General features: G+C 46.4%; 2 protein-coding genes across 3 annotated transcripts; both read left to right on the forward strand.

The window, feature by feature from the left end:
• The first annotated feature begins 4,278 nt into the window (after nucleotides 1-4,278).
• On the forward strand, nucleotides 4,279-9,990 carry LOC132571999 (uncharacterized). Its single transcript, XM_060238792.1, has 5 exons — nucleotides 4,279-4,365; nucleotides 4,504-4,670; nucleotides 6,834-6,931; nucleotides 7,515-7,612; nucleotides 9,747-9,990. Exons 1-5 carry the CDS (start codon nucleotides 4,279-4,281, stop codon nucleotides 9,981-9,983), a joined length of 687 nt encoding a protein of 228 aa, XP_060094775.1. The 3' UTR covers nucleotides 9,984-9,990.
• A 6,985-nt stretch (nucleotides 9,991-16,975) lies between these two features.
• LOC132572404 (laminin subunit beta-1-like) lies at nucleotides 16,976-112,972 on the forward strand. 2 transcript variants are annotated; one of them, XM_060239364.1, is made up of 35 exons: nucleotides 16,976-17,127; nucleotides 28,862-28,914; nucleotides 46,246-46,424; nucleotides 47,318-47,441; nucleotides 49,848-49,921; nucleotides 50,782-50,970; nucleotides 53,191-53,254; nucleotides 54,220-54,422; nucleotides 56,069-56,189; nucleotides 57,180-57,368; nucleotides 58,865-59,044; nucleotides 64,984-65,096; nucleotides 65,211-65,290; nucleotides 66,521-66,677; nucleotides 67,550-67,702; nucleotides 68,451-68,609; nucleotides 70,049-70,170; nucleotides 78,280-78,400; nucleotides 78,773-78,965; nucleotides 81,313-81,456; nucleotides 82,204-82,435; nucleotides 83,277-83,440; nucleotides 85,682-85,906; nucleotides 88,394-88,608; nucleotides 88,771-88,867; nucleotides 90,652-91,030; nucleotides 93,175-93,359; nucleotides 93,478-93,719; nucleotides 93,924-94,127; nucleotides 95,027-95,171; nucleotides 95,629-95,836; nucleotides 97,613-97,754; nucleotides 100,424-100,600; nucleotides 102,682-102,835; nucleotides 111,731-112,972. In XM_060239364.1, exons 1-35 carry the CDS (start codon nucleotides 17,120-17,122, stop codon nucleotides 111,862-111,864), a joined length of 5,529 nt encoding a protein of 1,842 aa, XP_060095347.1. In that variant the 5' UTR covers nucleotides 16,976-17,119; the 3' UTR covers nucleotides 111,865-112,972. The 2 variants fall into 2 exon arrangements, with proteins under 2 accessions (XP_060095347.1, XP_060095346.1); XM_060239363.1 differs by lacking the exon at nucleotides 16,976-17,127 and adding an exon at nucleotides 26,328-26,439.
• The last annotated feature ends 10,609 nt before the right edge of the window (nucleotides 112,973-123,581 follow it).

Below are 123,581 nucleotides of genomic sequence, written 5' to 3' on the forward strand. Positions count from 1 at the left end.
GGATAAGTTTGATTCCCCACTCCTCTGCATGCACCTGCTGGTGTGATCTTGAGTCAGTCACAAGTTCTCGCAAAGCTGTTCCTTTCAAGAGCAGTTTCTGTTAGAGCTCTCTCAGCTCCACCCACCTCACAGGATGTCTGTTGTGGGGAGGGGAAGGGAAAGGTGATTGTGAGCTGCTCTGAGATGCCTTCAGGTAGTGGAAGACGGGGTATAAATCCAATTTCTTCTCTCCAGGGTCTCATCAGGCAGAGGTCTTTCACATCATCTACTTCCAGATTCTTTAACTCGACATGCTGATGATTGAACCTGGGACCTTTTGCATGCCAAGCAGATGCTCTGCCACTGACCTGTATGTGCATGTAACCATTTGTAAGAAAGAGCCAGTCACTCTAGGAATGAAACCAAAGTGTAGTACCTGGATGTACGTGGGATTTCAATGACACATTCAGTTGTACATGCATTGACTGTAACATGATCATTAACACGTACAAAGAACAATCAAGTTAGAGTCAAGGGGCACCTTTAAGACTAACAGAGTTTTATTCAAGATATGAGCTCTCGTGTGCACGTTCACTTCCAAATGGAGCGGGCCTGCATTGCCTTGCAGCCCCTGTTCTCCCCGCCCACTCCTGGGGTTGCCAGCTCCTGGAGAGGAGTAATACCACTTCCATCCACTAGGGTAACTCATCATCACTGTCCTTTGGAGGGTTCCCTGCTAGGAGGGACAGGCTCCCAGCTCCCCTCCTCACTCTGAGGCTCCGCCTCTTGGCCTCCCACTCCCCAGTGCCTGGTTACTATGGGGGTTACCTACTCCTTTTTGGGGCTCTCCATGTGAACACTGACTGTGCACATGAAAGTTCATACCTTGAATAAAACTTTGTTGGTCTTAAAGGTGCCACTGGACTCTAACTTTCTGCTGCTTCAGACCAACATGGCTGCCCGCTTGGAGAAATCAAGTACTTGGATTGTTCATGTTCCTACTGGAACCTGCGAACAGAGCCTCTCCCACATGCAGATATGACCTAATCTTGTTGCAAGTAGAGAGAGATATGAAAGAGATCCAGCATAGAATAAAAGGATGGTAGACATAGGGGTGAATCATCATGAATATCCTTGCCAGTTTAAACATTGGATTGCCAACCTCCAGGTGGTGGCTGGAGATCTCCTGGGATTACAATTGATCTTCGGGCAACAGAGATCAGTTCACCTGGAGAAAATGGCCACTTTGGAAGGTAGACTCTATGGCATTATGCCTAATTGAAGTCCCTCCCCCTCCCTCCTCAGGCTGCACCCCCCAAATATCCAGGTATTTCCCAGCCCAGAGCCGGCAATTCTATTTAGAAAGGACCCTGTTGATCAAGAATCTCTGAAACAACCTTGGATACTTCATCATACCCATTGACTCTAATGCTCAGAGCTGGAATATTTTATAGCCATCTGTGCAGTTTTAAGCTGGTGTTGCCATTTGAAGAAAGCCAGTGAGGTATAGTGGCTTGAATGCTGAATTAGGTCTGGTGAGACACAGATTCAAATCCCTGCTCACCCCCTGAGCTCACTAGGTAAGCTTGGGCCAATTGTTCACTCTCAGTCTAACCTGCCTTATTTGTTGTTTTGAATATAAAGGAGAGAAGGAATCACAGATGCTACCCTGAGCTTCTGAGAGGGAGACTAAATGCTGAGGGAAGTTGCTATTTGGTGGTCTTTATGACTACCAAAGCCCAACCTCAATTGTGGTTTAAGGACTATTTTAAAATTGCAGGTATAAATAAGCAGGGTCTTCCTTCATACCTGAGTCTTTTTCTCTCTTGGAACTCAACATTTTATACACGTGTGCACACACACGCACACCATTCTGCTTTGGGATGGCAGTTATTCAAACAAGCAACACCTCAGAGCTGGAGGTTGGAGGCAGGAAAATGGCTCCTTCTGGAATCTGGTGCCTTGAAGCAGCTACCTTAGAATTTGGGTGGTCTTTCAGTTCATTTCTGAGAGGAAATGGCAGCTTTACCAGAGTGACTTTAGCACTGTGATGTCCATGGATCAACAGCAACAGCCCGCAAAATATAGCCTCAAATCCCTCTTGCATGCAGGCCTCTCCACAGCTCCCTGTCCTTCCATATAGCTGGAGACACAAGCTGTGCTTGTGTTGTGAATAGCCCACTCCTTTCTTTCAGGACCCATTGAATCAGACAGCCCCATTCAACCTTGATTACCGCCCCTGCCTTGTACTTGCCTATTGAAAAGCATTCCTTACAGGAAGCCCTTTCCCAGTATGGGGCTTTGCCACAAACAAAGTGTTGCAAAACTCCCTATTCTAGTTCAAGTATGGGCCCCCAACAACCTCCTGCCAGGACCTTGGCCAAGTGAAACATTCTTTTTTTATCCCTCCCCCAGACGCCAAGGCCTCGTGATAAGCTGACTCCTGGAGGAGAAATGAAGACTTTAAAAAAAAAATTCAAGAGAGTGGGTGGCTGCTTTCTTTCAGAATATGAAGCATCTAAGAAGAAGCCGGTATGGCAGCAAGAAAGAGTGTTCAGAAAGGAAGGGACAGTGGAAAAGGAAGGAAAGTATATCTGGAGATTCTGAGGGAGGGGATGGACAGTTGTGCCAAACACTGAAATTACCTGTGCTATGGAACACTAGGACTACACCTATGTTATTTATTTAGGTGTTTATACCCTGCTTTTCTTTCCAATGGGTACCCCAAAAAACTTTCTCATTGTTCTCCCCTGTTTCATCCTCACAGAGGGGAGTTATCTGGATAGTTTGAAGCTGGTGCTGCTGGGCGACCTTGGGCCCATCATTCTCTCTCAGCCTAACTTGCCTCATGAGCTGTGAGCATAAAATGAAAGAAGAATCACATTTACAAGGTAGAACAAAGTTTGAGTCCATGGCACCTTTAAGACCAAGGCACCTTTCATGTGTGTGCACACGAAAGCTTATACAACCTTGAATAAAACTTTATTGGTCTTAAAGGTGCCATTGGACTCAGACTTTGTTCTGCTGCTTCAGACTAACATGACTATACCCACCTGAATGTGTGGAAGGTAGATTAGGCTGAGAGTGGCTCACCCAAGGTCATGGAATCACAGAGTTAGAAGGGGCCATATAGGCCACCTAGCCCAACCCCCTGCTCAATGCAGGATCAGCCTAGAGCACCCCAGACCAGTGTTTCTCCAGCCACTGCTTAAAGAGTGAGGGGGAGCTCACCACCTCCCCAGAAAGCTGATTCCACTGCTGAACAACTCTTACTGTAAAAGTTCTTCCTAATATCCAGACATTATCATCCCACCTTTAATTTAAACCCATTATAGCTAGTCCTGCCCTATGCTGCCAATGGAAAAGTTCCCTGCCCTCCTCTAAGGGATAGCCCTTCAAATATTTAAAGAGAGCAATCACGTCCCCCCTCAGTCTCCTCTTCTCCAGATTGAACATTCCTGTCGGCAGCAAAAGATAGGTCACCAAGAAAGCTTCTGGAGTAGAGTCAGGATTCAAATCTGGGTCTAGTTTAACATTCTAACAACAACAAACAAAGCACATCACCAAGAACTAGATTTTGTTTGTTTTGTTTCTGAATGAAAGCAGAGAAATCCATATAAAGCGGAGACCAGCAATGTTGCCTAGATATAAAGGGATACGTGCTGTTCCTTTTTGCCCAACTCTTATGGAACAACGTATGTCCCTTTAATTATCTTGACTGAAAACTGCCATAGTTAAAACTTCTCAGGAACAATCTTCAAAGTTTAAGAATCCCAGGCTAGGGTTGGGGGAGGGGGGCCATTGAATTTAAGGAGGGAATGTTAAGCCTCTGAATAAAGCAACCTCTGCTACATTTGTACTTTTTCTTCGTACAAAAAAGCAGGAGTTTGTATTAACAGGAAGGGAAGATTCTAAAGGACGCCTTTTCTTCAGATGGATCTTTAACATGAAACGCCCAATGGTAGCATGCAAAACCATTCCACCCAAGATGCATTATGTTTTGTTTTTCTCCCTCAGCTGAACAAACTGTGTCAGTTATCTCTTCATTTTCAAATTTTATCTTATTAATCTACCAACAATTCTGCTGTCTGAATGACTGATTCCCCACCACCTCACATTGCTTGGTAGGTTTAATGATTTAGCAAGATTTGAGCTGAGATTTCCTCCACCAGTATGCCAGCCAACCACTGTGCTACATTTGCTAAATGCCACAATAGAGAAGGTTCTACCTGCTGCTGCTGGCTAGCTAAAAGACTCTGGCTTCTGCCATTCATAAAGCAGGAAGAACACAGCAGTGCCATGACTACGCCCAAACAAGCTGTAGAGAGTTTGGATGGCACAGTTCTGAGTGGCTGCTCGTTAGATCCTGAACTCAGAATTCACAAGGTTAGTCACATACTTATCAGAAGGCGGCTGGGCTTGTGTGAATCAGAGAAGTGGCTAGAATTTGAAATTGGTGGGGAGGGATGGGGGAAAAAATCCAGTTTTGGTCCTCTTTGTGCTCACCAGCTGTCTTCCAAACAGGCTCTGATGATACGTCCAAATCATGACTGGTCCTTACGTTCACAACAAATCAAGGCCTCTCACAGGGGGGTTGGCTCTAAAAGGCCTTGGCATTGGAGTCGGCAAAATGTCCAAGAAAAGGGAGTTCCTGGTAGACCCCTGCCTGATTATCAACAGCATCTCTACAGGTGAGCAGCTCCTTTTCCCGTTAGGATTATGCCTTAATCTTCCTCGGAGCCTTTGTTCCGTTCTCTCTAGGCAAGAAGGTGGTAAGTGGGAATGTTTTGGAAAGTGAGATTGAGCAAGCTGGCAAATTTTGTGTGGCCCTGGAGCATGTATGGTAAAGACAGTGGTTTTGCAACTTCCAGCACCAGCTTTTCAGAGATTTCAGAGGGATGAGGTGGGGAAGATTGGAAAGAACGGTGTGTGCTGATAGTATGATGCTATGATTCATACAACATAGAACTCAACCAGTGTTCCCTCTAAGCTGAGTTAGTGTTATACTACTATGGTAAGTTGCAGTACTGCAGTTCAAGCTCTGCTCACAACCTGAGTTCAATCCCGGCAGAAGTTGGGTTCAGGTAGCTGGCTCAAGGTTGACTCAGCCTTCCATCTTTCCAAGGTTGGTAAAATGAGTACTCAGCTTGCTGGGGGGAAAGTGTAGATGACTGGGGAAGGCAATGGCAAACCACTCTGTAAAAAGTCTGCCAAGAAAACGTCATGATGTGATGTCACCTCATGGGTCAGTAACAACTTGGTGCTTGCACAGGGGTCTACCTTTACCTTTTTAAACTATTGCTTACCATGAAAATGAGATGCTGGTTGGGAGAGGGGTGAAGCAGAACTGTGAATGAATTGTATATTTGTTTCTGCAAAGAAAGGGGATCTAGTTGGAATCTGGTGAAGTGGCTGGTGAAGTTTTGTAATAAGGTAGACATAAATCACAATGGTGGCTATCAACAGTGCAAAAAACCCCAAAGAAGCAAATCAGCCCCCTCCCCCAATAACCTGGGTTACTGCAGCTGAGCCAAATTCTGCCTCAGGAGCCTTGTTGAGAGGAGGAATATAAATCCATAAACAGTACAGGGGCATTGCTCTGGTGTGGCAGCTTTTCATTTGAGTCAGGTAGATAGCCATGTGCTGGTCTGAAGCAGCAGAACAAAGTGTCCAGGGGCACCTTTAAGACCAGCAAAATTTTATTCTGGGTATAAGCTTTTGTGTGCATGCACACATCCTCAGCTACCTGAAGAAGGTATCTGAAGAAATGTGCATGTACATGAAAATTTTGTACCCAAAATTAAACTTTGTTGGTCTTTGTGCCTTGTTCCATCCTGCCCTCCTAGGGGTTCCCAACTCCCTGGAAGGGCTTTTCTTCCACCCTTGGGTAGCCCGCCGCCACCACCTGATCATTGCAGCGATTTCTCTCTGGGAAGATCAGGATTCCCAGCTTCCCTTCCAAGTTCTGAGGTCTTGCTTCAGTGTCTCCCACTGCCCAGTGCCTGGCCTCCATGGGAACAGATTAATGCCTTGGGTGCCCTTGGAGGAACATCTCCTTGCAAATCCCCTGGAGCCCCTTTTCAGATAGCGTGTTTGAGGCAGTAGGAGTCTATGTGGTACAGGGAAGTACTCCCGACATCAAAAATATTTATTGAAAAGAAAATGTTTACAAGAATACTTTCAGCATAGCAAGGAAAACAAAAGAAATTGGTAAAAAAAAAATTCTCAGTCCCTCACTATACATGCCCTATCTGATGCTTTAAAAAGACGGGCTCCTTAAGGGCTAGTTACAGGTCTCTGCAGAAAGACCATTACCTTGTAGCTTGCTTCCAGTTGCGCACATGGTCAATATGGCTGTCTCAGGAGTCAAGATTCCTGTGTCTTCTCATCACCTGAGCATTCCCAAGAAAGAGAGCTACTTCCCATGACAAGGATGTTTTATTGAATCCCTGTCTCCTCCCACTGACCAATTCAAAGGTATACTTCCTGGAAATCTCCAGGAATCTACTCCCTCAGCCTCTCTAGAATTTGACACCCTCCCCCCAACTCTCTGTTCCCTGCCTGGAGGAGGGGAGAAGGGTTGACCATCCTTTTATCTAAACTTGTTGGCATTTGTATGAATGTGTGCCTAGGAAGCCACTGATGGACTTCCTCCTTCGCAGAGAAAAGAGAAGAAGAAAAACCTTTTAAAATGCCAAGTGGAGGTCTGCTCTTTGCCAGGCTCCCAGGAGAAAAAGCATTTTGTCATAATCTTAAAGGTGCCGTTGACTCAAGGTTTTCATTGGGTTAGCTGTGTCCATCCTTTTATGGTCCCAGGATCCCACTATGATTTCTCCTGTTTCTCTTCCCTGCAGACTCCTGGGCCCCGAGAAAGCCTCTCATATTTTAAATCCACCCATCTTGGAAAAGCCTATAAGTGCTCCAGTACAACGCCTGCTGGTGGCTGGCAGAGGTAAGGCCTCCATTGGCTTAGGGAAGATCCTCTTAGCCCAGGGGTGGCCAAACTTGCTTAACATAAGAGCCACAAGAATAAATGTCAGATGTTTATGTTTGAGAAATGGAAAGAAGGAAGGAAGATGGGGAGGGAGGGAGAGGTGGAAACAAAGCAATGTTAACTTTAAATGCCTTCTCCAAGCCAACTGACAGAGCAGTGGGGATTTCAAGAGCCACACAATATGTGTGAAAGAACCATGTGTGGCTCCCAAGCCAGTTTGGCCACCCCTGTCTCAGCCATTTCCACATTCAGACCCCTCTTCCTCCTCCTCCCAGCAAATCCATATTGCCATCTAAGTGTGTCTGGTATCTTCAGGCATTCACCAGGTCTTGTAAGGTTTATCACCCTTCCCCCTCCCCACCCAGGAAGGGGCTCCCTTGTCTCCAACAACTACGGGAAATTAGCGGGTGGAACTTTTCTTGGCATAGGAATGAAGTTATGAGGAAAGCGAGAGCACACATTCAAGGGAGTGTTCATGCTGAGACAGAGGGCCTCTCGTGGTGCTCCGTCAACTTAAATTTCCTCCCTCTCTGTCCCACAGCCATAGGGGCCAAGGAGCTCTGGAGGGCCCTGCATGAGGAACCCAAGTGCCAGCGTCAGCTTGCAGAAGCTAAGAAAGGCCGCTCACTTTCCCACCAGGTGAGGACAGAGTACACTTGGGACCAAATCCAGCAGGCAGCTCAGAGGCTGGGAGCTCGTCTTTCGTAGCCAAATTCTTCCCCTCCCATATCTGTACTAGAGATTTCTTAGGTATGAGTTAATTAACTTGCTCTGCCCTCAGGAAACTGTTCCTGATAGGGTTGCCAGCCTCCAGGTGGTAGCTGGAGATCTCCTGGGTTTACAACTGATTTCCAGCCAACAGTGATCAGTTTGCCTGAAGGAAATGGCCACTTTGGAAGGTGGACTCTATGGCATTATACCCCACTGAAATCCCTCCCCCTCAACTCCACCCTCCTCAGGCTCCACCCTCCAAAATCTCCAGGTATTTCACAACCCAGAGCTGACAACGCTACTTATGCAGAAGGTAACACAAAAACTACTAATCATAAATAATGTAGTGCCATCAATATTTACAGTTCTTCACAGAATACAGAAAGACAATTCCCTGCCCCAGGGAGCTTACATTCTGAAATCTGACACCAAGTAGACAACAAAGAGAAGGGAGGATGTTGGAAGTAGGATTAAAAAGAGGTATGATATGTGTTTGTCTCATTCCACAAAGGCTTAATTTCAGTTGGGGATGGAGATATAGAAACACCTACCAAGTACCTGCATGTTTACCTCAAAGGTGCCAACTAGTATGACCCCAAGGCTGTTTCAAGTTGGGAAAACACTTAGAAGGCTCCCCCCCACGAACTTAGTTGGAGTTGGGTTCCCACATACATGATTTTAGGGGTGGGAAAATGTTGAGATCTCTCTTCAGTGTTCAGGGAACTTCCCATACTTTGTGTAGTTGAATGCTAAGATTAATCTATATCAGCCTTTATTCTGTTGAGCACCTGCAGCTGTTAAGTATACTTTTAGTTCCCTGAGATCCTGCCTGGATAACAGAGTCTGCCCCTCCCAACAAAATACAGAATTTGTTTATTCCTATTTTAGGAGACTACAGTCTTAAAATAAGAGCCATCCAGTAACATCAGCTTTGTGTATCTGACATAGGAACTTCCTGGAGATATGGTGGTGGCACCTGGAGACAGTGGAGTTTGGGTAGGAGAGGGAGCTCAGCAGGGATGCGGTATCACTCTACGAGTTTCAGCTCCCACAGACTCTACCGTAGAATCCATCCTCACAAACTGCCTTGTCTTTCAAGGAAACTGATCTCTGTAGGCTGGAGATCAATCAAGAAGAACCCCAGACCTGGAGATTGGCAACCCTAGATGTGTGACAACCTTTCTCTAGCCTCATTCTTCTCCCACTAAATTTTAAGTTGGATTTTTCTTTTTCCTCCCTCAGCTCCTGTCTTCCTTTAGCTTCTCACCCAGACTTGGTTTTAAAATGAAACCACATCTCTGGATTGCTGCCAGGTTCATACACCGATGCTTGAAGCACTTGTTTCTCATTCTTGGCGTGCACATGTAAAAGGCAACTTTAACTGTTCCTGTTGTGAGGTTCTGAACTAATTGATAGGCATGCAGAAAGGCTGATTTGCAGCCATATCTCACAAGGTTGGAAGCAATCAGCTGGCACAATTATCCGCTTTAAACTACAGCGACAATAGCGGCATTGTCCATGCAGCTCTCATGATATCCAGCATAGCTCTTTAAAAGCCTCTTTTGGTGGTCAAGGAGACCCCTCCTCTCTTTTTTAGTAGCAGAAAAGCTGTCTGGTCCCCTCCCCCAACCTTCCTGTAGTTGTAGAATGCACCCAAAGACATTAATCTGACTTAGAATTGTTTCCCAACACGAACAGGCGGCCATTGCAGATCTTTCAGCACAGGGGAGACATGACCCTTCTGCCTACAAATATGCCACCTCCTGAAATATTTCCACCACTGAGAGCCAGTCCGGTGTAGTGGTTAAGTGTGCGGACTCTTATCTGGGAGAACTGGGTTTGATTCTCTCCACTTACAGCTGCTGGAATGGCCTTGGGTCAGCCATAGCTATTGCTGGAGTTGTCCTTAAAAGGGCAGCTGCTGTGAGAGCCCTCTCAGCCCCTCCCACCTCACAGGGTGTCTGTTGTGGGGGGAGAAGATACAGGAGATTGTAAGCCGCTCTGAGTCTCTGATTCAGAGAGAAAGGTGGGGTATAAATCTGCAGTCTTCTTCACTTTACAGGTACCGTGGCTAGGATGCCCAGTTTCCACACCTCGGATGCTGCAAGTGGCCTGTTGGCGGAGGCAGCTGCACACAATGCACCGTCTTGGAAAGCAGCGCCAGCGTACAGCCAGCTGCCTCCTTGCCACAAAGCACATTACCGATCTCAGTGATCCCTATGGGACCGAAGGACCCGCTCGGTACCTGCATTACACCCCAGACAATAAGCAGGTACTTGGACACATGCTGAAGGACTAATATTGGGTTTGGATAAGGCATCTTTCAGGACTGCAGCCACTGAGGGCAGGCTTGCAAAGGCCTTTCTAGAGATATTCAAGGTCTCTCCCCAGAAATTTTAGCTTACATTTTTTTAAAAAGAGTAACTCTTTTACTTAAAAATGCAGGTAGTTTTCTATCCAATAAAGAGGCAAACCAGCACTTGATTTTTCTGTTCTTCTGCATGGGCTGTTGGGGAACACAAAATATTCTCCAACCAGAAGTATCTATTTGTCAACCAATGTGATTTACAGATGGTCAGTTCCCCTGTTTTAGTCAGTGTCCTCCTGGTGTTCCATTGTGTGCAAGAGCAATAACCATAAGGATATTAAATTTTATATGTAAGTTTTTGCTGTTTCATAAGAAGAAACCTACTAGATTATTTCAGGGGTCCATCTAATCCTGTGTCCTTTTTCATACAATGGTCAGTCAGGGCACAGATGCTGAGCTGCCCAGATCCCACATTGATGCCTCCTATGTATAGAAGGCTTCCTACTTCTAAATGCGAGTCATCTCTATTAATTTGTGTAATCCCCCTTTAAAACTATCTACACTAGCGGCAACGTTCCCTCTAATTCCATCCCCCCTACTGAGTGGAGCAGTTCACATCCTGAGCAGAATACAACTGCCGTAATCTTGCAATGGGCAGTGCAAGATTCACACGGTTCCAGATTGCTGCTGAGTGGGGCTTTGGGTTAATGAACGGCTGGTCACGCGCACAGTTTAGAGGGAACACTGTCATTTAGTGAATCCCACTTTCCTTTGGTCCACCATGAACTTATTGCCCATTAACATAATTAAAGTATCCCAAGTTCCAGTACTGTGGGAGAACGAGTTCTTTTTATCCACCTCCTCTGCCACATGATGTTAGTCTGTCTCCCAGTCCAAAATGTTTTGCTGTCATGATGTGTGTTAATAATTTTTCTGTGGACACACAGCTCTCTGTTGCAGTGCGGCTCTGATTCTTTCAAGAGGTAGGTGGGGCTTCCCCCAAGGGTATAGGGACAAATTCTAGGGGAGGTGTGAGTTCTCCTGAAGTTCCTTTGGGAACAATTTTTGAATTATTATACAAATAATAAGTAAATAATATTTTTTTAAAATGAGTTCTCTTCACAGTGTCTGATCTGAGCAAGCAGTTTGCACAATGAACTCTGGGTGACTCCTAAATCTTTTCAGAGCCAGGTGTATTAATTAAAGTGCCAGGTTAGGATCTGGGTAGACCTGAGTTTGAATCCCCGCTCTGTCATGGAAGCTCATTGGGTGACCTTGGGCCAGTCACTCAGCTTGACCTACCAGGCAGGGTTGCTGTGAGGATAACATGTAGAAGAGGAAGAGGATGTAAACTGCTTTGGGTCCCACTGGGGAGGAAGGATGGGATATAAATAAAGTAAATAAATAACTTCTTTGCCCCTCTGAAAAAGTTGGAGGTGGAGATCCTATGAAAAGGAACTTATCTTTGTGCTCCCACCCATTCAGCACATATAAATGCAGAGATGCACTCTGATTCAATCCCCTTCTTCATTTGCAGGGAAAATGGGAGGTGGAGGAGAAGCAACAGTGGCAGCACTCAGACAGCACCAGGAACTAATTTGTGCAACAAATTAGTCAGAGGAGGAGGAAGATGAGAAGAAGAAAAAGAAGAGATCCTAAGATTATATGGCAGCTAGAAGTTCTAGCTCTTTTAGCATTATGCATCACTAGGTGGTAAACTAGACTTGTTTTTAAGGCAAGAGAGGTTTCAGAAGCAGTTAGTTATTGCTTGCCTCTGCATCACTCCCCTAGTATTCTTTGGAGGTCATCCATCAGAATACTAGCCGGGGCCGACCCTGCTTAGCTTCCAATATCTGACAAGATTGGGCTAGCTTGTGCTATTCAGGTCAAGGCAGCTTGCCAGAAATGTCACAACCCCACCCCCCAGTTCATGCCTAAATCCCAGTTAATTGGTATCTTGTTTCCTTTTCGCCTCCCAGCAAGGATAATGGCTATCCCCATACTGCCATCCATGAGACTAGGTGGCTTCAAGCGATGATGCAACTCTACAAAATGTGGTTTGTGAGCTGAAACATCACAAGAAACCACAAACTGTGGTCTACATAACTAGATACACACAGTTGTGGGATGAAATTCTGGTTTGGTGCCAGCAAACACTGCGATATCACAACTAAATGGGGTTTTATCAACCCACAGTTTATTGGCATGATTTATTGACATGTTTGACTACAGCCATAGAATTAATGAAAGGTTCATGAGAGGTTTAGGGGGGCACAAGTGAGGAACAGAGAGACCACCACCTTCTCTTATCCTCCAGGACCTTGGACTGATTTTCTATACAAACCAAGAATATCAGAGAGAATACACTGGAGATTCCTTGAATGCAGCCTGTTCAACTGACGCAGGTCTGATTCATATCATCAGCAAAAGAGCCTGACTGAAATGTTGTGAAGCTACCTTGGGTATATATTAACACAGAATAGAAGTCATCTGAGTTAAATAATGGCTGCGGCTGGATGTCTCTTTTGTTTATTTGTAGTGGATGCATGTAGGGGGCAAGGTTAACAAGATGATTTGTATGCAGTGGAAGGGTCACCTTGAATGCCTGCTACCAATGAAGAAAAATGATGGAGCCTCCACAAGCTTAATAGGTCTCAAAGCAGAGGTTAGACCAAGGTCTGGGTGTTGTGTTTTCCCTGGCAGTTTTGTAGGCCTTCCCCACCTACTGGATTTTTTAAAAATGTATTTTTGAGATTCTTAATCTGCTTTCTTTGAATATGGGTCAGGGGTAGTATTTGGGGCTGCTTCTAGGGCAATGTTTTCTGCTCATGGGGAAAGCGCTACTGTTGCCAACTCTGCTTTGGGAAATTCCTGAAGATTTAGGGGTACAGCCTGGGAAGAGCAGGGTTGGGGAAGGGGAGGGACCACAGCAGAGGGCACCCTTCAAAGTAGACATTTTCTCTGGGGAAGTGTGGCAATCGGTTGTAGTTCAAGGAAATCTGGCCACACCTGGAGGCTGGCAGCCCTAGATGTGGATTATCTGCATAACATAAATCCGCAAACAGGATCCCAGACTCTGCTGGGTTCTTCTACACAAAATTGTCCCTGGAAAAATATTGTGGGTTTACTCTGAACTTTTCCCACAGGCAAGCAGTTGTGGGATGATTACAAAAAGACATCCTTTGTAATCTCTCTCCTGCTTTCATGTTGGGGCCTTTGGATTTATTTATTTTTTGAGGAAAAGTCTCATCTTTTGGAAGGCGAAGGTTTTTCCTTAGCTAGATAAGCAGCTTTTCATGGAGAATATTTGCATACAAACAATGTAACCGTACCATTATCCAGAAGTTCAAGGACGTAGGATCTTAGTTTCACGTTTTGCAGACAATGGTTCATTGCAGAGCCAAAGCTGTTTGCTGCTATCTTTCAGGGCTGTGACAGTGGGAGGGATCAATGCAGCCTGCTTAATCAGGGTTTTAAAGAAAGGAGCTGATGCGGAGACCATTGGGAAGTGGTTCCATGTGCCTGTGTATCAATGGCATTTCTTAAAACGCCTGATTCCCTCCCACTGAGAGTTAGCTAGAGACTGATTGACTTAAGGAATGGGAATCAAAGAAGGCTTCTTAGAGACAAACTAGATTAGATGTTTTTGGATAGTAACATACTCAGGGTTTGGACTGGAACTGCAGAACAGGGGGGAGGGTCCCACGGAACTGGCATCATGATGTTGAGAATGTTGTGCAGGGATGCTCTGGTTTGAGGGCGAAACTCGTATGATAAAATTGCCCTCAAACCATAGAGGTTTGCCCTGAAACTAGAGCATCAGTGCACAACATCCTTGTGTCACTTCTGTGTGACATTATCACACTGGCAATGTCATGCAGGGACCTTGCTGTTTAGGGGTCGGGTTTCCTCAGCTGGCTGGGGGGGGGGAAGCCCCCCAAAGTGACCAGACTTGGGGGGTGGCAACCCTAGGGGGAACAAACTGTTTCACTGTAATCTAAACAAATATGCAACAGTGGGAAGGTTTCGGAGCTCTTATGAAGCTCCCTGTGCCCATGCTATGAGATCGATTTTCCACTAGCCTTATGTCGCTCTCTCTCTCCTCTTCTCCGCGGGGCTTCCATCAGATTTCACACTATCTGCCCCGGGGCTGCAACTCGCTCCGCCTCTTTCGCACAGCAAACAAGATCCTCTAAAGACCAGTTTCTGCTTGCAAAGGCAAAGCTAGATGCAGCCCTGGGGCAGATAGTGTGAAATCTGAGGGAAGCCCCACTGAGAAAAGGAGCGTGAGAGCGGCATAAGGCTAGTGGGAAATCGGTCTCAGCCTGTCTAGTTTGATGTAGTTTGCTGTGGTTAGTAGCAGCTATCCAGGTTCTCAGGCAGAAAACAGTCTTTGCCAGCACCTTCTCTGTATGTTAACTGTCATCAGGACTTTTATTGTAGAAAAGGCCCAGCAGGAACTCATTTGCATATTAGGCCACACACCCTGACACCAAGCCAGCCAGAACTCTGTTCCTGTGCATTCCTGCTAAAAAAAAAAAACCCTGTCATCAAGTCATTTCACACTTATGGTGACCTCATAGATTAACATTCTCCAAAATGCCCTGTTGTCAAACAGCCTTGCTCAGATCTTGCAAACTGAGGACCATCGCTTCCTTCATCATGGTGGGTGTTCACTGCCTTCAACTTTTCCTAGCATTATTATCTTTTCCAGTTACTCTTGTCTTCTTACAATGGGATTGAAGCACCAGAGCCTCTGCTTAGTTATTTTCACTTCTAGGGAGAGTTCGAGCTTCTACATGAGATCAGTGGGGAGTTTTTAGCAGGAACACACAGGAATGCAGTTCCAGCTGGCTTGGCGGCAGGGTGTGTGGCTTAATATGCAAATGAGTTCCTGCTGGGTTTTTTTCTACCAACAAACCCTGTGCAAAACAATGGTGATGTCAGGGTGTGTGGCCTAATATGCAAATGAGTTCCTGCTGGGCTTTTTCTACCAAAAAAAAAGCCTTGCCTGAGATATTTTTAATTGGAGATGCCAGGAATCAGAAATGGGACATATAGCATGTGCTCTATCACTAAACCAGAGGATTTCCATCTGGCCTGAAGAAAAATGTCCTGCCCCTTTTCTAGTGGTTTAATGTGCAGAAAAGGCCATTCAAAGTTTTTTATAGCGTGGAAGATCAGTTATAATCCCAGGAGATCTCCAGCTACCACCTAGAAGCTGACCACCCTAAGCTAGCTATGTGTATACTTTGGTGTCACAAGCTATTTCCTCTGTGTGGCAGAACCACTGCTGGTGTCAGATTGTATGAGAGAGTTTTGGGGTGTTCTAATTCCTTGATAACACAATCTGTGTGCAGGGTCGGCCCTGCCAGTAAGCAAACTAGGCGATTGCCTAGGGCGCCAGCCTTCTGGGGACACCAAATTGGGCACCCCCCATGTGACTTGGTAACGTTATCAGTTTGGGGGGCACCAGAAGTTAGCCTTGCCTAGGCTGCCAGGCAGTCTAGGGGTGGCCCTTTCTGTGTGTGCTTCTGTGTCTGTGGTATATGAAGATACTGGTCAAGTCCCAGTTAAATATGCAAATAAATTGTGTTACCTGAATCAGCATTCTTGGATCTCTGAGCTCATCCATCACCCCTTTGGCAGCGCTGCTGAAAAGGACTGAGAAGTCCTTTTTGAGCCAGGGCTTAGCCTTGGGACATTTGAAATAGTAATAAAGGAAAGCGTACTTTTGAAATACTTACAAAAGTCATTTCTCTTACCAGTGAGTAACCACAGTGTTCTCTCCCTCCCCAATTCATGTACAAGCACATCTGGGATTCTGGCTATGGGCTGCCAAGGTAAGAGATGTAGCTATTATACTTGCTTGAGCCTGGAAATCTCTCTCATTAGAAATTCACTCCTGGCTAAGCTTACATGAGGAGAAAGGCCTTTCATTTTTGAACGTTTTTTTTTTCCTGACAGTCCCTGTGCATGATAGGGATGCCACCCTCCAGGTAGGACCTGGGGATCCCCCAGGATTTCAGCTTATCTCCAGACTACAGAGATCAGTTCCTCTGGAAAACATAAATACTTTGGAGGGCGGACTTTGTGGCACTGTACCCCACTGAGGTCCCTGTCCTCCCCAGGCTCCATCCCCACATCTCCAGTAGCTTCCCAACATGGGACTGGCTGGCAAATCTAGCCCCACATCCCCCAGTGGTGGCCATGGGGAGACCTAGCAACCCTAGTTGTATTATAGGAAATTCATAGGTGTAGATTTCCCCTACAAGCTGCAGGGAGAGGCTGAGATGCAGTGGTCAGAGTGTTCAACTAGGATCTGGGAAACACAAATTCGAATCCCTGCTCTGCCAAGGATGTTTGCTGGGTTTCTTTGGGCCAGCCACACTCTCTCAGCCTAACCAACCTCACAGGGTTGTTGTGAGGTTAAAATGGAGGAGAGGAGAATGATGCAAGTTGCTGTGGGTCCCCACTAGAGCGGAAGGTAGGGAATAAATGAAGCAAGTAAATAAATAAATACCGGTGACATTTCTGTCTGTCACACAGCTTCATAAAGCTGCAGAGCTTCTGTCAGGAAACAACTGTGTTCCTCGTACTCACTGTCGTGCTAAGCAAACCCTGCCTTTTCAGACACAGGGAACTCTTTCTGCTTGGCATGGCCCACTCCCAATTTCTTTTTGGAGTTCACCTCATACACCTGTTCTCAGGGGAGCTCCCCTCAGGGGCCCCGGCCTTCTCAGAAGCGCCTGATGTCAAAGGCCTCTTGTGAAGTGGGTCACCTTGTGTTCTTCAGCGTGGCATTAGGCCGCTCCCTGGTTGGGAGGGGAACGGGGAGCGCCTTTACCTGGCCTGCTGCCTCACCTTGGCTGAGCTGCAAAAGAGCAGGGCTGATCCCTCCCTCTCAGCGCCTGGCACTGTGCAGAAGGGAGGAGGAGTTGGAAGAAGGAAACCTCTGGGAACTCTCCGAGCAGCTCACTGCAAAGCAGAGCTCTTGAGTGTGCAAGCTGGGTGCATGTGCACAGGGAGTTGGGTGCAAGCTGTGTGTGCAGGCTGCATGCACACTGAGAGTGGTTAGGAGTGCAGCGCTGTCAGCTGCGTGCACGGCCTTGGAGAGCAACGGGGACATGTACAGGTAGGAGTTCATTGGGCCCTTCTCACCCTCTGCTTCTTCACCATTCTCTTTCAGCGTTAGGTAAGAGCTCTGGGCTTCCCTTTGCACTACCTTTCTATATTCCCAGCATGTAATTGCTTTGTACGATAAGGAGTGCTTAACAGGAAGGGCGCTTTTGTTACTCATTTTTAAGGCTGAATGCAAAAGGAAATCCATGTCACCTGTTCCTCCAATATTGCACAAGTTTGGCAGCTGGGTCTTGAGACGTTTGTTGCCCAGTCTTGTTCCTTAGAGTCAGCTATAACCTAAAGTTGCCAACCTCCAGTTGGGGGCATGGAGATCTCCTGGGATTACAGCTGATCTCCAGACAATAGAGATCGGTTCCCCTGGAGAAAACAGCTGCTTTGGAGGGCAGCCTCTATGCCATTATACCCCACTGAGGTCCCTCCCCAGGCTCTACCCCCAGATCCTCAAATCTCCAGATATTTCCAAAGTGGGATTTGGCAACCCTATGCAAACCTAAAGATCCTGCTCTACAGGCCTGTACAAAGGAAGGTGAATGTTCACTCTATACCCTACCCTGCACAATGGACTGTGTCTATCCAGAAGCCACTAAAAATGTGGGAAGGGCAAGTATATTATGGATGCATATTCTAAGCAGAGGTGAATTATGTGGTGCATAGGTAGCTGAGCCATGCCTTCAGATTTCATTGTGGCAGGGATACCTAGCAGTTTAGATTAGCACACACAGCGCTTGACTACTGCCTGCTCTGCTCTAGTTAGACCTCGCCTAGAGTGCTGTATTCTGTTTTGGGCACCACCATTTAAGAGGGATACAGACAAGCTGGAAGGTATCCAGAAAAGGGCAACCAAGATGGTGAGGGATCTAGAGATCAAGTCCTATGAGGAAAGATTGAAGGAGCTGGGTATGTTTATCTCGAAGAGGAGATGATTGAGAGGTGATATGATCACCATCTTCAAGTACTTGAAGGGCTGTCATATAGACAATGGCGTGGAGTTGTTTTCTATTGCCCATGAAGGTCAGACCAGAACCAATGGGTTGCAATTAGATCAGAAGAGTTTCCAGCTAAACATTAGGAAGAACTTCCTGCCCGTTAGAGTGGTTCCTTAGTGGAACAGGCTTCCTCCAGAGGTCATGGGCAGTCCTTCCTTGGAGGTTTTTAAACAGAGGCTAGATGACCATCTGACAACAATGCTGATTCTGTGAATTAGGCAGATCACGAGAAGGAGGGTTGCATCAGTGCTTCGTTCTCGTGGCCCTTTCTTACACACCCAGGAAGATACTGATTGCCACTTTGGGGTCAGTATTTTTTCTCCAGGACAGTTTTGCCAGGGATCCTGGAGGTTTTTGCCATCTTCTGGGCATGAAGTGAGGGTCACTGGGGAATGCATGTGGGTGAGGTATTTGTGAAATTCCTGCATTGTGCAGGGGGTTGGACTAGGTGACCCTGGAGGTCCCTTCCAACTCTATGATTCTATATTTCTATGAGTGTGGGTAAATGTTAGAGAGAGGGGACTTAAACCACATTGGCCTGGGTTCAAATCCTTGCTCAACTGTGAAGCTTGCGAGCTGAATGTGGGTCATTTGCTCTCATTCAGCCTAACCTACCTCAGAGTTGTGAGGGGGAAAGGGAAGGATGAGTTCCTGGGAGGACAAGTGAAATAAGTAAAATTAGAAGCACTGGGACTCCAGCATCTATAATTTCCCTGCAGCCTAATCCCAAATGTGATGTTAGTGAATCAGTGGTGAGGACCAGGGCTTTTTTTGTAGCAGGAACTCCTTTGCATATTAGGCCACAACCCCCTGATGTAGCCAATCCTCCTGGAGCTTACAGTACACCCTGTACTAAGAGCCCTTTAAGCTCTTAGAGGATTGATTACATCAGGGGTGTATGGCTCAATATGCAAAGGAGTTCCTGCTACAAAAAAAAAGACCTGGTGAGGACAGAAAATAACTCTGCACTTGTTCAGAAGAGTTCTAGCTGTGATTACTGCTGTGTATTTCAATGGAAAAATGGGTCTGGACCCCATAGGGGTCTAGTTGGACTCCATCAGGCATGGCTGAGTAAAAAGCCCTGGCCGCATTTGCCTGTCCTATCTGTAATGCCGTGTTCTTGGAACTGGATGCAGAAATACAATTTAATTAAGCAAAAGTTTGCTGAATAAAGGCTGGAATTGTTCTCCTTAAGGCTCAGGTCTTGGTGCTCAGCAGCCAGGGTGGGGATTAAATCTCCGGACTGGCTACCCAGGGGAAAAGACTGAGCACCCTTAACAGCCCTTGATTATCAAGAGGCCTTTTGGAAAGAAATTTGTTCTCCGAATGCAGCATTGTTGATAGGATAATGAGAAGGCGGGAATGTCTGTAAACTGAGGATGAGAAGCAAAAGCAGGAGACAGGATTGTTCTGAGTGATTCCGCAGTTGTACCAAAGTGCAGAAACTAGAACTGGGTACACATTTCAGATGCCCAATCTCAACTTCCATGTTTGTTGTTGGGGCGGGGAGAAGCAAGTTTCTAGCTCTCAAGACAGTAAAATGTTCTGGGTGTGATTCAGTTCTGGTTTTAGGGATCTTCTGGCCAGTGACTGTGTGAATATCTGTAGTATTATCTGGACCTGAAAATCTGTTGATCAGGACCAGTGTTCCCTCTAAGCTGTGTTAGCATGAACTAGCTCACACATTTTTAGCCTCCAGCTCCCACATTTTTGTCTTAGCTCAGGAAAAATGGCCCCAGAGCATAATAATTTATGCAGTAGCTCACAACTTTAATGCCAGTAGCTCACAAAGTAGAATTTTTGCTCACGACTCTGCAGCTTAAAAGGAACATTGATCAGGACAATAGCTGATGGTAAGCAGTGGCTCAACTGCTGCCACTTTTGTTTGTGAACACCTTTCTTAATTTAATTCTGCCTCAGGAGGGTAGAAGGCTGAATTTGGCTTGAAGAGGCTTGAGTTCAAGACCCATCTCTGCCATAGGTTCACTGTGTGGTCTTTGGCAAGTCACCCCCTTTCTCATGCTTCATCAGTAATGGCACCTTATTTCAGAGCTATAAGGACAACCAAGACCTTTGAAAATTAAAAGCCTCATTATACACATTATTACCAAGCAAGCTGACTGACTGCAATGTACCATTCGTCAAAGTATTTGTTTATATCACTGCAGCTCCCAAACAACATAATAGGCAGTTAAGATAAGGAAAGGGAATCTGCAAAAGTTGAACTCCTAGGTCAAATTCATTAGGATTGCATTGCCAAGAGGCTCTCACTTAATTTGCAAGATATTAGCAGAAACATAACGTGATGTCAGTGGGGATTTTGATGCCAGCACCAAGCTTCTCCGGAGGTCCTGTTTGACCTACATAGCTACAACTCCAGTCTTCTGAGCAAGCCCTTCAGGGAGAGCAGTTCTCCTCCTAGTTGTTACTAGAAGTCACAATGTTTGCTTAAAACACACCAATGGAATTATCGTGGCCCAATATTCCATCTCCCATGTGGATAGACTTGCTCTGTGGGGGAATGGTAGTCTCTGTTGCAAGATAAATATACTTCCTCAAGTTTTGATCATTAGACTTTCCTGGCAATTGATGTGTTTTGGGTTATATGCATACAAAATTTTAATTTTTCTGAATACGTTGGAAGCACTAGCACTTCCTGAATCCCATTAAGCAAGAAACGTACAAATCAAAGCCTTTCCTCCAATTTTCTAGAAATCGGGGTGTCTTGGACTGTGTATGTGTGTAGGAGATTTCAGTTCCATAGCTAGGAGAGAAGTAGGGTAAAGTGCATTTGGGGTGCACTTTGAGGTTGTTTATGGGGAGGTCACTAGATATGTTTTCATGGTTTTTATGATAATTGAACATATGAAGATGTCGTTGAACCAACCATTGGTTCATCAAGATCAGTAATGTGTACTCAGACTGGCAATGGCTCTCCTGAGTGTCAGGCTGAGGTCTTTCACATCACCAAAAAGATAAGAACGATACACTGAAGAACTATACAAAAGAGATGAAAGGATGACAGATTCCTTCCAAAAAGAACCTTTTGAAGAAGAACCACCATTTTAGAAAGTGAAGTAGAAAGCTGCACTGAGAGCAACTGGGAGAAACAAATCACCAGGAGTAGATGAGATATCAGTAGAGATATCCCAAGCCTCAAAAACGGAGCCCATCAAAATCTTAACAAGAGTATGCCAACAGATATGGAAAACAAAACACTGGCCCACAGACCAGAAAGAGCCCATTTACATTCCAATTCTGATAAAAGGAGACATCAAAGACTGCAGCAACTGTCAGCCCATTGCATTAATTTTTCATGCAAGTAAAGCGATGTTCAAAATATTACAACAAAGACTGTTTCCATACATGGAACGAGAAATGTCAGATGTTCAAGCTGGATTTGGAAAAGGAAAAGGCAGTAGAGACCGCATTCCAAACACACACACAGGGTGGCCCTTTTAGCTGGAGATGCTGGAATCCGAACCTGGGACATTCGGCATGCAAAACAGAGGCTCTGCTATGAGCCATGGCCCCTACCCCTTAGGATCCCTTTAGGCTACATGTATACCACATTCCATAGCTCTGGCTCACTGGGAAGTACCAACAGTTGCAATATGCTCTGGTTTATATCAGTGAGTGACTCAGTCAAGTCGAAGCAGTTTTAAAGGAAAAGGAGAAGATTATCCATATCTTGCCAGGTGAATAAAAGTTACAGAGAACACCCTTCAAGAACTAGGCATCTATTCCTTGAACACCTTCAGAACAGGAAGAATGGCAGTATCCCATTATGACAGATTTTAAAAATTAATCTGTCAGTTCCCACCTTGTCACCTGCCAGGAACCCAAGACCGGCTGACAGGCTTGTTCCTGGGTATCCCACAGCATGGTGAAAGGAAGCCTCATCCTCCAAGCCTGCACTTTTAAAAAATCCCCTACCAGCCTAGTGCTAGGAGAGTCTTTGCTTTTTTATTCCCTGTAGAATTCCCCATTCCAGAATTAATTTCCATCTGTGACACACGGGGGGGGGGGGGCGGTGGAATCCCCCCTGGCAAGCCTCTGCCAAAGGAGAAGGTAAAGTCCATCTCCAGAAATAGCTCTGCTTTCTGCCTCGAGGAGCCATTGTTGAAAGTGGGAAGGGAGGGGGGGAGGCATTGCCTGTTTTCCCACCCTGCCCCCTCTGCGAAAAGGAAGCATCCTATCAAAGCCAAAGGGAGGCTGGGCAGGGAAAGTGGCTTAGAATGGGAGAGGATAAGCTATTCTTGGTGCTTTTATTAGAAAGCCTGGTGCAAGACACAACAAGTGCATTCCTGCCTGGCTGCTGACAGGCTCCTTGGGAACAGGCCATGGCTGAGCAGGGCGTGGGCTCGGACAGCAACTATGTCTTGATAGAGCCCCATTTCAGCCTGAGTTTGTGCTGTGCTCACGCTGTCATGGCCCCAGATAGAGGCTTTCTTGGCCTTCAGGTAGGAGACCTTCCTTAGCTTGGCATTAAGGAGAATTCAGTCCTTGTTCAGATTGTATCTATTGACCATTCTCTGCTTCAGTCCTGCCTATCCACACTGCTTGCAAGCCCCTCTCATCAGTATCAATATGGTATAATATGAATACTGGACTAGGATCTGGAAAATGTGGGTTTGAATCCCATCTTTGCCATGGAAGTTTACTGGGTGACCTTGAGCCAGTCGCTCCCTCACTCTCAGTGTAACCTGTCTCACAAAATGGGATAAAATGGAGGAGCACAATATTGCAAGCTGCTTTGGATCTTCATTGGAGAGAAAAGCAAGAATTAAATAAATTAATAAATTACATGAACTCTGCCCTGATAATCGGCAAAAGCAGTGAGAGTAAATGTGTTGCTATTCCAGTGTGCCATGTGTCAGAAGTATGGTTTGATTTTTAGACTCTAAAGAGTCTATGCTGATCTACGCAACCTCGTACGGAAGACCCCTACAGAGGACAAGGTGATCATCCTTGGCGACTTCAATGCCAGAGTAGGTAAAGACTCGGAAGCCTGGAAAGGAGTACTTGGCAAACACGGCATTGGCAACTGCAATGACAACGGGCGCCTCCTGCTAGAATTCTGCATGGAGCACCAGCTCACCATCACCAACACTATCTTCCAGCAGAAGAACAGTCTGAAGACAACCTGGATGCACCCACGGTCCAAGCATTGGCACCTTATCGACTACATTCTGGTGCGCCAGAGAGACCTTCGAGATGTCTTACACACCCGAGTAATGCCCAGCGCAGAATGTCATACGGATCATCGTCTTGTACGCTGCAATCTCCGTCTTCACTTTAAACCCACACCCAGGAGAGGAGGTATCCCTCGGAGGAAGTTTCAGGTTGGCAGCCTCCAGTCAGCCGAAGTTAAAGCTGCCTTCCAGGCAAAACTCCAGTCAAGAATTGAGGACCTCAGTTGCCCCACAGACCCTTCTCCAGAAGCACTCTGGGAACACCTAAAAACTACCGTCCTGCAGATCTCTGAAGAAGTCCTCGGGTTCTCCACAAGGAAGAACAAGGACTGGTTTGATGAGAACAATCAAGAGATCCAAGAATTACTGGCAAAAAAGAGATCTGCCTACCAAGCACATCTTGCTCAGCACTCCTGTCCTGGGAAAAAAGCAACCTTTCGCGCTGCATGTAGCAACCTCCAGCGCAAGCTTCGAGACATTCAGAACGAGTGGTGGACCAAGCTTGCAGAGAGAACCCAGCTGTGTGCAGACACTGGTGATTTAAGAGGGTTCTACGAAGCCCTGAAGGCAGTATATGGTCCATCATATCAGGCTCAGAGTCCCTTGCATAGTGCAGACGGCCAAGTGCTCCTCACAGACAAGGCATCCATACTGAACCGGTGGTCGGAGTATTTTCAGGTTCTCTTCAGTGCCAACCGCGTAGTTCAAGATTCAGCAATCCACCTCACCCCACTTCAACCGGTGAAAACAGAGTTGGATGAGATCCCCACCCTAGAAGAGACTGTTAAAGCCATCAAGCAACTGAAAAGTGGCAAGGCAGCAGGAGTTGATGGAATTCCACCAGAGATCTGGAAGCATGGGGGCACAGTACTACATAGCTCACTTCACAAAGTACTTGTCACCTGCTGGGAACAAGGCAAATTACCACAGGACTTTCGTGATGCAATCATCATCACCCTATACAAGAACAAAGGGGAAAAGTCAGACTGCTCCAACTACCGGGGGATAACCCTGCTCTCCATCGCAGGCAAAATCCTTGCCAGAATACTCCTGAACAGACTGGTGCCCACCATTGCAGAAGAACTCCTCCCAGAGAGCCAGTGCGGCTTCAGAGCTAACAGGAGCACCACCGACATGGTATTTGTTCTCAGGCAGCTCCAAGAGAAATGCAGGGAACAGAACAAGGGTCTGTATGTGACTTTTGTCGACCTTACCAAAGCTTTCGATACCGTTAGCAGGAAAGGCCTGTGGCAAATCTTGGAACGTTTAGGATGTCCCCCAAGGTTCCTCAGCATGATCATCCAGCTACACGAAGACCAGCGAGGCCAAGTCAGACACTGCAACGACCTCTCGGAGCCCTTCCCAATAGGCACAGGTGTAAAGCAAGGCTGCGTTCTCGCGCCAACTCTCTTTACGATTTTCTTTAGCATGATGCTTCAAAGAGCCGCAGTAGATCTAGATGAGGACGATGGTGTCTACATCCGCTATCGCACCGATGGCAGCCTGTTCAACCTGAGGCGACTAAAGGCCCACTCCAAGACAATGGAAAAACTCATCCGAGAGCTACTGTTTGCTGATGATGCTGCACTCGTCTCCCACTCGGTATCAGCTCTGCAGCATATGACGTCCTGCTTTGCAGAGGCTGCCAAGCTATTCGGCCTAGAAGTTAGTCTGAAGAAGACAGAAGTTCTCCACCAGCCTGCACCCCAGGAAGTTTATCACCCTCCCTGCATCACTGTGGGTGAATCAGTTCTGAAGACAGTCCAGCAGTTCAGCTACCTAGGGTGCATCATCTCCTCAGATGCCAAGATCGACAAGGAGATTGACAACAGGCTGGCAAAGGCAAACCGTGCATTTGGCCGACTGCACAAAAGAGTGTGGAGCAACAAGCATCTGAAAAAAGGCACAAAGATCAATGTTTACAAAGCGGTTGTGATGACAACCCTCATCTATGGCTCCGAATCGTGGGTTTTATACCGTCATCACCTGCGACTCCTTGAGCGCTTTCATCAGCGCTGCCTTCGCACCATCCTCAACATCCACTGGAGTGACTTTGTGACCAACACTGAAGTCCTCAAGCGGGCAGAGGTTACCAGCATCGAGGCACTGCTGTTGAAGACGCAGCTGCGCTGGGCAGGGCATATTTCTAGGATGGAAAACCACCGCCTTCCCAAGATTGCCCTGTATGGCGAACTCTCCACCGGCCATCGAAATAGAGGGGCACCAAAGAAGAGGTACAAGGACTCCTTGAAGAAATCCCTTAGCACCTGTCACATCAACCATCACCAGTGGTCTGACCTAGCCTCAGATCGCAAAGCATGGAGGCACACCATCCACCAGGCTGTCTCTTCCTTTGAGAACACACGCATAGCTGGTCTTGAGGACAAAAGGAGATTGAGGAAGAATCGCGCTGCTACAGCACCAACCCCAAATCAGACTTTTCCCTGCAGCCGCTGTGGCCGGACCTGCCTGTCCCACATTGGTCTTGTCAGCCACCAGCGAGCCTGCAGCAAACGTGGACTATTGCACCCTTCTTAAATCTTCGTTCGCGAAGCCAAGCCGAGACATTGAGAGAGAGACAAAGAGTCTAGCTTTGGCTTCTCAGAATGTGTCCAGAAACTTCCCAAGTCTGGCCAGGCTGAACTGGGAAGTGGACTAAAGGTCTTGCCTTCCCTCGGTCTCCTGAGGGAGAATCCGCCGCCCTTTCACCCTTTACAATGTGAGCCAGCCCTGGGCCTGTGCCTGCAGCGGGGTAGGCTCTGTGTGCCATGGAGCAGAAAGAATAGGCTGTGACATTCCCGTAGCTTAGAGACCGTTAGTCCCTTTCAGAGAGTCCCAACTCCATTTGAATAAAAATCAGTCTCCAGTCCCGCTTGCCCACACTGGGAGGGGGGTTGGGAAGAGCTGGGTTATTTTTACCCGTCGTCATCTGTTAAGTTCGCACGGCCAGAGTTCTCACGCTGCTTGGACAACACGGACCTCGGACATTTCAACAGGACAGGGGTTCCTTGCTGGGGTTGGGGAAGAAGGAAATATTGACTCCATCACTCTCTTCTCTGGGCCCCAACTTGGAGCAACGCATGAAACATCACCTCAGATGCCCAGAGTAGCCCCAACCCTGAAGTGAGTATTAAGGACATCCCTGAGGAGAAATGGGATAAGAACAGATACTGAGTTGTACTTGGAAGAATGGGGATGGCTTGAACAATATTTTCTCTCTTAGTCAAATTTGCCTGCAGCAGGTTGAATGTGAGTTTTAGCTGAGAAAAGAATGATGGTAGTGATGGATTTGTGTTTTCAGTGTGGATTGAAAGGTACCTGAGATGGGACTCCATCTATGTAGAAGATGATTCTTTGTTTTGTGAAGATGCTGAACATTTGTTTTTAAGGCAGTGTGGGAGGTTTTAAGGCAGTGTGGAAGGTTTTTGAAATGGTGAGAGGTTAAAAAGAGGGACCAACTTGCAGCTTTCTCAAGCCCCTAAAGCTCTGTTCCGCATTCCACCAGAATACTTCAAATTCTCATAACTGGGCCTCCATCATTTGCCCCTCACACTCTATGGCAGTGTCCATGTGGAGGTTTTGCTCCACATTCATTTCTACCAAACTACAGTGGTTCTGCTGTAGGGTTTCACATGACACTATCATCAATTCATTCCCTCTTCTGGGTTTTCCCTTCATTGCCTCTATAGTTTACCAAATCTGCTTTGGTAAAGATCATACTCAGAGTGGGTTTGGAGGGAATGAGCAAAAGAAGATGCATATTTTACCACCTCCCAGTTACATCTAGTGCCATTTCCCCTTTCACCTGCAATGTTTCCTCTAAGCTACAGAGTCTTGGGAGCAAAAAATCAATTTTGTGAGCCACTGGCATTAAAGTTGTGAGCTACTTCATAAATTAGTGTGCTCTGGGGTCATCCTTCCTGAGCTAAGACAAATATGTGTGAGCTGGAGGCTAGAAATCTGTGAGCTAGCTCACGCTAACTCAGCTTAGAGGGAACACTGCTCACCTGCCATTCTCCTCAGCACTACCACTTGTGATAAAACACTGTATCTCATTTGTGGGGGGGGGGGGGAGACCCATTGGAAGGGGGGGGGTGATGGTTGGTCCAAAAGAAAATAATAGGAAATTGCCCCTGCAAAGTCTCTGTTGCAGCTGTGAATGCCCCTGCATTTGCAACAGCAGTGGGACCAACCCAGAGAACTGCCCCCCATGCACCTTAATCATCTTTCCATATGGCTTTTTCCCCTCACAACCTAGCATACTCATGTTCCCCTTTGCACAGATCCCCTCTCACATGCATACAATGAATCAGTTTCTATCCCTCACACAAAACATGGTTGCTAAAAAAATTTCCTTGGGGAAAAAAAAACTTTTTACAGACAGGGTCCAGACCGGAATCTTCAGGCACATGGGAAGTGTCTCAAACCAGGGTGGTTCAAAATGGAGCAGCCGAATCCCAATCAGACACTCCCATGTTAGACACCTGTTTCCTGCACGGGAGGTGCTTTGGCACAGTCAGATGGCTGTTGTGCACCATACCTTTGGCGCAGTTTGGGCTTCTTTTTTCCATAGATTTTTAGTGGTCATGTGCATATGCCGACATGTGCTTTGGACAGTTTTTAAAAAAAAGAATACCAATGAGCACCTAGAACAGATTGACGGACTCACACCACCAATCTGCCTCATTTGCACACTCCTGTGTTCAGACGCCCGGAAAGACGGATGGTGTACGGCAGAAGGATTTGCTATGACTTCATAAGTGGTAGCTTTTTGAGCCACCTCAGAGATGCCAGAGGATGGGGTGAGTACAGGAGTGGGACAGGAGGCAGATGTTGAAGTTTGGACTTGATTTTTTAATCCGTCCTTCTGTCGGTTTAAAATGGGGGTCTGCACCCAGCTGTATTTATGTAAATTTATGCATCTTTTTTAACAATGGATGAACTGCTAGTTAGTGGCTGAACCTGAAGGGGAAGAGGAAAAGAGAAAGTCAGATTGACCAAACTGTTGGCCTTGGATGGACAAAAATGGGCCACAGTTGGACCGATTTCGCACTCACTGTATGCCGCTCTCACGTTCGTCTTCTCAGCGTGGCATCCTTCCAATTTTCCACTATCTGCCCCAGGGCTGCAGCAAAGATCGGCGTTTAAGTGCAGCAAACAGAAAACGCTAAAAACCAGTTTCTGTTTGCTGTGCTTAAACACCAATCTTTGCTGCAGCCCTGGGGCAGATAGTTAGAAATCGGAAGGATGCCACACTGAGAAGACAAATGTGAGAGCGGCATAGGGTGAGTGCGAAATCGGTCTTGGTTTTCTGTTGCCCTGGCACTTCCCGCATTCTTCTCCACAACACTGTCTCTCATATACTGCCTCAGTCATCCTGCATTTGACTATTTTGCTTCACTTTCTAGCCCTGGTAGCTTCAGCTTTTGTCCTACAAGGCCTCAACCCATTAGTAGGCCCTTGTCCATCTCCCCTCAGTTTCACAGAGAAAAGGGGAATACTTCATTATTGTGCTACAATATTCTGTTTTCTTTTCCTTCCACAGATTGAAACTCCCCACACTGCCAATGGCATTGCTACTCCACTTGCTTCTTTGGGGTAAGTGTTGACACCAAATTTGCCTTTCAGCAACTGGGCCAAAGCCTGTGTGATAGCGAACCAGTATGGCATAGACGTTAGAGTGACTTGGGAAACCAAATTCCACAGACTTAACTGCATATGATATGGGGAATTCCATGAACAGAGTTCTCAGCAAAGCAGAGTCAAGAAGCACCTTTAAGACCAACGATGTTTTATTCAGAACGTAAGCTTTCATGTGCTCTAAGCACACTTCATCAGACAGTAGGATGGAATGGCAAGCAGTCCTAAATACAGAGAAAGTGGGCAGTGAATCAGCATGCAAAATCATGGAAATGTTACTTAGCAGATTAAAAGAATCACAATCCGGGGCCTAGTGACTGCCAGCCTGTGTCCAGCCTGTGGCAGTCGCTAGGCCCCGGCTTGTGATTCTTTTAATCTGCTAAAGGACATTTCCATGATTTTGCATGCTGATTCACTGCCCACTTTCTCTATATTTAGGACTGCTTGCCATTCCATCCTACTGTCTGATGAAGGGTGCTCAGAGCACACGAAAGCTTGCATTCTGAATAAAACTTTGTTGGTCTTAAAGGTGCTACTTGACTCTGCTTTGTTCTACTGCTTCAGTTCCCAACAGTTTTATTTCTATAAAAAATCACACATGTGGGGCCCTGATTCAGACTGAGAACATAGCACAGAAGGAGAAAGGGTTAAACTTTCTTTCATATGCCATTTTTAAAAAAAACTGAAACAGCCTCAAGCAGCAACCCTTGTTTGCATTGTTGGGGTAAAGACCCTGAGCCAGTTGCTCTCTCTTAGCCTAGCCTACAGGTTTGCTTTGAGAATAAAATGAGGGAGAGGAGAACGATTTATGTCACCTGCATGTCTTGGAGGAAAGAATAAAAATGGGATCGATGTTATGTTCTGGTTGTGTAACGTTTACAGGCAATTCCCTGTCTACCTGTGGACTGGTCCCGTTGTTTCCACATTTGATTGGGAATAAAGGAAGGGCTGAAAGATTCCACACAGAGGCAGGGCTCCTGTGGTTATTGTTATTTGCCCAGAAGAGGGCAAAAATACAAGGCAAGCCTAAATGGAGTTGCAGCTTGCAAAGTCCCACTGGCTTCAAAGGACTAAGAAGGGTGTAACAATGCTTAGAGCTGTTGGTGCTTTCTCCAGGACAGGCAGTTGTGCTGAAATCCTTCATTCTATGTACTTTTTGAGGACTGAAGCCCCCATCCTGTATGGAATGTGGCAATCTTGCAGAATGACACGATGCAAATTTACTCATAGGAGCACAAGAAGAACCTTGCTGGATCAGAGAAGTGGTCCATCTAGGCCAGCATTCTGTCTCACACAGTGGCCAACCAGTTCCTTTGGAGGGCCAACAACAGGGCATAGAGGCCCTGATGTTGCCTCCTGACTGTAGTATTCAGAGGTTTAATGCCTCTGAATGTGGAGGTTCCCCTTAGCCACCGTGGCAGGGGATGTTTAATTCAGTCTAACTGCATAGGATTGCAGCCCTAGAATGTCCACTATGATGCATGCCTCTCCTCTGCAACGCTGGGGGAGATGTTCTTGGTTCAGTGTTGCTCTGTTATTTCTATACCTCATAAATCCCTCAAAGTCAAGCCAGAACAGTCAGTTTCTGAAAAAGGCAGGTATCTGTTGATAAGGAGGACTGAAAGCCTGTTTCTGTTCAAGCAATCTAGAAACCAGCCCTTCTCCTCTTTGCAGAAATCGGGAGAACCATGCTACCTAATGGTCATGTCAGTTGCTTGAAAGGGATCATTCTGAAATGCATAGTAACAACATATTTCTCCACATACAGAAATCATGAAAATGTGTGCGTTGATATGATCAAGCATCCATGATCTTAAGTGTGCATAAATACCAATATGATCAAGGACAATTGGCTGTGAATGGGCCTCCACTTTGCATAAGGCAAATAGGTCATCAGAAGCACAAGTAGTGATTCTTGTCCACTGCTGCTCAGTGAAACCGTAGGCGGCGGGCCCGCTGGCGCCCAGCAGCAGGAGGAGGCGGCAGAGGAGGCGGCCGGCAGCGTTGGCGCAGCAGGAGCGCAGCAAGGAGGCTGAGAACCGCCGGCGCGAGACTGACGCCTAGCGCGCCCCCTTGCCTCCGAGGGTGTCAGCGCCAGGGGCCGCTCTTTCCCGCGCTCTTCGTCGTCCTTGCTCACCTTCCAGTCCTCCTCGGTCTTGGCTGAGGTGGCTGCGGCGATTGCTGGGTGGGGGAACGAGAGTATCCAGAACCATCCGCCAAAATGGTGAGCGATTCCTCGGGAGGAGAGGCATGGGACCCCCAGGGGGGACCCCCGGCTGTTAGCCCCCGACTGTATTTCGAGGCGTGGATGCTCTTCGGGGACGCACGACCCTTCTTCTCTGGAACGACCCCCCGAGGCCCACATCCCACAACCACCATATTCAGGGGATCCAATTCTATGAGCCCCCCCCAAAAAGGTGTCCTTATCCTTATTTCGAAGGGAGGGAATGCATTTAAAAGGTGTTCATTCCCTTTAAATGTGATGGCCAGAACTCCCTTTGGAGTTCAATTATGCTTGTCACACCCTTGTTCCAGGCTCCGCCCCAATGTCTCCTGGCTCCACCCCCAAAGTCTCCTGGCTCCGCCCCAAAGTCCCCAGATATTTCTTGAATTGGACTTGGCAACCCTATCTAAGTCTCTGATTCAGAGAGAAGGGCGGGGTATAAATCTGCAGTCTTCTTCTTCTTCTTCTTCTCCTCTACTGAAAAGTGCCCAGCCATGCACAGTACTGTTATGTTCGAATGCAAGCACGTCATCTTGGCAAATGAGATCCAAGATGTACATACACACATGTCTCCATCCGGGTTTGACGTAGCCGTCTCCAGGCTTTGCTTTTTTAGGATGACTCACTGAGCCACTTTTAATTTTTTTCTTCAAAGACTCCAAGTTGTCCTCACTTGGCACGCATGGGACGAGGTTGTGGTTTTCTTACCGGCTGACTGACACAAACACTCTTGGAACTCTGCCAGCCTTTAAACCAGTCCAGAGAGCGCCTGTGTGCCGCAGCATGCCTTGACACGTGCTGTGCACAAGTCATGCCTGGGGACCCATTGTGAGTGGATTGGGAGGAATAAGACGTGGCTGGGCCTGCCACGGCTCTGCAACAAAGGAGGCCTTTTCTACCCTATGAAGTCTTGGTGCCACCTGTGTCCAGGAGTCCTTCTAATAAGAAGCCAGCATGCTCCTGAGTGTTGAAAGCATCCCACCCCACTGAGCTTCTGTTAATGGGACAGCCGACTTTCCCCCTACAGGTTGGCTAACAGTGTTAGCAGTTCAGAACTTTCCTGCTTTCTTCCTTTCACCACTGCCAGGGATTTCCCTGAAATGCTTTTACTGGGGGACAGGAGAACACTTCCTGGAACAGCATAAGGAGTGAATTGGGTTTCTGTAGCAAGAATAGGGCTTCCATTCTCTGGGTGGTGGCTGGAAATCTTCTGAGATTCCAATTGATCTCCAGGGACAGAGAGGAGTTCACCTAGAGCAAATGGCCACTTTGGAAGGTGGACTTGGTGGCATTATTTAGGGTTGCTAGCTCTGGGCTGAGAAACCCCTGGAGATTTTGGGGGTGGAGCCTGAGGAGGGTGGGGTTTGGGGCCATAATTCCACAGATTCTGACTTCCAGAGCAGCCATTTTCTCCAGGTTAACTGATCTATGCCACCTGGAGATCAGCAGTAATAGCAGGAGATCTCCAGCCACCATCTGGAGACTGGCAACCTTATCTCATTGAAGTCCCTCCCCTCCTGCTGTCTTCAGGTTCCACCCCCCCCCCCCAAAAAAAAATTTCCAGGTATTTCCCAATCCAGATCTGGCAACCTAAAGCAAGAGGGGAAAATTGATGAAAAGCCTCCTCTTCCATTAGCTGAAATGATCACCAGGAACCAACCCATGGATTGCCTTAGAATTGTAAAGTTGGACTTGGAAAGGATCTCCAGGGTAGGCTTCCCAATCCCCAGGTCCCAGTGGGGGATCCCCCGGTTTTACAGGCTTCCCCCCTCCCCCAGCCAGCTGGCCGGCGGGGGAAGCCCCACCCCCACAGCCATTATGCACCTCCACAAACAATTCCAATAAGGAATGATGGGGAATTGATCCGTGGGTATCGGGAGCTCTGGGGGGGCTGTGTTTTGAGGTAGAGGTGCCAAATTTTCAGTATAGCATCTAGTGCCTCTTCCCAAAATACCCCCCAAGTTTCAAAAGTATTGGACCAGGGGGTCCAATTCTACGAGCCCCAAAGGAAGGTGCCCCTATCCTTCATTATTTTCTATGGAAGGAAGGCATTTTAAAAGGTGTGCTGTCCCTTTAAATGTGACGGCCAGAACTCCCTTGGTGTTCAATTCTGCTTGTCACACCCATGCTCCTGGCTCCACCCCCAAAGTCTCCTGGCCCCACCCCCAAAGTCCCCAGATATTTCTTGAATTCGACTTGGCAACCCTACTCCAGGGTCATCTAGTCCAACCCCTACACAACACAGGAAATTCACAACTACCTCCCCGCACACACACCCAGTGGCCCCTGCTCCAAGCACTTTTAAGGAACTGGCCAATGGTTGAGAGTGAGGCTACACAGGATTTAATCCCCAGTCCACATTGTTTTGCTATCAAAAGTGCTCCCCTTATTCCTATTAGCTTTGGATGAAAGAATACTGGCAAATACTGTCTGTCTGTCTGTCTTTCTTCTCTCAAGCCAATAGGAGCAAGGAAGGGAATTTCAAAAGGCAGAAGCCTGTGAGGGTAGGCATATTAACCACTCTCTTCTCAACCCCAATATGAACTGGGCCCCCTCATGCTTGAAATTTAGCTTTAAAAGACATGGCAACGTCTCCTGTCTTATCTAGTTTGACCTTCATTCCTTTCCCTATTAAAACAAAGAAGGGTCTTGTGACACCTTAAAGATGAACAGATTTCTGGTGGCATAAGTTTTCATGGACTAGGGCCCACTCCACCAGATGCATGAAATGTTATCCCCTTTGCTATTATTGCTTCACATGTTGCAGGGCTAAGCTTCAGCACTGATAACAGCTTCTCTGGGCTTATCTCCTATTAAGTCCTGGGCTGGTACAGAGATAAGGAACAGCAGGGAAGGAAGGGGCCATTACAGTATTCCCCAATACTACAACCAAAGGAAATACTGACTTTTGAGACAAGGAGTGATATAGATTATTTTTAAAAACTTTAAAGCAGGCTTGCAAACTACGGCTTTGATCCTGCTTTCACCTTCTGCAGGTTCAAAGAAGAGATGTGGGTTTTGCTGATCCCTTGCTCCCATGGTAGTCCCAAAAATGGTGCTCTTAGAGCTAGGCAATAGCTTCAGAGGAATTGGAGATTGCCCAGAGGAGGAAATGCCTCCCCCACCTTGTGTCCAAGGGAATTTTAGGTGGAATTCAAGCCTATAAGTACAAGCAAAGTTTTTTGTTGTTTAGCCGCACAGTGTATCTGTTGTGAATTACAGAGATCAGCCCTACAGCACAAGAGAGAGAAAGAGAGAGAGAGATACAGGGTTTTGTTTTGTTTTTTAGCAGGAATGCACAGGAACACAGTTCCAGCTTGCTTGGTGTCCAGGGTGTGGCCTAATATGCAAATGAGTTCATGCTGGGCTTTTTCTACAAAGCCCTGTGTGAAACAATAGTGACATCAGGTGGGGTGGCCTAATATGCAAATGAGTTCCTGCTGGGCTTTTTCTACAGAAAAAGGCTACACACATGCAGGGCTTTTTTTGAGCAGGAACACACAGAACACAGTTTCAGTTGACTTGGCGTCAGTGGGCGTGGTCTAATATGCAAATGAGATCCTGCTGGGCTTTTCCTACAAAAAAGCCATACGTGCAGGGTGCATTTAGCTTACTCTAAATGCACACTGCACATATTTGCCTCCATGCTATGAACATTTGTCCAGTCTACACACTGAACCTCTGTTAAAAGGGCAGAACCGGGTTTGATTCCCCACTCCTCCACTTGCAGCTGCTGGAATGGCCTTGGGTCAGCCATAGCTCTTGTAGGAGTTGTCCTTGAAAGGGCAGCTTCTGAGAGAGCCTCTCAGCCCCACCCACCTCACAGGGTGTCTGTTGTGAGGGAGGAAGATAAAGAAGATTGTGAGCCGCTCTGAGACTCTGAGTGAAGGGCAGAATATAAACCCAATGTTGTCTTCTTCTTCTTCCTTAAGACATTGACAAAATTAGAGTTGCCAACTCCTGCTTGGGAAATACCTGAAGATTTGAGGTGGAACCTGGGGAGGGTGGAGTTTCGGAAGGGGAGGGACCTCAGTAGGGTATAATTCCACCCAGCCTAACCTCCCAAGCAGCTGTTTTCTCCAGGGGAATGGATCTTGGTGATCTGGAGATCAGTTGCAATTCCAGGAGGTCTCCAGCCCCCACCTGTAAGCAGGCAGCCTATGACCTCTTCTTTCTCTTGTTTGATCCATGCCCTGAGTGCCTTTCCTTTTCCCTGGGTAATCACAGCTAGTCCCGTATATCTAGAGACTGACTGTTTTTTTCAAAAAGGGTGGGGAAAACCCTGACCCTCCTTCTGTTTCTTTAAGTGGACACTTTCATGCAGAAATTAAGCAGGTTAAGCTTTTTCTGTATGACCTCCAGCCTTGTCAGGAGAAGTTTCATTTGCTTAAAGTCTGGTTTGCTGAGCAGATAATAAAGGCATGGAAGGAGAATTGGATCAATAAATACTGCTGGCACACAAACCTTAGAAGAGCAGGGGAAAGGTGGCCGGCTTTCGATTAATTGCAATGCTTCCAGGCCCTTTTGAGACACTCCAGTTCTTGTTTTTAGAAATTAACCACCAGTTCTTGTTTTCAGAAATTAATCACATCGTGTGCCCAGGTGGGGCTCCTTTGGAATGTACCAGGCATAACTCTGGCTGAGCAGCCTCAGTTAATCATTGGCAAGAGCAACAGCTTGGGCCATAATTAGTATTTTTTTTTTTTAAAGTATAAGGGCTGGTTAGGGAGCTTCTGAGAAAATGTAGCTGTCATTAAAATTTGTATAAATTCTCCTTCATAACAGAGTTGTAACAACAAATTAAAAAATTGTCACCATACACTTAAAATACATCAATATATTTTAAACTATTACCTGTAGAACAGGTAAGAAATGTCTTCTATACCGTTTTGCAACTCTGTAAAGGTAAATGCACAGAGTATGGGAAACAAACAGGAGGAACTGGAAGTCCTAATAAAGGAAGGAGACTATGACATAATAGGCCTTTCTGAAACTTGGTGGGATGACATTCACAACTGGAATATTAGGATTCAGGGGTACAACTTATTTAAAAGGGACAGGCAAATGAGAAAAGGCGGAGGCGTAGCAATATATGTGAAGGAGGTATATACTTGTGAGGAAATATGTGAATCTGAGCATGGCAGCTCAGTTGAGAGTCTCTGGGTAAAAATAAAAGGAGTAAGAAATAACAGTGATATTATTGTGGGGGTCTGCTATAGACCACCAAGTCAGGCAGAGGACTTAGATGAGATACTTCAGTAGCAGATTGCAAAGTTCTCCAAGAGAAGGGATACAGTGATCATGGGAGATTTCAGTTACCCAGACATCTGTTGGAAGTCCAACTCTGCTAAAAATGAAAAGTCAAATAGATTCCTGACAACTCCTTTTCCAGAAAGTGAAGAAGGAAACAAGGGGATCTGCTATATTGGATTTGATTCTCACCAACAAGGAAGAATTGGTTGAAGAAGTGGAAATAGTGGGCACCCTGGGCAGTAGTGACCATGTGATTTTGGAATTTACAGTCTTAGGGAAGCTATAGGTAGTCAGACTTATAGGTTGGACTTCAGAAAGCAAACTTAGAACTATGCTGGGTAAAATCCCATAGTCAAAGATACTTAGGAAGAAGGAGGTTCAGGAAGGGTGGGAGTTCTTAAAAGCGAAATACTGAAAGCGCAATCACAGACAATTCCTATGAGAAGAAAAAATGGAAAAAACCTAAAGAAGTCGAAGTGGCTCCATAAACAGCTCTCTAAAGACTTGAGAAATAAAAAAGATTCCTTTAGGAATTGGAAGGAGGGCCTTATAACCAAGGATGAATATAAACAAATCACCAGTGCTTGTAGAAAAAAAGTTAGGATAGCTAAAGTTCAGTATGAGCTTAGGCTGGCCAAAGATGCTAAAAACAACAAAAAAAAAGGTTCTTTTCTTATGTTCAGAGTAAGAAAAAGAGCAAGGACATGGTAGGCCCATTGCGAGGGCAAAAAGTGAAATTGTAACAGGTAATGAAGAGAGGGCGGAACTGTTCAATTCCTACTTTTCCTCAGTCTTCTCTTCTGAGGGAAACGGTGCTCATCGTGGCAAAAACAGAACATATAAGGAGGGTATGAAGTTCCAACCTAGGATTAGCATAGGGGTAGTACATAAACACCTAGTTTCTTTAAATGAAACTAAGTCCTCAGGGCCAGATGAATTGCAGCCCAGGGTTCTAAAAGAGCTTGCGGATGTAATTTCTGAGCCTCTCGCTATTATTTTTGAGAATTCTTGGAGAACAGGAGAGGTGCCGGAAGACTGGAGGCGGGCAAATGTTGTCCCCATCTTCAAGAAGGGGAAAAAAGAGGATCCGGGTAATTACCGACCCGTCAGCTTGATGTCTATACCTGGAAAAATTTTAGGACAAATCATCAAACCGTCAGTCCTGGAACATGTAGAAAGAATGGATGTGATTACTAAGAGTCAGCATGCTTTTCTCAAGAACAAGTCATGTCAGACTAACCTGATCTCTTTTTTTGAGAAAGTAACTACCTTGCTGGATCAGGGGAATGCTGTAAACATCGTTTATCTTGATTTCAGTAAGGCTTTTGATAAGGTTCCACATACTATCCTTGTTGACAAGTTGGTAAAATGTGGTTTGGATCCTGTTACCATTAGGTGGATCTGTAACTGGTTGACTGATTGCACCCAAAGAGTGCTTGTGAGTGGTTCCTCATCCTCTTGGAGAGGAGTGACAAGTGGAGTGCCTCAAGGATCTGTCCTGGGACCTGTTTTGTTCAACATCTTTAATGATTTGGATGAAGGAATAGAGGAAATGCTTATTAAATTTGCAGATGATACTAAATTGGGAGGGGTTGCAAACACAAAAGAAGACAGAAACAGGATACAGGATGGCCTTGACAGGTTGGAAAACTGGGCTAAAATCAATAAAATGAATTTTAACAGGGATAAATGTAAAGTTCTGCATTTAGGTAGGAAAAATCCAATGCATGGTTATAGGATGGGGGAGACTTAGCAGTAGTATGTGCACAAAGGATCTAGGGGTCTTAGTGGATCATATGCTGAACATGAGTCAACAGTGTGATGCGGTGGCTAAAAAGGCAAATGCAATTTTGCGCTGCATCAACAGAAGTATAGTGTCCAGATCATGTGATGTGATGGTAACGCTTTACTCTGCTCTGGTAAGACCTCACCTGAAGTATTGTGTTCAGTTTTGGGCACCACATTTTAAGAAGGATATAGACATGCTGGAATGGGTCCAGAGGAGGGCGACGAAGATGGTGAAGGGTCTGGAGACCAAGTCCTATGAGGAAAGGTTGAAGGAGCTGGGGATGTTTAGCCTGGAGAGGAGGCGGCTGAGAGGTGATATGATCACCATATTCAAGTACTTGAAGGGCTGTCATAACGAGGATGGTGTGGAATTGTTTTCTGTGGCCCGGAAGGTAGGACCAGAACTAGTGGGCTGAAATTAAATCAAAAGAGTCTCCAGCTCAACATCAGGAAGAACTTCTTGACCATTAGAGCGATTCCTCAGTGGAACAGGCTTCCTCGGGAGGTGGTGGGCTCTCCTTCCTTGGAGGTTTTTAAAGAGGCTAGATGGCCATCTGACAGCAATTAAGATTCTGTGAATTTAGGGGGAGGTGTTTGTGAGTTTCCTGCATTGTGCAGGGGGTTGGACTAGATGACCCTAGAGGTCCCTTCCAACTCTATGATTCTGTGATTCTATGATGATTTCAACAGAGAAATAGTGAGATTGGACTGTCGTTAGCCTCACACCTGTCTACAAGAAAGCAGAGATAAAGTGGCTCAGAAGAACAGAGATGTCACATGGGTTCCTAAGTGAGAGGCAGTCCTTTAAGTATGTGGGTCCCAGGGCTGGCCCTGCCACTAGGCAAACTTGGCAATTGCCTAGGGCGCTGGCCTTCTGGGGTTGCCAAACTGGGTGTCCCCCATGTGGCTTGGTGATGTTATCAGTGTGGGGTATGTGTGTGTGCCAGAAGTTAGCCTTGTCTAGGGAGCCAGACAGTCTAGAGCTGGTCCTGGTGGGTCCCTAGGATGGGATGGAACACAGGGCATTTTTTTGTAGCAGGAACTCATTTGCGTATTAGGACACACACCCCTGATATAGCCAATCCTCCTGGAGCTTACAGTAGGCCCTGTACTAAGGGCTCTGTAAACTCTTGGAGGATTGGCTACATCAGGGGTATGTGGCCTAATATGCAAAGAAGTTCCTGCTACAAAAAAAAGCCCTGGAACTGAGTGTTGAAGGCCCCTGTGTGACGCTGCTCCCTTCACTGGGGCATTCATATTGTTGATGTGAGAGAAAACAACTACTGACCAGAGCTCTTGTAGCTCCAAGGGAAGGAATGCTACCCTATCCAAGGGTTGTGTTTCATACACTGCAAAATTCTTATATAGAAGGCTCCACTTGCAGGTGTTAGAGCAGAACTTTGTTCAACTTTCACAAACTCTGTGATGTTCTTAGCTCCTGCAGGTGATACTGGGAAAGCTTAATCTCTTTCTAGACTTGTTGGATCGATCAGGAAGACAGAGCCCACTTGCAAGCCTCTTAATATATCCTGAAATCCCAATGTGGTTGGTGTTAGGATCCTGGCGCATGCAGGACCCCCTTCTAATCTGAAGACTGACAGACAGGGTCATAGGCAGGTCAGCAGCACCATGCTCTGCCAGTACTAACAAGCACCCTTTGTGTTCTGGTATTAAAAGCTTCAGCGTGTGACAGATCTTTCTGCTGACAGCAGGAAGCACAAGGTGTAATGAAAGGCGGGGGTGGGGGGGATATAGTTTCTCCAGTTTCAAGTGTTCCTTCATATGACTGAATCTGAAACAAAGAGGGGTACCTTCAGTATCTTAAAGTACCATTTTTGAGTCTTTGGCTGAGATCACACATACTAAATAATGCACTTTCAGTGCGTTTTCTAACTGGATTTTGCCAGTTCACTCAGTAAAATCCAGTTGGAAAGTGCAATGAAAGTGCATTATTTAGCATTTGTGAGCACAGTCTGTGATACTTTTAGACCATGCCACTGGTGTGCACAAGCTTACATATACACACAGGTGTTTCACAAGTGGATAGACAGCATGGCATCTCCCTTATTTCTGAGGTTACGGAACAAGTACAAACATCTTTGGAGTAACAGAGCAACTCTGAAATTGAGCTATGAACCAGGAAGTACTTGGGTCCAATGTCATCTCTTTCTTTACACCCCACTTTTCTCCCAAGTTGGAATCCCAAAGTGTCTAACCACTATGTGCCATGCATGACAAGTTGCACCTGGGAGATTGCCCTAGTTTATTGAGGCAATATCAATATGCTTTGAATGCTCTGAAGTGCTGTCTAAATGCAAACTATATTTATGTGAGAGTACTAGACAAGACAGACTCATTGGTGCAACCCCAAAAGTGCACAGGTAAGCATCCTGGAGAAGAACACAGCCCATTCTGAGGGTGATAAAGGTGGAGATTAATAATGATTGGTTCTCATTATGTGATTGAATGGTCCTCATGGAATCAATAATTTAGCCAAGGTTTTCATGTGTAGCTGGGGCTTCTCATAATATGAGGAAGACTCTTATGAAGAGTAATTGTGGATGAAATGGTCATTTTTTCCTATGAACAAGTGGAATGATAAAAATAAATGTTTGTGTTAGTTTAAACGATAGCCAGTCAGTCCTCCCCATACACTGTGGTTGTTGTGCCTCTTAGGGGCTTATCTGCACACTCCGTTTTCCTGAAGCATTCCTTACAGTGCCTGGAATACTCATTCAGTTTATCAAACTGAAAACCGATAAACAAAGTAAAAGTATTGAGTGAGTATCAAACTGGAAAAGCTGGTTAACTAGGTGCTCTTGGCTCTTTCTGGGGTTAGAATCATCTAACGTAGAGATGGGTCGACTCATTGTAAGAAGCGTATTCAATGTGCGGAGTTACAGGACCGTAGCCAGCGTGGGGGCAAAGCAGGCAGCGATCTCTACCGATTTTGGGGCAGCAAAATATACCCTTGATAGGGGCTCCCCTATCATTTTGCTGCCTCACACGTCTCCCCCTTTACTCCCTCTCATGGTATCAGTCGGCACTCTTGGCGCCTTTCTACCCCACCCTCCCCGCCGAGCACAGGGCTCAGAAACACGCGCCAAGAGCAAGGAAAAGTCATTGCCGGGTTCCCGGGGCAGGCGTCCCGGCTCTCGGCCTTGCTGGCCTCCCGGTTTCCCTCCCCCCATGCGGCACAGCGGGGGTCCTCTTCGAGCCCTCCTCCCCCACCACGGTAGGCCGGCTCCCTGCTCAGTCTGTCCACCCCAGAAGTCTGTCCACCTCGCGAGAAAGCGAGCGGCTTGTCCTCGCCGTGACCCGCCAGGACTACCTCCTCGCTTTGCACTTGCGCCCTTCTGCTTTTGCCTGCAGGAAAGAAGCACAGCCTGAGGCGACAGAGAGCGTGGACGGCCCATCCAGTCGCAGCATGGTGATAGTAGCAGAAGCGGGGCAGGGCGGCGAGGACTCCCTGTAACTCTGAGCTCCGCCGCTGCCTTCACTTGCACTCTTTCGCGCTCCCCTCCAAGCTCAACTTTTGCGGGGAAGGGGGGGGGCGGGGTGTTCCTTTCGCTGCTCCCTGGGAAGTAACTTCTTGGCGGCTCCTTTTGGAGCGCTCGCTCCTGGGGCTCGCTTGGTTCCAAGAGCGTCAGTTTAGTTTGATTAATTTAATTAGCGCGCACTCCTCCCCCCCCCGCCCCCCCAATCCTGCCTACGACTCTAGGGGTAAGCATTGTTTTGTGGTTTCTCTGCTTGCGATTCCCTCCCTACTGATTGAATTCCGACTGAAACAGGGTTGTCAGTCCTCGGCTGAGGGAAGGTTTGGAGGCCCTCCCCCCTCAGGGTTATTAGAAAGCCGGGGGAGTAGGGTGGTGGTGGAGGGAAATGTCTGCTGGACACTCCATTATACCCTATGGAGATTGATTCTCATAGTTTACAATGGAGAATTGATCTGGGTCTCTGGGGGAGTTGTTTTTTGTGTTAGAGGCACCAGATTTTCAGCAGAGCGTCCAGTACCTCTCCTCAAAACACCCTTCAATTTTCAAAAAGATTGGACTAGGAAGTCCAATTCTATGAGCCCAAAAGAAGGTGCCCCCATCCTTTGGTATTTCCAAATGGAGGGAAGACATTTAAAAGGCAGGTAGTCCCTTTACATGTGATGGCCAGAACTTCCTTTGGAGTTCTATTGTGCTTGTCACACCCTTGCTCTCAGCTCCACCCCCAAAGTCCTCAGATATTTCTTGAGTTAGACATAGTGACCCTAGGGTGAGAAGTTTGGGAACAAAGTTAATTCAGTCCACTCTGACCCTTTTCTCAATTTCCTTTTTGATTCTGAGGTCTAGCCTGGCTTGGGAGGCAGCAAGTACGGTTACCAGTCGTGTGTACTCAGAAATCTGACCCATTGTCACTCTGGTTGGGGGTTTGTTTGTTCTGCAATCTGCCTTGAGTCTCAGTAAAAAAGGCACACTATTAAAAAAGTAAAATAAAATCAATAGCATTTTATTCAGTGGCACTTACTCCCAGGAAAGTGTGCATAGAAGTGCAGTGCTAGCACAGTAAATGCCCTTGTACTAATTTGTTCCAAAATTAAATGTTCTGTTACACACACAGCAAAAAATCCCACTTCTCATATCAGTGTTATCTCTAACCTGAGCCATGCAGTGTGTATCAAAACATCCACGCAGTAGGACCAAGAACAGATAGGTAGTGGGTTTTTTTTTTTGTTCTTTGTTTTTTGCAAGCCAGGGGAAGCCCCAGGATTTCAGAAAAATATGAAATATTGGGGGGGGGGGGGGGGAATAAATGGAGAATTAGAAAAACCCAGAAATCGTAGAAGCAATGTTTGCTTCTGTAAGAAAAGTGTGTTACTGAGATCTCATAAGACTACAGTAAGACCTTAGTGACCATTTTGTGAGTGGCTAAGCAACCCACACTGAACACTGTGGAGGATTTCAAGCATCATTCAATGCTAGCAAGGAGTGGGGGTGCAGATAGGAAAGACTAGAGAGGAAAAAATAGGAGGAAAGCTAGGGGAGGGGCAGAAAAGGTAAGGGAAAGGTGAAGATGGGGGAGGAGAACAGAAGAAAATGTGTGAGGAAGTATAAGGTGCCAGCAAGAGAAGCAAAAAAAAAAGTAGGCCAGTAGCTGGGTGGGAGAGAAGGAAAAGGAGGGGCTGCAGGAACTGTTAGGGGAAGGCAAAGAGTAAAAACAAGAGGGTGTGAAGGAACAGGGAAATAAGATTCCCACCCCCATGAGTCATTGTGGGACCCTCACTTGTAATTATACATATGCCAATTGTAATATTCTTCTCTATGTGTAGAACAAATGACGCAGTCATTTTACAAAAGAATAAATGGCTACAACTCTGAGATACAATGGTAACACTCAGAAACTAGCAGGAGAATATTTCAGTCTCCTAAGACATTTTGTTTCTGATATAAGAATCACCAGTAAAAGAACTTCAGAGGGAGAATCACATGTGAAACTGCTGAGTTAGAATTTATTCTGACAGCTTGATAGTATCCAGATAAGAGCTTGAGGGATTTGGGGTTCTTCTCACACTACAGAAACTAAATTGAAAATGCTCAGTGTGCTTATTTTGCGTTGTGTTGGCCTTGTTTACTACCTTTCTGCCTCTATGCTTGTGTGTATAGTTATACCCGCCAATTGAGGATGCACGTCATCCATTTGACAAAGTGGAATTTAGTCTGCAAAAACTTATCCACCATAAATCTACTTTTAGTATGACCAGAGTTGTAGCTGTCTAACATATGCTGATTCATGAAACATCCATGAGAATCTTTAGCTGTGTCAGCAAAAGTTAATATCACATGAAGGATATGAGTGTCACAGAGAAACTTATTTTGACATTCCTGCCCTCCCCATTTGTAGCAACTGGAAAATTCAGGATGATTTTTAGAGGTTGCCTGCAGGTGTAGACCCCAGGACCCTAGCTGGCTGGATCCTGAATCAAGATCTACCTACAGGTGAAATATGTTTAAATCTGATAAATCAACAATAAAGAGAGTTTTTGGAACTCACTGGTGACAGTATTGGTCATACCTTTAAAAAAAATCACCCTCTGTAGCCAATAAAATGAATTAACTCATCCTTCATATACCCATCTAGCTCAGACTTCCTGTGTAAATAGTGGATCTGAATTGAATAAACATAACCTGGAATAAATACCTATTCAACAATAACTATGAAAAGCTATGGCGTAAAATGGATGAAGATATGATAAAATGGAATAAGCTTAACTTGTCATTGCTTGGAAGAATAGCTGCAATTAAGATGAATATTTTGCCGAGAATAATGTATTTGTTTCAAACTATTCCATTGTGAAAGACAGTAAACAATTTAACAAATGGCAAAGGAAGATTTCGGAATTTGTATGGTCTGGGGAGAAACCAAGGATTAAAATGAAAGTTTTAATAGATGCTAAAGAAAGAGGAGGATTCCAATTACCAGATTTAAGATTTTATCATGAAGCAGTTTGTTTAGTGTGGATAAAAGATTGGGTGACACTGTTGAATAAAAAACTTTTAGCATTGGAAGGTCATGGAAATAAATTCGGCTGGCACGCTTATATGTATTATGGGAAGAAAAAGATGGATAATTTTTTCTCTCACCATTATATAAGAAATAATTTGTTGAATACCTGGATGAAGTATAAGAAATATGATGATGAAAGAAAACCATTATGGATAGTGCCAGCAGAAGTGATAAAAATAACAGCTGAGACAGGTGAGGAAAAATGGCTGTCATACAATCAACTATTAAAAATACAAAGTGGCAAAATAGAATTGAAAACTGCTGTGGAGTTGAATAACAAATACGATTGGTTTCAAATGCAACAAATAAAGAGTTTGGTGGAGAACAATATTAAAACTGAAGGAATAAGACGAGAGCAAACAGAAATGGAAAAAGTTCTGCTTGGAGATAATGAAAAATTAATTTCAAAAACTTATAAGTTACTTTTAAAATGGTCTACAAAAGATGAAGTAGTGAAATCTCAAATGATTAAATGGGCAATAAATGTAAATAAAGAAATACAGATGGATACATGGGAATATTTATGGAAGAACTCTTTGAAACTTTCAACATGTCAGAGTATTAAAGAGAACTGTTTTAAAATGATGTATAGATGGTATATGACTCCTAAAAAATTGGCAAAGATGAATAACAAGATGCCAGACAGATGTTGAAAATGTAAAAAACATGAAGGTTCTTTCTACCATATGTGGTGGACTTGTGAAAGAGCGAAAAATTATTGGCAGATGGTCCAACAAGAAATTTCTAGGATCTTGGGATATGAATTCAAGAAAGCTGCAGAGACTTTTCTGTTGGGATTACAAATGGAAAAATTCCCAAAAGAAGATAGAACTATAATTTGGTACTTGCTGTCAGCTGCTAAGACACTATATGTGCAGTTATGGAAGCAAGAAAAAATACCAGAAAAATGGGATTGGATTGTAAAAGTTATGACATGGAGTGAGAGGGACAAATTAACAAGAACTTTAAGAGACTATGATTTAGAAGAGTTTAAAAGGGAGTGGAAAAAATTTAGAAGTTACGTAGAAGACGAGTGGAAAGTAAAAGGACATTGGACAATTTTTGATAATGATTAAACTTTAGAAGAAAGAAGAATATTAATTTTAGTTCTTAGGAATTAAGGGTACCTTTTAATGTTAGTATTTTGAGTAAATAACACTGGCGGAGGTCAAGTAACGGGGGGAGGGGTGATTAGAAAGAAGCATATGGGATAGATGAAAAGAAGTTATTAATGGAAATTATTACCATATGTTATCAATAAAATTGTTTAAAACAAAAAACATAACCCAGAATAAACTTAAAATTGAATAAACATAAACTCTGTTATCTCTAGTAAATGTGTGGATTACTGGTGGGCGGTCAGCGAGATTACAATATCGGTAATTTATGGGAGGGATCTTGTTTCACTATGTCCTGGTATCTCACAAATTCTTACAATGGCCTTGGGCCTCTTCCCTTCTTTTTCTGACCAGTTCAGGTAGCTGATGCTCAAGGGCCAGAAGAGCCTGACCTGCTATACCATGGCTGCTCAGAGGGTAGCTGCTATCCAGCCACAGGGAACCTGCTCATTGGGAGGTCCCACAGCCTGAGTGCTACATCCACTTGTGGCTTGGAGGAACCCCACGAATACTGCATCGTAAGCCATCTACAGGTAACGCTACCTGAGTGCTGGTGATTGGGAAGGACCGGGAAAGACTGACGATGGGGATTCAGCATAAGGAGAGCCTTCATTGATGTAGGCCCTCCTGCTGCTTCTATCTGGCCAGGTGTCTTTGAAATACAGGCTTCTAAAGGCAGAAGCCAATGGATAGGAGGAAGGCCTACCTGCAATTGAAACACTATTCAGAAGAATAGAGGTTGGACAAAGGTGTTCTAAGGCTGTAGTCCATACCTTTCCCCATCATGTGAGTCAGCCCCCTTTAATTCACTACTGAATAGCCATGCATAGCATTGTGTTGCAAATTCCCATACTAGTACAGAAGAGCAATTTTCATATTTCCCTTGCAGAGTGACTTTCTTCCTGTAATGCATTTGCATGTAGAAAAACACATGAGAAACTCAAGCCAATCACAGTCCTCAGTTCTTTTCAGATAAGAAAATACTCTTACCTTTCTTTTTATTTTTTACTATGGTTCAGAGTACTAGATCATCATTATCTTCTGAGTTTCACAGCAACTGAGCTGAGGGACACCTGGTAATTAGTTTTGCAGGGGGGAAGCAGTGTCTTTGCCAGATGTGAGTGTCCTTCTGACCATAGATGACCATAATGTCCATTGTCAAGGGACTTCTCTGAGCATCTGTGTGTGGAGTTGCCAGACTCTCATTGGTACCTGGAGATCTGTTATTACCGTTGATCTCCAGACAATCAAGTTCAGTTCTCTTGAAGAAAATGGCTATTTTGGAGGGTGGATTCCATAGCATTATACCCTGCTGAGGTCCCTCCACTCCTCTCCTCAAACACCACCCACCTCAGGCTCCACCTGCAAAATCGTCAAGTATGTGATGCTTTGGTTGATGTCTGGTACACTGTGTTTCTCACAACAGGACTCTGAGAAATGCTTCATTTGCGACTCACGCTCACCATCCCTTCGGGAGAGCCACCGGATTGAGAATGTCATCTACGTGAGTGGCCAGGATGGTGAGCAGACCTGGTGGCAGTCTGAGAATGGTAAGAGGCAAGAAGAGACTGAAAATATTTACTTGCTCTGGGGTCATTGCCTTTCTGAGAAGAAAATGCTCTTAAAATTAGCATTGTCAACTGGCCAAGACAAAAATTACTTGTCTTTTTAACGGATGGTTAGTGTAGATCAGGGGTGGCCAACGGTAGCTCTCCAGATGTTTTTTGCCTACAACTCCCACCAGCCCCAGCCATTGGCCATGCTGGCTGGGGCTGATGGGAGTTGTAAGCAAAAAAAATCTGGAGAGCTACTGTTGGCCACCCCTGGTGTAGATGACTGGGGAAGGCAATGGCAAACCACCCTGTAAAAAGTCTGCCGTGAAAACGTCATGATGCGACGTCACCCCAGAGTCAGAAATGACTGGTGCTTGCAAAGGGAACTACCTTTAATATGAAGAAATGGGCAGCTGAAGTTTTTCATGGCATACAACTAGGCCTCATGTGAATCCTTTGGTACTTTAAAGCAACAAGTGGAAAGTCTCAGTCATGTTATCCACCCTTCTCTTTTATGTTGATCAAGCTCCTTGGAACTGTGAGAGTCTACTTCCTTCTGCTTAGATAAATTCTACCACATACGGTCAGAATCTGTCTCTCCCAGGCAAAGCCTTCTCATAAAGTTGGAGCACAATTACAATAGCTCTACAGTCTCCCTCCACCCATTGTTTACAATGGAGCTGCTCCAGCTACCATTTAAAGGAGAACACTGATGCAAGGGTGGTGGTGGGGGAGCTGTCTATGTGATACTGAGGGGGTGGTTAGTGAGGCTGTGGCAAAATTTCTGGCTGACATCCTTAAATTTAATTCTGACCATGTTTGAATGTATCTGTAAGCTCGGTTTTATTTTGATTTTATCTCCAATGTTTAAATTTTTATATTCTGTGTATTTTTATCTGAATCTATTATGCCATTAAAGGTTTGGTATGGTATGGGTATGGGGAGCTGTCTATCTCTCCCTTTCCCTATTTTTACACTGAAAATATCCCCAAATGGGTTGGGTCCTGTTAGAGAAAACAAATCAATAAAACCAAATAGGAGGTAGTGATTTTCAGAGGAAAGACAGCACAGGAGAAAGGGGTGAATAGTCCCTCACTTCTTGCACTGGTATTCCTTCTAAGGAGAGCCAGCATATAGTGGTTAAGAGCAGTGGACTCTAATCTGGAGAATCGGGATTGATTCCCCTCTCCTCCTCCACATGCAGCTGCTGGGTGTGCCACTCACAGCTCTTTCAGGACCCTCTCAGCCTCACAACTGACATGTTGTGAGGAGAGGAAACCAGGTGATTGTAAGTTTCTCCCTAACGTAGAGAAAAGCAAGGTATAACCCTGCTCTTCTTTAAAATCTCTGTCTCATACACACACACACACACACACATTAACATACACAAGGTGGGTGCTCCTGAGGAACGTAGCTTCTCATTTCAGTGTGAACATCGATGTTCACACGGAAATGGGAAGCTTAATGCTGTGATTAGAGAATGTAGAATAGGGTTCCTAAATAACTGAGCCGTTAAACTGAAGAAGGAATTGAAACGTCGTCAAAATCTAGAGAGACATCTTTTTAAGAAAGCAGCTGCATTGAAGCTACGTTCCTCAGGAGCACCCACCTTGTGAATTTCAGTTGGACTATTTCCAAGTTTGTACTTATATCCACTCATTTGGGGCCAGGGTTTTTTGGCCCCCTTGGGGTTTCTGTTACTTTAAAAGGCCCTAGCACCGCCAGCCTCTATCATTATTGTATTGTTTATTATGTGTTGTACACAATCCTTGTAATATATTATTGCAAACTGAAAGACAGTGTATTACTTGGTGGCTTTGATCAGTCTACTAATTACGCCAAGTGCCCTTCAAGCAGCAGCATTTCCCAATCCAGAACTGGCAACCTGAACCCTCAGAGAGAGGGTTTTCCTCTAGCAGGAAGAACCCACAACTCTTCACTTAAAGCTAGACAGAGGGTATGCCTGGGTGATTGTTTTTCAGAGTCTTAAAGATTACATGATAGAGCTATTGCTGCCTGGGAGTAGGCACATTCATTTTATTTTCTGGTCCTCCTGTGGACTCTATTTAGATGGGTTTTTCCAGGTTTTTCAAAGCCTGAGGAAGCAGCATTCAGGGACCAAAGCAGAGCAGACAAAATGAATATATATACCTGCAGGCAACAATAGCTCTATCATACCACCTGCAGGCCCTGAATAACTGTTGTCTGCACATAGCTCAAGGCAAATAAGTGAATAATACAGGGGAAGACTGATGCCCTGCATCACTTACATCCCTGAGGAATTTATCTCTTCCAGAGTGTATGTAGATGAGACACTTTTTTTTTTTGTAATTTTCAGCCTCCCCTCTTGAAGGATACTCATGTGAGGAGATCTAACATCTGTCCCTTTCTCTCCCTGCCCAGGTGTGGAGCAGGTCAGCATCCGCCTGGACCTGGAAGCTGAGTTCCATTTCACTCACCTCATAATGAAGTTTAAGGTACTGGGGATCCTCTAAAGATGCTGAAATATTGCTGTGGCTGTGTTTTTACCTTGACATGGCTATCCCAGGCTAGCCCGAAATCATCAGATCTCGGAAACTAGGCAGGGTTGGGCTTCGCTAATATTTGAATGAGAGACCAACAAGGAATACCAGAATTATCATGATGTAGAGGCAGACAATGGCAAATGAACTCTGAATGCCTCTTGCCTTGAAAACCCTACAGGGTTGCCATAAGTCAGCAGCAACAACAAACTAGATGCTTTCATGGGGAACTGGCAAGAGCTTCATTACCAAAAGCACAGGCTAATGGGAACTGGGAAATTTGTAGATTTCTATCCAGTTCAGTAACACACCACTAAATTTCCACCTGCCCTGAGCTTCATATATCTTCAGCCTGGACAGTAGCACAGGACTCACTGAAGCAGGCCTGCAACAAGAAGTTTTATGGCATCTGAGTTATGTGACAGGATGAAGAGAAGCCGCACTGATTGAGCGGGTTCTGCATTGTAAGGATGTGGGGCTGGAACAGGAAAAGTGAGAGAAAGCAGCTTATGTGTGGAGGGTGTGTGCACTTACATGCAACCTTCCCAGTTTCCACATGGCCACTGATCAATTACAAAACCCAAACAACCAATATAAAAAAATTTTAAACTTTTTTTATTCACACCCCTTAATGTGGGCCTGAAAAGTGCTTGAATGGGCATTTGTGAATGTGGCCTTCCTTACGAGTGTCTTACTTTGAAAATGCTGGCATTTTTTTTCTTCTAAGGTTTTTTTTTTTTTTAGTAGGGAAGGGTGTTCTTTTTTAGCCACGGAAGGAAAATTGCAACTCAGCCCTCTTCTTCTTTCTCTTCCAGACATTCCGCCCGGCAGTCATGTTGATTGAACGTTCATCAGATTTCGGGCACACCTGGAAAGTTTATCGCTACTTTGCCTTCAATTGTTCCAAGCTGTTCCCTGGAATCCCGACCCAGGTCCCAACACATATCAACCAGGCAGTGTGTGATCAGCGATACTCTGAGATTGAGCCCTCTAGCCACGGTGAGGTCAGTACTTCCCTGCTGAAATGCAATTAATACGCAGGAGGGCTGAGGCTATCCTTTGAAACATGAAAGTTAAATGTTCGTCAATTCATGACTGATGTACAGCAGTGCCAACTTTGACTTGGGAAATTCCTGGAGATTTGGGGGTGGTGCCTGGGGAGGACAAGTTTGAGGAGGGAAGGGAGCTAATTGGGGATGGGATCCCATACAGCCTGCCCTCAGTTGCAGTTCCTGAAGGTTGGCCAACTGGTGAAGACAGGGCAGAAGGGTGCTCCTGCTTGGGGGTGAAGGAGCCAGAAGTAAGCAGAAGTAGCCCTTTGTTTATTATTGCAGACTCAGATCTCTTCCCCTTGTCTGACACAGTTTTGCAGCTCTGATGGAGGTCTATCATGCTTTTGTGGCTTTCAGTGTATTATCTATGGGTGCATTCACACTTCCATAAATGATGCATTTTGCAACTAGATTTTTGCTATTCTTATACAGTAAAACTCCTGTTGCAAAATGCATTATTTATGGTAGTGTGAATGCACCCTGTATCTCACCTCTTTTCAGACTGGAATGAATGGTGTTCTGCATACTAGCTGCTTCTGGGTGCTGGAATACAGCTCAGGGTTTAAGAGGCTTTAGCAAAGTTGAAACAAATCTGCAGTTGCTAATATTGACCCACATTCTCAGATTTTGAATTTGAGGGTTGTGGCACAGAGTGGAAGGGAGCTCAGAATGGATTTCAGGTTTTGCTGGAGATATGTGCTGGTATGAGAATTCAGGTTTTGACACTAGAGCCTGAATTTCAACAATAGAATGACTGAATTATGAATATTAGTTTCCACAGTTCTGAACAAAAATTTGCCAGTGTCAAATAATGTAGGGTCTCATTTGATTCTGGAGCTAAGGCTTCTGAAAAATCTCAGAAGTTTTCCTCCTGTCTTGGTGATCAGATGTGCACTGTGAAGTCTGTGTCTGGGCCTGATTCATATACAGCGTTCAAGCAGGAAGTGCTTAAGTCTTTCTCCTGCACCATTTGCCTGACCTGAGAAAGCCCTAGAGGTGCTGTTTGCTCTTTTTGGGGAAACCCATTATGTTGACGGGCCCATTTCATTTCCTTACACTGGATGCCTTAGCACCTATCCTGGCCCCTGCTTGCCTAGAAATTGAGTTATGACCACAGAACTAGCAGCATACATCTGATTGCCAAAAGCTGGGAATGGTGCATAGGAGACTGTCATATGTAGGCATTATGGGACCATTCTAAAGGCAAATTAACAGCCATGCAGGACAAGAGCTATCAACTTGTATCCAGCTGCCCAGAGTGTTCCTTGGTGTTCCTGCATCCCCTTCTGGCCTCTGGATTATTCCGATAGTAACTGGAGGACCCATATGTAGGCATGACTTTGGGACCCAGGGGGCTGGAATGGAGAGAGGCAAGAGGGCAAAATCGTTTCTCTCTCTTGTGCAAGCATAGTTCTGCTGAAGGAAGAGGGCAGTTTCATCCCTTTGATCATCCTCACTCCAGCCCACTGACCCATGAAGCAGTTTTTCTTCAAGCATCCCTCAAGCCCGAGTGGTCTTTCCAGGACCAGAAGAGGCTGAAGAAATAGAAAAGGATTAAGGAAAACCCTGTGTGGTCCTCTGTGTATGGATGTTTCACCAGAGGCCTCAGTGTCCAGGCTGTCAGGTCTACCACTGAGAGATAATGTGGAAGTCCTCATGTTTGTTGGGAGACCAATGTGAGGACTTTTCATCACATGTTGATGGGACTTCTGTGAGCCTGATGTGGTTCAGCCACCATTCTGTACTCTCTTCCATTTGCAAATAATCCTTGTAAACTGAAATAAACTGAAACTAATGTAGTGTGAAAAAGGCTGGGGCCTGGACCATGTAGTAGGGCTTGGACCATGTAGTAGGAAAATGCCTCAAGATTTTGGGAGTGGGTCTGTTACAATATCTCAGTCTAAGTCCTGTCTCACAAAATAAAATGTGATAACCCCATGTGTGCTGCATAAGCTCCTTCAAGGAATGACAGTAAAAATTGATTGCTAACAAATAAAAATTGAGTTCACAGAGAACTCAGTTTTTTATTTGCGTGTAGTCAAATTTCAGGGGAAAGTGCTAGGATTGAGATTGGGCCTAATAATCTGATGCCCTGCCATGGGAGTTTTGAACAAAGTTGCTGTACTGTATCAACTATTAAGGAAAAACATTCCCTCTTGCTTGAACCTACAGGTGATTTTCAAAGTTCTGGACCCAGCTGTAAAGGTAGAGGACCCTTACAGCCGAGAAATCCAAGGTATGACAGCAACAGGATGTCAAGGGAAGAGGAAGGGTGGGGACAATGGCCCCTTAATTCAGCATTGGAGGAAAATGGGCAGGGATTATGAGGAATTGTTCAGACACAGGACATTCAGGATATGATTAAACACTATAATGTTATGGCTTGGAGAAACAGGGGAAGGGGAAAGACATAAAAGACTCATGCAGAAAGCAAGCGAGCAAGACAGCAATGGCAAGAGAGCCCGTTTGGTGTAGTGGTTAAGTGTGCGGATTCTTATCTGGGAGAACCGGGTTTGATTCCCTGCTCCTCCACTTGCAGCTGCTGGAATGGCCTTGGGTCAGCCATAAGTCTCATAGAGCTGTCCTTGAAAGGGCAGCTGAGAGCTCTCTTAGCCCTACCCACCTCACAGGGTGTCTGTTGTGAGGGAGGAAGGTAAAGGAGATTGTGAGCCATTCTGAGACTCTGAGATTTGGAGTGGAGAGTGGGGCATAAATCCAGTATCTTCTTCAAGGTCTTTAGTTGCACCAGAGCAGCAGAGCTTATCAATTTATATTAAGGCTGTTTTAAAGATACCTTTTAAACAGTTTATCAACTGTTTAAATCTATCAATATAAATAATTTACATAATGCTCAAAACTCATTAGCAGTCTCTGCAGAGACTTTACAGTTGAATAAGCCAAAGGTGTCGCTAATTGTTGGAAGAGAAAGCCTGCCTTTAATATTTCCTTTGCCATTCTTTGCTGCAGTAACATCCTGTATGATAAAGCAACATGCCCTTAGCTCACCGATGGCTCAGTCAGCCGATTAATTAAGATTGCCGCCCTAATACCTATGAAATGGGATGCAAAGGAGAAGCCCAAGAATGGAATATCAGCAAGTTGGGTGGGATGCAGACTGCGAGGTTGCTGCCAGGATATCTTAGGCAGGGACCCCAGGAGGTCTGCAACCAACAATGCCCCTCTCCTTCCACTCCTGCCCAGATCTGTTACGAGTCACTAACCTGCGGGTGAACTTCACCAAGCTGCACACCCTGGGCGACAACCTACTGGACTTCCGACATCAGGTGCTGCAGAAGTACTACTATGCCGTATACGAGATGGTGTTGCGTGGGAGCTGCTTCTGCTATGGGCATGCGTCAGAGTGCGCCCCCCTGGCCGGGGTGTCAAGCAGAGATGAGGGCATGGTAAGGTGTTGGTGGGGTGGAGGAGGAGGAAAAATTGTCTAATACACAGAAGACAATGAATGAGGCTTGGTGCTAACATTTGCTTGGATGCAAAAAGTTGCTTGTATTGTTGGTCTGTTTAGTTCCGTATTGTCTATCCCAGTGTTGGGGTCAGGAAACTACTTTTCTCCAGGTCAGTTTGACCATGGATCCTGGAGGGTTTTTGCCATCTTCTGGGCATGGAGTAGGGGGTCACTGCATGTGTGTATGGGAGGGAGGTATAGCATTATGTAGGGGGTTGGACTAGAAGACTCTGGAGGTCCTTCCCAACTCTATGTTTCTACCCTGACTGCAGTTACTCGCCAGGATTTCATGCAAAGAAGGATTCCCTCCCCCGCCGCCTATTTGTAGGGACTAAATCTGGGATTTTCTTCATGCAAAGCATGTGCTCCACATCTGAGTCATTCTCTCAAATGGTTTAATAAATGTATGGGAGAGACTTTTTCATTTGAGGTCATGCAAGCCTGAGGCTAAGGGGAGTTTCTGGTTATGAAATGTGACCCCCCCATTATGGTATGTGTAAATAATCTAGCCTACTGCGCTAAAAACTCCCTTTCTGTCACTGGGAAGTGTAACTCCAATAACAAACAAAAATGTCCATTTTCAGATACTCCTCATAAAAAGGGTTTTTTTGAGCAGAAACACACAGGAATGCAGTTCCGGCTGGCTTGGCATCAGGGGATGTGGTCTAATGTGTAATGAGTTCCTGCTGGGCTTTTTCTACAAAAAAAGCCCTGTTCATATATATGCTTGATTCGAGTCCAGTAGCACCTTAGAGACCAACAAGTTTTTCGGGGCATAAGCTTTTGAGAGTCAAAGCTCCCTTCAATCATATGCAAGTCAGAATGGGGATCCCTGAGTCCTATCCTAGTCGGAAGGATTCAGAAATCTCCATTCCGACTTGCAACTGATGAAGGTAGCACCACTGAACTCAAATCTAACCATTTCACTGTAGACCAACATGTCTACTCTCTGAAACTATCCTTATTTTTCACATGATGAACTCAGATTCCTCCTGCCCTGATAGCATGTGCTGTTTTTCTATAGGAAAGATTAGCAGGGATCAAAAAGATTGCATTTCTTACGCAATAGTCGTGTCAGAAGAGGAAGGCATGTATAGAGTGAAGTAATCCCAAACATATCCAAAGGAAATTCTGCCGAAACCTTTTCTGATTGGCTTTTGCAGATACTGTTTTTCAGGTTTATTTATTTTACACAAATATCAGAGCTAGAGATGTAATAGGAGGAAGATTCTGCAGATGTTACAAGAATCTGTTGTAGGACTGCAGTCATGCCAATTACCAAGCTCCCTGACAATATGACTGTCACCACTATTTAGCTCTCTTGGGCTCATGGGACTTTTTAAAATCTCCATATGTAGCAGGAACTCCTTTGCATATTAGGCCATACCCACCCACACCCACACTGTTGTAGCCAATCTTCCAAGACCTTACAGGGCCTACTGTAAGCTCCAGTAGTGTGTGGCCTAATATACAAAGAGTTCCTGCTACACAAAAAGCCCTGAGAGTGACAGCCTTCTCTGATTCTGCTGGGCCCTGCCAGTAGACCGGCCCTTAATGCCCCCTCACCTATCTCCTCTGCCCCAGATCCATGGACGGTGTGTGTGCAAACATCACACCAAGGGCCTCAACTGTGAGCTCTGCAAGGACTTCTACCAGGAGTTGCCATGGAGACCAGCTGAGGCCGACAATCCTCACGCCTGCCGGGGTGAGAAACGTTAAGCTTTTATGTTTACATGGAGCTACCCTGAAGTGAAGTCATGGGAACCAATGGAAGCACATTTATCCCTGGGAGAAGTAGACCAGTATGACTAGAGATTATAACACCCATTGTTTCAAATTTGACTGTGAGAGTCGAAGAGATCAATAATCCTGATAATCCTGCAAAGGCTGTTGGGTAAGGTTGTGCTATTTATATGTTTACAGTGGAGGACATTCTCAAGAGATCGTGAGGAGGGGAGGGTCCTTCAGTTCTAGAGATGCCAGCTTCCAGGTGGGACCTGGAGATTCCCCTGGAAATAGTTTTATCTCCAGACTACAAAGATCAGTTCTTCTGGAGGACATGGATGCTTTGGAGGGTGGACTTTGTGGCACTGTACCTCATTGAGGGCCCTGTCCTCTCCAGGCTCCATCCCAAAACCTCCAGGCATTTCCCAACCTAGAGCTGGCAAACCTACCCCCTCATTTCCTGCTGGAGACACCTGGCAACCCTATTCAGCTCCACTCTGCTTTAGAGCTGTACTGCTTCCTGAACAAAGAGTCAGGCAAGCATTTTTTTCCTGTCTTCTCATTTCTATGTCCCCGGGGGGGCAGGTCAGATGGTTCTTCCCCCAACAAGTTATTTAACCAATACTGTAATAAGGGCTTCTGCCTTTGATCACTTAGGCAACATCATGGGAGAAGGATGGGTGAGTGAAAAGAGGAGAAGGGTGAAAGTTGTAACTTAGGGTTGCCAGTTTGCAGGTCACCACATCCCCTGGAATTACAGCTGGTCTCCAAGTTACAGAGATCAGTTCCCCTGGAGAAAATGGCTGCTTCGGGAAGCTGGGCTCTTTGGCATTATACCCCATTGAAGACCCTCTCCAGGCTCCTCCCCCAAAATTGTCAAGCATTTCCCATCCCAGCTCTGGCAGCCCTCTGAATTGATATAAGTTGGGAAGCATCTGGCCAATTAACAGTGTCCTCGGTTGTTTTGCAGAATGTAATTGCAACGAACACTCACACAAGTGTCACTTCGACATGGCTGTGTACCTGGCCACAGGCAACACCAGCGGCGGGGTCTGCGATGAGTGTCAACACAACACCATGGGCCGCCACTGCCAGCTCTGCAAGCCCTTCTACTATCGCAACCCTCTGGCTGACATCCGGGCCAGCACTGCCTGTATCCGTGAGTATCCCCTTCTCTTGTGCACTCTCCAGATCATTATTGTTTTTTAAAATTAACTCATCCGGTGACTGTATATCTGAAGTGATCAAATATATTTGCATCGGTAAACAATCTTGATCTGTATGTATTGGAGAATGTAGCTGCCTTATCATGCTGCTTGGTTTGTACAACTGGAAAGCTGACATCAAGTGTTCAAAAAAAACCCCTGTTACTTAGTCTGCAAAAGCCTTCTGGAGTCTGGACACCCCACCCTCCCCAATCTTTCTTCCTCACTGTCAGTTTTCCTTTTGAAAGTGGCTACAGGCTTGGCAGAGAAAGTGAGAGAAGCCCTTTTGCCTGGCAGTGAATTGCCTGCACCATTTTGAAAACAGAGCTTAGCTACAAAACACCCCCCTGGTGGCAAAAAGTGGAACAGCCAGGTGTAGGTTCCGTCTTCAACCTCCCCCCCCCGCCCCCTCCCCTCCCGGACCTCAGTAGGATAAAATGACATTAACAGTGCAATCGTAAGGAGAGTTACTCTGTTCTAAGCCCATTGAAATGAATAGGTTTAGACTGGAGTAACTCTTCTTAGGATTGCACTGTTAAGTCTACACTCCAAAGCGGCCATTTTCTCCTGGGGAACTGACGACTGTAGCCTGGAGATTGGTTGTAATTCCAGGAGATCTCTAGGCCCCACTTAGAGGCTGGCAACCCTAGGGAACCAGGTCAACATAGGTTTATTTTTGATCTATTTTAGAAGGGAAGCTCTAGGAAACCCACAAGCCAATGTTCAAAATGAGCACAACATCATGTGGTTGTTTGCATTTCATGTGCATATGGACCAATGAAATTTTCAGCAGATGGGGGGTCAAATGATTAGAATCACAGAATCATAGAGTTGGAAGGGACCTCCAGGGTCATCAAGTCCAACCCCCTGCACAATGCAGGAAACTCACAAATACCTCCCCCTAAATTCACAGGGTCTTCATTGCTGTCAGATGGCCATTTAGCTTTACTTTGATAACATTCAAATTAGTTTTGAAATTGTATCAAAAGAAATACCTTGTACTATTGTCTTGTGCATGTGTGAAAGAAATGGGAATACAAATCACTTTAATTTCATGCTAGTAGCCAGCAAGGAATAGATATCTATTCCCCCCAGTACCAGAGGTAGCATGCCTCTTTAAGTCAGTTGCTGGGGAGCACAGGCAGGATGATGCTGTTGCTGTATTTCTTGTTTGTAAGCTTCCTAGAGGCAGCTGGCTGTGCACTGTTTGCACAGAATGCTGGACTAAATGCTGGGTCTTTGGTCTGATCCAGCAGGGCTGTTCTTATGAATAATTTTAGGGCTTCCACTTGTATACGTACTGTTACGTGTACAGAAATCTTCCAGCCTGATGGATGCAACCCTTTGATTATCTAGAGTTCTGGTTCTGATTCAACCTCTCTTAGCTGCCCAGGATGCTGACTGGCTACTCGAATGTATACTTCTTCTCTGCTTCTGTTTTGTCCCACAGCCTGCGACTGTGACCCAGTGGGCTCCTTGGATGGTGGTGTGTGTGACAGTCACACCGATGCAATGCTGGGCATGATTGCTGGACAGTGCCGCTGCAAAGAGAATGTCAAGGGGATGCGCTGTGACAGCTGCAAAGAAGCCTTTTATGGACTGAGCCGCAATGACCCTCAGGGGTGCCAGCGTTAGTATCGGTGATTGCCTGAGGTGATGCTGTGGAGAAAAGTCTTCAGTTCTTTTCATTTCCCAAGGGCCACCAAGGCAGCTTACAGATTAAAAACATATATAATAAAACACATCTTAAAAACCATTATTACCAAACAAAAACTACATCATTGACACCACTAAAACCAAGATAAAATACACACATAATAGGGGCATAAGAACATAAGCAAAGGCATGTTGGATCAGGCCAATGGCCCATCCAGTCCAACACTCTGTTTCACACAGTGGCCAAAAAACCCCAAGTGCCATCAGGAGGTCGACCAGTGGGGCCAGGACACTAGAAGCCCTCCCACTGTGCCCCCCCAAGCACCAAGAATACAGAGCATCACTGCCCCAGACAGAGTTCCAATGATAAGTTGTGGCTAATAGCCACTGATGGACCTTTGCTCCATATGCTTATCCAATCCCCTCTTGAAACTGTCTATGATTATAGCCACAACCACCTCCTGTGGCAGTGAATTCCATGTGTTAATCACCCTTTGGGGCAGAAAGGAGGGATCACTGAGGGAGCACTATATGAAACACATAAGTCTTTACCCTCTGGCAGAAGACAGCAGCAGAAGGGGCAGGTGAGTCTGTCTGGAGAAAGATTTCCAGAGTTTTGGTATCATAATCACCCAGGTTTCTGCCACCCATCTAACCTCAGAAGGCAGGTGTACCCAAAGCAGGGCTTCAGAAGATCAACCAGAGAGATCAGGTAGTTTCATAAGGGAGTAAACAGTCTCTCAGGTATGCTACATCCAGTCCATATAGGCATTTAGAGGTCAGCACCAGCACCTTGAATTGCGTTCAGAAATTTAGTTGGGATTCAGTAATACCTTTTATTTTATTTTATAATTATTATTATTATTCAGTGAAGATGGGCCAAGACTGGAGTGGGATGATCTTTATGATCCAATCCAGTCATCTTCCTGCTGGTTAACTTGCAGCATTCTGCGCCAATTGAAGTTTCTGAACAAAAAGGACATTGCAGAACTAGAAAAAGTACAGAGGAGGAAAATCAAGATGATTCTGAGGTTGGAGCACCTTCTTTATGAGGAACGGCTGAAAAGTCTGGGGTTTTCAGTTTAGAAAAGAGATGACTAAGTGGGGTCATGATAGAGGTTTATAAAATTATGCACAGAGCAGAGAGAATTGGCAAGGAGAATTTTTTCTCCCACTCCCCAAATACGAGGCCATTCCATGAAGCTGGTGGGCAGTAGGTTCAGGACAGACAAAAGGTAATGCTTCTTTACACAGAGTGTGATTAAAATGTGGAATTCGCTAGACAGAGGATGTAGTGATGGCCACAGGAACAAATCGCATGAGAGCAACTCCAGTGCAGAATCATGGGGTAAAAATGGATTCAACATATATAAAGTGTGAGGGTGGGAGTGTGATTCAGTGTGCCTTACTGTGTTTAGTACAAATACGCCGTTTTTTCTTCCGTATAAAACTTTTTTTGGGGGGGGGGGGGTTGTAAGTCAGCAACAGTGTGTGGTACTGACTGCCTAATGCTTGTGACATCATTATTAAGGCTATTCCACTTCAACCCCAAAGTAAGTTTTGCAGCTATTTTTTTTTTTAAAAAAACATGCTTTACTCAAAAAGGCAAGATATGAATGTAGAAACAGATAAATGTACGTTACATTCTTTTAAAAAGAAAAGGTGAACATCCACTCTAAATTATGGTGAGAGGTAAGACTGGGCGTTCTGCCTAAGAGAATGGTTGTCTTCCTTTTAAACTGCAAAACTAGTAGGAAGACAAGCTTGCAGAAGGTGAAGAACCCACTGTGACCTCTATTAAATATTGTATCTGACCTTTCTTGAAGGAATGTCCACTGCAATACAACATAATACAGAACTTGACACCTAGGAAGCATCCTGAGGAAAGACAAGTTGAAACACCCTCCTGTTACTCAGAATAAACCAGCATAGGCTATGTGCTGGTTCCATGTCTGCCAGGGCCTGCACCAGCTGCAGCACCCCAGCATCTGGACTGCAGTATAGCAGCTCTTCAGAATTTAAGCTACCTGGCTACTTCCTATTAATTCCTGGTGTCAAGCTTTTAAAAGGCTGCTTTGGGTTATATAGGAGAGTCTGGATTTGCTAAGTCAGAAAGATTCTAAATAGGAACAGCTCTCCTGGTAGACAGAGTGAGGCACTTTGTCTCAGATGGTTGATTTAGGGGTATTACTTTGTTGTTGTTCAGTAGCACAGTTGAGTCTGACTCTTTGCAACCCCATGGACAAAATCATGCCAGGCCCTCCTGCCTTCCGCCATCCTCCGAAGCCTGCTCAAATTTGTGTTTATTACATAAGTAACATTGTCCAGCCATCTCATCTTTTGCCGTCCCCTTCTTTTGCCTTCTGTCTTTCCTAGCATCAGGATCTTCTCCAGTGTGTTCTCCCTTCTCATTTGGTGGCCAAAGCATTTGAGCTTCAGCTTCAGCATCTGACATTCCAGGGAACAGTCTGGGTTGATTTCCCTTAGGACTGACTGATTTGATCTTCTTGCAGTCCAAGGGACTCTCAAGATTCTTCTCCAGCACCACATCTCAAAAGCATCTATTCTTCTGCGCTCAGCCTTCCTTATGGTCCAGCTCTCACAGCCATACATTACTACTGGGAATACCATTGCTTTGACTATACGGACTTTTGTTGGCAGGGTGATGTCTATACTTTTTATTATACTGCCCGGGTTCGCCATAGCTGTCCTCCCAAGGAGCAAACGTCTTTTAATTTCATGGCTGCAGTCACCATCTGCAGTGATCTTGGACCCCAGAAATGTGAAGTCTGTCACTACTTCCATGTCTTCCCCTTCTATTTGCCAAGGTGTGATGGGGCCAGATGCCATGATCTTAATTTTTTTGATGTTGAGTTTCAAGCCTGCTTTTGTGCTCTCCTCTTTCACCCTCAACAAGAGGTTCTTTAGGTTCTCTTCACTTTCTGCCATTAGAGTGGTGTCATCCGCATATCTGAGGTTATTGATGTTTTTCCCGGGAATCTTAATTCCGGCTTGTGCTTCATCCAGGCCAGCATTCCACATGATGAACTCTGCATATAAATTAAATAAGCAGGGTGACAATATACATCCTTGTTGAACTCCTTTTCCTATTCTAAACCAATCAGTTGTTCCATATCCCGTTCTGACAGTTGCTTCTTGACCCTTATACAGGTTTCTCAGGAGACATGTGAGGTGGTCTGGTACTCCCATCTCTTTAAGGACTTGCCACAGTTTGTTGTGATCCACATAATCAAAGGCTTTAGCATGGTCAATGAAACAGAAATAGATGTTTTTTCTGATACTCCCATGCTTTCTCCATAATCCAGTGAATGGTGGCAATTTGATCTCTAGTTCCTCTACCTCTCTGAAACCCAGCTTGTACTTCTGGTAGTTCCTGATCTACATACTGCTGAAACCTAGCTTGTAGGATCTTTTACATGACCTTGCTGGCTTGTGAAATAAGTGCAATGGTGCAATAGTTTGAACATTCTTTGGCATTACCATTCTTTGGGATTGGAATATAAACTGATCTTTTCCAATCCTGTGGCCACTGTTGTGTTTTCCAGATTTGTTGACATAATGTGTGCATCACTTTAACAGCATCATCTTTTAGGACTTTGAATAGCTCAACTGGGATACCATCATCTCCGCTCGCTTTGTTGTTAGTAATGCTTTCTAAAGCCCGTTTGACTTCACACTCCAGGATGTCTGGCTCAAGGTCATCGATTTCACTGTCATGGTTGTCTGGGACATTGAGATCCTTCTTGTATAATTGTTCTGTGTATTCTTGCCACCTCTTCCTGATCTCTTCTGCTTCTTTTAGATCCCTACCATTTTTGTCCTTTATCATGGCCATCTTTGCATGAAACGTTCCCTTGATTTCTCCAATTTTCTTGAAGAGATTTCTTGTCCTTCCCATTCTATTATTTTCCTCTATTGCTTTGCATTGTTCCTTCAGGAAGGTCTCCTTATCTCTCCTTGCTGTTCTCTGAAAATCTGCATTCAGTTGGGTGAATTTTTCCTTTTCACCTTTGCCTTTCGCTTTTCTTCTTTCCTCAGCTATTTGTAAAGCCTCATCAGACAGCCACTTTGCTTTCTTGCATTTCTTTTTCTTTGGGATGGTGCTGATTGCTGCCTTCTGCACAATGTCATGAACCTCCATCCATAGTTCTTCAGGCACTCTGTCTATCAACTCTAGTTCCTTAAACCTATTCTTCACTTCCACTGTATATTCACAAGGGATGTGATCAAGGCCAAACCTGAATGGCCTAATGGCTTCCCCAGTTTTCTTCAGTTTAAGCCTTAATTTTACGAAGAGTAGCTCATGATCTGAGCCGCAGTCAGCTCCAGGTCTTGTTTTTGCTGACTGTACGGAGCTTCTCCATCTTTGGCTGCAGAGTATATAATCAATCTGATTTTTGTGTTGCCCATCAGGTGATGTCCATGTGCAGAGTCGCCTTTTAGGTTGTTGGAAGAGGGTGTTCACTGTGACCAGCTTGTTCTCTTGACAAAACTCTATTAGCCTTTGCCCGGCTTCATTTTATTCTGCAAGGTCAAACTTGTCAGTTGTTCTGGTTACCTTTTGACTTCCCACTTTGGCATTCCAGTCCCCTATGGTGAGGAGGACATATTTTTTTGGTGTTAATTCTAGAAGGTGTTGTAGATCTTCATAGAACTGGTACACTTCAGCCTCTTCTGCATCAGTGGTTGGGGCGTAGACTTGGTGATATTGAATGGTTTGCCTTGGATACGGACCGAGATCATTCTGTCATTTTTGAGATTGTATCCCATTACTGCCTTCCTTACTCTCTTGTTAACGATAAGGCCACACCATTTCTTCTACGGGACTCTTGGTCACAATAATAGATGTAGTAATCCTCTGAGTTAAATTCACCCATTCCTGTCCATTTTAGTTCACTGATTCCCAAGATGCCGATGTTCAGTCTTGCCATCTCTAGTTTGACAACATCTAGTTTACCTTGATTCATAGATCTTACATTTAACGTTCCAATGCAGTATTGTTCTTTGGAGCATCGGACTGTTCTTTCACCATCAGACACATCCACAGCTGACCGTCTTTTCAGCTTTGGCCCAGCTGCTTCACTCTTTCTGTGGTTACTGGAACGCTCTTCCCCAGTAGCATATTGGGCACTTTCTGACCTGAGGGGCTCATCTTCCAGCGCCACATCTTTTAGCCTTTTGTTTCTGTTCATGGGGTTTTCTTGGCAAGGATACTGGAGTGGTTTGCCATTTCCTTCTCCAGTGGATCACATTTAGTCTGGGTTCTCAGCTGCGACCTGTCCATCTTGGGTGGCCCTGCATGGCATAGCCCACAGCCTCATTGAACTGCACAAGCCCTCTCGCCACAACAAGGCAGCAATCCATGAGAGAAAGGGGTATTACTACAGTGCAGCAAATTGCCAGTTATTTAGTTGGTTATATTCTCACTACCATTTTGTGCTTCAGGTAGTCTGACTTCCTAGTGTGGCTTCCTAGTGTGGATGATGGTGGCAATTTCTTTATGCTGTATTATTCCCCCCCCCCCCACAAATACACACACACACCGTTTCTGTTCTTCTGTTGTCTAATCTGTGTTCCTGGAGTTCCAGCTTTCTTTTCCTGAGTACATCTATTAGAATGAACAATTCTAGGTCCCTTGAAATGTATCAGTATCCATTTGAAGTAAAGCAAGATGCATGTAGGAAACAATTGGAGAACCTTATTCTATCTGCATCACCTTGATTGCAGAGACTGGGTGGGATTGAGCATGGAGTGGGGAGTGCTCAGAATTCTGGCCCCTTTGAGCCTGCTCAGCAGGGCTAGGAGGAAAAGGGGTTGGTGGAATAGCCTTGTACCAGGCATAGCTGGATTAATACTGGGCTCTGGAGTAAGTGCTGGCATGTGTGTTCTCAGCCTGCAGGTGTGACCCTCGTGGGATCATCGCAGGTAACAGCCCTTGCGACCACATCAGTGGCGACTGCTACTGCAAACGTTTTGTTACTGGGCGATATTGCAACCAGTGTTTGGTGAGTTATACCATTAGAGGGAGCATTACATCATTTGAGGGTAGTGTGTTTGTGCTTCCGCCTATGCTATGGATTCAATCTCCTTCTGGTCTTGATGACCCTTCTTCTCCACAGCCTGACTACTGGGGGCTCAGCTATGACATGACTGGATGCCGAAGCTGCGCTTGTGATTTTGGAGGTGCCTACAGCAACAGGTAGGAGTGGAATGGACATAAGCAGGTGAAGGAAATGGGACAAGGTCATGTGGCATGAGGAGTGAGAGGGGTTTGAATCAAGCAATGTGCCGCCCTGAGCCTGCCTCGGCGGGGAGGGCGGGGTATAAATAAAATTTTATTATTATTATTATAGAAAGATAAGTAGTGCATTTCCGCCTGTGCAAGATCTTGTGCAGTATCTAGCCCTTTTTGCCCTGTCTTCTTATAATGACCAGAAATAGCTTGCACAATGTCTTGAGCAAGCAGAAAAGCAGTTCAGGATACTCTGTGTATCAGTGCAAAATGCTAGTGTGAGGAGTTTTTTCACACTTTCACTTGCACAAGAGACCTAGCACATGTGCAATCTTTTGGTGGAACCAAACCAACATTTCCTTTTCCAGGAGTCATTTTGTAGAAAAATAGGTGGTGGAACTCATCCAGGGATTGTTATGCAGCTGCACCTACTATTCAGTGGGCAAGGTGGGAAGGAGGAGGGGGAACCCTCAGAGAGCTGTGCTCCTGTGAGCTCCTGCTGAATTCAAGGCCTGCCCCCTGCCCCCAATGAGTGGAACTATGGACACATGCAGTAGAAAAGAGCAAGGGTCGCACCTTAAAAACTAACGAAATCTGTGACAGGGTAGGAGCTTTTGTGAGTCACTGTTCACTTCTTAGTGAGCAGTGACTCACAAAAGTTCATATCCTGCCACACATTTTTGTTAGTTCGCTGTTCACATCTTAGTTTGCAGTGACTCACAAAAGCTCCTATCCTGCCGCAAATTTTGCTAGTCTTCAAGAAGCTGCTGGACTCTTGCTCTTTTCTGCTGCTGCAGACAAACACAGCTACCCATCTTGATTTATGGACACATGGTGCACAGTGCCCTGAATACGATGTAAGAGTGCCGCCAGCTGGTGTAGTGGTTTAATGTGCAGACTCTTGTCTGGGAAAACTGGGTTTGTTTCTCCACTCCTCCACTTGAAGCTGCTGGAATGGCCTTGGGTCAGCCATAGCTCTGGCAGAGGTTGTCCTTGAAAGGACAGCTGCTGTGAGAGTCCTCTCAGCCCCACCCACCTCACAGGGTGTCTGTTGTTGGGGCGGAAGATAAAGGAGATTGTCAGCTGCTGTGAGACTCTGAGATTCAGAGTGGAGGGAGGGATATAAATCCAATATCATCATAATCTGTCAGGAGACCATTTTACCTGCAATTGGTTTATTTCCCCATCTGTTTCCAGGTGCTCCACAGATGATGGGCAGTGCCCTTGTCGAGCCAACATGATGGGCCGCCAGTGCAATGAAGTGCAGCCGGGGTTTTTCTGCATGCCCCTGGACTACTATATGTATGAAGCAGAGCATGCCATGGGCCACCCACCAACCCATCACAATCTGCCGGTCAGTGCACTGGGAGAGGAAAAGGGGGAGCCAGACTTGGGGAAAGAGGAGGTGACTTCCAACACCATATTCAGAATGAGATTGTAGCTACAAATGAAGGCTAAAGCAGTGGTGCTTCTTTTTAAAGGGATTTATCTAAAGGATTTATGTACAGGGGATTTCTTGTTTTCCTTGAAGAAAGTCTTTTACTATACAGCCAGACAGGACCCGAAAGTCATCCAGTCTCCCCTCCCTCCTTCCTAAATTAGGATCTTACACATGCAAACAAATCAATCTCAAGAAGAACTCTGGAGAGGCAGCATATATACAAAATAAATAAATTCTGCTTCCCACAGTTTAGCACAGATAAACAGGCACTGTCCCAAGTATAGAACAAAGTTAGAGTCCAATGGCACCTCTAAGACCAACAAAGTTTTATTCAGGTTGTGACGCATGCACACTTCATTAGAATGGAATGAGACTCATACCCTGAATAAAATGTTGTTGGTCTTAGAGGTGCCATTGGACTCTAACTTTATTCTGTTGCTTCAGACCAATTGGGCCACCCACCTGGATTTGTCCCAAGTGTAGTGTTTCCTGAAGGGAGAGCATGGTGATCGAGGCGCACCAGCACAGAGTTTATCAACAAACAAGTTTTGTGAAACCACCCAGCTGGCTCAAGCAATCATACCAGACCGCACATGATAGCGAGATTCCATTTCCTCCCTCTTTGCTCCCACAGCTGCCCCTATTCTGCAACTGCCAGCCTCAGCACCTGCCAAAGCCTCATTAGGTCACTGAATGGTTCAGCAGAAAGGAGCGCAAAGCACAGATGTTAGCTGCTGTAAGTAACCAAGGGTGCAGCAGAGACCTGATTTCCTTCTCTGTTGCAGGGGGCCTTGCGTCCTGAGGCTCCTGTTGACTGTGTGGAATATTACAACGGGTTCCAGAATGGGCGCAAAGTGAGGCTGCGACGCCAGCACAGCACGGTGAGGCTTTTGCAGCAGAGAGCAGCACTCAGGCGAGCCCGTCAGCTTCAGCAAAAGGTGTGTGTTTGCAGGGGTGGGGGGGAGTGGTGTAGCACACAGAGAGAGAGGTTGTTGGGAAGAAATAAAGGAGAGGGGAAGATGGATGATAGGCTCATGGGCTGCCTTACTCCTGTGAGCCACCAAGTTGGTATAGCCCAGAAGTGGCCAAACTTACTTAATGTAAGAGCCACATAGAATAAATGTCAGATGTTTGAGAGCCACAAGACAGATAGCAACAGGAAGGAAGGAAGGAAAATAGATGGAGGAGAGAGAGGGGTGGAAAGAAAGCAACTTTAACTGTAAATTCATTCTCCAAGCTGCTGACTGGCTTGGTGGTGGGGGCTTTGAGAGCCACATAATATGTGTGAAAGAGCCACGGCTTTTTTTGAGCAGTAATGCACAGGAACGCCGTTCCAGCTGGCTTGGTGTCATTCTTCTTCTTCTCACAAAATTTTAGCCTCCAGCTCACACATTTTTGTCTTAGCTCAGGAAGGATGACCCCAGAGCACACTAATTTATGTAGTAGCTCACAGCTTTAATGCCAGTAGCTCACAATTTCAATTCCAGTAGCTCACAAAGTAGAATTCTCACTCACAAGACTCTGCAGCTTAGAGGGAACACTGGCCCTCAGAAACATCCGCAGTCTGGGGGACTGGTGAGCAAGCTACTTTATCTTATGACTCAGTCTGCCCCTAGGGGAGATAGCGGGCAAAGCTGGGAGCAATGCACAGCTGTGCCTTTGATGACCTCTTGTTCTCACCTGCAGCCTGATGTGGAAGTTGTGCAGCGCGAACACACAGGGCACATGATTACATGGACTGGCCCCGGATTTGCCCGCGTACGGGATGGAGCTGGCTTGTCCTTCCACATTGACAACATTCCTTACCCCATGGAGTATGACATTCTGTTGCGCTATGAGCCAGAGGTGCGTCGAAGGGGATGGAGAGGAGGTGGTGTGTATTTGTTGTGGGAGGAGGGGAGGGGATGATCGTATCTGTGATGTTTGTCATTGGCAACCATATGCAGTAGTGACAACTGTTGTTAGAAATGCAAGAATATTTGTACTTTTTAAACCATTAATAACTTTTAGCTAGCATTTATATAGCACTAACCCAAGTGCTTCAGTAGTCCTTATAACTCTGCTAAGTAGGTTAGTATAATTATCAGCCATATATATTGGGGAACAGAGAGAGAAAGAGAGAGAGAGATTGGAAGCAGGGACTCCAAAACACCCAGCTCAGAGGACAACAGTCTTTTTTCTTGTGTATTTTGTGTGTATGTGTGTGTGTGTGCACGTGCATGCACCTGGAAGTCATGGTGCCCACTGGTGACTGATTCCTACTGAGGGCATGGAGAATATTCAGAGAGGCAGCTGAATAAAGTCTGCCTCTGCCTTTGCCATTCCAAGGAGGTCTCCCATCCAAGTACTTGCCAGAGTTGGCAAAAGATCAAAGAGCCAGTATAAGAGAGCCTGTTTGCTTAGCTGAAAATATGCAGCCAAACAATACTGATCATTGACATGCTGATTAATAATCCATAAACCTTCTGTACCAGACACTAGTTGTGAGTCCTTTATTAGAACGTGGCATGCACAGAATCTCACAGTAATATAATACACGAGCATCCTGTGCAGCTGATCTAGTACACTGGTATAAATCTGTGCATGGTTTGCTGCTATATTACTGACAATGCTGATCCTGTGAGCTTAGGGGGAGGTATTTGTGAAGCTCCTGTATTGTGCATTGGGTCCTTTCCAACTCTATGATTCTAACTGGTGACCTGTATAGTTTCCCTTTTGGTAAAGCATCTCTAAGATGCCCTTTGGTCCTACAAAGATATTTTTCTACCATTCCTTTCACATACTCTGGGGGTGGAAAGTGCCATTAAGTCGCAGCTGATTTATGGCAACCCCCCCCAAAAGGTTTTCAAAGACAGGAGACAGAGGTGTTTTGCCATTACTTTCCTCTGCATAACAAGTACTAACCAGTACCAACCCTGTTCAGCATCTGAGATTTGACAAGACTGGACTAGCCTGAGCCATCCAGGTCAGGGCTCCCACCTACCCCTCCAAGAGGCCTACATAAAGATTAGTTACCTGGACATAAAGATTACACTTTCTTTTTTAAAGAGCCATATTTGGTTTTGTACTGAGTGCCACATTTGGCTCTGTAGCCAAAGTTTGCAGGCCCCACTTATGCTCTGAACCATTGCACTACTTTTTGTAGTTTGAGATGCCTACTAATGTAACTACAGAAGGGGTAGCAGAAGGTACTGGGGGGGTCTGGTTTTGATGCCTTCCTTTGTGGAGACTGCCTGACTTCACTCTGGGCCTGCTTCCTTAGACCTGCTTTGTTTCCTTTTCAGTCTACAGAGGACTGGGAAGCTGTTGTCAGTGTCAGTTCGCAAGCTTTGCCTATGAGCCCACGCTGTGGCAACGTGCTGCCTTCGGAGCAGAAATACCGGGAGAGCCTGCCTCATAGTTCCAGGTGACACTGAGGGGAGGAGAGCCAGCCTCATGAACTTAACTAATTAGGTGGGAAAGGGGTGTGCCCTACTGCAGGTAAGACCAAGGGTACCCCACACAATACAAGTGTGACATTCTCATGGAAATCAAGGCAGTGCTATTTCCTTCATAAACCAGGAGGTTGGACTGTGAGTATGAAGTGTGACTGAACGAGGGTGGCCAATTTCAATGTTCTCAGTAGCTGCTGAAGCACATTTTACTGCCTAACTTCATCTCTTTTGGGACGATGCCATATTAAATGGAAGCTCTGTCACAAACAGATAACTTCGGAAAACAAATTTTTACGAGTGAAATGTTAGGTAAACGTTTCAGTCATAACAACAAAGTGCCATTAAATCACAACTGCCTTATGACGACCTCTCATGGCAAGAGATGACCCATTACCTGCCTCTGGTGGTCTTCCATCGAAGTACAAACCAGGGGAGACCCTGCTTATCTTCCGAGGACTGCTCAAGCTTAATAATTTAAAATTTCTATTTGACACCAAGGTCCCAATAAAACAGCTTGGGAGGGAGCAGCCTCAGTGGGGTATAATTTCTTTAATTCATTTATACCCCACTTTTCTCCCCAGTGGAGGCCCAAAGCGGCTGACATAATTCTCTTCTCCTCCATTTTATTCTTACAATAACCCTGTGAGGTGGGTCAGGCTGAGACTGTGTAATTGGCCCAGGATAACCCAGAGAGCTTCTGTGGCATGAGGAGGGATTCAAACCTGGGTCTTGTAGATTACTATTCTGACACTCTTTAACACTGACAATAGAAAGCCAGTTTGGTGTAATGGTTAAGTGCACAGACCCTTATCTCGGAGAACCGGGCTTGATTCCCCACTCCTCCACTTGCAGCTGCTGGAATGGCCTTGGGTCAGCCATAGCTCTCGCAGGAGTTGTCCTTGAAAGGGCAGCTACTGTAAGAGCTCTCTCAGCCCATTCTACCTCAGAGGGTGTCTGTTGTGTGTGTGTGGGGGGGGGGGGGAGGTAAAGGAGATTGTGACCGCTCTCAGGGCTTTTTTTGTAGCAGGATCTCCTTTGCATATTAGGCTACACCCTCCTGATGTAGCCAATCCTCCCAAGAGCTTACAGGGCTTTTCCTACAGGGCCTACTATAAGCTCTTTGAGGATTGGCTACATCAGGGGGGTGTAGCCTAATATGCAAAGGAGTTCCTGTTCCACAAAACTCCTGATAGAGTGGGATATAAATCCAATATTTTCTTCTTCTTCTTAGCTACTATGCTACACTGGCCAGATTAGAGTCATGCCTTCCAAAGGCATGCCATGCCATTGAGTCCATCTTTCAGAGGGGCCATTTTCTCTAGGAAAACTGATTTCTGTACTCTGGGAATTGTTGTAATTGTGGGAGATCTTCAGCCACCACCTGGAGGTTGGCAACCCTAGTAAGTGGGCTTATAGGAAGTTTTATCAGCAGGAGTTCCTCCTTTCTCCAGGTTTAGGAAAGGGATAGAGATTAAGAAGCCTGCGACACAGATGTCAGATATGAAATACTCATTTCAGATCATTCAAAATAAGTGAAAGCTCTGAAAATACAAGCAGAAAACCTTAGTTACCATGTTCCATCTCTCTTGCAATTTATGTTTTGGCACAACTGACACTTTCAAGTGAGGAAACAAATTATTTTTCTGTCATCTGTGTATTTGCTATTGGATTGACTGAGCATTTACTATAATTACGTAGAGAGCTTGTGGGTGTTTTGTGGTTAGTAAGTTCTTCATATTTTGGTTTGGCTGAGGGCCCTCTGTGTGTGCTGGTGGATTTGGGTACTGCAAATTTCAAAGGGAATGGCATTATCTGCCTTCCTTCTCTTCCCTAATTTCTTTCCAAACTTCTTATCAACCTGGAGTTGCTGGAGTTTTCTTGTTGTCTATTTTTATTCATATAAATATACAATTTGATATTTTCAGAGGTCCTCAATGATATTCCACTTTAATGTCTTTTTGTCATTTGATTTTTTCCTCTACTTCCTCTTGTTCTTTCTCAGATATTTTTCCTTAGTTCTGCCAGTTATATAATCTTCACATTTAGTGTCTCCAAAGACTTTGAGGAAAGAATTTGGGGATGATGGGCTGAGAGGATTATGGGAAGTTCTTGTCCTGCAACCCTCTCCCCCCACACACACACATTTGGATATTTATTATATTATATCTATAGTGGTGTGATAATAAGAGGGCATTTTCTATTCCTGTAAATTTTAATTCTCACTGTAATGAGCCTTGACGAGGAGGAGCTGGAACGGTTAACAAACCTGGAAGAGTTGCCAGCCAGTTCCTCAGTTGAACAAACAGCAGCTGGCCCATCAATCACTTTCCAGGCACCAGTGTCAGCTGTTGATGATCAATCTCCTCCAAGCTCTCCTCCTCTCATCTCAAGAGTTCGAAGCAGGCTCCGGAAAGAACTTTCAGAGCAAAGACATGAGGCACGCTGATGCTTCAGATCTCTCAGCCCTGAGTTCTAGCAGAGTCACTGCCACCCAGGGAGCAGGCTGATTGAGACTCCCATATAGCTCCCACCCAGGACCTGATAACCTTATTTATTTATTTAGGATTTATATCCCACCCTTCCCACAAGTGGCTCAGGGCAGCTTACAACAAAGAGTTAAACATAAAATTAGACTGACATTTAAATATATAAGCATTTAAAATATTTAAAACCTTAGAAACATTAAATATCACAGCAAAATATATAACAGGAGTCTGGCAAGCTACGTTTCGTTTCTCATCAGTTAGGTGTGGGCTAGCCGGAAGAGAGTTGTCTTACAGGCCCTGCGGAACTGAACAAGGTCCCGCAGGGCCCTCACCTCCTCCTGCAGCTGATTCCACCATGTAGGGGCCATAACAGAGAAGGCCCTATCCCTGGTGGATTTTAGGCGGGCTTCTTTTGGCCCAGGGATAACAAGAAGGTTTTGGGTTCCTCAGTACTCTCTGGGGAACATGTGGGGAGAGACGGTCCCTCAGGTAGGCAGGTCCCAGGCCATATAGGGCTTTAAAGGTAATGACCAGCACCTTGTATCGAACTCGGTACATTACTGGAAGCCAGTGCAGAGCCCGAAGACCCGGCTGTATGTGCCCCCATCTTGGGAGGCCCAGTAACAGGCGGGCCGCGGCGTTCTGCACCAGCTGCAATTTCCGAGTTCGACACAGGGGCAGCCCCATGTAGAGGGCATTGCAGTAGTCCAACCTCGAGGTGACCGTAGCATGGATCACTGTTGCTAGCTCATCGCGATCCAGGAAGGGAGCCAATTGCCTTGCCCGCCTAAGATGAAAAAACGCAGACTTGGCAGTGGCTGCTATCTGAGCCTCCATCTTTAAAGAAGGCTCCAATAGTACCCCCAGGCTCTTGACCCTGTCCGCCGCCATCAGCGGCGCACCGTCAAAAGCTGGCAGGGGGATTTCCCTCCCCAGTCCCCGACGATCCAAGCAAAGGACCTCTGTCTTCGCAGGATTTAGCCTCAGTCCACTCAGTCTGAGCCACTCAGCCACGGCCTGTAATGCCCGATCCAAATTTTCTGGGGCGCAGACCGGTCGGTCGTCCATAAGCAGATAGAGCTGGGTGTCATCAGCATACTGGTGACACCCCAGCCCATACCTTCGGGCAATCTGGGCAAGGGGTCGCATAAAGATGTTAAATAACATCGGGGAGAGAACCGCCCCTTGGGGCACACCACAATCAAGTGCGCGCCTCCGGGATAGCTCCCCCCCAATCGCGACCCTTTGTCCCCGACCTTCCAGGAAAGAGGAAAGCCACTGTAAGGCCAATCCCTGAATCCCCGCGTCGGCAAGGCGGCAAGTCAGTAACCGATGGTCAACCGTATCGAACGCAGCCGATAGGTCTAACAACATCAGCACTGCCGAGCCACCCCGATCCAGATGCCGTTGAAAGTCATCTACCAGGGCAACCAACACCGTCTCTGTCCCATGGCCCGGGCAAAAGCCGGACTGAAATGGGTCAAGGACGGAAGCGTCCTCCAGGAAAGTCTGTAACTGCATCGCCACTGCCCTCTCAATAAGTTTGCCCCAAAAGGGCAGATTTGAAACCAGCCGGTAGTGTGCCAATTGGGCCGGGTCTAAAGATGGTTTTTTTTAGGAGGGGACGGACCACTGCCTCTTTGAGAGGCGTTGGAAAGTGCCCTTCCGTCAGGAAGACAGGCTCGAGGCCTTGGTTTCGCTAACTGTCTCAAAACTTGGCAGGGAGGTCGAGGCGGAGTGACGCGATTTTATCCGCAAAAAATTTCGCAAAAGCCTCACAGCCTATTTCCAATTCAATAGAATTTGGTCTGCCTTGCGGCAGCGTTGTAAATCCTCAAATTATATCGAACAATTGTGCCGGGCGCGAAGTTGCGGACGCAATCTTGGCCGCAAAGTACGCTTTCTTTGCGGATTTGATTGCCATCTCATAGGCCTTCAAACTCTCTCTATAAGATGTTCGGATCACTTCATCTCGAGTACGCCGCCATTGCCTCTCCAGTCGTCTGAGTCCCCGCTTTAATTGCCGCAGCCCCTGGTCAAACCAGGGCGACGGCTTCAGGTGGGGGCGCATAAGGCACCTAGGTGTGATCACCTCAATGGCTCTGGAGAGTCCATCGTTCCAGGACTCTACCAGGTCATCCAGGGAATCGCCAGTGGGCCAGGTATCCCGCAACAAGTCTATTCTCTGGCTTGCATCCACGCTGCATCCTGATCCTGATCTGCTTGATTTCCTTGACACCCTGACCTTTTGGCTTTTGGACATTGACTTCTGATTCCAGTTTGTGATTCTGCATTGGTGACCTGGCTCCTGCTTGACTTCTTGGACTTTGACCTTGGACTGGCTTTGGACTCCTGCCTGTCTTGCACCCTGAGAACGTGACACTCACCTGATAAATCTGAGGCTCATTCTGAGCATGAAAAATCCTGTCAAATCTTGTAGCCAATGCTTCTTTTCCACTGGTGTAAGGGCACTTCTCACACCAGAGAAGAAGAGTTGGTTTTTATATTCCACTTCTCTCTACTCTGAGGAGTCTCAAAGAGGATTACAATTGCCTTCCTTTCTCCTCCCCACAACAGACATCTTGTGAGGTAGTTGGGGCTGAGAGAGTTCTGAGAAGTGTGTTTGGTCCACAGTCATCCAGCAGAATTCATGTTGAGGAGTAGGGATCAAAACCGGTTAAGACTCTGACACTCTTAACCCCTACACCATGCTGGCTCTCAGAAAGGGAGGCACAGTTTCCACCAATTACCTCCTTCCCACTATGGACAACCAGCATTGCTCATGGGAGGTACCCTTGAACTTTGGGGCAGAGTTTCAGGGAGAATGCAGGAAGCATTGACATGGGAATAGAGATGCCAGACTCCAAGTGGTAACTGGAGATCTCCTAGGATTACAACTGGCTGCCAGGTGACAGAACATTTCTCCGGGAGAAAATAGCCACTTTGGGAGGTGGACTTTATGGCATTATACTCCATTGAAGTCCCTCCCTTCCCAAACGACCTCCTCTGCTGAACCCCCAAAATCTCCAGGTATTTCTTAACCCAGAGCTGGCAATTCTACATGGGAAAGTTCTGTTCTACGAGCTTTATTTCATCTGCAGTTCCTGGATGCAGCCCTGAAAGATTGGTTTGTTGATTGGCACAGATATTTTTCATCAGATGTAATTGTTGTTAACCTAAGCAGCTTTCCACGTCAGCTGGCAAGGAGGTGTCCTTTACTCACAAGTTGCAAGCAGGTTGCTCATTATTTGACATTTCAAGACACAGGGTTGATGGGGATAGGGTTCTTTTCTTCCCACTGCCTGTCCAGGCATCATAAGAAACGCTGCAGCTGGCAAGAGTGCCTTTTTAATGAAGTGCAGACTTTTGTTGAAGAAAATCCAGAAGCAGTCATAATGAGAGACAGCACCATCACCACCCTTCTAAGACAAGAAGCTGATTGTCACTGCCATGCTTTGGCACAGCCTGGGAAAAGTAATTAATACTGACATACTGTCAGGGCACAAGCAGAATATTTTTGGAGGCAAACGGGTGCATCTTCAGATTTGCTGGGAACTGGTGAAACAGCCAACTTCCCTTCCCTTTGCTGGGTAAACTGGTTTTACTAGGATTCAAGAAACACTGATTTCCCCCTTCCCCCAACTCATACCCACCCACGCACTTCTGTGCTACTCTCAATAAAATGAGTAAAATGGTTATTTGTCAGTTCCTACAGCATCCTGTGTAACAAGGGTCCACTCAGGCCTCTGCTAGTCGAAAAGGTTTTTAAAGGAAGGATTTTTTAAAAATTGTTTATTTAAAGGCCTGTCCATCCTTGCCCTTCCAACATGCACACTTGTAGCGGTTATGTGGAAAGGGGGGGACGGACACCACAAAACTCAATCAAAATTAGTTCAGAGCCTTTCTTGATGAATGGAATAGAATCATAGAGTTGGAAGAGACCTCCAGGGTCATCTAGCAACCCCCTGTACAATGCAGGAAACTCACAAATACCTTCCCTCCCACACCCTCAGTGACCCCTGCTCCATGCCCAGAAGATGGCAAAAACCCTCCAGGGTCGCTGGCCAAACTGGCCTGGAAAAAAATTGCTGCCTGACCCCAAAGTGGCGTAGTTGATGTTCTGTTTATTGTAGCTGGTGTTTTGAAGGAAGCAGTTCATAGCATTCCTTTTTAAAAAGCTGATGGATACAAAGCTCAGTATCTTTCTAAGGAAGGGGCACCATGAAGCCCCTCCCCCTCTTCTCAGCAGCAAAGGACTCCTACCTTTATGTGTGGACTGGCTATCCCACTATTGTCTTTGAACCACAAGGCAGTTCCACTTTTGTGCTCCAGGCAGGCTTTGTACTGATCATCTTGAAAAGCACAAGGCGCCCTAGGAAGAAGTCACAGTCGCCATTTCCTTCTGTCTTTGTGCCGACAAGGAGTGAAGGGTCATTCAGACCAGGGAACACTAATTGAGCTTTACAAAGCAATAGAGAATCAATGCCAAGCTGTCTGGTCTATTTTATGGGCAGCTGATGTGCTCCCAGGAGAGGGGTGTGTATGTGGGGGGAGTGAGTGGGGGAGGTTGTTGGACTTGTTTTTCCAGCTTGTGAAGGACAATGCAAGCCCTCTCAGGAGTCCCACCACTTAGGAAAGTCAATCTGTCAGCCTCTTTGCTTAGTCTGTCATGCGTTTATTTCTCTGCTTTGGGTTATTTGTGCCAGCTCTCCCAGGGCTGCTTACCATGTGGGTTTCCATTCATCGAGTCTAATTGCATATAGTGGAGGCTTGATGACAATAGATCACCAGCCCACGCTTTAGAAAAGAACTGCTAGAAGTCACAACAGGGAATACTGGGCAACATGTTGAATGTATATGGACAAATGATGCTGTCTCATACCAAGTCAGGCTATTGGTGTTTCTGGCTTAGTGGCTCTTGCTGGTAAAAGCTTTCCAGAGTGTCAGCACAGAAGGCTGTTTCCCAGCATCTGCTACCTGAGATCCTTCAAGCGACTGGATACATGAAGCTGTCTATCAAGGTCAATATTGTCTACTCTTACTGGCAGTGTCTCTCCAGGGTCTCAGGCAGCAGCCTTTCAGAGTACCTGCTACCTGGTCTTTTAACTGGAGATGTTAGGGATAGGGTTGTCAGCCTCCAGGTGGTGCCTGGAGATTGCCTTCTATCACAATTGGTCTCCAGATGACCAAGATCAGTTCACCTGGATAAAATGACTGCTTTGGAGGGTGGACTTTATGGCATACCTTGCTGAGGTCCCTCCCCAGGCTCCACACACCCCGAAATTTCCCAGCATTTCCCAAACCAGAGCTGGCAATTCTAGGGATTGAAGCTGTGACGTTTTCCTTGCAAACCATATGCTTTGCCACTGAGAATGGCCTCTGCCCATGTAGTATCAGCCATATAGGCCTCTGGCAGGCCTGTATCTTAGGTGTGGTTGTAGTTCTTTGTTGCTTTGTTATCTGTGTAGTGAGATGCAGTGTGAGATTCAGGCTGTAGCCTGTACTTCATAAGCTTGTGCCTCTTGCACCTGTGCTTACTGCTACGTGCCTGCCTTCCCTGTCAAGTGAAGTCCTCACTCGGTTGTCTCTTCACAGGTATGTTCTCCTGCCACGGCCTTTCTGCTTTGAGCCCAGGAACAATTACGAAATCACGGTGCGTTTCCAGAGAGCAGGTGTGACACAGCGGCACCTTGCAGCCTTCATCCTCGTTGACTCGGTGAGGAAGTCCCACAAACTGTTAGGGGGTTTTGTGGCCCAGGTCTCTTTTCTGAGCCAAGTATTTAGCAACTCTCATGGTGACCAGCCCACTGTGAAATCTCATTCTTTTGTCATTGGGAAGGAATGGACTCCCAGGTAGGGTTGCCAGGTCAGATTCAGGAAATATCTGGAGAGTTTGGGGGTGGAGCCAGGGGTAAGGTTTTGACAAGCATGGCCTTCTTCACGTGTTCCCAGTAAATGTGATCTCTGTGTAGCTTATGTTCACAGGCTACACTATGTGTGTGTGTGAGGGGGGAGTTATCTTGACTGGTCACAATCCTTGCTCCAGCTTGACTCAGCCTTTTCTGATGTGTGGCCCCACATTTCACAGCTGGTTCTTTTGCCACGTGTGACTGAGCTGCCCGGTCTCCATGGGAATGATCCAGCAGCAGTGGAGCGTCGGGAGGAGTTAGAGCGCTACACGTGCCTAGAGGCATTTCGTATGGCCACCATGCCTGACCTTGCTGAGATGTGTGCTCATCTGCTCTGCAGCATCTCTGCCCTGATGCACGATGGGGCACTGCGTAAGTGAAGGGCCAAACTCAGTGTGGGAATGGAAATGTATGAAAAGAGCCTTGCTTCTGTCATAGCCATTTGGTCTGGAACTGCCAGGTGGTTATAATGGAGAATCTAGACAACGTTGCTGCCAAAACATTTCAGTCCACTGAGAGCCAGTTTGGTGTAGTGGTTAAGTACGCAGACTCTTATCTGGGAGAACCGGGTTTGATTCCCACTCCTCCACTTGCACCTTCTAGCATGGCCTTGGGTCAGCCATGGCTCTGGCAGAGGTTGTCCTTGAAAGGGCAGTTTCTGTGGGAGCTTTGTCAGCTCCACTCACCTCACAGGGTTTCTGTTGTGGGGGAGGAAGAGTGAAGGTGGGATATAAATCCAATTTCTCCTCCTCTTCCTTCTTCTCCTTCTTTTCATCCTCCTCCTCCTCCTCCTCTTTCTCCTCCTTCTTTTTCTCTTCTTTTCTCCTTCTTTCTTCTTCTTCGCCTCCCATCAGCCCTTCAGAAATTGTTTGTGCTGATATTCTTGACTTTGGACAGAATTGTCAGGCTGGCCCTTCCAGTGTGGATTGGATAGTGCTATTAATGCACCTAGGAGGAAATGGTCATTGGATTGGTGATGCCCTGTCATCTCCTTTTTGTGCTGTCATTTTGAAATGTCCCGCAATGCAATGACTTTTTAAACAGCTGCAATTGCAAAGTGAAAATGAGATCAGCCTTCTGTTTAAGATGTTGGGTTTTGCTTACAATGTGGAAGCTTTCAACAAGTATTTTCAGTTCTGCTAGTAATATGCCACTGTGAAATGGTGCTACTAACAGATAAGGGGAAAACAAGGATCAAGTCATGGAATAGCAAAGAGCAGGCCTCAGATTCAGTGGGAGCTCACAGCAGCACAGCTCCTGAACCTTTCTGAGAGTTCCACCTCCTCCTCCTGAGAGTTTCACCTCCTTGTCCATAGAATAGTAGGTGCAGCTGCATAACAATCCCTGGATGAGCTCCACCACCTATTTTTCTACAAAGCAACCCTTGGTAAAGAGTAATGGGATGTTTTTCCCTCTTTTTGATATCTTTATGTTACATCTCCAAGGAATGCGCCTGAGGCACTTGAAAATACAAAATATAATTAAAAAAGATCATAAACATTATTAAAACTTACCTGTGAGAACTTGCTTCTAATTCACAAATTATGGATAATTCTTTTTTAAAAGATGGAGAAAAGTTTTCTTAACAATGCCTGGGTGAACCTGCGTGAAATTGATTAGTGTGTTGCCTGTGTGGCTTTTGAAGAGCAACTGAGAATGGGGATCACAGGAGAGAAGGGAGGCAAACAGGCAGGTTTTCTCACTCAACTTTCTGATGACAGATCTGAGAGGAGCTCATAATGCAAAAGGGGATGGGCATTGCAGGATTGTAAGGAAAGCACAAAGCCCAAGTCAGTACCATAGTTATAATTCCACTTGCAGCTGATGGCATAAGAGCAACGCAGCAGCAGTAGCACTAAATGATTCTAGTGTGGAATGAATTAAAGGTTCCTGACACTCAAGAGGAAGACACCAGAACCATGGGAAGAGGAGATTAGAACTCTGTGATTATTAATCCACAGTTATTCCACCAGAAGACGTAAAATCTGCCCCTGGAATTGTGACACCAGTCTTATTTCCAAACCTTTAGCATAAATGTCAATCATATTTTCAGTTTCTTTCTCCATGTAGCTAGAAAACCATTCATTTTTTTAATGACAAAAGATGAGATTTTTGAGGACTCTGTGACAGCTACCTGATTGCAGATTATGTGCCTGATCCTGCATTTCACAATGATGACAGGCAGGCAGCTTTCCAGACTTCTTTGCTCACAAGTCAGGTCTAGAGCCAAGGTCATGTGGTTGGCTTCTGCTCAGGGTGCTGGGAGATGCATCTGTTTGTTTCCTCCCACCCCAGTGTGAGATGAACAGGGGTGGAATTCTAGCAGGAGCTCCTTTGCATATTAGGCCACGCACCCCCAATGTAGCCAATCCTCCAAGAACTTACAAGGCCCTTCTTTGTAAGCTCTTGGAGGATTGGCTACACCAGGGGTGTATGGCCTAATATGCAAAGAAGCTGCTGCTAGAATTCCACCTTGGAGATGAGAGTCCCAGATTCTGCCCCTATAGACAATGAACATATGATGCTGGATAAAAATGGTTAAAATCTGTGTACTTGTTGCTTGTGTATTTCTGATTAATATAATAGTAAGAAGGGAGAGGTCCCAAATTCTGTTCTGATTGCATTCTGATCTTATGCCAATTAGGGAGTGGGGATTTCCGTTGTTTTGTATTGACCACACAGCTATTTCCCTAACACTCTGCAATGATATCTCTTCCAGCCTGCCAATGTGACCCGCAAGGCTCCACCAGCAGTGTCTGCCACAAACTAGGGGGGCAGTGTCAGTGTAAACCCAACGTGGTGGGTCGCCGCTGTGATCAGTGTGCTCCAGGCACCTATGGATTTGGGCCATATGGCTGCAGTTGTAAGTAACCAAGAGAGGGCTGGTATGTGACTGTCCACCTCCGTGTTCATGTTTGTCTGTCTCAGCTGTGTTAAATACAGGTTTAGCTCTCATAAGCGCTTGAGTTGAAAAAATTGTGTCCAAATTGTATGACTTTGGACAGCGGGCAGGGCCACACAAGACTGAATATTCCTTCATACAAGAAATAATTCAATTAGCAAAGAAACATTATGGACCTGTTTTAGACTTCTCTCTGACATGCTACTTTTCTATATACAGAGAGCATCCTATCATGTGAGCCCCCCCGCTTACCTATGGTTGCCAGATCCAGATTGGGAAATACCTGAAGATTTGGGGGGGGGGGTGTCTGAGGAGAATGAGGTTTGGGAAGGGGAGGGACATCAGTGGGGTGTAATGCCACATACAGTCCACCTTCCAAAATGGTCATTTTCTTCAGATGAACTGATCTCTGTCACCTGAAGATCAGTTGTAATCCCAGGCAGGGGTGGAATTCTAGCAGGAGCTCATTTGCATATTAGGCCACACCCCCTGATGTAGCCAGCCCTCCAAGAGCTTTCAAAAAAGAGCCTTGCAAGCTCTTGAAGGATTGACTACATCGAGATGTGTGGCCTTAATATGCAAAAGAGCTCCTGCTAGAATTCCACCCCTGATCCCAGGAGATCACCAGTTGCCATCTGGAGACTGGCAGCCCTACTGCAGTCTGAAATGGCACAGAATGGACACAGGGTTATCTCTGTATCTCCACAGCCTGTGCCTGTTCCCCTGAAGGCTCCATCTCCAGGATCTGTGACCCAGTCAGTGGGCAGTGCCGGTGCCAGCATGGGACTGTGGGAAGGCAGTGTGACCAGTGCCCACCAGGCCACTGGGGATTCCCAAGCTGCCGGCCTTGTCACTGCAATGGCCACTCGGAGGAATGCGACTCGCACACTGGCGCCTGCCACCAGTGCCGCGATTATACAGCCGGACGTCACTGTGAGAGGTGGGTATGTTGGCTTTGCAGCCATGTGGAGGGAGTCATTTCCTGGTTTAGGCTGTGTTGCATGACTTTCCATGATGAGCCTTCCTGACTTCTCTTTTAGATGGAAAGCATTCTGACTTAAGCAGAGGAATGGCAAGAGGAAAGGGATGCTAAACCCTTTTCCTTATTGCTGCTGGTCTGCTTAAAATTGTGCCCCACCCCAAATTGTTTTTCACCCTAGGGTGAAAAAGTACAGGGATCTTGTATCTTTTCCCCTACAGATCGGCAAGTTCCTGGGCACGGGGAGGATTTTGAGTTTACAATGAGCTGAAAAGGAAATGGTGATGCAGCTCCTTCATTCCCCTGCTAGTTGTCTGCTTACCACCTAAAACATATGTGGATACCAAGTTGAGAAAAGCAACCATGTAATTATGCATAACCTGCAGTTGCAAAATGTAGGCCCTCTTTTATGTGTCTTCCAGCAAAAGACGGGGCCTGGAGATTGGAAGGAGACAGGGAATTTGTACTGATGGTGATTGGCCAGGGATTCTGGAGGTTTTTTGCCATCTTTTGGGCATAGAACAGGGGTTACTGGGCAGGGGGAGGTATCTGTGAATTTTCTGCATTATGCTGAGGGTTGGACTAGATGACCCTGAAGGTACCTTCCAACTCTGTGATTCTCTGATTAGCAAGAGAGGAGGAAGGGTTAGGCAGGGAATTACTGTGAGGCACTTACCAGTGAAATCGCAAAGGGTGCCTAAATCCCAGTGAGGTCTGCACTGTGGGCCAAACCAGCTCTGAAGAGTGACCAGAAAGAGGCTGCTCTCATACTCACTTTCCTTTCCTTTTGCCCTCCTTGTAGGTGTTTGGATGGCTACTACGGAGACCCAGTCTTGGGTTCAGGGCAACAATGTCGGCCCTGCCCATGTCCCGGGTATCCAGGCTCTCGGCATTACCATGGCATCTCTTGTCATACTGATAGGGAGACCAACCAGATAGTTTGCCTGTGTGCTCCAGGCTATACAGGTAAGTGTGCTGCAGGGGAAAAGGGCAGTGATCCTGTGGTGGGGTCTTAAAATGACCAGAGTTAGACAATTCTCCATTCTCTGGACTTTCATCCCATGACAAGCCACTTCCCATCTTTCAGTCACATCTCCCTGGCCATCTCAGATGCCTGCCACACTTCCTCTAGAGCTCACCTGCACAACTCAGGCAGCTCCCCCAAGGCAAATGCCATGCACCTGGTGGCCTTGACGTCACATGTCATTTGCAGTTCTAGGGAGGTGACAAAAAACCAAAAGATTTATCATGTCCTTTGTAGGCTGCCATATGATTGGGGCCTATTACAGAAGAGTAGAGGAGATTTACACCTTTATCCCATGTCTGACTTTGCTAATTGACGTCGGACTCCCCCACCCCTTGTACTGTTGTCAACGTTTTAAAACAAAATAGTCCTTTAAAAACTCAGGAAGGTAAAGGAGATTGTGAGCCGCTCTGAGATTCAGAGTTCAGGGCAGGATATAAATCCAAAATCTTCATCTTCTTCTAAATGCTAATAAAAGTGCAGTTTTAAATATTGAACCGAGCAGAAAAGGGCAGTTTTAGTTATTAAACCAAGCTAAATGTGGATGTTTAAATCCTTCTTACTTCCCTTGTAGCCCTGATGCAACTTCTCACAGAAGCACATGTGAATAGGTTTATCTTTTACAGGGTGTCAAAGATCCCTGATCTTTGTTGTGTCCATTTTGGCTCTTAGGGATGTCATCTTGTGCAGGCTAGCTTAGGGTTGCCAGCTCTGAGTTTGGAAATACCTGGGTCAGCCACAGCTCTGGCAGAGGTTGTCCTTGAAAGGGCAGCTGCTGTGAGAGTCCTCTCAGCCCCACCCACCTCACAGGGTGTCTGTTGTGGGGGAGGAAGATAAAGGAGATTGTGAGCCGCTCTGAGACTCTGAAATTCGGAGTGGAGGGTGGGATATAAATCCAATATCATCATCATCAAACTCTGCAGTCCGCATGGCCCTGTTCTTCCCTGGCGCACATGCATCCAGTTATTATTTGCTATCAACTATTGAGTTATACCCTTTATATGCCACTTTACCTGGTTAAGCTGAAGCTCTAGCGTACAGCTATTCCTGTGCCTTTGATTCAAAATTCCAGCAGAGAAGTCGTGTTATTCTGAAACAGCAGGAAAGCTTACTGTAAGTCCTTTTCCCAACAATCTCTTTATAGAACAACAAATATGTTTTTGTGGCTCCCTTGTCTCAAAGGATCCACACAGTGCCTCTCTTTTGGGGACAGGACGTGTCTCCAGCAAAATGAAATATATTGTTGCTGGAATAATGCAATTCTTTCTAAGGCTAAAAGGGACGACACAAGGAGGGGCGGTAGCTCGGTGGTGTAGCACACACAGAAAACTCCTATGTTCTGTTCTTTACATCTCTGGTTAAATATCTCAGGTAGGAGGTGCTAGGAAAGACTTTTCTCTGTCTGAAAACATGGAGTACTGCTGCCAGTTAGAGAAGATAATACTAACCTAGAGGGATTAGAGGTGGATTCAGTATAAGGCAATTTCATGTGGACTATTGGAAAAAAACAGGAGCTGCAACTGACATGTGCTAAGGCAAAGCCTGCAGTCTCTCGTACTCAGGCTAGTCATTTTAAGTTCTCTTTTTGGGAGTGATGTGCTCACACTATAACCTACACATCACTGACATTAGCACAAACGAACAAAAAAGTAGCAGGACTACATGGCTCAGTGGTAGACAATATTTCCTCTAGGCTGTGGAGTATTGTGAGCAAAAATTCTACTTTGTGAGCTACTGGCATTAAAGTTGTTAGTGACTGATTTGTCTACTGCATAAATTAGTTTCTTCTGGGGCTATCATTCCTGAGCTGAGACAAAAATGTATGAGCCGGAGGCTAAAAATCTGTGAGCTAGCTCACACTAACTCAACTTAGAGAGAACACTGGTGGTAGAGCATCTGCTCAGCAGGCAGAAGGTCCTGGGTTCAGTCCCTAGCATCTCCAGTTGAGAGGATCAGGTGATGGGAAAGATATTTACCTAAGACCCTGAAATCCGGATCTTGACAGACTGCTGGTCTGACTTGGGGCAAGGTGGCTTTCGTGTGTCTGATAAGCATTGGGCAGGATAGTTGAACAGAGTTCCAGCTACCCTGAAGGTGTGATAAGTGGGGAGGGGGGAAAGAAAATGAAGCAGCAACTTGACCTCCTCTTGTGCATATTGCTGATAATCCCATGTCTCTGGCAGGACCCCGTTGTGACCACTGCTCACCTGGATATTTTGGAGCGCCCGAGCAGGAGAGCGGAGCCTGCCGCCCCTGTCAGTGCAACAACAACATTGACACCAGTGACCCTGAGGCCTGTGACCCGCACACTGGCCAGTGCCTGCGCTGTCTCTACCACACTGGGGGACCCCACTGTGCCGAATGCCAACCTGGTTACTATGGCAATGCTTTTCAGCGAAACTGCCGACGTGAGTGGACCACCTGGGCCTAGACCGAGGGACTTGTGCTGGGAGAGTGAGAGGAGAGATTAGATCTGAGGCCACAAGCTGGAACTGGAGGGGTAGCTGTGATTGTAGGTCCACTGCATAAGGGCTGGAGGGGGGACTGAGGAAGAAGAGCTTAGTACCTAAGGAATGATCTCTTGATGTGAGAGTGTAGTAAGTAGGGATGCACACATACAAAATTAAAAAAAATCAGATTTTTTTTAATTCTGATGCATTTCCTGATATTTTTCAATTCCAATACCAGTATGGTATTCAGATTCAGGAGTTTTGGGAATCCTAAGGTTTTTCTGGCTCCGTTATAGCCTATGAGGACCATTATTATGGCCAATGCTCCCAATAGGGTATAATGTGGAATCCATCTAGGGATCTGGAGGGGCTTCTTTCTGAGATAGAGGCACCAAATTTGCAGTATAGCTGCTGTTGCCTCTCCTCAGAAGAACTCCATAGTTTGAAAAAGATTACCCCCCCCCCCAAAAAAAAAAACTTGGGGAGAAAAGAGGGGCATGAGCCCTTTAAATGCCTTTGGAGTGAATATGCAACTTGCAGAAGATGCTTAAAGGGTCAAACCCTTAAAACGTCTTTTACCCTCCTCTGGAAATGATGGAGGATGGGGGCACCTTATTTGGGGGCCCATAGAATTGGACCCCCAAATAAGGTGCACCCATCTTCATTGTTTCCAATAGAGGAGGTAAAAGATGTTTAAAGGGCTTGACCCTTTAAGTACCTTCTGCAAGCTGCATATTCAATCCAAAGGCATTAAAGGGCTCATGCCCCCCTTTTCTCCCCAATGCAGACCCAAATTGGCTTTCAACATCAGTCTCCTCTCCTTGATGTTATTGTCACAACAACATCCTTGTTGGGTAGGTAAGAGAGTGTGACTACCCCGGTGTCACTTGGTGAGCCAGTTAACCAGCCCTTCTCCCTTCTCTAGCACTACCTGTCCTGCCTCCATGGACATTTTTAGGTCCAGACTATCCGTCTGCATTTCCAGACACAGAACTCCAGCATCATTTGTAGTCAGGTCTCCGTTTTGCAAAAGTGAGCTAGAAATTTGCTATGGTTTAAATAGACCTGGAAGTCCTATTCTGTGTCCTGGGTAGTGTGCCCCAAACTTCCAAAATGGGGAGATAACTTGTAGTTATAAAATAAGTCCATAGTGATTTATTTATTTAACTTCATCCATACCCCACATTTCTCCTCAATGGGAAAACAGAGCAGCTTACATCAATTTCCTTTATGTACTGTGCTGCAGGGAATTAACTCTGTGCATGAGCAGTTTTACCCTCTTCCTTCTTACTTCACCAGTTGCTAGGCTCTGCTATGGAAAATGATTTTTTTAAAAAATATTTTCTTTATTTGGTTTCGGTTTAAATGGCATGTACTGAAACTGAACAAAAACACTTTGAGAATTAGAAGGGTTATGGCATTGTAGCATAATTGCATGACAACACATCATGAAGTACATGATCTCGTCTTCTAAAGAGAAGCCCAAGCAAAAAGAGGAATTTTGAACTGACACCCAAAAAATATTTGCACTCCTTTTAAGGAGTCAGAAAAAGTAGGTGTGGGGACTGTAACAACTACATTTGGGAGCGGAAAAGGGGGAGAGAGCAGTGGATGGGAGAGAGGTTATTTTGGGTTGATCTTAGCAGATAGCTCTTTTGGGTTATTCAGTCAAACCATGTACAAGAAGGGAGGTGGTTGTGAAATAGGCATGAATCCTGATGGCCAGTCTCTATTGCCACTGATGCCTGGCAAACCATTTATGTATTTCCGAGTATTTTAAAATATATATGTATGTTGCCTTCAGGCATAACAAGTAACGGCTGGATAGTAAAGCTCAGCAACATTAGTCTGATATGAATGAGTTATCTTTAGGACATCAGACAGGAAACCTCAACAAAAGTTTGTTCAGGAGTCCCACTTGGCCCTTCAGTTTGTATGTTTAGCTGATTTAGGCTGCAATCCTATGGAACACTTTCCTGGAAGAAAACACCCCTGAATAAAAGGGGACTTATTTCTGAGTAGACCGGCTTGGGATTGTTCCCACAAGGCCCTTTGCTTGCTTCCCATCATTTAAGTCACCAGTATTCTGCAGCATCAGGACAGGATCCTCGGAGGATTCCTACAGAAGAGTACAGCAGGGCTGGTTGTTACTTGAGGAGGGGTCTTGGGCAGAGTCTTGTGAGCAAAAATTCTACTTTGTGAGCTACTGGCATTAAAGTTGTGAGCTCCTGCATAAATTATTGTGTTCTGGGGTCATTCTTCCTGAACAAAGACAACAATGTGTGAGCTGGAGGCCAAAAATCTGTGAGCTAGCTTACACTAACTCAGCTTAGAGAGAACACTGGTCTTGGGGTATCCCCCCAGTCAAACAAGAAATGCTGTCAGATAGGCAGGAGGCTGCCCTTTGCTTCCTAGCCCTATCCAGTTCCTTGCTTTTCCCCCCAGGCTGTACCTGTAACGAGCAGGGAACCCTGCTCTCACACTGCTCTGAGGGTATCTGCTACTGTGACCGAACGACGGGCAGCTGCCCCTGCCGTCCCAATGTAGTCGACAAGAACTGTGACAAATGTGCCTCCAACTTCTGGGGTTTCGGAAGCGAGCTGGGGTGCCAGCCTTGCAACTGTGACCCCGTCCATTCATTACGGTCAGACTGCAACTTGGTAAGTGACCAACCACCCAAAAGGGTCAGGTAAAGAGGAGGGAGGGGTTTGGGTAGTGCCGGATGTCTTGCCATGTACCCCCAGACAAGTTAGCAGACTTGAGACTGGCGTGTCAGCCCAGCCATTGTCCCTATTCCGAGTCTCACTTTTCACTCCACTCAGTTCACAGGACAGTGCCATTGTCGCCCAGGTTTCGGAGGGCGTGTGTGCTCCCACTGCCAAGATAATCACTGGGGTTATCCAGAACGGGAGTGTCTGGGTGAGTATAAGCACACCGCACAAGCAAACATCTCCCATGCACATCGCTATTGTCTCAGGACAGGCCCAAAGGCCACATCCCTGCTAAATTAGAGAAGGGCTGGAGATTGTTCTCTTGCAAATGGCCCTCCACCTTCCCAGGCTTTTATCCCTAACTGCTGTGCTTTCCCATATGTTGCTCCACTGTTAAAAACCAATTGTAAAAAAAATTGTTTGGAAGCTAGTGGTTCCTCAGAAACTTTTACCTTGGTCCAATTGGAAGAGAGGCTTCATCAACAAATAAAATAATTTGCCTAGAACAAGGCAGACTGCCTTTAGGTTTTGTTTACTGATTTCTTTGGTTTTCTTCACTAACAGGAAATCATATTGCAGTGTTACTCTAGATAGATTGTTATATTAGTGCTTTTAGCTTTGTTGCATATATTGGTACTACTTAATTCATAAAGAAGAAATTTACAATTGATCAACAACAAATTTTCTGCTTTATATTTTGTAACAATGAGATAGTATTTATTCTATTGTTATAATAAGATATAGAATAGTAGTTTAGATTTATCTGAGTTAAGTGTGTTTACTTAACATTGTACATTATATATAAAGATAAGGGAGTATTGCACTGCAAGGTATTAAGGTAAGATAATACACACGGCATAGCTACAGTATAATTAACCAAATGGATAAGGGGTAAGGGATTAAGATTCAACAACATTCTTGCTTATACAAATAAATACAAGTTGTTCTAGTGCAACTGAACAAGGCAGGCTGCTCAGCTGTCTCTGCGATCTGGCTGGAGCAGAGAAAGATCTGTTAGCCTGTTTAAAAAATGATTATTTCTTGGGCATGACTTGGTGGAGGTCAAGAAGCAGAGCGTTGATTGTGCTTGCCCCACCCAGAACAACTGTTATGCCCTAGCACATCACTGTATGGTCCTTTTCGAAGAGGTACATGTCATGTGCCTATGTTGATGCAAAGAAGCCAATCAAAGGTGTTTGGAAAAATTATTTATACAAAAGAAGTGTCAAAATCCCAATGAACTTGGACTGTACAGCCCTTGTCCGAGGGTAGAATTGATGCCAAGTTGTAGTTATGTGTAAAAGGAAAAATTCTGAATAGGACCAAACGGTCTTGGATTCTGAAGATCCAGGCACATACTTTACATGACATTTCAATGGCATTGCCTCCTTTTGTAAAATCTCATATACTTGTTTTGTCTCATAGTTTTCCAGACCCACAAGAAATCTAGATACTGAAAACCTTTAAAATATTCCAAGAGTAAAACCCGACCAGCTGTGACTTACTGGGCTAAGGGTATTTACTTACTGATCAGGCTCAACCTCCTGCAGTTCCCCCCTTTGACCAGACTTGCGTTGTTATACATAGGTTGACACCAATGTTCCCTCTAAACTGCAGAGCCTTGTGAGCAAAAATTCTACTTTGTTAGCTACTGGCATTAAAGTTGTGAGCTACTGCATAAATCAGTATGCTCTGGAGTCATCCTTCCTGAGCTAAGACAAAAATGTGTGAGCTGGAAGCTAAAAAGCTGTGAGCTAGCTCACGCTAACTCAGCTTAGAGGGAATACTGGTTGACACCTCTTAGATCTCCCTGCCTCAGGCAGTGCCTCAGTTTATCTGTTGCACGCACATTCTTCACTTCTCCACAGCAAACAGTCAACCACAGACAGGTCAACTCTCGAAAGATGCTAGCTCTGCCCCACCTCTAAGCCAGCTGAACATATCTCACATAAAATTTTGCCTTGGTCTGACCTCTGTCTTTGCCCCCTGCAGCGTGTGAGTGCAGTCCAACAGGATCTGAAACCCTGCAGTGTGACCGATTCAGCGGACACTGCCTGTGCCGGGCTGGCTTCACGGGGCAGCGCTGTGACCAGTGCCAGAGGGGCTTCCGGCAGAACTTTCCCCGGTGCTCTGCCTGCCACCCTTGCTTTGGTCAGTGGGACGAGGTGCTGAAGCAGCTGAGGGCACAGCTGCAGCGACTGCAGGAAACAGTCCAAGCCCTGAAGGAAGGGGGCCCCATTCCTGAGGCCAGCAGCAGCCGTATGCGCAACTTAGAGAGAAGCCTGGATCAAGTGCAGCAGCTTCTTGGGGACAGGAGCAGTCCAAGCACCTCCCTGCTGCACCACCTCAGCACTCTCCTGGCGCAGCTCAGGTAGGGAGATGGTGGGATTTAATCCTTGGGCCAGTCATACGCGCTCGGCCTCCCAGGGTTGTTGTGAAGATAAAATGAATAATGTCTCCATTAGGGAGGAAGCAGGACTTTTTTTGAGCAGGAACGTACAGGAACACAGTTCCGGCTGGCTTGGGGTCAGGGTGTGGCCTAATATGCAAATGAGTTCTTACTGGGCTTTTATGTAGAAAACTACGGTGTGAAACAATTGTGACATCAGGGAGTGTGGCTTAATATGCAAATGAGCTCTTGCTGGGCTTTTTCTACCAAAAAAGCCCTGGGAGGAAGACAGGGTACAAATGAAGTAAATAAATAAATGTATGCGTTACATTTCCCATCTATCCCTTTCCTCTCTCCTTCTGCGCTCATAATTTTTGCTGTTACTTTTATTGTTTTGGTTTATTTGGCTTCAAGTTAAAATTTTATGCTGCTGGAAAATATTTTTATAGGGTTTTTTTAAAGTTATTAAGCCACTTCAAGAAGTTGAGTTGGCAGTGTAGGATATAAAAGTTTTAATGGAAATAAATCACATAAGCTATTGCTGATGTACCTATCTGAGAGTCAATTTTCTGTGTCCTAAATTTCAGACTTATTGGCAGATTATTCAGCTTGTAATGGACACATTACTGGTTATAAGCTGCCGTGAATCCTCTTACCATTCTTCTCAGAGATTTTGAAGGCAGAGAATTTTGATCTTGAATATATTATAAGCATATTGTGTGCTGCTGGATTTAATTTGGCTGCTAATTAGAGAAGCGTGAGCCTGCCTGCCTTTCAATTTACAATTACCTGTCAGGTAAAATATGGAAGAAAGCCGAAAGGAAGAAGTTGGCACATCAGAGTCCGAGAACACAACCAGATGTGTTGAAACTTGGGCATTATCTGTACAATTTTGCAATGCTAACTAGGACTGCCAGCTTCGGGTAGGGAAATACATGGAGATTGTGGAGCGGACCCTGGGGAGGGCAGGGTTTGGAAAGGGGATGGACTTCAAGAGAGTATAATACCACAGAGTCCACCTGCCAAAGCAGCCATCAGGGAAATTATCAGTCCACTGCTGGAAAGGTTCCCTGGCAGATCAAATCAAATTAAATTAGATTATCTGCTGTCAGATAGGAACCACTAAACAACAAGACAGGTGGCTAGGTTCTGTTCTCAGGTTTATATGGAATGCAAAAAGTGAGGCAAATAGGCCAAACTGTAATCTCTTAACTAATTTTAAAGTGACTTTTTAATGACTTAAAGGATAAATGGTAATCTTATTTATTCTCCCTTATGGTCATAACCATTATCAAATGTTAACAAGCAAATTCTTGGTGGGATTTTTATAAGGTACTTTTAATATTGTTTTAAATGACTAAAGTGTTCTGGTCAATGACTAATAGCAATAAACGGAACTAAAAAGCAGCCATTTTCTTCAGGGGAACTGCTCTCTGTCACCTGGAGAGCAGCTGTAATCCCAGGAGATCTCCAGCCATCACCTGGAGGTTGGCATCCCTAGCATTAACAAAACCAAACCATGGAATTGGGGTTGAATTTTAAACCAGCCCTGGAACAAGCTGAACCTGGGGTTCTGGCAGGGGTTTCTTGGCTGTTAGACTCGAGTCATGGCAATGATGGAAACAGGTGTGTGCATATCATCATCATTGCTGTGGCCTAAGCACAACCCCAAAATGCTGCCAGCCCCACCCAAGACAATTGGCTTAGCTTGCTCCTAGCCCTCAGTGGTTCTCCAGAGCACCCACCTCCTAGGAATTTTCCCAGTAAGCTAAAGGGCTTGCATGGAATTGAAAGTTAACAACATTTGCTTTTATATTGGACTCAAACACCATTTTTATTGCTTTTATGTTTTGATTCTTTGTGTGCGTTTTTCTTTTTGTGCTATGTGAATGTTTTTTCCTATGGAATATATATTTGCACCCCTTTGAAAGGTGGTAGAATAACTCAGCTGCACTGAGTTATTCTTTCACAGCTGCATCCCACCTTTCCTCTCAGGAACCCAGGGTCCTTTGTCTTCACAACAACCCTGTGTGGCTAATGAGGTCTGAGAGACAGTGACTTGTCTGGTGAGCTTCCTGGTGGAGTGGGACAGGTTTCTAGGCTTCTATGCTCTGATCTCTCACCAGAGCTGACATGGATGAGCTATGGCAGCAGCTGCAGACCACTGATTCACATCTGGATGGTATTGAGCAGGACGCTGCAGGACAGAGGAGCCGCCTGAATGCGCTGAACCGTGAGCTAGGCACGCTGAACCGCACTGTCAGCCGCCTCCGCAACCAGCTGGGGAGCATAGCAGGTGCCAACTTTAATGGTAAGAAAGATGAGGGACACTGGGACACTGTCTGTGCCAGAGGAGCATCCACACAAGCTACAGGCAGGGCCTCTTCTTCCTCTCCCTGCAACTTGCTTGGTTTCCCTGTGCTTGGCAGAGTCTTTCCATAGCATCGTGGGGTACTTCCGGATGTCAGAGCAGGCACAGCAGCAAGCAGAGGCCTCAGTTCAAGGGCCGCAGAGCCCTGTGGGCCAAGCCAAACGCACCCATGAGTCCACCCTTGAGCTGCTAAAGCGTAGGGGAGACACCTTTCGAAGGAGTGCAGCAGCTCACCGAAAATCACTTCGTGACCTTAAGAGAAAGGTCAGCAGCCTCCACCTCCGCAAGGTCAACCGGAAGGTAGGTTCTGTGGCAGGGATGGGCGAAGAGAGGGCAAGGGAACTGGGGAAGATAATTGGGCACAAATGTGGTGGGCATCATTCCCTGCCTCCTGACCCAAGTGCCAGCCCTTCTTTTTCCTATTCTGTCTGCTTACACAGTAGACTTGGGTCTCACCAGAGGCCTGTCTCCCAGGACTGATCTTGGACTGCTGTCTTGCTCCAGATATGTGGTGGTTCTGGAGAAGAGGACTGTGAGCAAGCCCCCTGTGGAGGGGCCAACTGCAAGGACAGCTCGGGCCAGCGGTACTGTGGAGGCCCTGGCTGCACTGGAACACTGCCTGTGTCTGTGAAAGCCCTTGACACAGCCCAGAACATCTCCCGCCAGCTGGAGGCCACCACCAGGCAACTTGGCACCATTGCTAGCAAGGTACTGCATCACATCAGAGGTTTGTATTGGAGGACTGCCTAGTTATATAATATCATGCTGGAAGGGATCTCTGGGGTCATCTAGTTCAACCCCCTGTACAATGCAAGAAATTCACAAATACCTCCCCCCCGCACAACCCCAGTGACCCCTGCTCCATGCCCAGAAGATGGCAAAAACCCCCACAAAACACTCCAGGATCCCTGGCCAAACTGGCTTGGAGAAAATTGCTTCCTGACCCCAAAGGGGCAATTGATGTTTCCCTGACCCCAAAGGGCCATGAGAACTAAGCACTGGTGCAAGCCCTCCCTCTCATGATCTGCCTAACTTAATAAAGGAGTTGTATTGAAATTGGTATTCTTATATATAATGCTATTGATGTATATGGCTGCTTCTAGAACAGCAAGCCAAAAGTACATCTCTGCCCCATGTTGCAGTCTACCAGATAAAGGACCCAAGGCAATAGTGGGCAAATACGTATGACTGCAGTTATCTGTACTTAGACCCTGTTGGTGAAAGAGTTTGGGACTAAAACAGCCTTGCAAGCAAGTCCATAAGCGTTATTTCCTAGTTTACCTATGCTACATATACCTATGTTAGTCAGTTGGGGTCCAAACGCAGGAGAGAACCAACTTTGGTAAAAAGAATTTCTCCTGCTTGACTTCCACCATCTCAGTTGTAAAGGGGTAGCCATGTTAGCCTGCCATAGCAAAATAAAATAACAGTCCACTGGCACCTTGAAGAATTACAGTGTTTCTTTCAACATGAGCTTTTACATAAGGACAGTGCAGTTCATAAGAACTTTTCCAAGTTACATGTGGTGACCCCCCCCCTTTGCCACCCTGCCCCAAGTCTCAGATTTCATGCCAGCCAGGAGCACTAAACAGTGGCCTCACTTCTAGGTGCAAGAAATCCAGAACTTGGCACGAGATACCAGGAACCGTGCCCAGGAAACTCTGGACCGTGCTCAGGTGGCTCGGAGCCACATGGAGAACTCGACAGCTAGGCTGAGGGAATTCATCCAGAGGATAAAGGATTTCTTAGCAGGTAACAGGGCGTCATTTGCTTTGAACAGAAAGATGCTGTGACACAGGGAGGGCTGGGTGAATTCAAAGCTATCCTGATAACATTTAAGTTCTATACATGGGGGAGTCACAGGGGAGTGGATGCTGCAGTAGCAGAATTGGGGGTAGAATGATTTGCAGTGTCGATGTTTTGTTTTTGGCAGCAAATGGACTGGATCATAGCAAAAGGTAGGCGTGGAGTAAAGAGCTGTGCCCAGGGCTTTTTTTGTAGAAAAAGCCCAGCCGGAACTTATTTGCATATTAGGTCACACCCCCTGGTGTCACCATTGTTTCACACAGCTTTTTGTGGGGAAAACTCAGCAGGAACTCATTTGAATATTAGGCCACACCCCCTGACACAAAGCCAGCCAGAACTGCATTCCTGCTCAAAAAAAGCCCTGGCTATGCTCAACAGCAATGTGGTGTTCTTGTCTTCCCAGAGGAAGGTGCTGATCCAGAAAGCATTGAGCTTGTGGCCCAGCAGGTCCTGAACATCTCCCTGCCCATCAGCCCTGATGAGATTGGCAGCCTGCTTCAGGAGATCCGAAACACCATCAGCCAGCTAGACGGAGTGGATGTTATCTTGAACTGCACCATTGAAGATCTGACACACGCCAGGGATTTGCTAGCAAAAGCAGAACAGGCCAAGTGAGTCTCTCTCAGAGGAAAAAGGACACATTTGTTTTTGTAAAAAAATGGTCTATGCTAACAAAATTTCAGCAGGACACGTTACACTGCTATAATTCATCCAAGTCCTGATACAGTAATATTGGGCTGGACCCAGTGGAAAAAGATCCCCGTGGCGCAGAGAGTTAAAGCTGCAATACTGCAGTCCTAAGCTCTGCTCACGACCTGAGTTCGATCCCTGGCAGAAGCTGGGTTTTCAGGTAGCCGGCTCGAGGTTGACTCATCCTTCCGAGGTCAGAAAAATGAGTACCCAGCTTGCTGGGGGGAAAGTGTAGATGACTGGGGAAAGCAATGGCAAACCACCCCGTAAAAAGTCTGTGAAAGCAACGTCACCCCAGAGTCAGAAACGACTGGTGCTTGCACAGGGGACCTTTCCTTTCCTTTTTCCAGTGGAAAGCACTGATGCTTGCAGATCTTCCCAGCTTTCCATTCCCACCAGCAGTCTTTTCCAGCCCTTGGAAAGCTTATTTCTGGGGTTGTGGAACCCGTGTGGAGTAATAGCCCTATGGGTTGGTGGTGGGGGAACTGCAGTGGAAGAGGAAAGGGGGTGAAAGTGCTCCCTGAGTCATGCTCCTTCTTCTGACAAAAGAGGAAGGAGTAATTTCACTCCATTCCTCCTCCCGCTGCAGTCAATTGACCTGCATTGCCATGACTCCAAATAGTCTGGGAATAAAAATTCCTGAGGTTGAAAAGGACTGCTACAGGAAGGGAGCTGAGAAGATCTGCAGTCCCTCGCAGTGGACCCAATCCATTAAAGAGAACTCCAGGTTCAGTTCATTGAGAAACAGGCTAATTGTTTCCGTAGGTATCCCCTTGTTAATTTATTTGGGGTTTGGTCTGCTTGGGGTTCTGTTTAAATGTGGAAACACCAGTTACTCACCTTCAGAGTGCCATCTCATCTGTTGCACGCCATCCAGCATGGAGTGGGTGACCTTCACCCAGCTTACGGTGGGCCCCTGCACTGCAATTAGTCTGAGTCAGAACCCTGTCCACACAAACAGGCTTTTCTATTGCACTGAAAAGAGTCCCTTTCTCCATTGCGTTTATGGTGTTTCAAGCTACTAGTGCTAAATCAGAACTAGTGTCACAGTAGCACTAAGAGAGAAATTGATTCCTTCGATTCATAGTAATAAGAATCTGCCATTTAGCCCAAGGGCCAGGGGCTAAGACAGTAGACTGGGAAATGGAAAGCTCATAGAAATAGGTTTTATGAAAACTATAGGAATAGTTGCAGGGGAAAACCAGTTTTTGCAGCTGAAGAACTCTTGCAGCTGGTGGAAACCCTGCCTGAATCACCGACCCACAGATGGCATGCTTCTTAGGTCAGCCATAGCTCTTGCAGAGTTGTCCTTGAAAGGGCAGCTTCTGTGAGAGCTCTCTCAACCCCATCTACTTCACAGGGTGTCTGGTGCTGTTCTTCCTCTTCCTCCTCTTCTTCCTCCTCCTCCATCATGAAGGCTAGAAGCTTGGTTTTTTTTATTGTTAGGATGAGAGAACTCAATGCACTCCATGTTGGAAGCCATCATTCAATGATTCATGAGGGTTTGCTAGGCTTCCCCTCAGTTGAAATAGGTGACATTGCATTCACAAGTTTTGCACACTTGTCACAGGCCTCTGTCTCCCTGTTTAATTACACCTGAAGACGTGGGCTTTGGCTGCAGACACTTATGAAAAAGTAACTTTTGTTAGCCTTGAACATGCTACATCTTCTGTTTTGTTTGCTCTTTTTTTACCCAGGGAGCATGCACAGGGCATACAGGCCACAATCACAAATACGCGTACGGCACTGAACGATGCAAGGAACAAAGTGAGGGCAGCCGAGCGAGCAATGAACAGCACCAGGGAAGTGATTCGAAATGTGGAGAGGAAAGTGGCACAGGTAAGGTGAAGAGGAACCAGTGTGAAGCCAGCAAGGGATCTAGGAGGGGGTTCCCCTGTCATGCTTTGTTGTGCTCTTTCAGTGGGTAGCCTTAGAGTGTGTTCTGGCCATGGACTGTCACTGTTCATCCCTATACCAGATGCACTATCTTTGCTTCTTTGAGAATCAAATTAATCACAGTAGAGATGATCTACCACTCTCCAGTTCTACCCTTGCAGACTATCTTGCGTCTTGCCTAACCAGTTTCCACTGAAATACTACAAAGCATTAATGGCTTCACTTGAGGTTTTCTAAATATACCAGGTTGCATCCAAGCCTTTTTGTAAATGGAACAAATGAACAGAGCTGATTTGGGGACCTTTCTTGTTCCCCCAGCATAGCACCCCCTTCATGCCCCCCTTCATACTTATAGGAACAACATGGACTGTGGCACAGAGAGATGCAGCACGAAAAGCAGGACAAGCCCCCCCCCCCCATCTTGCACTGGTTTTTGCTCCATTTGTGGAGCTTGTTCAGCTTGCTCAAAAGCAGGAAGTAGCAATTTCTGGAGATTCCTCCTCCTCGCTGCATGTACCCACAACTCATTTCACGCTGTTCCTGAGGATCTCCTCGCTCTCAGAATTTGCTTTTTGAGAGCCAGAAGGGAAAAGCAGCAAAGGTCCCTTCTACGAACACACTCCATTTGCAGAAAGACTGGCTCCAGTCTAGGTATGCCAGCCTCTTGGTAAGCCTTGGGGATTCCCAGCGTCACAGCTCATCTGTAGTCTCCAGAGATCAGTTCACCTGGAGAAAATGGCTGCTTGGGAGGGTGGACTTTGTCCCACTGAGGTCCCTATCCTTCCCAGGCTCCACCCCCAGGAGTTTCCCAACCTAGATTTGGCAACCCTACCCTCTATCTCCCACCAGTGGACAGGATGGACCTGGCCAACCCTACTCCAAAACTCTGTTATCAGTATTAGAAGCAGGGCTTTTTTTGTAGCAGGAACTCCTTTGCATATTAGGCTACACCTCCCAATGTAGCCAACCATCTATGAGGATTGGCTACATCAGGGGTGTGTGGCCTTATATGCAAAGGTGTTCCTAGTACAAAAAAAGCCCTGTTTGGAAGCCAAAGTGGCTTTGCTGGACCTGAATTGTTAGTTCAGACCTGGAGAGCAGAGCTTGCAAGAGCATCTCTGCTCTCTTGTTGCAATGATACGTATTTTGCAAAAGTCAGCCTTCAGAACTTGCGAGCAGGGTGCATAAAAATCAGAGCTGGCACTGGTCTACAGAAATCTTATTCATTTGTATGGGTTGATACAGTCATCTATTACCATCTGCATATATTTGCATACAAATAAAATAACAGTTGTAAGGGCGGGGGAACCAGGTCATGGCTGGATGTGTCACAGCAGGGCCCTTCTTAGAATAGCCCTTCCCTCCTGTGTGAGAATGGAGAAGGAATCCTTCTGCTAATAAAGGACCTCCCACCCATGGATTTAAGTACTTGCATTTGGAGATCATTAATTACAAACAATTTGCTACCTGATTAATCTGGAGCACTTTCATAATCAATTAAAAATATTTTCAGTTGACTAATGTAATTGCAGCCTTAGTAAAAATGTTTAAATTTATCATAATATTTCAGCCTTGAAGTACAGCAAGTTTGTTCTTGTAATGCAGGTTGCAAAAGTCTGCCGTGTTAGGGGGTGGGGGGGAAGACAAATTTCAGTTCACTATAGCAAATGATAAAGTATTTGTATAGCAGATATTCTGTGCAGAACTGCGGGAGCAGAGCCTTTTTTGAGCAGGAATGCACAGGAACGCTTGATGTCAGAGGGTGTGATCTAATATGCAAACAAGCTCCTGCTGGGCTTTTCGTACAAAAAAAGCCCTGTGTGAAACAATGGCGATATCAGGGGGTGTGGGATAATATGCAAATGAGTTCTTGCTGAGCTTTTTCTACATAAAAAGCCCTGTCTGGGAGCATCCTTAAAAAGTAACAATTCTAAGCAATAGTTGGATTTGAGTCCCATAGCACCTTAGAGACCAGCAAGAGTTTCAGGGTATAAGTTTTGCAGGCTTCAGTTAATTTCTTTCTTTCTTTCTTTCTTTCTTTCTTTCTTTCTTTCTTTCTTTCTTTCTTTCTTTCTTTCTTTCTTTCTTTCTTTCTTTCTTTCTTTCTTTCTTTCTTTCTTTCTTTCTTTCTTTCTTTCTTTCTTTCTTTCTTTCTTTCTTTCTTTCTTTCTTTCTTTCTTTCTTTCTTTCTTTCTTTCTTTCTTTCTTTCTTTCTTATCTTGCCCTCTCCGCAAGCGGATTCAGTTCAAACATCCACAATCATAATTTCAAACAAAATACAGGCTGTTACTGAGTGTCTCTATTCGGGATCATGTACAGCCGGGGCTGCGGAGGCTGCATTGGCTGCCAATAGCGTTCCGGATTCACTACAAGGTGCTGGTTATTACCTTTAAAGCCCTATATGGCCAAGGACCTGTCTACCTTAGGGACCGTCTCTCCCCATACATTCCCCAATGGACTGGGTTTCTTCACTACGTAAACCTTGAGTGTGGAAACATACCTGGTTTTTTTCCTGCACTCCTGATGCTACCTGAGATGGAAAGTGACAGGCAAGTGATGCCTGAGGAGGCCTTTCTCAGGGATCATAGCTTGACTGTGCCTTTTCTGTGAAGGCTGAGCACAAACTTGAGGCCGTGGTCAACAAGGGATCGCAGCTGGAGAGCCGCCTAGGAGATCTGGCACAGGAAGTGGCCGCCTTACAAGAGAAATCCCAGAACAATCAGCGACTGGCCCAGCAAGCAAAGGGAAAAGCTGAGCGTGCTACTGCTGTTGCAGGCAGGCTGTCGAAGGTAAGAGCCTGTTTCTCACACGCAGGTCACCCTCATGGGCCTGCTTACCCACTGCTCCACTGCCCATCTCTTTGCTGAGGGACAAATGCCAGATTTCTTATGGTTAAGGCACTCTGTTCTCTAGATTAGAACTTGCCACTCTTAACCACTTCACCACACAAGGCTGAGACTATGACTAACTTGTAGTGCAAGGACTGCTGAAGGTAGCAGGTACCTTGATTCCAGCTAGCCAAGGGAGAGGGCAAAAGACGGGGCAATTCTTAGAACAGATTTCTGAGAGCCTCAGAAACTGAAACAGCAAAGATCTGCATTCAGCTGACCACTCAAATAGTGAAGTCTGAGTCCAGTGGCACCTTCAAGATCAACAAAATTTAATGCTGGGTATAAGCTTTTGTGTGGAAGTGTGCCTGCACATGAAAGCTTATACCCAGCATTACATTCTGTTGGCCTTAAAGCTGCCACTGGACTCAAACTGTGTCTTTTGCTTCAGACCAACACAGCTGCCCACCTGACTCAAATAGTGAGGCAGCCTTACTGAACACCCAGGTTCCTAGCAAGAAGGGACAGCAGTCTGATACTGGAGATCTGATACTGGGGGTAACGGGAGGATTAACAGTACTGTGGATCCTGGATACCTGCTTGAGGAATCTAAACCCCCAGCCTCCGGGGAAATGTTGACTCCTCTCTTTGTGGGTGAGTCAACCTATGCAAGGTGCTCAATTGCATGAATGTTTTTCATTTGGGCTTTAAAAAAAAACAACTCAAAGTAGTGGTGGTGAGCTGCAACCTGAAGTTTACACAGGGGACAGGGAATACTTATCTCTTTCCCAGCCCAGAATTTTGCTTACCGAAATGGTCCCTTTCAAGATGCTGGGTTGGGTCCACCAGAAATGTCTGCTGACCAGAAGAAGTTTCTGTCCAGAGAGATTGCTTTTCTAAATTACCTCTTCCTACTGCAGCCCCCAAAATAGGGCCCCAAAATGGTGTCCCTAAAGGGCAGGGGACCCTCAGGATCAGCAAGGGGGGGCGGTTTGTCTGCGGCAGGGGCAGAAAACAACAGGAACCCCCCCCTCCCCTTCTGCCTGTGGAAATCCTGTGCGGCATCCTAGCTGCATTTTAACCAGTGAAGGGAAAACTCATCTGTTCCTCAAAGAGGAAAAAGTGTCTTGAAGGAGGTGATTTGGGTAACTGACTCCAGGAAAAGTGTTCTCTCTTGCCCATGTGAACTTTTGTTCCCAACTGCACCTTTTCACACCTGCTTCATGTAAAAATAAATGACCAAGCACACACAAATAAGCAGTGTATGCATGTTGAGCGTGGGCAGAGTGCTCTTTCTAATGATCCACATCCAGCTGCCAGTGCCGGATTAAACCCTGTGGAGGCCCCTACGCAGTCAAAATCTTGGGGAGGGGGGCCTCGCAAATTATCTCAAGAGTTGGAGTGCCCACCCCACTGCCTGCAACCCCTGCTGCAGCCTGCAGGCACCTTCTCAATAGCCCCTTTGACAAAGCTGTGGGGGAGAGGCAAACTTGGTGATGCCGTTAGCAGCCGCCTCACCAGGCAAGCCAGGCAAAGAGTGGCTCAGTTGCTGGCTGCTCATGCAGGCTGGGAGGGCTGTAAGCAGGAGGAAAACCAGGGGGAAAGCTAGCCTGGAGCCCCTAAAGGTGTGGGGGCCCAAAAGCCAGTGCCTATTTGGCCTAATTGTTAATCCAGCCCTGCTGGCTGCCTTGAGACTATCTACTGCCAACTCACCACCCTCCAGGCCTCCTCTAAACCAGCATCACACTCCAAGGCATCTGTTGTGTACCAGGCTTTAGCCTATAAACTTGGTGTGGTGGTACTTTGGAGACCATGCCAAGAAGACAGGACAGCAGATTCTGTCTGACCCCAGAAAAAGATAAGCACCTCTGTTCAGATTCCCCCCCCCCCCGTCCCCTTCACACATACATATTCACACACTGTGATGTGTCCCAGTTGCATATCCCGTGCCAGCTTCATTCTTCCGGATGCACTATGAGGCAGGCTGCCAGTTTTTCTCTGGTCCATTTGCCACAATGATGACTGTTGATCTCTCTCTCCAGGAGGTGGAGAAAGTGATGCAAAAATACCAGGACTTGCAGAAGCAATTGGAAAACCAGCCTGGAGGAGGGGACTCATTGCAAAGGCTGATGAGGCTGAAGATGGAAGCACAGAAGCTCCTTGACAAAGCGAACAGCAGCAAGAGAAAGGTGGATGGTAAGGATGCTGCAAGGATTACTGAGCAAAGCCACGAGAGGGACATGGTTGTGGGGGAATGTGTCACTTTTCTCACTTAGCAAGTAGCCCTTTTCAAACTTTAGGCACCAAATGTACTGGGAGTCCAGCAGCATAAGAACATAAGAGAAGCCATCTTGGATCAGGCCAATGGCCCATTCAATCCAACACTCTGTGTCACATAGTGGCCAAAAAACCAGGTGCCATCAGAAGGTCCATCAGTGGGGTCAGGACACTGGAAGCCCTCCCACTGTGCACCCCCCCCCCCCAAGCACCAAGAATACAGAGCATCACTGCCCCAGACAGAGAGTTCCATCAATATGCTGTGGCTAATAGCCACTGATGGACCTCTGCTCCATATGTTTATCCAATCCCTTCTTAAAGCTGTCTACGCTGGCAGCCGTCACCACCTCATGTGGTAGTGCATTCCATGTGTTAATCACCCTTTGGGTGAAGAAGTACTTCCTTTTATCTGTTCTAACCTGACTGCTCAGCAATTTCATTGAATGAATATTCAATGCATATTGGGAGCATCCACCACCATGAATGTTCCCAATACACATTGTCGCAGTGTTGTCTGAATTGGAATAACATGCATGTTGTTCTTGCGCATACAGCTTTCGTACATGATGGGAACTAGAACCCTGGATAATCCAGCGGTCAGTTCACGCATGCTCAAGCTTGTACACACATGAAAAATACATGCATTTGCCCATTCAGACAATGTGGTGACCATGCATATCAGGTGGATCTCCACACAGTTGCCAGCCTCTCAACACCCTGTACAACTCATTGATCTTCTTCGTGGTCTCTGTGCAGTCCCACACATGGGTCTTGCCGCAGGCAACGGATCCATACCTCGGAGCTCCAATAGCTCGCCTATAACGTCTTTTGGCGCGCTTTCCTCCCGCTCTGGGGAGCAGGCAGCGACCGCGCATGCCTGGAGCGGGGGGAGAGCGCCCATTCCACTCAGTTTCTTTCCTACCGCCGCCCGGACAACACCTTCCTCGCTGCGTTCCTCCTTAGCTCGTCTGTTACCTCATCGTTAACCTCCTTTTTCCTTCACCTGGTATCGTATTTCTCTTTCTTTTATCTTCGCTTTCGTCCCTAAAAAAAAAAAAAAAGGAAAACCCCGTTCTGCGCTGTCTTTCCCCTTTTCTCCCTTCCCCCCCCTCCCTTGTCCGGAGCGCATGGAAGGGAAAGTTACCTTCAAAAAGTGCACGCACTGTGGGACCAAAATTCCTTCTTCAGACGGCCACAGCCACTGCCTTTTTTGCTTGGGGGAAGCTCACCGAGTTGATTCCTGCCCCCATTGTGCGAACTTCGGAAAGCAGGCCCGGAAAAACCGTGCGGCAAGGCTCCGGAGTTTCCTAATTGAGTTGTCCTTAAAGGCTATGCCCGCATCGGACTCGCCGCCTCCCCGACAACAAGCGGGAGATTCGGCTTCTACGGACGTGTCTCTCTCCAAACAGAAACCCAAGTCCGACAAAAAGGCCGTGAAGCACGCTGAGACCGGCCATAAGGCTTCGAAAAAATCGCGCCATTTGGAATCTACGGACCCGGCGCATAAAAAATCTCGTCACTCCGGATCGGCCGATCCGGCTCCGAGAAAACTCCACGCGCACTCGGCTCCCAAGAAGCCTCAGACTCCAATCTCGTCATCGACGTCTATGGATCCTGCGACTCCAACTCAACCTGCTCTTCCGCCCGAGTTGTCGACTCCGTCGGACGTCATCACCGACATGCCTCAACTGACGCCTCACACATCCACAGCTGTGGAGGTTATTCCAGTCCACTCTCGTTCGCCTTCGGTGCACAGCGTGGTCCCGACCGACTTTCTTGAACCCGATCTCACCACAGAATCTACCCAGACATATCTTAAACCTCCGCTTCGAATCGGATCCTTCCGAGACATCGGGATTTCTCCCCTGTATAAGGACTTCCGAGACATCGGGATTTCTCCCCTGTACAAGGACTCGGCCGCTCAGGCCTCAAACAAAGGTCGCTCTCGTTCTCCCTCACGTCGAGTCCGATCCCGGTCGCCGCTCCTCGAGGACCGCTCCAGATCACCACGTAGGCGCCGAGACTCCGACTCCTCGGATTTTTATCGCGACTACTATGCCACTCCCAGATACGGCCGGCACTACTCCCGTTTCCATCGCCCTTCTCGGTCTCCATCTCTGGAGGGTTCAGGTTACTCCCCGTACCGCTACGAGGACTCTCCTAGACCCCGTGATCGACTCCGTGACTTCTCCCGGCAACTCCGCGACTCTCCACGGGCTCGTGGTTTCGACCGTGACCTCTCTTCCCCTCGACCCCGTGATTACTCTCGAGATCGAACCCGAGAGCCACGTTCCCGTGGTTTCGTCCGGGACCTCTCTTCTCCACCCCGTGATCAAGATCGGACCCGTGAACATGCCTATCCTCGTGATCGGATCCGAGAGCTTGATCGGATCCGAGAGCCTGATTACTCTCGCTATTCCCCTCGACTCCGTGCTAGGCTTCGGGAATGCGTACGTCACTCTGATCTACAGCGATCCCGGGACCACTACCAGGCAGAAGACGCTAGACCGCGCACTCCTTCAGCCTCGGCCTCGGCTGCTCCCCCGGTCTCCACTCCCACAGACCAACCTGCCCAGACGGTGAAAGCTAAGTCTGTTCCTTCGGACCCGATCCGGTCTCCTCATCCTCCTTCGGGTGAGGATTCTCGCTCCGACCTTGAATCGTCAGCATCCTCAGACTCCGAGGACCGCCCTGATTCGGTAGCCTCAGACTCGGTACCACAGCCCCGACTCTCTCCATCTGATGCGTCCAAGGCCTATCTCCATCTGATTACCACCATGGCCGAAGCCCTCAACATTACTCTTCCGTCGGACTCACCAAAAGTTTCTGACGTTGTACACGACCTTGTGCAAACGGACTTTCCACCTGGCTCTCTACTTCCCATGCTTCCGGTGCACCTCGAAGGCCTCCGCGAAACCTGGGACAAACCTGCCTCGGTCCCACCAACCGCAAAACGCTTTGACTCTCTTTACAGAGTTCACGCTCCTGAGGCTAAATTTCTTGCTTCTCATCCGGCACCCAACTCTATCATCGTACACTCAGCCACCAAGGCTAAACCATCCAGGCATCCGACACCTCCTGACCGTGAAGGCAGGAAATTAGACACCCTGGCGAGGAAGATCTTCAACCTTGCCTCCACTAATTCTAAACTGAACAACTACTTAGCCTACTTTTCGGCCTATGTCTTCAACTTGGCCAACCAATTTACTCCTCTCATTCCCGCCCTTCCTGAACCCTCCCAGAGAACGGCCTCCGGCTTGGTATCAGAGCTGTCTAGAGTGTCTAAGCAACAGATCAACACCATACGCCATGCTGTCTCCTGCTCTTCCAGGGTCTTCGCGTCCTCTGTCGCTCTACGTCGCCACGCCTGGCTGAGGTCCACAAATTTGCAACCGGACATTAAACAAAAGATCGAAGACCTCCCCTTCGATGGCCTCGGCCTTTTCCATGCTTCTACTGACGAAGTCCTAGCCTCGGTGGATGACGGCCGTAAGCGTGCTAAGCGCTTGGGAGTTTCCCAACCGTTCTCCCAGCAATCCAACCGTGCAAAGCCCTGGAGACCATCATTTCAAAGACGTCAAAGGTCGCCTAAGCGAACTGACTTCTGGAAGAGAAAGACTGGCCAGCAGAAACCTCAGTTCCAACAAAGGCCGCGGTCACAACAGCCTAAAAAATCCTCTCTTCCTTCTAAGCAGTCTCTTTGACTTCCCCGAACCGTTTCTCCACACACGTCTGTCACCATTCCTTCCCACTTGGAACTCGATAACATCCGACTCCTGGGTGCTGACCATCGTGCGTCTAGGTTACGCAATCGAGTTCATTTCTCCACCTCGCCACCACTATTTCATAGCTACCCCTCCGTCTTCTCTCCTCCGTCAGGAGATTCTGGACTTGCTCCACAAGGAAGCCATAGAACCCGTTCCCCCCCTACATCAGGGGACAGGCTTCTATTCAAGATACTTCCTTGTTCCCAAGAGGGATGGAGGAAGGCGTCCCATTCTAGATCTAAGGAAGCTCAACAAGCACATCGCATACAGGAAGTTCAGAATGATCTCCCTGCAATCCATCCTGCCCCTTATTCCCAGGAATTCCTGGATGGCCTCCCTAGACCTTCAGGACGCCTACTTCCATGTGACCATTCGACCTCAACATCGGAAGTATCTGCGATTTGCCATGGGCCGGGACCACTACCAATATGTGTCCCTACCTTTCGGCCTTTCCACTGCGCCGCGCGTGTTCACCAAGTGCATGGCCGTTGTGGCAGCTGCGCTTCGCACTCGGAACATCCCAGTCTTCCCATACATCGACGACTGGCTCCTTGTGGCCCCGACACAACAGCAATTGGAGCACAACCTCGACACAGCTCTCACTCTTCTGAGCTCCCTGGGCCTTCGCGTGAATGCATCAAAATCGCACCTCACACCGACCCAGGACCTCAAGTTTATAGGCGCCCTTCTCTGCACCTCCCTACATCGAGCCTTTCTCCCCGAGGATCGGGCTCACACCATTATTGCTCTAGCCAAGTCAGTTCAACAACAACCCCGTCAGTCTGCGTTCACAATCCAACGCCTGCTGGGCCTTATGGCCGCTACGACATCTGTCCTTCGCTTTGCCAGACTGCGAATGCGACAACTACAGATCTGGTTTGTTCGAGCCTACAACCCTCAAACGCAACTGCAATCTGTTCTGCTCACTGTTCCACAGAGAGCGCTTCTATCTCTCACGTGGTGGACTGTACCCAACAATCTCCTAGAGGGCAAGCCGTTTCTACCGACTTCCCCGACGGCCACAATAACAACAGATGCCTCCAAGTGGGGATGGGGAGCCCACCTAGAGGACAAAACTGTCAGAGGGCTTTGGACGACCACCGAGAGCCTCATGCATATAAATTGCTTAGAACTGATCGCGGTGCACAGAGCGCTTCAATCATTTCTTCCACTAATAAGGGATCAACATGTTCAGATCTCTACGGACAATATGGCAACTGTTTATTACATAAACAAGCAAGGGGGCACCAGATCCCTCCGTCTCTGCCGTATAGCCGTACTGCTCTGGGAATGGTGCGTCAAGCACAACATATTCATGACTGCCATTCATCTCCCCGGTGTGGAAAACATCTTGGCCGACTCCCTCAGCAGGTTTCGCGTAGACGACCACGAATGGTCCATCAATCCGATCTACCTTCGGAGCATCTTCCGTTGCTTCGGAACACCCAAGGTGGACGCCTTTGCATCCAGGAACAATGCCAAGTGTCCTCAGTTTTATTGCAGGAGGGGCAACGACGCATTTCTGCACAATTGGACAGGTCCCCTTCATTACTTCTTTCCACCGACCCCCCTTCTGACACGTGTGTTGGTGAAAATAACTCGGGATGGCACAGACTGCATCCTCATTGCGCCATGGTGGCCTCGGCAACCGTGGTTCACGAGGCTGCTTCAACTATCACGCCACACTTACTGCCGGCTTCCTCCTGCGGGCGACCTCCTCTCTCAAGCCAACGGTCAGGTTCTTCATCACAACCCTCGGGTCCTGGCCCTGACCGCCTGGAGAATACAGCCACCTTCCTCTCAACAGAGGTAGCCAATGTCATCCTCAACGCAAGAAAGCCTTCCACGAGACTCTCTTATCAGCGTAAATGGAAGCGCTTCTGCTCCTTTGCGACATCTTCTCATCTGCAGCCGGAAACAGCTCCACTTCCCCTAATCCTGGACTATCTACTTTCTCTCCAGAAATCGGGACTTTGTTATTCCTCCGTGAAGGTTCACCTTTCTGCGGTTTCCGCTTTCCACACTCCGATTGACGGCAAGACTGTGTTTTCCCACCCTTTATCAAAGTCCTTTCTCAGGGGCATGTTGCACCTCAACCCACCTGTTAAGCCCTTTGTTCCGACGTGGAGTTTATCGTTAGTCCTTTCCTGCCTGATGAAAGCCCCTTTTGAGCCTATGGCTACCATAGACCTCAACCTTCTTTCCTGGAAGACAGCATTACTTGTAGCCCTTACCTCGGGTAAACGGGCAAGTGACTTATGCGCCTTCCGCTACGATCCTCCCTACACTATTTTCCACAAGGACAAAGTTGTTTTGCGACCGGACCCTGTGTTCCTGCCTAAGGTTGTCTCCCAATTCCATCTAGCAACCTCTACTTCATTACCAACCTTTTTCCCCAACCCATCCGACCAGGGTCAACGAGCCCTGCATTCCTTGGACGTTAGAAGGGCTTTATCCTTCTACCTTGACCGTACACAACCCTTCCGTAAGGACCCTAACCTGTTTGTGGCCTACGGAAACCCTCGTAAGGGTCTTAAAATTTCTACCCAACGTCTGTCGAAGTGGGTAGTCAGTGCCATCAGGTTGTGCTACAAACTGGCTAAGCAGCCTTTGCCCGAAGGCCTTAAGGCCCACTCTACTAGAGCGGTCTCGACGTCTTCGGCCTTTCTACAAGGCGTTTCTCTAGAGGACATTTGTGCGGCTGCATCCTGGTCCTCTCCATCCACGTTCGTCTCCCATTACGCGCTGGACGTTCGTGCGAGACGTGACGCCTCCTTCGGTCAAGCGGTCCTCAGATCCATCTTCCACTGAAGCCAGGGGTGAGTGCATCCGCTTCCATCTTTACACTGCATACCATGTCACATGATGGTTGATTGCGTACTTGCATGTGATCTGATTGCTTCCTGTGACTAACTTTCTTCTTTACCAGCACCCTCCTCCAGGTCATCCAGCTGGCTAGTCACCCATGTGTGGGACTGCACAGAGACCACGAAGAAGATAAACAGGTTGCTTACCTGTAACTGATGATCTTCGAGTGGTCATCTGTGCAGTCACACACGCCCACCCAGCCTTCCCCGCTGCTGGCCTCTTGTAATGGTTCCTTAACCGTGTATAGTGTCACTGCCGGCGGCGGCTGGAAGAAACTGAGTGGAATGGGCGCTCTCCCCCCGCTCCAGGCATGCGCGGTCGCTGCCTGCTCCCCAGAGCGGGAGGAAAGCGCGCCAAAAGACGTTATAGGCGAGCTATTGGAGCTCCGAGGTATGGATCCGTTGCCTGCGGCAAGACCCATGTGTGTGACTGCACAGATGACCACTCGAAGATCATCAGTTACAGGTAAGCAACCTGTTTTTATGGTAACAGAAGCAAGAAACCTAGAGAGCCAGTTTGGTGTAGTGGTTAAAGAGCAGCAGACTCTAATCTGGAGAACCGCGTTTGATTTCTGTCTCCTCCCCATGCAGCTGCTGGGTGACCTTGGGTCAGTCACAGCTTTCTGAGAACTCTCTCAGCCCCGCTTAAAAGAAGAAGAATTGCAGATTTATATCCCACCCTTCTCTCTGAATCAGAGACTTAGAGCGGCTTACAATCTCCTATATCTTCTCCCCCCACACCCTGTGAGGTGGGTGGGGCTGAGAGGGCTCTCACAGCAGCTGCCCTTTCAAGGACAACTCCTGCGAGAGCTATGGCTGACCCAAGGTCATTCCAGCAGGTGCATGTGGAGGAGTGGGGAAACAAACCCGATTCTCCCAGATAAGAGTCCGTGCACTTAACCACTACACCGAACTGTCTCTCACCTTACAAGGTGCCTTTTGTGGGGAGAGGAAGGGAAGGTATTGTAAGCCTCTCTGATATTCCTTTTGGTAGTGAAAAGCGGGGTATAAAAACCAGCTCTTTTTCTATAGTAGAACAGTGGAAGTTCTGTTCTGATTTTTGATACAGCATCATGAGTTGGTATGGCTGTTTCTAAAGTACAAGAGATGCATGTTTTATATGGGGAAAGCAATGTTGTGCTATTTCAGCAAGTCAGAGATTATTGAGGGGTGGTGGGAATCTGTAAAGCAGAGCATTCAGAGGCTTGCAGGAACTTGCTTCTGAAGCCAATAGGGGCTGGCTTGTCATTTAAAAAAGACTATAGTGGACAATAATACTTAGCAGTTATACAGCATAGCTTCCACAGCATTTTAGTAGTCATTTCAATACTCCTGAGGGAGGAAGAGGGCATTTATCCTACATTAGGCTGGAGGAAGTCCCTTCAGCGCTAAGGAACCTCCCTCCAACAAAAATGGCTGTTCTGTGGGAAGACGTCTAACTGTAATCTTCAAGAAGGCTCCAGAGTTTGCTTTGTAGAATGGCAGGCCTGCAGGCCACTATCTCATTGTACTTGAATGCTGGTGCTGAGGAAATGTGGGCTAACTTTTGCAGCTTGACTACTACTTTGTTCTACTGCTCCAGATCAACATGGCTGCCCACTTGGATCTTGCCTAGTGAGTTCATTGTAAGGATAAAATGGAGGACAGGAGAATGATATAAGCCATTTTAGATCCCTAATGGGGAGAAAAATGGGGTATAAGTGAAGTAAATAAATGTATGGTAATAGTTAAGACTTGGACCTGGTAAGTCTTTAGGATTGCCAGTTCTGAGTTTGGAAATATCTCGAGATTTTGGAAGTGGAGCCTTGGGGTGGTGGGGTTTGGGTTGGGGAGGGACTTTAGCAGGGTGTAATACCCTACAGTCCACTCTCCAAAGCAGCCATTTTCTCCAGGGGAACCTATCTTGGTCATCTGGAGATCAGTTGTAATAGAGAGAGATTGCCAGGTGCCACTTGGAGGTTGGCACCCCTATCTTGGTTCATAGCTCGGTCTCTCAGGAGGCATTTGAACCACAATATGTCTTTTGTTACCACTTCCCCACGGAAACACTGTTGTTACTTCAGTGGGCAAATGTCTCCGGCTTCTGAAACCTGCCTTTCTGTTAGGGGAGCTTTGTGAGTTCTGGTACAACCCTGGGAGAGAAAAAGATTCACACAAGGCTTTGCTTCCCCCCCAACTAGAGTTGGAAGAGCGCTTTGAGGCCAACGAAAGAAAGATGCAGGAAAAAGCAACAGAGCTGCAGATGCTGGAGAAGAAGGCGAAGGAACTGCTACAGTACATACGGGAAAAATCCACTGCCTATGCTACCTGCTAGGGCCAAGGTTTCTACCATCAAAGCCTCAGGCCTGACTTCTGCCAGCTCCATGCTCTACTTCAGTGGGATTCTCCCATACAAGTCAGTGTCCAGCTAGTCTCTGAGGCCTTGTCCATAGTTGCAAAATCAGTCCTATACACTGTACCAGGTAGGCCTAACTGGAGCCAGGCCTAGAAGAACAATTCTAGTGGCAAAATCTCATATAGATGCAATTATGTTGAGTCCATGTATGTCCTAGGCCTCAGAGTGAGGTAATTAGAAAAATATATATGCCTATGGGTATTTTCCAGAGAGATGGAACATGTCCACCCTAATTCTGTTTGTGGAATAATTCCCCTCAACCTCTTCCTGCCTTCCTCAGGATTTTTTTGCTATCGCCAAGGAAACAAAGCACTTCCTAAGCCACCCAGGCCCTTTGGCCTATGATCCCAGGCTGTGAAAAAGATGAGTGGGTGCCACAAAAACAACATTCCAACTGTGCCAGCTGTTGCTGAAAATTTGGCTGCAGCCTTCCAGTTGCTGTCTATCTCTCTAGGCCTTGGGGATTGAACGAGTTTGAATAGAATGCCTGATTCTTCTTAGGCTTATGACCCCGCGGCTATCTCTACTGTTGGTAAATAACAGATGAAGACACAAACCTTTCCTCAAGCAAACAAAAAAGAGTGAGCAAAAGCAATTCAGCATCTTGTCTGAACCTTCCACTATAGAAAAGTGCCTCTTATTCCACCCAAGGTTTGGTAAATTTTCCTTTCCCACTTCTCTCAGTTTCGTGGTCTCTGGGAACTGGTAATAGCCATAAACACAGGCAGTCTTCAAGAAAGAACTGCATGGCTTCATAAGAGATAATGTCTGTGAACAGCTGTTGATCCCAATGGCTTCCGATTGCCTTCTCTGGCCAGCAGGAAAGGTCTTCCTTCTCAACTGCAGCACCATCCATGGCATGTTTCCTCTCCTACTATGGCGACCTTGCTTACTTGTAAACAGAAAGGGCCGTGGCTCAGTGGCAGAGCATCTGCTTGGCATACAGAAGGTCCCAGGTTCAATCCCCAGCATCTCCAGTTAAAAGGATCAGGTAGTTGATAACGTGGAAGACCTATACCTGAAACCCTGAAGACAATACTGGCCTTGATGGACTGATGATCTGATTCAGTGTAAGTCAGTTCCATGCATTTACTTATTTGCCTTGAAGAGGACCACAGGCTGGTTGGCATTCCAGAACTACCCTACCGCAAGGCTCTTGCCCAGCTCTTTATCCCAGTCTGACAGAGCCAGATTTGTTTCCCTTCTGTTTACAAGTGGCCACATGTAGGGTTGGAATTCTAGCAGGAGCTCCTTTGCATATTAGGTCACACACCTCTGATGTAGCCAATCCTCCAAGAGCTTACAAGGTTCTTTTTTGTAAGCTCTTGGAGGATTGGCTACATCAGGGGTGTGTGGCCTAATATACAAAGGAGCTCCTGCTAGAATTCCACCCCTGGCCACATGTTTTCCTAAAGACAAAACAGTGCCTGTCTTCCACCCCCTCCCAACATGTAGTATGTATTGGGCTGGATCCAGTCAGCTTTTTGACGCATTCGCCTTCTTTTGGACCCCTGACCCATGCAGCTTTTAGTAATGCAGGTCCCATGATCCCCAGCAAACCCTTTTTGGTGGGCAAAGGGGATCCCCTCCTCCTTTTTTTCACCTCTGTAAAGCTGGTTAAATCTAACCCATTCTCCCTGTGTGGCATAATGTGCCCCGTTTATCCCACTGGCTCAGTGAACATTCGGAAAATGCCACTGCAGTGGAGTAGACTCTGATGCCTGCACCAGTCATCGCCTCTCAATTGATGTTGCTCAGGGTGAACTGTCCCCCTTTTTGGTAGAAATAAAGTCCTTGACTTTTCTGATATGTTTTCGTGTGTCTTGCTGGAGAGGCAATGTGGTGGGGATTAAGGAACACTCATGTTCCCCTCACCCTGAAGTTACAGCAGTTCCTTATGATGGCACCCTGATGAAACTCATATGTGGCAGTTGGCCATTAAGCCTTTGTTGCTGGGTTAAAACCACTTTTAGAGTTCCCAAATCTTAGCCTAAAGGGAGCTTTATTCATCTTGTGGCCGGAAGACTTGACTTGTGTGGATTCTCTCACTGTTAATGTCTGAATCACACTCAAGCATCACTCTGGTGCCACTGTGTTAATGATAGAAACCAAATATGGTTAGGGGGGGGGGAAATCAGCTGATTTTCTAGTGCCTTATAGGCTGAAGAAAACAATTTGTTTGGGCTGTTTCAGTCACAGTCCCATCCACAAGCAGGCCGTTGAGCTGGGAGTAAAAGAAGAAAAGGATATGACATCCTAAGACCCCCAGCTATTTTCTTACCCACAGTTTGGTTTCTGTCCAAATCCGTTTTTAGAGCAGAACGGTTATCTTGTGAATGAATAAAAACTATCTGCCACCCCTCCTTGCAAGACCATGATGAGAAGAAACACATTTAGATATCTATCTGCATAAGGGTTTAAAAAAAACCCCAAAAAACCCACACCTTGTTAAGCTTAATTGGGAACACCTGGCTCTTGCCTGTGGCTATCACAGCTCAGCTGATATTTCAGTGCACTTCAGCAAAGCATTGAATACTGTATCACTATCATTCATCTAGATGCCATTTCTAATACCTGTATGTTTTGCAGGATAGGTTGCTCCTAAAGCCAGTTTGGTGTAGTGGTTAAGTCCACAGACTCTTATCTGGGAGAACCGGGTTTGATTCCCCACTCCTCCATTTGCACCTGCTGGAATGGCCTTGGGTCAGCCATAGCTCTTGTAAAGATTGTCCTTGAAAGGGCAGCTGCTGTGAGAGCTCTCTCAGCCCCACTTACCTCACAGGGTGTCTGTTGTGGGCAGGGGGTGGGGAGGTAAAGGAGATTGTGACTGCTTTGAGACTCTGAGATTCAGAGTACAGGGTGGGATATAAATCCGATATCATCATCTTCCTATTTTTAAGGTTTTATTTTATTGCCATCAAGGCACAGCCAGTGGAAACTCCATAGTGTTTTCAAGATCAGAAACATTCAGAAGGAGAATGCCATTGCCTGCATGTCTGTGTGTAAGTGTGCTTGCGTTAAGTGCCATAAAGGTGCTTCTGATTTATGATGACCTTATGAATGAATGACCTGCAAAGCATCCTATTGTTAACAGCCTTGCTCAGGTCTTGCAGACTGAGGGCCACAGATTCTCTTTACTTTGCCAGTCCATCTCATGATGGGTCTTCCTCTTTTTCTGCTGCCTTTTCCTAGCATTATTCTCTTTCCCAGTGACTCTAGTCTTTTCATAATGTGACCCAAACACATTAGCCTCAGTTTAGTCATTTCAGCTTCTATGGAGAGATCAGGCTTGATTTGATCTAGAACCTATCTGTTTGTCTTTGGGGCAGCCTGTAGTATCCGTAAAACTCTCCTCAAAACCACATTTTCCAGTGAGCCTCTGCACAGTGACCCTGGCACTCCTTTGTGACCTCTCATGCCATTACCAACAAGGGCTGACCCTGCTTAGCTTCCAAGATTGGATAAAACCAGGCTAGTCTGGGCTGTCAAGGTCAGTTGCAGCCTTCAAACCTGTCATTAGCAGCAGACGAGTCAAACGGTCTTCCCCTGACATTTTTATATGGCATCTGTGTTTACATCTAGAAAAAAACACGTTGCATGTGATATAACCTTGACACTGACTTGTCAAAAGGCAAAGGTGTCTCCATGGCAAATGTGGGCTTTGAGTTCAGGCATCCTAATCCCGAGTCTGCCAGGGCACACTGGAAACTGAGTGCAGTTGATCAGTTCTGTGAAGATCATTATGTTAAGAAACACACCTTTCCAAGCAAACTAACTCTCCAAAACAGATCATTTGGTCACCCTAGGCAGCATGGGCTTTGTGCGTTTGCCCTGAGAGCTGCCTTTTGAACTGGGTGGGGATCTTTGGCTTCCTCCTCCTCCCCCAGTTGCGTCGCATCATAACACAATTGGTGCCTGAGCAGTGGGATCCTTTATCCTTCTCACAGCTGCCCCCGCCCCGATCCCCTCCTTCTAGAGGAATGACCTGTTTGTTCTCCTTCAGAAGGAGTCTGCCCCAGATAAAGAGGGGGAAAGCTCATGGGTGTGCGAGCTGCATTTTGATAATTTAAAGCACTGTGTGCACAGAGCTCTGTGCATGGAGAGCGAGAAAGAGAAGGCGCATTCCAGCCCTGTTCCAGGACCAGCCCACTCTGCAGCTGGGAAAAGCTGGAGCATGCTCACTCTTGGGCAGGAACGGGAGCTTTTGCCCACCCGGCTGCCGAGACAGACAGGCACAAAGCTGGCAGATCAAAACGTTAAAAAAACCCCAAACAAAATGCAAGCCGTCATCCACCACTGTGATTTTGCGTTTCCTCAGAACAACATCTTAAACAGGTATTATTTTACAGCAGAGCAATTATGTAAAGCAGGGGCTTTAGTCACAGCATATATTGGAAATTCTAATGAAAACCTGCCTTTTTAAAATGTCAAGTAATATCCACAGCGTTTGGTAGGAACTCTGTGGTGGTCTGCTAGAGCAGACCTACGCATGGCATTTAATATCTTGAGGGTCCCAGGAGTAGAATCCAGAAGCAGATCACCTTGTTCTTTATTTCATCTAATTGGGTGAGCTGAAGAAAAATGGAAATTGATCTCTGCTCCTGCCTGGCTAGCTGAATTAACTAATACTTTGTTTTCATGAGCACATGAACATCGATTTATGGAAGTACAAAATCTATGGAGCCACTTGGTCTTTCATACACGGGAGCAGGGCGGGCAGTGTCTGTGCAAACAAGCTATGTAATAAAAGCTATGTAATAACAGCCATGCCATCCCCAGTCCCATTTTTAGTTGATAGATGGGGAGGGGGGTCGCTTTTGGCTGGGGGGGGGGGGTGGCAGCATATGCTAATGCGTTGTGCTACTGAGCTCTGCCATCTGTTTTTCTACAAAACGACCCCTGCTTGTACAAAACAACCCCAAAAATAATCCAGCTGCATGTTGTTGTTTTTTAATATAGTATAACTTAATCTTTCATGTGCCACAAACTACCTTTTGGTTTTTGCTGAAATGGACTCCCACCTCATCCTCCTCAGCCGCCACTTTGGGATCTTTCCAGCCTTTGCTCTGTCAGCAGGGCTGGCCCTAGGCTGTATGGCACCCTAGGCAAGGCGAACTTTTGCCTCCCCCCCAGCACTGATAATGTCACTGAGTCACTTGGGGGGTACCCAGTTTGGCACCCCCAGAAGGCCATTGCCCTAGGCAATTGTCTAGTTTTCCTAGGGGCAGGGCTGGCCCTGTCTGTCAGTGTTTGGGTGCTTCCACACTGAGACCTCCTGACCTGGGCTAGCCCAGTCTCATAAGTTCTCACAAACTAAGCAGGGTTGGCCCTGGCCGGTATTTGGATAGGAGACCACCAAATAACACTAGGATTGCTATGCAGAGGCAGGCGATGGCAAACCGCCTCTGAACGTCCCCTGCCTGGAAAATCTTACAGGGATGCTTGACAGTGCTGTGACTTGATGGTGCTATATCCACACACCACATGGGGAATAATTCCCTATTGGGCACTAGGTGCCACTGCAAATGCAGAACACCCACACATGATTGGGGCAGCAGGAGAAGGGTTCTTGATGTTTTCTTTAGAACAAACTCAAGTCCAGGGGCACCTTTAAGACCAACCAAGTTTTATTCAGAGTATAAGCTTTCATGCGCACGCATTCTTCTTCAGATACATTTCTGGGAAAGTGTGCATGCACACAAAAGCTTCTACATTGAATAAAACTTGGTTGGTCTTAAAGGTGCCCCTGGACTTGAGCTTTGTTCTGCTACTTCAGACCAACATGGCTGTCCAGTTGTTTTCTTTAGTATTCCCTTGTGACTGCCAATATCCTTCTCCTGTACCACCAGAAGGTTTCCTCCTTTTTTAAAATAGTGTTTTAACACTATAGTGATGTAGCAGCTACTTTTTAAAAAAAAAGCTAACAAAAATAAAGTGTGTGTGTATGGGAGGGAGGCACAAGAAGACTGAAAGGAAATAGTACTGAAGTGAGTAGGGAGGTCACAAAATAGACACCTTCCCAACCACATGAGTCCCAGCCTATGCTGAGTGTGATCTTTTCAGAAAGATCTCATTAAAGCATGTTTGGGAAAAGAAACAGTGAGGCAGTGGAAAACCTGGAAGCTGAACAATTACTAGGGATGACAGCTTCTCTCCAGACTACAGAGATCAGTTCTCCTGGAGAAAATGGGTGCTTTGGAGGGTGGGCTCTAAGGCATTGTACCCGACTAAGGTCCCTGTCCTCCCCAGGCTCCAACCCCACATCCCCAGGAGTTTCCCAACCTAGATCTGGCGACCCCCCCCCCCCCCACAGGTTGCCAGGGGGACCTGCCAGTGCTTAATTATACAGCAGTGTTGTGTGGAAGTTCATGGGGGGAGCAGTTTGAAAGGCAGGGTGGAGCTAGGCATCCACATGGAAGCCATCTTTGTTGGGTTACACAATAGGGATAAAAGTCTTTGAAGAGATGTAGAGTCAGATACTGAGAGCCAGTTTGGTGTAGTGGTTAAGTGCGTGTACTCTTATCTGGCAGAACCAGGTTTGATTCCTCACTCCTCCACTTGCACCTGCTGGAATGGCCTTGGGTCAGCCATAGCTTTCGCAGGAGTTGTCCTTGAAAGGGCAGCTGATGCAAAAGCCCTCTCAGCCCCACCTATCTCACAGGGTATCTGTTGTGGGGGGGGGGGGTAGGAAAGGTAGTGGAGATTGTGACCACTCTGAGACTCTGAAATTCAGAGTATAGGGTGGGATATAAATCCAGTATCCTCAATATCATATGTGGCATTTGGTGGATGGATTCTGAATAGTCTCTCTATTCTAGAATAAAGCACAATTCTGTATTACAAGGGATGTATCTCAAAACAAGATTTCTCAAATTTATTTTGGATAAGTCTCACGTCAGAGCTTTAGGACACGGTGACCCTGTCTTCCCGCTGTCTGGGGAGGTTATTCTATCTTGCGCTGTCAATGGAGGATCCACTCAGGACTTTTGGGGTGGGGCAGATGGGTTTATTGTTACGTATGAGCAATGCTGGATAACTACCTGCAGACCGCTGGACACCAACATGGGGATATATGGCTCTCTATGCTCTCCAAAGCAGAACTGTCTCCATAGCAACTGCATTCCAAGATACTCCAAATACACCAGCCCACTTCCATGGGCCCATCCATCTGAACTCAATTTTCATTGTCAGGTAAGGGCTGTCAGAAGAAAGATCTAATTTTAAGCTGAATGTCCCCAGACCTCACTACATTGTTGTAGAGGAACACATCCTGAATCACCACCACCCCTTTTGATTCTTACAATTGTAATGCAGAATTTTTTTTCTCAAAGTATGCATCAATAAAGGGCTGGGAGAATTCCATAGATTTTTCGGCTTCTGTTGTCAGTGCAAACAAATAGAAGACAGCACTGGGCCACTGCTGCTCCATATCTTTTTCTCCTTTTGCTGGTAACCTCTAGTGTACTGGTCTTCACTTCAACAACCCATGGGTCAAGACTCCCAGAAAGTTTCAAGGCCCCTAACTGCTGGCTCAGTGAGCCTATAGCAACCATGTTGATGTTTTTCGGAAGAGTCTGCTACTAAGGTCCATGTGCCTCCCGGGCTTGCTCACATGTTAAGAGTAAGAGCGGAACAGCAAATTGTTCTCATTCAGCAGTGTGGAGGTTCCTTTTTTAGCACAAGCAGAGTCTGAGAATTTGGCTCCTTCCTGTCACATGACTATGACCTTTGTGCCATGCTTGCAGTGGGGCAGCGGTGTCCCTGTTGTCCTCTAGTGGCTCCAGGCAGTCCTGTTTTCTGGGGGAATGGTGCAGAGTTCTGGAACCTCTTCATGGAAACATAATACTAAAATAAAAAAGTTTAAAAGCTCTTGAGGAGCACCCATGTGTTTCTCCTTCATTTCCCTATTTTGGCACCTCTTTTCCCAGAAAAAAAAGCCCCGGTTCCAAGTCTAGAAAAGTTGAAGACTGACATACATCTGGCTGTGACATCATTATGACATTTCTGACCTGCAAACACATGAACCTGTCTTCTCTTGGCTGCCAAGGTCCGTCTTGTCTGCTCTGATTTGTGGCAGCTCTCCAGGGCCTCTGCTTTCCCCCCTCACCTACTGTCCGAATGCTCTGACCTGGATGGCTCAGGCTAGCCTGATCTCAGAGCTTGGAAGCTAAATTAAGGTTGACCCTGGTTGGTATTTGGATGGGAGACCTCCAAGTAATACCACCAGGGTTGCTATGCAGAGGCAGGCAATGACAAACCACTTCTGAACATCTCTTGCTTTGAAGACCCTATGGAGTTGCCATAAGCTGACTGCGACTTGATGGCACTATCTGACCCTTTTAACTAGAGCTGAACCTGTGACTTCTGGTGCGCAAACTTTATGCTCTACCAGTGAGCCAAAGCCTCTCCCTTATATGCAGTTTTGTGTCACATGTCCTACCAGTTATTACCAAGAAGATGGAAGAAAACGGATGGGTTGGATCCAAAGAACTGTGAGCAAAGCTCCACAGATCCAAAGAGCTGTTCCTTTCTTTAGCCCCCTGCACACACCCCGATTGCTCCTGAGAGCTAGCAGACCCTGGGGAGGGCTGAACATTGAGTTGTTCCCCTGCCACACAGCTCCTTGTTTCTCATAGTGCCAGGTTCTGCCTGCATCTACCTAATGGTGGAAGTTAAATTTCCTGTAGCTATAGGCATTCATACCCTTCCTGTGCTCTGCTAATGCACAACATCGGCACATGGCCCAGCAAAAACTGCAAGGGTGTACCCGGTCAAGCAAACAGCACCTGCTTAATAGGTAATATATGTCCATTAACTGAACCAATTGCTATTATTTACACCTGGTGGCCCTCTGGCTGTGCTTTGAACAGCTGCTTGATGTGCAGACATTAGTGAGCAATTACGCTCATTCTCCATGCTGTGCAAAATTTCACCTGCTACCTTCCACATATCAAGCAGTTGCTAAATGCACTGTAACAAGTCTGGGGAGTTTTCTTCATCCAATTGGCAACCCTGCTTCCTCCCTGTCCCTACAGGTAGAATACCAGCATTCTTACATTGGTACCAGATCCTAAAACTTGGCAACTAGAATTCTGAAAAGTTTATTTAGCTTTAAACTAGAGGTGACATGCAAAAATACAGATAGAAATGTGATAAATCCAAGGGATGTGCATTCTCAGGTAATATGGGAATGTACAGTTTAAAGTCTGGTTTCCAGCAAGTTTTAATATCTTGGTCAGCCTCTGAGCCCTGTAAAGGTCTTTTGCTATTTCTCATGTACATATAACCTTATGAAGGCCCAAACAATCCTAAAAGGGAGCAACCACAGTATTACAAAATCCAACTAAGAATGGGAGGAAGAAGATGGGTGGTCTACATGTATACCTTGGTTTTGTCCCTAATAGGGCCCCAAAGCTGTTTAGTATGATATCATTCCCCCTCACTCCATTTTCTCCTCAAAACAGCAACCCTATGAGGTAGGTTAAGGGTCAAGAGAGAGTGACTGGCCTAAGTTCACCCAGAGTGCTTCTTTGGCAAAGTGGGGGGATTCAAACCTGGGTATCCTATTCTGACACTCTAACTCAGGGGTGTCAAATGTGCAGACCAGGGGTGCAAGAACATAAGAGCACTAGTAGATCATACCAGCAGTCCATTCAGTCCAGCATCCTCTCTTACACAGAGGCCAACAGAGCTAGTGCATCCAAGTAGGCCAGGTAGGCAGCTGCCTAGGAAACCACCAGGCCACAGGGGTGGGGACAAGTGCCTGACCGGGTCAGTGGGAAGAGAAACAGATCTGATAAAAATTCCTTGCAGCAGGAAGAAGGTCTATTTTCCTTGGGTGCTGAATCCATGAGGAGAGCAGGCAGATCTCTACACTGAGAAGGGAGCCGTTTTGACCACATGCACGCCTGAAGAGCTGAAGATGGCCTCAATGTAAAGGTAACTCTGTAGCGATCTGTAACATCCTAAACAAAAGAAGGCAGTTCAATTTTAAACTCTGACAGGGCATGTATAGAGGAAGGGACACAGAATTTGTGTTTTACCCGTTTATCTTGTATCCCTTGCTCAACATGGTGCTGTGCTAAAAGGGTGCTTGTAAACATTTTCTTTTTAATAACTACTTTAAACTGTCGATGCTGGTAGCAGTTTTCTGTACCACACAGACCTCCACTGTCTCGGACACACTATTTTGAAAGGAGCACAAGGAGGGAGGGAGGCAGTTGGCAAGTAGCTATTCCTCCAGGGGTGCACAAGACAGTAATCTGTCCCTGTGGTGACCAGGTGCTGGGCAGCGGGAGATAGAGGGGCAAGGCCTCAGAACATGGATGGAAAGCTGGGAGTCCTGACCCTCTCGGTGAGTAATTCCAGAAAAGGGTCAGGTAGTGGTGATGAGCTACCTGAGAGTGGAAGAAAAGTATATCCAAGGGTGAGAAAAAAACCAGGAGGGCAGGGCAGAAAAAGGGCCTGCAGGCCAGGGCAGGCACATTCTGCTACAGCTCTGAATGTGGAGGTTCCTTTCAGTCAACATGGGTATTAGCTATTGATATAGACTTATCCTCCATGAATCTGTCTAATCCCCTTTTAAAGCTGTTTATCCCTGTGGCCACCCTTACATCCTCTGGCAGTGAATTCTACATTTTATGTAAAGTAGTATTTCCTTTTATCTATCCTGAACCTACTGTCCATCAGCTTCATTAGATGCCCTCAGTTTCTAGTATTTTGGAATAGGAAGAAAAAATTCTTTGTCAGCTTTCTTCATCCCATGCATAATTTTATAAACCAATATTATGCCCCCCCTCGGTTGTCTGTTTTCTAAACTGAAAAATTCCAGAGTGACTCTTCAGCCTTTCCATATAGGGAAGGTGCTCCAACCCCATAATTATCTTGGTTACTTTTTCCAGCTCCAAAATGTCATTTTTGCGATATGGTGACCAGAACTGTATGCAGTATTTCAAATGAGGTCGCACTGTAGATCTATACAGGCGCAATACAATATTGGCTGTTTTAATTTCAATCCCTTTCCCAATAATCTCAACATAAAGTTTGCCTTTTTCACCGCTGCAGTACACTGGCTTGACACTTTGATAGAGCTATCGATTGTAACCCCAATATCTTTTTCCCTCTCAGCCTCAGCAAGTTCAGATCCCATTAGCCTATATTTGAAGTTGGGGGTGGGGTTTGTTCCAATGTGCATCATCGTATGCTTATCAACATTGAACTTCATTTACCACATTGTCACTCACTTTATGGAGGCCCTCTTGGAACACTTCACAGCCTTAGTTTTCACCATCCTGAATAATGCTGTATCATCTGCAAACTTGGTCACTTAACTACTCACCCCTAGTTCCAGAGTATTTATGAATAAATTAAATAACACCAACCCCAATACCAATCCTTGTGGGACTCCACTGTTTACTTCCCTCCATTGTGAGAACTGCCAATTGATTCTTACTCTTTGCTTCCTGTCATTTAACCAGTTTTTAATCCATAAGAGAACCCATCCTTATCTGATGATTACTAAGTTTACTCAGATGTCTTTGGTGAGGTACCTTGTCAAAAGCCTTTTGAAAGTCCAGGTATATAATGTCTACCAGGTCACCATAGTCTACATAACCATAAACTTGGCTTATATGGAA

Source organism: Heteronotia binoei, chromosome 5, assembly GCF_032191835.1.
Source record: "Heteronotia binoei isolate CCM8104 ecotype False Entrance Well chromosome 5, APGP_CSIRO_Hbin_v1, whole genome shotgun sequence".
NCBI classification, from domain to species: Eukaryota; Metazoa; Chordata; class Lepidosauria; order Squamata; family Gekkonidae; genus Heteronotia; species Heteronotia binoei.

Coding starts and splice junctions, on each gene's coding strand:
- LOC132571999 (XM_060238792.1), top strand. CDS start 4,279: ATGACTACGCCCAAACAAGCTGTAGAGAGTTTGGATGGCACAGTTCTG. Junction 4,671..6,833: donor TATCAACAGCATCTCTACAG/GTGAGCAGCTCC, acceptor TCTTCCCTGCAG/ACTCCTGGGCCCCGAGAAAG. Junction 7,613..9,746: donor GCCGCTCACTTTCCCACCAG/GTGAGGACAGAG, acceptor TTCACTTTACAG/GTACCGTGGCTAGGATGCCC.
- LOC132572404 (XM_060239363.1), top strand. CDS start 26,414: ATGCCCAGAGTAGCCCCAACCCTGAA. Junction 46,425..47,317: donor GCATCGTAAGCCATCTACAG/GTAACGCTACCT, acceptor TTCTCACAACAG/GACTCTGAGAAATGCTTCAT. Junction 100,601..102,681: donor TTGCAGGCAGGCTGTCGAAG/GTAAGAGCCTGT, acceptor CTCTCTCTCCAG/GAGGTGGAGAAAGTGATGCA.